The 118242-nt window shown below is 33.9% G+C and overlaps 11 protein-coding genes and 1 long non-coding RNA gene across 57 annotated transcripts; 6 read left to right on the top strand and 6 right to left on the bottom strand.

Moving 5' to 3' along the window:
* Positions 1 to 1234: 1234 nt before the first annotated feature.
* On the top strand, positions 1235 to 9310 carry LOC108102365 (43 kDa receptor-associated protein of the synapse). Of its 5 annotated transcripts, none has more exons than XM_017207277.2 (10): positions 1235 to 1869; positions 2740 to 2812; positions 2866 to 2948; positions 4510 to 4679; positions 4730 to 4929; positions 5150 to 5624; positions 5686 to 5784; positions 7042 to 7233; positions 8278 to 8477; positions 8619 to 9310. In XM_017207277.2, the coding sequence occupies exons 2-10, from the start codon at positions 2775 to 2777 to the stop codon at positions 8986 to 8988; spliced, it is 1827 nt and encodes a 608-aa protein (XP_017062766.1). In that variant the 5' UTR covers positions 1235 to 1869; positions 2740 to 2774; the 3' UTR covers positions 8989 to 9310. The 5 variants fall into 5 exon arrangements, with proteins under 5 accessions (XP_017062766.1, XP_017062767.1, XP_017062768.1 ...); XM_017207278.2 differs by having other exon boundaries at positions 1239 to 1869; positions 4745 to 4929; XM_017207279.2 differs by lacking the exons at positions 1235 to 1869; positions 2740 to 2812 and having other exon boundaries at positions 2866 to 2979; positions 4510 to 4622; positions 4701 to 4929.
* Positions 9311 to 11324: 2014 nt separating this feature from the next.
* On the bottom strand, positions 11325 to 19364 carry LOC108102364 (homeobox protein onecut). Of its 7 annotated transcripts, none has more exons than XM_017207274.1 (5): positions 19269 to 19364; positions 16715 to 18486; positions 15288 to 16222; positions 14060 to 14238; positions 11325 to 13927 (listed from the first exon to the last, which is right to left on the bottom strand). In XM_017207274.1, exons 2-5 carry the CDS (start codon positions 18442 to 18444, stop codon positions 13499 to 13501), a joined length of 3273 nt encoding a protein of 1090 aa, XP_017062763.1. In that variant the 5' UTR covers positions 18445 to 18486; positions 19269 to 19364; the 3' UTR covers positions 11325 to 13498. The 7 variants fall into 7 exon arrangements, with proteins under 7 accessions (XP_017062763.1, XP_017062761.1, XP_017062759.1 ...); XM_017207272.2 differs by having other exon boundaries at positions 19137 to 19276; XM_017207270.2 differs by having other exon boundaries at positions 18968 to 19276.
* Positions 19365 to 21124: 1760 nt separating this feature from the next.
* LOC108102372 (ephrin type-B receptor 1-B) lies at positions 21125 to 38085 on the top strand. 11 transcript variants are annotated; one of them, XM_041818532.1, is made up of 15 exons: positions 21125 to 21177; positions 21245 to 21605; positions 21670 to 22023; positions 22090 to 22169; positions 24015 to 24195; positions 24490 to 24975; positions 26105 to 26992; positions 27054 to 27230; positions 32988 to 33035; positions 34224 to 34352; positions 34411 to 34506; positions 34626 to 34996; positions 37282 to 37428; positions 37517 to 37846; positions 37908 to 38085. In XM_041818532.1, the coding sequence occupies exons 3-15, from the start codon at positions 21777 to 21779 to the stop codon at positions 38010 to 38012; spliced, it is 3285 nt and encodes a 1094-aa protein (XP_041674466.1). In that variant the 5' UTR covers positions 21125 to 21177; positions 21245 to 21605; positions 21670 to 21776; the 3' UTR covers positions 38013 to 38085. The 11 variants fall into 11 exon arrangements, with proteins under 11 accessions (XP_041674466.1, XP_041674467.1, XP_041674475.1 ...); XM_041818533.1 differs by having other exon boundaries at positions 21137 to 21199; positions 21278 to 21605; XM_041818536.1 differs by having other exon boundaries at positions 21162 to 21177; positions 21396 to 21605.
* Positions 38086 to 39598: 1513 nt separating this feature from the next.
* LOC108102381 (bone morphogenetic protein 7) lies at positions 39599 to 44231 on the bottom strand. Of its 4 annotated transcripts, none has more exons than XM_017207316.2 (3): positions 44138 to 44231; positions 41072 to 41225; positions 39599 to 40956 (listed from the first exon to the last, which is right to left on the bottom strand). In XM_017207316.2, the coding sequence occupies exons 2-3, from the start codon at positions 41216 to 41218 to the stop codon at positions 39664 to 39666; spliced, it is 1440 nt and encodes a 479-aa protein (XP_017062805.1). In that variant the 5' UTR covers positions 41219 to 41225; positions 44138 to 44231; the 3' UTR covers positions 39599 to 39663. The 4 variants fall into 4 exon arrangements, with proteins under 4 accessions (XP_017062805.1, XP_017062806.1, XP_017062804.1 ...); XM_017207317.2 differs by lacking the exon at positions 44138 to 44231 and adding an exon at positions 42072 to 42212; XM_017207315.2 differs by lacking the exon at positions 44138 to 44231 and adding an exon at positions 41997 to 42211 and having other exon boundaries at positions 39600 to 40956; positions 41072 to 41940.
* A 2969-nt stretch (positions 44232 to 47200) lies between these two features.
* LOC108102385 (sodium- and chloride-dependent GABA transporter 1) lies at positions 47201 to 55220 on the top strand. 2 transcript variants are annotated; one of them, XM_017207323.1, is made up of 11 exons: positions 47201 to 47336; positions 47396 to 47579; positions 50351 to 50618; positions 51692 to 51793; positions 51867 to 52047; positions 52129 to 52396; positions 53088 to 53191; positions 53253 to 53622; positions 53683 to 53886; positions 53946 to 54113; positions 54172 to 55220. In XM_017207323.1, the coding sequence occupies exons 2-11, from the start codon at positions 47436 to 47438 to the stop codon at positions 54268 to 54270; spliced, it is 1908 nt and encodes a 635-aa protein (XP_017062812.1). In that variant the 5' UTR covers positions 47201 to 47336; positions 47396 to 47435; the 3' UTR covers positions 54271 to 55220. The 2 variants fall into 2 exon arrangements, with proteins under 2 accessions (XP_017062812.1, XP_017062811.1); XM_017207322.1 differs by having other exon boundaries at positions 47201 to 47579.
* Positions 55221 to 56838: 1618 nt separating this feature from the next.
* On the bottom strand, positions 56839 to 62946 carry LOC108102387 (glutamate receptor ionotropic, kainate 2). Of its 3 annotated transcripts, none has more exons than XM_017207329.2 (11): positions 62298 to 62586; positions 61550 to 61716; positions 60841 to 61074; positions 60639 to 60791; positions 59607 to 59810; positions 59342 to 59545; positions 59179 to 59283; positions 58661 to 59116; positions 58409 to 58610; positions 57293 to 57481; positions 56839 to 57236 (listed from the first exon to the last, which is right to left on the bottom strand). In XM_017207329.2, the coding sequence occupies exons 2-11, from the start codon at positions 61664 to 61666 to the stop codon at positions 56935 to 56937; spliced, it is 2166 nt and encodes a 721-aa protein (XP_017062818.2). In that variant the 5' UTR covers positions 61667 to 61716; positions 62298 to 62586; the 3' UTR covers positions 56839 to 56934. The 3 variants fall into 3 exon arrangements, with proteins under 3 accessions (XP_017062818.2, XP_041674487.1, XP_041674486.1); XM_041818552.1 differs by lacking the exon at positions 56839 to 57236 and adding exons at positions 62590 to 62751; positions 62802 to 62946 and having other exon boundaries at positions 57403 to 58610; positions 62298 to 62531; XM_041818553.1 differs by lacking the exons at positions 61550 to 61716; positions 62298 to 62586 and having other exon boundaries at positions 60841 to 61246.
* Positions 62947 to 65169: 2223 nt separating this feature from the next.
* LOC108102344 (protein Gawky) lies at positions 65170 to 83515 on the bottom strand. Of its 7 annotated transcripts, none has more exons than XM_017207185.2 (10): positions 83432 to 83515; positions 72456 to 73061; positions 70607 to 72075; positions 70049 to 70423; positions 69203 to 69505; positions 68888 to 69066; positions 68283 to 68433; positions 68031 to 68224; positions 67684 to 67966; positions 65170 to 66807 (listed from the first exon to the last, which is right to left on the bottom strand). In XM_017207185.2, exons 2-10 carry the CDS (start codon positions 72886 to 72888, stop codon positions 66022 to 66024), a joined length of 4173 nt encoding a protein of 1390 aa, XP_017062674.1. In that variant the 5' UTR covers positions 72889 to 73061; positions 83432 to 83515; the 3' UTR covers positions 65170 to 66021. The 7 variants fall into 7 exon arrangements, with proteins under 7 accessions (XP_017062674.1, XP_017062675.1, XP_017062677.1 ...); XM_017207186.1 differs by lacking the exon at positions 83432 to 83515 and adding an exon at positions 75531 to 75618; XM_017207188.2 differs by lacking the exon at positions 83432 to 83515 and adding an exon at positions 75213 to 75354.
* Positions 74887 to 80596, top strand: LOC108102347. Its single transcript, XR_001772164.2, has 2 exons — positions 74887 to 74991; positions 80486 to 80596. It is a non-coding gene; the product is annotated as an uncharacterized LOC108102347 (long non-coding RNA).
* Positions 79708 to 83521, bottom strand: LOC121530152. Of its 2 annotated transcripts, XM_041818565.1 has the most exons (3): positions 83432 to 83515; positions 82068 to 82234; positions 79708 to 81072 (listed from the first exon to the last, which is right to left on the bottom strand). In XM_041818565.1, the coding sequence occupies exon 3, from the start codon at positions 81063 to 81065 to the stop codon at positions 80262 to 80264; it is 804 nt and encodes a 267-aa protein (XP_041674499.1). In that variant the 5' UTR covers positions 81066 to 81072; positions 82068 to 82234; positions 83432 to 83515; the 3' UTR covers positions 79708 to 80261. The 2 variants fall into 2 exon arrangements, with proteins under 2 accessions (XP_041674499.1, XP_041674498.1); XM_041818564.1 differs by lacking the exon at positions 82068 to 82234 and having other exon boundaries at positions 83432 to 83521.
* A 677-nt stretch (positions 83522 to 84198) lies between these two features.
* Positions 84199 to 90127, top strand: LOC108102345 (slo-interacting protein 1). Of its 6 annotated transcripts, none has more exons than XR_001772161.2 (7): positions 84199 to 84355; positions 84452 to 84982; positions 86851 to 87168; positions 87362 to 88304; positions 88680 to 88828; positions 88959 to 89171; positions 89278 to 89378. XR_001772161.2 is itself a non-coding variant. In XM_017207195.2 (6 exons), the coding sequence occupies exons 1-6, from the start codon at positions 84308 to 84310 to the stop codon at positions 89581 to 89583; spliced, it is 2280 nt and encodes a 759-aa protein (XP_017062684.1). In that variant the 5' UTR covers positions 84199 to 84307; the 3' UTR covers positions 89584 to 90127. The 6 variants fall into 6 exon arrangements, 3 of the variants coding, with proteins under 3 accessions (XP_017062684.1, XP_017062682.1, XP_017062683.1); XR_001772162.2 differs by having other exon boundaries at positions 88959 to 89190; positions 89278 to 89346; XR_005993829.1 differs by having other exon boundaries at positions 88680 to 88813; positions 88959 to 89190; positions 89278 to 89346.
* Positions 90128 to 91223: 1096 nt separating this feature from the next.
* Positions 91224 to 109493, top strand: LOC108102361 (RNA-binding protein MEX3B). Of its 8 annotated transcripts, none has more exons than XM_017207267.1 (4): positions 91234 to 91494; positions 91972 to 92709; positions 93343 to 93629; positions 108189 to 109493. In XM_017207267.1, exons 2-4 carry the CDS (start codon positions 92082 to 92084, stop codon positions 108246 to 108248), a joined length of 975 nt encoding a protein of 324 aa, XP_017062756.1. In that variant the 5' UTR covers positions 91234 to 91494; positions 91972 to 92081; the 3' UTR covers positions 108249 to 109493. The 8 variants fall into 8 exon arrangements, with proteins under 8 accessions (XP_017062753.1, XP_017062752.1, XP_017062756.1 ...); XM_017207268.1 differs by lacking the exon at positions 108189 to 109493 and adding an exon at positions 101027 to 101855; XM_017207264.2 differs by lacking the exon at positions 108189 to 109493 and having other exon boundaries at positions 91224 to 91252; positions 93343 to 96380.
* On the bottom strand, positions 104741 to 109835 carry LOC108102363 (growth/differentiation factor 8). The gene is made up of 4 exons (XM_017207269.2): positions 109537 to 109835; positions 106786 to 107880; positions 105555 to 105973; positions 104741 to 105486 (listed from the first exon to the last, which is right to left on the bottom strand). Exons 2-4 carry the CDS (start codon positions 107852 to 107854, stop codon positions 105118 to 105120), a joined length of 1857 nt encoding a protein of 618 aa, XP_017062758.1. The 5' UTR covers positions 107855 to 107880; positions 109537 to 109835; the 3' UTR covers positions 104741 to 105117.
* Between the last annotated feature and the right edge of the window lie 8407 nt (positions 109836 to 118242).

A 118242-nucleotide genomic window follows, 5' to 3' on the forward strand; every position in this document is an offset into this window, starting at 1 on the left:
CTTAAGAGTACGCAGCGCAAGTTTATTACAGCATCCTGCCACGCCCATTCTAACGCCCACAAATCGCAAAACACTAAAATTGATGAAATCTCATGTACTATTGGAGCTAGAAAATTGAAATAACCTTTAATAATCTTTAGATGCCAGCGCATCTTATAGTGGTACTACTATCCGGCCACACCCACCCATACGCCCACAAGGCTCAAGAGACGGTTTTCGGATTTTCTAGAAAAGCTGATATCTCGGTAACTATAAGAGATAGAAAGTTCGGATTAAGCATGTAGTTTGTATGATGCTCCCAATGCGAATTGTTTTATTCCGATCAAGCCACGCCCATTCTAACGCCTACAAAACCCAAAACCAAAAATGCAAAAATCTCGAAAACTATAAGAGCTAAAAAATTTTGCTCAGGAACACGTATTTAAGAGATTCCTCTGCAACTTGCCACGAAGTTGCATCTAGCCACGCCCACTCTAACGCCCACAAACCGCGGAAAACTGTGGTGTCTATAATATTATTATGAATGCCTTCGTTTGACCTTGTATAACTTATTGTTAATATCTATCGATTTACCAAGGATTTTTCAAATCGAAACTTTATTTCGCTATTCATAAAGAAATTAAGGTTATAAGGCCTCACATGGGCAGTGACGTCACTATAAGCATACTCAACATACTTCCTCTGACAATAGGTTTTAAAATTGTGTATAACAGTAACGGGTATCTTATAGTCGCTGCACTCGACTATAGCGTTTCTTCTTGTTATTTTTATGCGTCTTGTCACGCTCGCTAAACCGTCTACGAAACGGGAAATCCCACAAACTCTGAAACCTCGGGAACTATGTATAAGAGCTAGAAAGGTAGGATGAGGCATACGTATTCTAGAGATGCAACCGCAGCTCGAGGTTAGCCCTCAAACCGAAGAAAACTGTGGCGACCATAATTTTAAAATTTGTGTTGTCGCTTGACCGTGTATAACATTTTTTTTTACAATATCTATCTGTTTCCAAAATGTTTTCAAATTGGAACATTAAATTTCACAATTTGTTAAGAAATGAGGCCTCACATGGGCAGTGACTGACAAAAGGTGGCGCTGTTACTTGAGGATTAACACTTTTTTACAAGTTCTGTACAACTATTTCTTTAAAGACATCTTAAAAATCTTTAACTTTTTATTTTATGTGTGAATTTTGTTTACAAATAAATAAGAGGAATGCAAAAATATCGGTGCATTGAAAAGCATCGACAACCGTAAAGTTCCATTTTTTCCAAGAAACTCAAAACAGATTAAAAAAAGAGTCTGTAAACTGTTTCTTAACAGTATCAATCTAGTGTAAGCTTAAGTTTTGACTTTAATTCCCTCTCATTGCAACATTTTGTGTATGTATGTATGTTTTTGCAATCATTATTTAAGCACATTCTATATAATAGCTAAATTTTTTTAAAGTGCCCATTAAAAACACCTAATTTTTTTGCATTCAAAGTAAAAATATGTAGATTAATTTCGCTATGTAAGCAATTTATTGACATACTGAGCGTACACTATTAATTCCTATGCTCAAGTTTCCTTCTTATGCTAAAAAGTAGGCATTCTCTAACATTATAATCTTTTACATTAGCATAAATAATATTCTGTCGCAATGCTTGTGTACGAGGCATCAGTGTGCAACTGGTTCCTTTGAACAAAATACAAAAAAAAAAATTTCACAGAACAATGTCGCGCAGCCTCCTGGAATACGAAAAACCCACCACCACTCAGACTTTTTGACCATGAATTTGTCCAATTATGACTAGTACATCGTCGGTCACCCGAAGTAAACGCATTTATATCAAGTGCTTACTCTGTAAAGCTTAACCATTCTTCATAATTGTATGTAAAATATACTAAGTTTTTGAAAATATGTACACAGATTTGTATGGATGCATATGTACATATATAAAAACTCAAGTACATAAAAAAACTAGGATTTTGAGCCTTTACATAACATATGTACATATTTTCAAAGTAAAGAGTGACGTCAAAATGCAGGTTTGCTGGTCATAATTCCAAAGTGTTTACATAGGATGCTGAGGAGGAACTAGGTTTAGTTTTGTTTATTAGTATAATAGGAAAGAACGTGATGTAAATTTGTATTTATTTATGTGAAAACTTTATAAAGAATTAATTAGTTAATAAAGTATTTGTTAAAAGAGGATATGAGAGAAAAGCGCTGTTTTTAAATCCTTTTAAATTTCAAAATGCTATTATGAAAATCAAACTCTTACACACGAAATACTTAATCCAAAAAACCCTAATATATAGTGCCTTGTTTGATGTGAAATTGCATAGTTTTTCTTTTTCCATCAAAAACGCAGCAATGGAGCTCGCTTTTTAAATTTGTTGTTATGTTTTGAATGATAAAATAGTGTTTAATACAAAATAAAAACTTAAGTAAACCATTTTTTACTCTCATATTAAGAAAAACATGTATTTAGTTTATTTTTAATACCAAAGATGTTAGGAGCCTTCACCCGCAATGAACATAACGATGAACTATAAAGATTATAAATTAGAAATCCAAAAACAAAAAAGAATTTCCCTACATTACCGATAATATCTGAAGAAAGAATGCCGAAATGTATGCTTAATTCATTTTATGTTGGTATTAAAAAAAAATTAAAATTAAAAAGACTATAAATGCTAATTGAGACAAAAACATTTCTTCGTTAAAAAATTTATTTTGTAATTATTTATTTTCAGTGTAATCGAATAGATTAAGATAAAAGGAGCTTGTCATGTCATGGGAGAGCATTAATTCAAAGGATCCGTTTAGGTATTAAATTATATTTATTTTAGATACATATAAAATGTTATATTTACTTTTAGCATCCCTCCTAGCCAGAATCTGTCTGCAACACATTTACTTACATCGCCTGATGGATCTCGTTTCCCATTGGAAAAATCAAACGGTTTGAATATCAAACAAACATACATATATATGTACATACATATGTGTTTCATTTACTGAAAAGAAATTATCCTAAAGTCCGTTTTCTGGAGCGCTAGTTATAAAACAGACCGAAAGAGCCGTCGACCAGAAAAACGTTTCGTAAAAGCAAACGAGAAATATACCAAAAAAAATAAGTGTGTTAGGGAATGTTACCTATATATATTTTTTTAAAAGAATTATAATATGTAGTTTCAATTTAATGCTATTATCTATAAGCTGGAATCACAATTCTGGAGTTCGGTGACTGAAGTTGTTTGTGGTGCCTAAAAAAAACAGAAATCTATTTGTAAATCATTCTCGCTCATTCCTGTTAGTGTTTGGTTTTCCAATGCGTGTTGAAGAAGCTAGATATCTGTCTTTATTCTTAAGAAAATTAAGTATTGTATTTCATATTCATAGCGTATTAGTTCGCAAGATTTTTTTAAAATATCCGTTCCAAAAAAGAAGATGTGCTTTTTTGGTGCTGTTGTACTCCATTTTCATTCTAATTACTTATCTAATCTGTATAACCTTTTAGAGGAATGTGATATTGTATTAAGAATAAGATCTTAGGTAACATATGCGACAGTCAGGTTTCCGTCCATAAAAAGTCAATAATCAAGCCGAAATAGCTATGCCTACCTGTCTGTAGGTATTAATTTAAATATAAATATAAATATAAATATAAATATAAATATAAATATAAATATAAATATAAATATAAATATAAATATAAATATAAATATAAATATAAATATAAATATAAATATAAATATAAATATAAATATAAATATAAATATAAATATAAATATAAATATAAATATAAATATAAATATAAATATAAATATAAATATAAATATAAATATAAATATAAATATAAATATAAATATAAATATAAATATAAATATAAATATAAATATAAATATAAATATAAATATAAATATAAATATAAATATAAATATAAATATAAATATAAATATAAATATAAATATAAATATAAATATAAATATAAATATAAATATAAATATAAATATAAATATAAATATAAATATAAATATAAATATAAATATAAATATAAATATAAATATAAATATAAATATAAATATAAATATAAATATAAATATAAATATAAATATAAATATAAATATAAATATAAATATAAATATAAATATAAATATAAATATAAATATAAATATAAATATAAATATAAATATAAATATAAATATAAATATAAATATAAATATAAATATAAATATAAATATAAATATAAATATAAATATAAATATAAATATAAATATAAATATAAATATAAATATAAATATAAATTTAAATATAAATATAAATATAAATATAAATATAAATATAAATATAAATACGGTCAAATCAGTACCGTTCTATCAAGTTTCAAAAATTCATTGTAGATTATGTTCTCGAGTGTGTCTTCTTTTAAGAAGCAATATACAGTTGTTGCTCAAGCATTAGTTATTCACAAATTATTTGTCTATCCAGATATACTTTAAGAATTATTAACTATCTTGCAGAATTATGCCAATTAGATGAGAGTTTTTCCCGATTGGCGGGATATGGGTCCAGTCCCGACGTAGGATCCCGTTCCGTCTGGGCTAGTCAAGGACTTTTACCATCACGATCTGTTGTAAGTTGCTTTTTGTCCTGCCAACAAAGCTTAAAGCAATATATAGCTAAACGAAAGGTATATTTCTTTCATATATAGTATACATATAACGAGTATTAGTGATCTAGTCCATTTGTCTCCAGATTGAGAGAGGACGACGTCTATATGAGCAAAACAACCAAACAGAGGCTGTACGCACATGGCGTAGTGCATTGAAAGGAACCTGTCAACAAGAGGACTCCTTTCAGCTTTTGGGGTACTTATACCAGGCCCATATGGACTGGGGGAAGTTTCGTGAGGCTATAGAATTTAGTCACCAGCAGCTTGGGTGAGTTTACTTAAGCTTTTATTCTAACCTTTAAAGAACGTAGCGAATGTTTAGTATTTCCCTATAAAGCTTTTATATTTCCTCAAGATAACCAATCGAGAATGTCGTTTGGCTGATGTCCGTTTTTGACATAAATAATATAATATTTGATTATTTTTTAACCAAAATTTTTCATTTTATAGAACGATATTTATTGAATTATAAAATATAATTTCCTTAGAATTTCAGAGGAGCTAGATTCCCCAAATATGCGAGCTGAGACTTATTTAAATCTCAGTAGAGCACATGCATGCTTGGGAGGCTTAGAGCGGTCCCTGAGTTATGCAAGGCACTCACTTTACAATGAGTGCGGCACCAAAATCCGAAGTGGACTTGTACATTTGACGGTCGCTCGCGTGTACCTTGAAATGGGCGGATTTTCCAGAGCATTAGAGGGATTGCAAGGTGCTTACAAGATTGCTACAGCCATTGAAGATCCATCACTAGAGTTACAAGTTTATGTCGCACTGTCTGAGCTTTTTGGACGTCTTCAGGATAACGATAAAAGTGCAACATACGCTTCTAAAGCCTACGATTTATCTCGCTCTCTCCAATTAGGGGACCTTAACTCAAGCCACCATAGAGCTGCGCTATTGCGAATGGCAGTATCTCTTCGAAAGCAGGGCGAGCTTGGAGATGCACAGGATTATTGTAAGGTTGTGTTAAACTTATTCATGCAATCAACTTCAGAGGTGTAAACTATTTTTCTATTTCCAGGAAGCCACAAAACTTTCGCTTATATCTGGAGATCAAGCCACTTACACAAGAAGTATTCGCATAATGGGTGACATTTACCGAAAAAAAATGGAAATGGATGTAAGTAATGTTGCTATGAATTACAATTAAACTTATATATACACATATTTAAATAGCTTTAAAATTGTTTTAGGAAAATAAATTATATAAAATTTGTATCCATAATCTTGTCTATTATTATACCTGTTACTTGTAGAGCATAACGTATTTACATACGTACATACTTACATGTATTACAAATACCGTCTACTAACTGCTGAATACGGCGGTCTATCCCAAAAGAGTTAATTAGATCTGTGCACTTCGTAAAACACATATTTCAGTGTCTGACTCATAATACTAACAAAAAATTTTTACATTACCACCGTCGCAACGGGAAAACCATTTAGATAAAATGTTGTTCCCAAACTACTATAAGAAAACCACCATATTCTATTAATTTTTCATAAAATATATTTCCTAAGTCTTTAATTTTTTTATGTAGCGCAACCCAAAATACCTTACAAACTTTAAGAAAAAAAATTTTCAATTTTTTGACCCCCATTCTCGATTTCAAAATTTGACGATTTTCAATGGGCTGGTAAACAATAATACATATATATTTTTTTTTTCATTAAACGAAGGTATTATTTTCGGCGGCGCAGTGATTTCCGCTCACTGGAACGTCTGAAACAAAAATTCCAAAGGGATTAGGAAGAGTACATGTTTGGCTCTGGTATGAACTAGGATTATTAATCTCGCACAAAAATTACCAAAATGACAGACCTTTAAAATTAGTATTTTTTTAAAAAAGAAAAAATCTTCACCGATTTAATTTATCCGTGTTCATACCACAACTATATAAGTATAGAATAACGTATTAAAGTTTGGGGCAAGTCGTAAAAATACTGTTTCGAGAAAAACACATTTAAAGATTTGAGAAGCTTTCGCCGTCGCTTGACGCTTCCACCACAAATCGGCTTTATCTTCAAAAGTTTTAAAAAAATTCATTCGAATTAAATAAAAAAATCAATTTTTTTAAACCGAGAATGAAGGGGTCTTAAAGTCCATTTTTATTAACTAATTACAATTCCTACCTCATTTTATAACTTATTTATGTACTGTTTACATAAACGCGTTTTTTATAACAATTTTATGTTCTTATGAGATTCATATTATATAATTTCGTTTCGTTGATTTTTATATGATTTGCTAAATTTTTATAGTTTGTTGATTGTTCCTGATGTACTTAGTTGTAATTATGACGTCAACGAAGGAAAAAAAATTATATATTACTCTTACCAAAAATATATATATATAATAAAAATTTTATTTTAGCGTGCATTTAGGCAATACGAACAAGCAATGGGTACGTCAGCAAGCTTAGGTGATCGTATGTCTCAAATGGAAGCTATGGATGGAGCGGCTCGTTGCCTGGAAACACTGCGCGTTCAAAATAAGATTTGCAACTGCAGGCCACTAGAGTTCAACACACGACTTCTAGAAGTTGCTAGCTCCATTGGAGCCAAGGTAAAAAGTATAAAGAAAATTATTTAAACAGGAAGTAGAGAGATATTTATTACATATAAATCTATTACCAGTTAGTAGCAGATATTAATTTAGAACGAAAACCAGCAAGCTACGAAATATAAAAAATAGCTTTAAAATTTTTTTTTTCTATTTTAATAGCTCCACTTTTTGTGAGAAAAAACACGTTTACTACTGTACGTTAGGAAACTTCACTGCCCATGTGATGAGGCCTTATAACCTACATTTATTAGTAAATCGCGAAATAATGGTTCGATTAGAAAAATCGATAGATATTGACAAAAAAATGTTATACACGGTCAAACAAAAACTTACATTTTAATATTGTGGACGCTACAGTTTTCCTCGGTTGAAGAAATGTTGTGAACTAAATATTTAAGTTGTACACGCACTTATCAACCTTAAAACTCATAGTCGGAAGGAATTGCGGAGAAAAAATACATGGAATACTATCCAAGTTTATCATTGAGCCTAACACAACAAAGATTAGGAATAAAATCGATCGTAGTTTTTTTGACACGTACAACTACAACAACTTTAGTTTAAATATGAAGAAAAGCCAGTAAGGAAGTTTACATGTGAACCTCGACACACCATTGGGAGAATGCAAAAATCAAAAAGAATAAGAAAAATTCCGGATAATTAAAAAAGAGAAATTCAAATATTGTGCGTTTATTGAGTGTGATAAAATTTGTTTATAAAACTCCAAGGACATATTAATCAAACAACATTTTTTGTTCAAACTTATGATTGAATGTTTTAAGGTGTCAATATAAAGCCACTGTTGGCTAGTGTGAAAGCGACGTTAAGTCAAAGAGTCTTTTGTTTGAAATGTTAACCAACTTATTTTTCTGAACTCGTTAAATTATTGTCGTGTTTGAAAAAAGTTAGGTATGTCCGATGTACACTCTATATGATCTATATTTCAAATGGTGGTCGGTTCTGTTATGGTTTTCAAAGTCTGAGATTTATCAAACAATAACTTTAGACAATGAAAAAGTTTAAACCTACGTTGTTTTTTTATAGTTTCTGGTTCGCAAGATTCGCTGTCGACTAGCACTCATCTACCGTGCTTTAGGCGATGAGGAACAATACAACACCCATTTTCGTTTGGCCAATCAAACGGATGCTGCTTTAGGCCTGAACTGCGGTGCATGTGGGGAGTTGTTTGGACTAAGGCCGGAAAACTTGGAAGCTCTACCATGCGCACATATTCTGCATGCAAGGTAAATTTTCATTCATTGTATTTCGAAGAATTTTAGTTAAATAAAATCTAAGTGCTTTTTAAAACTTGGGATATATATATTTACTATTACATTTAAATATTTCGTATTATTTTTTATTATATCTTATGTGTTCATTTGCAGATGTGCCTACGAAATATTAAGACGTCGGGATAAAAATGCGTCGAGATCATGTCCCGCCTGCAGCAAGCTGGTAAGCTCTCGTACGCATCTTTGCGGCATCGTACCGGTTGAGGGTGAAAGTACCAACGGAGTCGCGATTGCCCTTAATGCTAATGCTCTGTCAGTCGATGGACTCTTGGGCATAAATTCAGACGTTCTATTACCTTCGACAACAATTTGCCATGTCAACAAACCGGCACTGGTTACCGAAAACAGCAGTTTATTGTCACCCAAAGTCATACACCACAGCAACTTATCTCTGGCTTCATTAAGTATGCGTGCATCTAGCCTGACGATTGACAGCGGTCAAAATATAACATCATCTGTTTAAAATGTATATGCGGATTGGTTGTGGTGTCGACATTAAGCAAACCAAATTCCAGTATCACGGTCAAGATTTTATTCCTAGTTATTATAAATAGATACTTAGTCTTATTTTAAAAGTAAACAAATGGTAACAGCACTTTTGTGGGGACCAACTTAAGCCCGTTTTATATAGTGGCTTAATGCTGGAACCTAATTTATTATTTAAGTCTTCACCTCTCCAAGCCTATTACTTGTTAACTTCTTGAGTATAGTTAAAGTTTTAGAATTACCAAATATGCACTAACATTATATGTATAAACCAAAATAAATCGTTACTATGTGTTAAATACATTATTAAGAAGAATCGCTTTAATCGGTATAAGTCATTATCAAATTTGTCGCCGCGTATAATTATATTCGCCTCACATATTGTTAATATCATTAAAGTACATACTATGTATGTATGTATAAACTGACGGTGACGCCACTGTCCTTATACCATAAACTAGGGAATATTTTTATAATTTGTTACTTATTATCAAATTAAGGTACCAATGTCACCGTAACAAACGACTAATGTTGTCAAGGTATAAGTTTCTTATAGACAAATGTTTTTCAAATTCTTTATCAGAGTAAAACCGGTGTCTGGTAATCGTATTCCTTTTTGTTAGTTCTCAATTTTTGACATTTTTAGTTTTTAAGACCTCGAAGTATGTTGAATATGTTTTTTTTTTATCTATTATCAATATTATTTAAACCCTATAGTCGAATGCCACGGCTATAAGGTACCCCTTACAGTTTTAAACAAATTTAAAGTTCGCGGCACGCGAGTATAGCTTTGTTTCTTGTTTTGCTAGTAAAAATGGACAAAGCGCCACCTTTTTACAGGAAAAGCATGTTGAGTAAGTGATGGTGATGTGAGGCCTTATAACATTAATTTCTTAATTAATAGCTAAATGGTGTTCCGATTTAAAAAAATATTTGGTAAATCGATTGATGTTACTTAGAATTATTATAGAAAGTCAAACGTAGACATACATTTTAATATTATGGACGGCACCATTTGTCGCGGTGTGTGGCCGTTAACATCGTTGGCATCTTAACACTTTTAATTATTCGTCTCTTGTGGGTGTTATAGCGGGCGAAGCCGAATGAAAATGCCATTTCGAGCTGAGCTGGCATCTAAGAATACGTAAGCTTGATTAGAGTTAGAGTTTGCGTGCCCACTATATGGATAATCTCAACTTTCTATCACTTATAATTACCGAGATCTCAGCGGTTCTACAAAAAGCGAAAACCGATTTTCACTGATAGGGGGAGTAGGTGTGGCGTGGATTATGGTACCACATTGAAATGCGCTGCAATCTCAAGGGTATTCATGCTTAATGCCAACTTTCTAGCTCTAAAGCATAGTTCCTGATATTTCAGCTACTTTCGTTGATTGTGCACTGCGTAGACATTTGAAGAATCTACAAACTAATGAATTATTTCTAATAGTTCCTGAGATCTCAGCGGATAGTCGGACAGTCGGATAGACGAACAGATGGACGAGCAGACGGACAAGGCTTAATCGATCTGCCTATTGATCTTTATTAAAATATATGTATGTACTTTATAGCAGGGATACTGACATTTGTCTTACGTCTGAGCATTTCCTAAAACAAATACCCTTTTTGATACACTTTTTTTGCTAACCAATTTATCATTTATTTTAACACTATAACGACGATGGTCCACTGAAATGTGAACTCTAAATTGTAAACAGAAGTTATAATGAATTAATTCCATTGCAAGTGTTCGAGAATGCTCCAGGAAAAAACAAGAAAAATGATATTGCAATTAGCGACGGAATAAGGTGGAATATGTGGAATAGCTAGGCGAGCACTCAAAACTTATGGGTGCGAGCTATCGCCTCAGAAATTACCCTCGGAGGTTCCCCATCGAAACCCCCACGGGAGTCAAACATCTAGCAACCAAATACTTTGTTGGCAACAAGTGGCCAATTACACAGAAACATCCGGGCGACTCGGTAGGCGCAGTCGGTAGGATGCCAGTTATCTTGAAAGGATCATTCGTCTTTCAATGCTTAAATGCTTACATGTAATTTATGCTGACCTTGCGAAATCGAATTTAAATTGGAGTGGATGCTATGTGGGGTTTAGATCTGAAGTGGCCCCGATGTTTGTGTTTGGTTGGCAACTTAATTACATATCATACAATTCGGTACGAGTAACCGATATAAAAAATATGATGAAGTGAAGTGATGCATCCTCTCTCTTTCTGCACCTTTGTGCTATCTATACCTATACCTACCTTATGATGCCTATATTTTTCTGGCACATCAAAATACTAAACAAATTATTTTGCCTTTAATTTTTTTATTGCATTGCTTGATTTTTACATAAATACTTAAATTTGTAATGTGCCTAAACATGACTACCCTTCCTTCGCAGTAGGTTGGAAAAGTTTAATTAAACTAAATTGACTAGCATACATTGAGAGGTGTATCTTAAGAACTAATTTTTAAATTATATTCTACATATATTAACATAATGCCTGCCATAATAACATTTGATTATTGTTTAAAAAATTTTATCGTGTTGGGTTATCCATTAAGAAAGCAGGCTGTTGTGCAATATCTGCATTCAAACTTAACTGGAAGGGTCTGTAGATTATTAAATGTATATACAATGCCCTATATTTATAGTCCGATTTATAATACTTATATTATTTGCTATTTTAAGCCTCTGACATATTCACAATTAAAGAAGAATACTTCACTCGTATTATTTTTTTCTAAACAAAAATTTAAAAATAAAGGTTATTTTTAATATTATTAAATAAGGATGAGTATGCTAGTGGAATAAAAAATTCCATAATATTTGAATGAACTTTGTAAATTAAATTTTTTTTATCTTAAAAAATTCTCTAGATACAAATAATTTGACATTAATATTAACGTTTATCCCTCTGAAATTGTGTTTCCCAATAGGCATTTTGTTACTCGATCTAAAATATCTAAATTCATACACATTTCTGTTTACAGCTTAACCAATTGCCTAGGGCAAATTGTTTTTTTCTGCCACTAAGGTAACGTTAAATATATTTTTTAAATTTATATTAATTACATATAAAAAGAACATCAGCATAAAGCTTAACTGATAGACTGAATATATTCAGCGAGCGTTAGCTACACTACATTTTGTAATAAAAAACTTTAAAGTAATTTTTTGAATTTGTTTATAAATTCCTACTATATTTCCGTAAGGGTTGATTTTAACATCGTAATCGGCAATTTATAAAATTGTTTTGTAGTTTCTTTAGACAAAAGCGTGGAAGTAAATTGAAGCAGTTCAGTCCTGACGTATCCACAAAGCTGCTTTGCTGAACTGCATAATTAATTAAGTCAAGTCACTCAGTTAAACTTTAAGAATTGTGAACAACGACACTAAATCATAATAGGTTATATAAAGTAAAAGCTGCCCAAAAAAAGTAAAAGTTAATCACGAATTTGTACAAAGTAGACGGAGTTAATAATTATTTATGGGCAATAATAATAGGTAACACAAAAATGTCAATCATCAATACATCAAGAACGATTATGGAGTATGAAAAAGTATTTTACTCTTTCAGCTATAACGAAGTAGATCATTTTGGCAAGACTGTTTCTGAGACAAATCTCGAGTATTGGATAGGAACTGCATTTCCTTGTACTTACAATTTAAACTATTTAATATCGGCAGCCGAATTTCCAAATTAAGGACATTACATTTTGAATGATGTTATGACAATTAGACCCGATTTTAAAGCTGAAGTTGAGAATATCAAAATGACACGATCTTTTAAATTGAAAGTGCAGTTTACCGTTTTCTAAAAGAGTTCACCTCTATAACAGATGTCTAATGATAGAAATGTTGTGAAATAAGTTAAAACCGTTAAACAATCTCAAAAATGTAATTGATTTATAATTGTGATTAGGTTACGATTCCAAATCTCTAACGTGAATTATAGATACAAATTTATTTACAAAAGTATTTGATAAAGTTACTTTTGAGACTCTGAAAATATAAATGTGTATTTTCTATTCCTATAAAATATAAGAACCTTCATTTTTTTAAATAAAAGCAGAAACATTTCTGTGCTCAGCAGACAATCATCACCTTCAGGTCATCAAAAGTATTAGAGATACCAATATCATTATTTAAGATATTGTCCTCCTGCTCAAGAACTTCTGGACGAAAGCTGTGATTTATTACAATCTTTTCATTAAATAACCGTCTAGCTTGAAGCAAATGGTCGGATGGTGCCTCAACACGATCATGGCCATAGCCACCGTCGGAATAGCTACCATATTCGTTTTTCTTTCTAATAATGCGTTGGATATTTATATCCATTGCTTTCCTCAATGGAATCATGTGCGTACGAAACTGAGTACAAGTGCGGTCGCAGTGGCGCATTCTTGAACATTTGTCCACTGACTCCATAACCATTACTTTTGTTTTGTTAAATTTTTGATGTCTATTTTGGTTATGCTGTCACAACATTTCGCCGTTTGCGTCATTGGTATCTTCTTGATCTTCTGGGTCCACCAAATCAAAATCGTGACCTTCCAGCTCTAAGTCCATATCTGCGCCTTCGTCAAAGGCTCCAAGGGGAGACATGGCTGTTGTATGGAGATTTGAGAAGTGTTCATGCGTTAAGCTATCACTGGTAGCCTGATTAGGATTGTGATTGTGGCTCTGACTATGAGTCTGACTCTGATTCTGGTCATCTTCTTCCTCATGCTCGTCTTGATGTTGTTGGCGGTTATGCGTCAAATGAATAGTGTTCTTGGTGTCATCATCCCGCCACTTATCCATCGATCGCCTACGGGCGTTCATAAAAAAATTACCCACGGTAGTAGGTTCCAGACCCAGCTGCCGCGCTATCGTAACCTGCATTTCCTTCGAAGGTCTCTTAGTCTCCTATGATGTAATAAAAGTATAAATTAATAGTAGTCTATATAATTCAAACCTCTCAAAATTTAAAAAAAACTGCTTGATACAAACAACGAAAATTTTTAAAAACTTTAGAAGAAATAGACAGTTTGTACGTACCTTAAAAATCGCTTGTAATGTTCGTCGCTGGAGATCGGTAAAGACTAATCTTGGCTTTTTTGGCTGAGGCATTTGTTCTATCTGAGGCTCTTCTTTTCGGCGACAATTCACGACGCTGGTAATAGAAACATTCGTGATACGTGTTGATGCAGATGAAGATACCGAATCATTGGGAAGAGCTGAGATTGTGACAGAGCGGCAGATGAACGACATTTAAGCAAAATAGAAAATGTTGTAAAAACCAACTATAAATTAATAATTTTAATTTGTTGGTTTTGGAAATAATTTACTGGGGTAATAAAATATCAGTTCGTACAAATAAACAAGAAGAAACGCTTAAGGACTATAAGATACCCGTTATTGTCTTATCCAATTTAAAAGTTTAAAAGTTCATTTTTCAGAAGAAATTGACTCAATGAATAGTTTTAAAAAGACAGAAAAATTATGCCTAATAACTGATGCTGACGTCACTGCCCATGTAAGGCCTTATAACCTAAATTTCTTCATAAATCGCAAAATCGCCAGACTCGTTGTTTTTAAGAAAAATGTGCACAATTGAGATAAGCAGATGTCTCCCTCTAAACGTGAAAAATATAAATGTATCAAACATAAACTTTTAGTTTAGTAACTTTTTTATAAATATACAAGAGTATATAAACTTCGGCATTACGAAATCACTTTTATGTGTTATTTTCATTCTTTCTTTAATTTTAAAACTTTCGTAAGCTCAATCAAAAGGAGCTGTTGATGCTGATCAAGAATTTACAGCTTCTATCGATAGTGATGTGTTTGTCAAGCTGGATATATAATATATAATATTTTCTGATGCAAAATGAAGATCATCATGTTAAGTTACACGATTGTGTACAATGTTGAATGTACACTGTAGGGATTTTGAAATAAGCTTTTTTATAGCTGTTCTCTTTAAAATGCGATTTAACTCCGCCTCAAATATTCATACCTGTGCCGTCCATAATATTACATTTTCAGTCTTGTTTTTCTCTAAATAATAATAAATCTGCTTATTTACATTATAAGGGTTCACAAGCGCCACCGTTAGTTATTGAATTGTACTTATATCGTCAATTTTTGTTATCAAAAATATTATGAAATTTATTTGGTTGGGTATCAGATAAAGGGTATAAGATGGTCGCTCCACTCGACTCCAGTTTTTTTTCTTGTTTTTAATATAATTGGTTAACTTGGTTTCAATTTACATTTCACTTACCCTTTGGGGTTGTCGTTGACCCACCGTGTGAGTCCAAGTCTGTTGACATAGCGGTTGCGGAACTATTAGATCCAGTTGCGGATCCCAGACCAATACCAGAACCCAAGGGTGCTCTCTGAGGAATTTGGGCAGCGGCCATCCGCAAAGCTGACATGCGCTGAAACTCGGGCTCCTGGAGCCACTTAAACATTCTGCGAAATGTCTCACGGCCAGACTTTAGCTTGGACCACGGCTTCGGATTGCGAAGCAAATCGGACAAGGTACCTTGCGAGCGACAGAGGACTCGTTGTGCGAAGATCGCCTGGGGAATACTGTATCGCTTGAGCTCAGCCGATATGCGCTGGGCAAGGTCTTTCGTGTTGATCTCCTCCATGTCACTACTGTTTCCGCTGCGGCTTGATCCCGCTCCTCCAGAGGCCGCTGGCGCCTTTGGAGAGGCAGAGACTACAGTCTTGACCTGCTGGCCGCCACCTTGAAATCCGTTCAGATGAATTGGTTGGGACTCCTGGTGGATCGCACAAACCGAGAGTGCGGAGCCCTGGATATTCGTGCTGCATTGATCTATTGTAACAGTGATGGTCTCTTGGCTCTTGTCAAGAAAATATTGTGATCTGTGCCCTGGAGACAATCGATCATTTAGCTTAAGACCGCCCACCGTATCGTCTGTTATGGGAGGCGGAGTCGGAGTAAGGGAGACAACCTCTGGCAGATCGGTGGAAAGACCAACAATGCTTCTGTTATCGGGCTTCCAATCATCCGCTTTCCAATCCGGAGGACAGTTTGGAGTAGTCGCAGCAACCTGTCGACTTAGGGGACCACGCTCAGAAGGCACATTAAGCCGAGTTCTACGCTCTGATGGAAGGTGAAACCGTTCATCCAGCTCAGGCGACATATGCAGCCGAACCTCGCGCTCCGGGGCCATTTGGATCCAATTCCTTTAAGTAAATGTAACATTGCCTCAAATTGAATAATTTAATAATTAACTCAACAATGTATACTTTCTCATATTGGAAAGCTTGTTTTTGTAACCTATAGTTATATCTGTTACTCGAAGAGTACAACGAATAATGTATTTGTTGAAAGTAATATTTGATTAACCTTCTATGGATAATTTTTTAAATCACACTACATAAGAACACAATTTATTACTGAGTAAATGTAAACATGGACAAAGGCCTCTAATCGATCGGTACATACAGATCAACAAATTCAGTAATTACCCCGGCAAGCCGAAGTAAATGCATTAGTCCAAAAAAAAATAAAATTATCTTAAGAATTTCGTAAATTACAACAATCTTAAACAAAACAAACCGTTCAAAAAAGTTACACCTTAATTTCAGACATATAAATCGGCTACACTTTAACCAAGACGGAGAACGATAACGAATAACGATATTTTTAATACTAGTTTCTGGTAGTACACATACGTTCTTGCGTTTGCTTCTGAACCGCTATCTCTTCCAGAGATATGCTCAGAATAAACGAATTTCTCTCTATTGACATCTGCATCTCTGCTATCTCCTCCAGATATGTGTTCAGAGTAAGTAAACTTCTCCCCGTTTACATCAGTATCGCCGCTATCCCCTCCAGAAATGTGCCCAGAGTATGAAAACTTTCCTGTATTACCATCGCAATGTCCCTGGGCGTGCCCGTGGGCTGATGCTGAGTCCTTTTTGTGCCCGTTATGAGATAGGTTAAGTTGTGATGAGTTACGCACACGTCCGGAAACCGACGCATGCAGATCGCACGACACCAGGTAGTTATTGGGCGGAGGTGAAATCATCGCAGACAGCTTTTCGTATGAGGAATAAGGTGATTGGACGCTGCCTAAAACGCCCATGCCCAAATGTCCACTTCCTATGGGCATGGTAAGGGTGGAGAACGAACTGCAGTCGTTATTACTGCACCCAGAGGAGCTCACATTGCCACTAGTGATTGAACTAGTTGTCACAGCCTCTGCCGATTGGTTACCGATGTCACTACTTTCAACTGCTCTTCCACCCCTCTCTCCACCATTAACATCCGTGTCGCGGCTGTCGCCTCCAGAGATGTGTCCTGAGTAGGCAAACTTCTCGGACATCGTTGATATAGGCGGCAGTGGTTGAATGGGGGTCAAGGTGGCATAAGAAGTCTGGCTGAAACCAGGCGGTGATAATCGATCATTCACCGAGGTTAGCGTTTGATATGAGCTAAGCAGCTGGTCTCGACTGCGAGAATCCCGTAGATCGTCGTCTTCATCCTCTACCTCCCCTTCCTCATCTCCATCCCCGTCCGCCACGACTTCGCCATCTAAATCCTTATCGCTGTCCTGGCCGTGGACAATAACCGATAGAATCTCCCCGTGAACTTCCTCAAGGCCCATTTCCAACTGAACTGATCTGTGCTGTAAGTCATGAAGCCCCTGCGCGTGAGCTTGGTGATGTTGATGGTGGCTAGTGAGACCGTATTGCTGCTGATGCCTTAGGAGCTGTTGGTGGTGCTGGTTCAGCGTAACCCCTTCGTCTTCACAGCCGATCTCATCAGATGAAATATTATCCAATTCGTCTACATCCGCTCTTATGTCTGAGTTTACGCTCGTCACATCTACGTGCATTTGAATACGCTTATGGTTTTTATTCAGTATCTTAGATTGGGCTAGAAGAAGCTTTTGCTCCTGCTTTATCATCATTTCTTGGGGAAGAACAGCTTGTGACATCGTGTCTACAGTCAGGCCATCCAAGCTTATATCGGACGAAACAAAATCTACTGGGCTGCTATGAACAATACGTTCCTCCTGTGTAGAGTGCCTATCTTGCTGGAGCAGCCCGAATGGCAAGGTCATTGTTCTAGACTGCAGCTGCTGAGGCACAATTTCATATGAAGTTTGCATATTGCTGTGGTCCATTGAGCCGAGTACCATGACAACAGAATCGGATCCAGATACAGAACCGGAACGGAGTTTCCTCTCTCCACTCGAAACTTCCATCCTAGGGCAGGAAATCATTGTTTGGATGGACATACCCATATCCTGACTGGGATCATTTGTTGCCTCTTGCTGTTGATGGTGCGACTGAGATTGCTGCTCTGGCCGGTGTCTCACAGTGATAAACTCTGTTGCATCCTCAACTAGATCCTGGCTAAATGTCTGGTGGTTAATTATTTCATTAATGGACTCCATTCCTTACAGATACAGCTTAAGTAAGCTAGCAACCATGTATATCTGCAAAGAAAGAATAAAAATTAATAACATGAATTTTAAGCCTGTCAAAGAATGTTTTTTATTATTATTCACGGACCTACAGATTACGAGTTGTAAGTATTAGGACATAATGAACATATAAAATAATACCAGTGATCACAAACGGTGTTATAGTAAGTGTATTAGAAATATAAACGTGTGTAAGGCTTGACTTCCGCATATTAGCAACTTTCAAAGTTCTTTTTTTTTTTGTTATTCGTTGCACTGAATATTATTTGTCGTTGCCATCGTCGCCGACCTTAAGGGTTGCTTTGGAAATGCACAAACATAGATACATGTATATAAGTATATTCTTGTGCTTACATATAAGCAGTAGACAAAGGGTAGGGGTTGCTGTTTTTTTTCAAATATTTAGCGCAGCTTATGGTTAAAGTGGCCTTAACGTTGAATCATATGATTAAATTAAGATTAACTTTTAACAACTTCTACCAAAATTAACGACCTTTTAGCTACATTATATTAAAACAGCTTTCGTCGATCCTTTTGCATTTAGAAAAATATTTATCTCAAACACTATTACAAAAATCTCACGGCTTTCTGACTTAAATGTCTTAATACCGGATATAGAAACCGCATAAATCTAGGCACAATATATAATTCGGAACTCTCACTTGTTAGTTTTTGGCTAAAACAAACTGAAGGAATACTGGATGCTTAAACACAATCCCTCTTATGTTTTCATAACTAAAACCCTTAGCTAGAAAATTATCTACGCAGGTACAATTATTCACACATCTACAAACATGTGGGTGGGTTTTCCAAGTGTATATTATGTGACCACCGCGTTCCCTAAATTCTCAGCCGCACGCGAATTATACCCAATTCGAACTGAACGGAGCCAAACCAAACAGAACGGAACTACAAATTTACGGTCATAACGCACCCCATCGGTAAGGGTTGCCACAGGCAGATACTGCACCACAAACCATAAACCCCACCCCTAAGTCCTGATCATGCGCAATGTGATAAAAGGAACTTGAAAGATAACTAAATTTCGTAAAAGCTTTCTTTTTTGGAATATTATTTTTGATAAACACTTACAAATCTAGACATTGAACAAGTATAACGAGTATTTATGTTTTTAATATGATTGCATATGTATATGTTATGTTGTATATTAAAAGGGTTAAGAATTATTATTCGATTCGTTCATTTGTTAACTGATTATAAAGCTTTAATACGGCAAAATTAGTTGGTTTCTAAATATATTGGATTGGAGTGGATTCAAAAAACACCCTAAGAGCTATTCCAACGTGTCAATTATAGCACAAGAATTTGAGTTTCAGGATAAATTCTCGGCTTTGAATTACCTTTTGGATTCGCCCAAAATACTAAATTAGAAATGGAATGGAATTGGGAAGTTCTTATTAGCTTAATTTCAATTCACCGCCCTCTTAATCCAATAAATTTTCAAGCGCCCAACACTCATCAGAAGCCAAGATCCAGTGATTCCTTCGCAACTACTATATTTGGTTCACCTCCAGCTCCAATATTTAAAACCCTGATGATTGTACAATTATATCAATGCCATCTGAATTACGTCTGCAAACTTTGTTAAGCTAGTTTCGAGTCCCGGCTTGCTTTTGATATTAAGAGAAGGACCGTCAACAAACAAAGACAGTTCCGAAAATTTTATTAATTCATTTAATGGTTAATCCATTTAATCATTTCTAAACACACGCTGTCGAGTGCAGATTTTTATCCTCCTCTCTACATTTATACATAAATTAAAAAGACAGATATTTTTTCTTTTGAGTAAACATCTAGCTGGCACAGCCAACTTTGCTATTACTCTGACCAAACCTTCGACTAATTTGAATCTCAAATATTTTGTTTATATCTATTTATAATTATAATTTACCAGCCGTATTCATAATTTTTTTAACCTAATGGAATAACTGATTTAAAAAATCTTTAAATTAATGTAGTAAAGTCTATCCCGATTAAGAGCCTCAATATCACCAGTTTTTAGAGTCAATCTTATCCCTTATCCCTACTCTAATTTTTTCCAAACTGACATATGTAACCATTAAGTTTTTGACCCTTATTATTAGAAACATGTCTATCAAAATATCAAAAAAACAAATTCGTATAGGTTATTGGCATGTCAACATATAGATTCCACTGACATAAGCTTTTCTAGCATAATGTAATTTAACCCGCATTGTAGAAGTGGCTGCATTTTAAACAGTGCACTCTTGGTTCTTTGTAAATATTTTCATTCACCTAAAAAAGGAAATTTCGTGAGAGTTAGAACGCTTTACATAGGCAGAGGTTGTACCTACTACCTACCAAGATACATAAACCTTAATGAAATTTTTTCCCCAACAGTGCAAGTAATTTTAATTCATGTTAGTTAAGGAAAGTGTTTATGCAAATTGCATAATGGCTAAAAATATATATACATCGTCAAAACAGCCACCACAACAAGGAAACCTTCATAAAAATATAATATTTTAATATTAGTAATTTTAAAAAGCCATAATGAATATTGTATAGTTCCATTTCAACGTTGCAATTGCTCTGTTAACCTTTTTGACGATACCTTGACTTATATAATTATAATATTTTTTATTCTTAGATATCCGCAGCCAATTTAAATTACTATCGATAAATAGTACCCTAACTACAAAACCGGATTAAAATAATAGCGTGAATATAAATAATACTAAAAGTTAATATGATGTTTGTTTAAAAATGTTTTCTTTGTTATTCCTAGTTTTTAGACAGAAATTATTCAAGTTTATTTCAGGAAGATTAAGAGTTGTGTACTACTATCCGCGGATGACTGAAAATGTGTTTAATAACAATGAAAAGCATAAAAAAAATATAATCTACCCTCAATGTTAATGCACTTGTGATTATTCCAGTGACTTAGCTATTGGAATAATAGTATGCTTAGAAGCATTACACAAAATCTCGAAATCTTGGTTAGCGTCCCTTTGGCTTAATAGAATACATACACACAATTAATGTGCCTATATATACAAACGTGTATGTATAAAGCAGCAGCAGAAAATGCAGGTATATCTGTATCAATGCAGGCCTGTATATAAATATACATATGCACATAATGCATTGTAAGTGGTAATTCTTAAAAATTGTGCATCAGCACACCTCTATTATTCTTGTCCTGTTTTTTAGGCTGTGTGATGTTATCAATGTTGGACAATTCGCATTATAGTGCGTCAAAGCAAAAAAAGTAATAAATACGAAATAAAACAACCGGAAACGACCTCAAAAAATTTAAAATGGGATATATCTGCTATCCTGTAATAAAAGGAAACGCAAAAGGCCACTTTATCGAACATGCCGCATCTTCCAAAAGTAGATTTACTTTCCTACAAAATAAAATCTTTAGCACACTTCACCCTGCTTTTAATAATCTTCAAGCACATATAAGAACGCGAAGCAGAATTGTTTACAGAATGTCATTATTTAGCATTATACTGGTTGTCTTAGTTTCGCTTATCTTAAGATTGGCGAAAGCTGACCAAGGTACGTATTGCCTAACAATATTTTGTGTATATAATCATAACATTTTAAACTTTCAATTTTCCGCAGTTGTACTGTTGGATACGACTAGGGAAGCTACATTGGAGTGGACCAGGTATCCGTATGGCCCCCAAGCCCAAACACCAGGGGTACGTAATACGTCAATTCTTATTCACGCTATGTGTAACCATCAAGTTATTTAGCATACGGATTTCCTCTGTATATTATCGAAGACATTTTAACGCTGCCAAAATCTTATTTAACATAGAGACTTGATTAATATTTTCTTATGATTACTTATGTTCATTCATTCTAAATAACTAACACGTCCACAATAATTGTGGTGTTATTCAAACAATACCTGCAGTGAACAACATTAATATTCTGTTTTTTATTTGATCAACTTGAAACGCTAAGAAAGTGGTTAAAACTAAATAAAAAAGAAATTTCAAAATGGTATTGTAAAGATTATTATACTCGTAGGGTAAAAGGCTAGACTAAATTCGTTGAAAAATATGTAACAGGTAGAAGGATTAAGCCACGCCCGTCTATCCATAGCAACGCTCAGGAACTATAAGAGACTAAGACTATAAGAAATTTTAAAATGGTATTGTAAAGCTTATTATACCCGTTACTCGTAGGGTAAAAGGCTAGACTAAATTCGTTGAAAAATATGTAACAGGTAGAAGGATTAAGCCATGCCCGTTTATCCGTAGCAACGCTCAGGAACTATAAGAGTTATAAAGTTGAGATTAAGCATCAAGATAATTGAGGTCCCTACGCAGCGCAAGTTTATTTCAGCATCCTGCCACGCCCACAAATCGCGAAAAACTAAAAAAATTAGAGCTAGAGCTAGCAGTGACGTCACTATCAGTTACTCAACATGCTTTCTCCGACAATAAGTGGCGCTTTGGGAATTCTCACTAGCAAAATTAATATGTTTAAATTTTGTAAAACAGTAACGAAATTTTGAGTTACATAAATTTCGATTTGTCCTTATGTAACTATGAAATAACTATTATACCTATAAAACAAAGTTATCCTAATATTTTGTATGATATCCACATTTTTTTGATATTGCTTGAACGAGATAAGATATTTATCTTGGTTTATAGTACCAGCGATGAACGCAAGATTTTTCACTCCTATTATGGATATGCACCCTTAAATCATCACATTTCCCCGACGTGTTGTGTCTCCGTATTTGGTTTTCGTCTTGCTAGATCTTCCGAAAAGATTTTGCTTTCGTTTAGGAAAAGTACTCCTCCCACCACCTGCTTTGGTCCTTTTTGGAGTACTTCTGGGCAAGTTCTGCCGTAACATTCTGCCGTTGTAGGAAAAACCAAAAAACCGGAAAACCAAAAATGGGTAAAATCTCGGGAACTTTAATAGCTGGAATGTTAGGCCTAGGAATACGTATTTTAGGGAGGCCACTGCAGCTTTCGCGAGTTTTCATCTTCCACGCCCACTCTAACATCCACAAACCGCGGAAAACTGTGGCTTGCATAATATTATGAATAACTTCATTTTATCTTGTATAATATATTTTTGTCAATATCTATCGATTTACCAAAGATTTTTCAAAGCGGAACATTATTTCGCTATTTATAAAGAAATGTAGGTGTCACATGGAAAGTGACGTAACAATCAGTTAGTAAACAGGATTTTTTTGACAATAGGTTGCGCTTTATCCATTTCCACTAGCAAAATAAATATTTTAAAATTGTGTAAAACAGTAACGGGCATATTATAGTAGCGGCACTCGACTATAGTGTTTCTTCTTGTATTTTATTGTGGTATTGTATTTATATTGTTGGTTATATTTAAAGCTCTTAAAAATTATAGATATAAATATACATATATATTTATATTTATATATCTATATATTTAATAATAAAGATATAATTGTGTATTAAAGAAATTTTCCTTTTTTTCAATTATATACTTCGTTTATATAGAATAAATATTTTAATATTTTTTTCTTTCACTTTCAGTGGGTAGAAGAGTCATTCACTGATTTCGTAAAGGGAATTAATTGGAGAAGTTATGTGGTTTGCGATGTAGCATATCACAATGTCAACAACTGGCTGTGGTCGCCATTTATCGATCGTGGACCAGCAAACCGACTTTACATTGAAATTCAATTTACAATACGCGACTGTTCTTTATTCCCAGGTAAAAAAAAATATGACAACGGTGACAAAAAACCAAAAAGAATATGCGTTTTTTATATTAAGGCTTATGTTTTGGTTTGACCTTATATAATAATTATTTTTCAATACCTATTGTTTTCATTTTAAAGTGCGTTATAAGTTTTTTTTTTTTTTTTCAATAAATAACACTAGAAAACTTTTTAAATTCAATTTTGTGATAGCAAAACTATTCCTTAAAAATTAAAAAAAAAGTAAATTATTTTAAATAATTGAAATCTTTTTTTTTATTTATTTCTTATTGTGGTTCCACATTTAGGAAACGCTTTATCGTGCAAAGAAACTTTTAGTTTACTTTTTTACGAGTTTGATGCTGCTACTCGAGAGCCTCCTCCGTGGCAAACAGACAGTTACAGACTGATTGCTCGCATTGCAGCTGGAGAGGGGCGCTTCAATCAGAACTCCGATGTAGATATAAACACTGAAGTAAAGAGCATAGCGGTAAACAAAAAGGGCGTTTATTTTGCATTTAGAGATCAGGGCGCTTGTATTAGCGTTCTAGCTGTAAAAGTGTATTATATCACTTGTCCTGCTGTTACCGAAAATTTTGCCCACTTCAACGAAACTCCCACAGGTAGAGAAATAACTATTATCGAGAAGCAAAACGGAACTTGTGTCGAAAACGCAGAACCCTATGAAGCACCGACGTACTTATGCAAAGGTGATGGAAAATGGACAATTCTTACTGGTGGATGCCGGTGCGTGGCCGGATATGAACCAAGCAATTTTAATAAAACATGCACAGGTTAGTAATCTTTTAGATATTTAAATAAACATATACAATTTTAATTTAAAAACGAAAAAAAGTAGTTTTAAATATAATTTTGTTTCCAAATTTTGAAATTTCAATGGCCGTATATCCTTATATCTACAAAAAGTAACGTATTGTCCCTTTATTTTTATACCCGTTGCTCGTAGAGTAAGAGGGTATACTAGATTCGTTGAAAAGTATGTAACAGAAAGAAGGAAGCGTTTCCGACCCTATAAAGTATATATATTCTTGATCACGATCAATAGCGAAGTCGATTGAGCCATGTCCGTCTGTCCGTCCGTATGAACGCTGAGATCTCAGGAACTATAGCAGATACAAAGTTGAGATTAAGCATGAAGATTCTTGAGGTCCCGGGACAGCGCAAGTTTATATCAACATCCTGCCACGCCCACTCTAACGAAACAAACCGCGAAAAACTGAGGCGTCTATAGTAATATTATGAGCGCCTTCGTTTGACCTTGTACAACTTATTTTCGTTAATATCTATCGATTTACCAAAGATTTTTAAAATCGGAACATTATTTCGCTACTTATGAAGAAATTTAGGTTATGAGGCATCACATGGGCAGTGTCGTCACTATCAGTTACTCAACATGCTTTCTCCGACAATAGGTGGCGCTAGCAAAAAATGAATATTTTAAAATTGTATAAAACAGTAACGGGTATCTTATAGTCGCGGCACTCGACCTCTTGTTTAACATAAAATTTGTTAATTTTTTTGTAAATTTAAACGTTTTTACACTTTAGACTTTAACAATGTTTCTTGATCTAATTTTTTAATTCTGTAAACTGAACAACATAACTTGGTCAAAATAGTTCAAAGCAAAACCAAAAAAAATACTACTCTAGTATATTAGAACCTCTATTTTACAGCAAACAGTTATTAATAATTACTCATTTTTTAGTGAACAAATAAATATTAAATATAATTATTTCTTCTTATCTATATGCCAGCTGATCCTTGAGTTGATTAACAGACATCTTTTTTTGCACGAGAGTTCTTCCTATTTTTAAATACAATTTAATTTTTAGATTCAAAAGGAAATATACTTTTTTTAGAACTAAACCTTCTTGAGTAAACCACTTATTTTTTACATTTCAGAATGTCCGCGTGGAACATTCAAATCAACAGAGGTAACTAAGTGTACGCCATGTCCTCCCAATTCAAATTCATCAAAAAGTGGATCGCCATTTTGCAAGTGTATGCCAGGATACTATAGACATCCGAATGATGGACGACATATGCCTTGCTATAGTCCACCACCTGCGCCGACAAATCTTACACTGCTGTTTGTCGATCAAACCAGTGCCATAATATCTTGGAGCATACCAACCAAGAATGAAACAAATTCGGCTGAAGCGCAGACTAGAAAATATCAAAGTGATATTGTTTACAAGATAAGATGCAATACATGCAGTCCAAATGTAATGTACAATCCCTCTACTGACACATTCAACGAAACGAAAATTACACTAACAAATCTTGAACCGGTAACCACTTACACTGTGCAGATACATGCAACTAATAGCATGTCGCACCTCATCGAATCAAACCGGAACTACAATGAATCGTCTCAGGTGGCAAGTAATGATATAAATTTTTCGAATACGTCATATTTGAATATACCGTTGGACTTAAACGAAGTAAAGACCGGTCACGCCGAAATCGTTTTTACAACCGAGTCTGTATTGCTCTCGACAGTTTTTAACTTACGTATATTGGCTATAACTAGTAAGGATGTTGATTTAGAGTGGGACAAGCCCGTTCACAGTGATTCTCCTCTTGAGTTTTATGAAGTGCGGTGGTTTCCCAAGGCTGAATTAGATGCCATAAATAAAAGTGCGTTAAATACAAAGGAGACTAAGGCACATATAGAAGGATTGTTAGAAAACACTGAATATGGATTTCAAGTTCGCTGTAAAACAATAAATGGATTTGGCTCTTATAGTAACATAATTTATGCCCAAACACCAAATCCCGTAGCCTCAGGTCAGTTGTATGGGATTATTAATTAACGATAAATATTTTACCAAGCTGTTCACTATAATAGGCTACGACGATTCTGTGCATATAAGGTTTATTGCTGCTGCCATTGTTACTGGTGTCCTGTTTCTAGTAATTTTTATAATAGCTACAGTCTATTTCATGAGATCCAAACATCAGGATGAACTTGATAAAAAATCTACAAATCATTTGCCCTTACCACTGGACTACACCAGTAACGAAGGTAAGTTATTTTATTATTGTATTATAAGTTAATCATTTTGATACAAGAGTACGCAATTTACATTTGTTTACGGTAGAGTAGAATTATATTTGAATTGTGTTAATGTTTTTAATATAAAAGTTATTATACAGTCAGCACATAATTTATTCGTACACTCATAAGTTTTAAGCGTATTCCTTAATATCTCGAGAAATATATAAATGAAATTAGAATGTAATATATCATATGAAAGATATACATACATGCATATATTTTAAGGATAAAATTAACAAGATTTAACTTAAATATTAGATAATTTTCTTTATAACACAAAAAAAAATCTTTTTATTACGCTCAACAATTATTCGTACACTTTCGTTTCTTGACTTCTATTTCTGAATGCATCGGAGCATTTCTGAATCGGAGCAAGTTTCGGTGTGATATTCTCAAAGTTTTTTCGTTAGTTTCACTGCGTTTATTGCTGCAATTGGATGAAATGGATCGGGGTCAAGATTTATCCCTAGATTTTCGAAAAACTATAATAAAATGATATTTAGAGCATCGCGTTATCCCGAAATTGGTAGAATTATTCTCAAGTCACCTTCCACAATGCAAAGTGTGATAAAAAAAATACGTAAGCACTGAAGAATTTGCTGCAGAACATGAAAAAGCTGGAAGGCCCAGAATATTGACACCACGGATAGAGCGTAAAGTTGCAAATACAGTATTGCAAAATCCCAGAACAACATCTAAAACAATTCTTAAAACCCTAGAAAAGCTTTCAGAAAAAAATTCCTCTCAAACCCATCCGGAACTCCATGCACAATCCTGGTATATATGGTAGAGTTGTTCGTAAAAAACTATTGATTTCTTATTATAAAAAAATACGTTTGGAGTTAAAAACAGCATGTGAGGAGGAAGAGTTGAAATCATTTTGGAGAAACGTTATATTTAGTTATTTAGAATCAAAAATTTATTTTTGACCCGACAGGCCTTTTAAAGTATGTAGAGAGGAAAATGAAGCCATGAAGGAAAACAACTTGATTCCAACCGTTAAAGAAGTTTCTCACCTTGAGGACCCCAAAAAGTGAACTTTTCTTAAAAAATTGTATTGAGAAAACGCTTAAAGATAAAGGGCTGCAAATTTTTTCTGAATATGACATATCTTATTAAGTGAAAACAATTTTTAGAATTGAATAAATCAAAAAGAGGGTAAATTTTCTAATATTTAAGCTAAAACTTGTTAATACGATATTTAAAACATCTGCCCGAAATGTATATCTCTCATGTGTTTCATTTTAATTTCCGTTGCATATTTCTCGAGATATTACTAATATTATTACTATAAGCTTGAAACTCACGGGTGTAGGAATACATTATGTGCTGACTGTATATATTTCTTTTTTATTCTAATTCTTTACTTAACACTTAGAGAAAATGTACATGCAAAAGTCTGCTTACAGTTTATCAACATGCATTTCTTGCGTAATATCCTTGATATTTGACAAGGGCCTTGGCTCTGGACTTTTTGGATCTTTTTTGGATAAAACCCCAACCTTTTGTAGTTTTTAGCGTGTAAACAAAAATTTCTTTGTCAGATTGACAATATTTACTTTTATAAACATAAGGTTACGGCTTTTTTCATTTGATATACTGGGAAAGTTAGTATAATTTAATTATATTTTTATAGCCGTTACTCGTAGAGTAAAATTTATATTATATTCGTTAGAAAGTATGTAACGTATTCACGTCATGAAAAACTAAAGCGCTGAAATCTCAGAAACTATCAGAGCTAGAAAGTTGAGATGCCAGCGTATCTGAAGGTGAACAACTATCCGTTCACGCTCATTCTTGCGCTTCGTTTGACTTTTTATAACATTTATAGATTATATCTATATTATTTACCACAGATTTTTCAAATCGAAACATTATTTCGTTTTTTTTTTTAAGAAATGTAGGTTATAAGGCATCACATGGGCAGTGACGTCATTATAAGTTACTCAACAAGCTTTTTCTAACAAAAGGTGACGCTTTGTGAATTTCGACTAGCAAAATGAATATTTTAAAATTATATAAAACAGTAACGGGTATCCTTTAGTCTCGGCACTCGCCTATAGCGTTTTTTGTTATTTATGTATTCTATATATCTTTTTAATGAAATAGATAAACATTCCTTTTTTAATTATTCTTTAAGATCTAAAATAATTTTTTAAGAAGTAAACTTGCTTTTTTAGGTAATTTAAGAATTAAATTAGTGAAAAAGCAAAAAGCTCTTCCCATTCATTTAAGGTATTTATAAAGTCGTAGGCCATGAACAATAGTCAAAGATAGGTTGACAAAAAAAACTGAAAACTCATTGCCTGCTTTCCCTATAAAAATAGTTACTTAAAATTTCTATTTTTATCTTGGAAGCTTTGTTTTTGTGTAGTTAATTGAGAGACCAATATTTGCCCATACATTTAATCTTGTTAGAAATTGACGTTTTAAATTTTTTATTGTTTATCTTAATTATTTATTAACTAATGGTTTCAGTGAAGTCTCTTTGCAATGTGTCAAATGGTTTCTGTAAAGCTAGGTCGATAATTTAAATATTCTTTTATTCGGTTAGATATGATACCGATTTTCTTTGCTTAAGGCCCATTTAATGACTTTTGGTTTGTTCCAACAATTGTAGATACCATTTCGTCTAGGAGTTTTAATATGCATGGTTTTAAGATCACAGTTCATTGCTGTTAACTTTATAAAGTCCGCAAGTTGTTTGATTTCGTTTCATATAGTTTCTGTTTTTGTGGCTGGTAAGATTCTAACTCTAATTTCCCTTTTGTAATTTGTCTATGAGGTTTTCGCCTATTCAGTTTTTTTATGTAGCAAGCTTTTTTGCGGCTGTAAGTAATTCATATTTGTATTTGCACACTTGCTTGTCGTATTAAAAAATTTTATTTTAATAGAGTAGTTGCTTCCCTGACGATTATTTCAAACTTTAAACTCTCGGTGGATCTTAAGCTCAGGTGAACAAAAGTCTAAATCGAAGAGTTTGCGTTGAGAAATATGGGGCTTGGCCAATATCTAAAATTTGTAATTTTGAACTTTTTTTATAGAATAGAGTAAAAGGGTATATTGTATTCGTTGAAAACTACGTAACAGGTAGACAGAATCCGACCTTATAAAGTTTATATGTTCTTAATCAGGACTAATAGAAAAATTGTTTACGCTGAGATCACAGGAACTATAAGAGATACAAAGCTGAGATTAAGCATATAAATAGACAAATCGCGAAAAATTAAAATCCCTGAAATTTAAGGAACTATTAGGGCTGGTGGTTGCTAACTTGGAATTAAGGACGTACAATCTTAAGATGCCAACGCATTTCAAGGTTGCACCATTATCCGGCCACGCCCACTCTAACTCCCACCAAGCTCGAAATATGTTTTTCGCTTTTTCTAAAACCCCTAATATCTCGATAGCTATAAGTTATAGAAAGTTGGTACAAAGCATTTAGTTTCCAATGATGCCCCCAATTCATATTATCTCTTGTCATTTCTTCGCTTATTATGAAGAAAAGTACCTTATAAGGCTTCGCATGGGCATGGTTTCTCTGACAAAAGGTGGCGTTTTGTCAATTTCCACCAGTGAAATGAATATTTTAAAATTTTATAAAACAGTAACGGGTATCTTAGGCGGAAATTGTATCAATAATATAGATGGCAAATGTTGAATTGTTTTTCTGTAAAGATTTATGTCTTGTTTAACTAATCTTTTTTTCCTTTTTGAGGTCGTGATCAGATATACTTAGTATTCGGATTGCTTCGTTTTTTTTTTATCAAGTGCGCAAAGGGTAACTAGCAACAAAGGAAAATAACAATTGTCAGTGTATGTTCGTTTTGGAAGCTCGGACATCTATAGGCTTAAGCTTTTTCTAATGATTTTTTATCCTGGGACCGTTAAGTAATAATTATTTTGTATAATTTCGATGAAGTTCGGGCTGTATCATTTTATAACAGCCGCTTCTTATTAAACATTTGTTTGCAGATCGATGCCAAAAATCGAAAATCGTTCGCAGACTTTAATGTATATTTGTTTTTCTTATTAAGTTTAAAATCAATAACAAAAAGTAAAACAAAAAGAAACTCTATAGTCCAGTGCCGCGACTATAAGATACCCGTTATTGTTTTATGCAATTTTAAAATATTCATTTTGCTAGTGGTAATTCTCAAAGACATGGCAAAAAAAAGCATGTTGAGTAACTGATAGTGACGTCACTGCCCATGAAGACCTTATAAGATAAATTTCTTCATAAATAACGAAGAATGTTCGAATGTTGCGATCTTTGGTAAATCGATTTATATTAATAGAAATAAGTTGTACAAGGTCAAACGAAGGCATTCATAATAATATTATGGACGCCACAGTTTTCCGCGGTTTGAGGGCGTTAGAGTGGGCGTGGTCGGATAAAAACTCGTGGCAAGTGGCAGTGGCATCTTTTAAATACCTATTCTTTAGCCTAATTTTCTAGTCCTTGTAGGTCCCAAGATTTTTGCATTATATCTGATAATATATTTACTTCCTTCTAGCTGTTACATACTTTTCAACGAATCTATTATACCCTTTTACTCTACGAGTATAAAAATATGATCCATTGAAGGTTATTAATTTAAGTTACGTTAAAATGTATATTAAACGTTAAAGACTAAGCAATGGGCTCTTATATGAAAGTAAATAGCTGATTCGGTGTAAAAAATATAATTTACAATAAAGATACATCATCAATCGCAAGTTCAAATGTAAGACATCTGAACATATCTGTTTCTAAATTTTTTTTAACTATAATTCTAACAAATATAGATTGCTAATGTTATCCAAATCTAAAAGAAATATAAAGCACTTGATTAAAAATTTTAAAATTTTGGCCCTATGACCTTTTTGGCGCCTTTTGGTCAAGTTTGGTTACTCGTAGAGTAAAAGGGTATATTAGATTCGTTGAAAAGTATGTAACAGGTAGAAGGAATCGTTTCCGACACTACAAAGTATATATATTTTTGATCACGATGAATAGCGAAGACGATTGAGCCATGTCCGTCTGCCCGTCTGTTTGTCCGTCTGTCTGTCTGTCCGTATGAACGCGGAGATCTCAGGAAATTGAAATTGAAATTCAGAATGTATAATCTTTAGATGCCAGCGCACCCACACGCTCACAAGGCTCAAAAGACGGTTTTTTCTCTTTTTTTAAAAAAGCTGATATCTCATTAACTATAAGAGATAGAAAGCGTGTAGGTTTTTATGATGCCCCAAATACAAACTAATAGAAGAGTTAAAAAATTAGGCCTAAAAACACTTATTAAAGAGATGCCATTGCAACTTGTCAAGAGTTTTCATCTCGCCACGCCCACAAACTGCGAGAAACTGTGGCGTCTATAATATTATTATGAATGCCTTTGTTTGACCTTGTATAACTTATTTCTGTTAATATATATTGATTTACCAAAGATTTTAAATCGGAACATTATTATTATTCGCTATTTATGAAGAAATTTATGTTATAAGGCCTCACATGTTTTAATTGAGAAGATGTGGAGTATATGCAAGTATAGATAGATATAACAGATAAACAGTCAGGTAAATAGATAGACAAATATATAGAGAGATGAATTTACATTAAATATTTAAAGTATTTAACTGGCAAGGACAGTCGGCCATCCGACTATAACCATCGTACTAGTTTGAATTTGTAAATTATATCCATCATATTTTCAACAATATTATTTTTATTTTTATTTTTAGTTAATACTATGGATACTACTCCAATTGTCAAAACCCTTCACTTAAACGGTATATCTTTTAGTAAATTTATATTTCTTTGCTATTTTATAAATCTGAGTAAGTTGTGTATTGTGTTATAGTAGATCAATATAAAGAAATAACTTTAATTGCTATCTGTTCAGCCAAATATTTTATATTTCTTATAACTATATAAAAACGATCAGTTGGGTCAATTTAAAACATTTTTTTTTTCTGAACTACGTTATGCAAACTGAACAACATCAGAACAGAATGTTAAAATCTGCAAATCAATACATATTTTTTTTACATAAACCGAAAACTACTTACGTTGGTATACAGTCACTGTTTTTACAGACTTTTTTTCTCTAATATGCCATTTTTAAGTTGTTTCTCGGCCCAATTTACGAACATGCGACGATTCTTTTTGTCAAGTGGCTTCACTTATTTCTTGAACTTAATCTTGTAAGACCAAGATCTTTTCGAAAAATTCGCTTGAGAACGACCGGTTAGAGACTGATGTTTGTCTTTCTTAATTGATGCTCCTTCTGCATAAATATTCTCTACATTACGGGCACTTCTTTCTCTCACTGTACCATTAAAGTTGAGGCCAATAACTTCGAATGACGGTAGTAAATTATATTAATTTCAACTCGTTTGATTGAAGAATAAAAACGGAAAAATTTAGGGCGACGTTTGCTGTCGTTATTATCGATCTACTTTTGTAAAATCCCTTTTGAAAAATACGTTATAAGATTTTAGTGTCGACTGTTAACGCAAGTTTTATCTGGTCCACCGGACCAACAAACGAATCAGAATATTTTTAGTAATATATTAAACAAATTTAGGTTGTAAGGGCTCACATGGGCAGTGCCGACACCGTCGGCTAAAACACGTGATTTATATGTTTCTGACCTGACAATCACTGGTGATGGTTAAATTGTACTCGGGGACAATTAGTGGCAAAATGATTGTTCCAACTGTAACTGTATGTAATCTTTGCTAATACATGCATAGTTAGCTTTAGAATATGGATGCCAATTCCAACTTTTCTGGATTGGTTAGTTAGACTTGGTTAGACTGGATTATGATAAAGGTAAAGAAGGCTTCCTCCCACCTAAACCATAAGTTTTAAGGAATACTGTGTACTCTTTTATTGGTATAATTATTAAATAACTATTATTTAAGATAATTACTGGTAATATTAATAAGCTTCTTATTTGCCGTTGTCGTTGTTAGTGACGACGCCTCTATTTGGAAATAGTAGAAGCTATGTAGATCCACATACATATGAAGACCCCAATCAAGCTATACGGGAATTTGCCCGAGAAATCGATGCAAACTACATTACTATAGAAGCTATTATCGGTAAGTTATTATAACAGCTGAGTTGAAAGTATCAATCATATTTATTAAAAATGATTAGGCGGTGGAGAATTCGGAGATGTATGTCGCGGCCGTTTAAAAATACCACCAAATTTTGTGCAGGACATTGATGTAGCGATAAAGACTTTGAAACCAGGTAAGCTTATATTATTCTCCACAATATAGTAATTATTTTTTAGGGTTGCCAAAAATTTTTTTGTTGGATAGCGTGGTTTTATAACCTTAATCAGAGTTTATAAAAATCTGTTTTAACAGGATCTTCAGAAAAAGCGCGATGTGACTTTTTGACAGAGGCTTCTATTATGGGCCAGTTTGATCATCCAAATGTTATTTATCTCCAGGGTGTAGTTACACGCTCAAATCCAGTTATGATTATTACTGAATACATGGAAAACGGAAGTTTAGACACATTTCTTCGTGTGAATGATGGAAAGTTTCAAACCCTGCAGCTGATAGTAATGCTTCGAGGTATCGCCAGCGGAATGGCATATCTAAGTGATATGAATTATGTACACAGAGACTTGGCGGCACGAAACGTTCTTGTTAATGCCCAATTAATTTGTAAAATTGCGGACTTTGGATTATCACGTGAAATTGAAAACGCCAGTGACGCCTACACAACTCGGGTACGTACAATAGAGCGGATAATTTGAGAAGTTCCCATTTATTTTACTATTAACAAACTTAGCATAGTAACTGTATATAAATTTAAGTTAACTTTTGAATTTTCAGTCGGTTATATAACATTTATATGTATATTTGCTGGGCTTCTTTTATAAGTTTAAGTTTAAGACTCATTCTAAAATTTTTTCATTGTAAGCATAATTAACATAATTAATTAATAATCAAACTTTCAAATTTAAATTATATACCAGATGCTTTCATTACAATTTCAACTTCACAAATTCTCAAATTCAACGGATTTCAAATAAAACCAAACATAATTTTTTGACCTGGGTAGTGATACCGATCAACAAATATACCTGTAAAAGTATACATATATCTATATATAATGCGTGTTTTTTAGAGGTATAGAACTTTAAATTTAAATAAAACAACGATGGATTATTCGATTGACATGAATTCATATTATTTTAAAGATGATCTTGTGGCAATATATATTTATACCCGTTACTCGTAGAGTAAAAGGGTATACTAGATTCGTTGAAAAGTATGTAACAGATAGAAGGAAGCGTTTGCGACCCTATAAAGTATATATATTCTTGATCAGGATCAATAGCGAAGTCGATTGAGCCATGTCCGTCTGTCCGTCCGTCCGTCCGTCCGTATGAACGCTGAGATCTCAGGAACTATAGCAGATTCAAAGTTGAGATTAAGCATGAAGATTCTTGAGGTCTAGCCACGCCCACCCTAACGTCCACAAAACCCAAAAAACCAAAAATGAAAAAATCTCGGGAAGAGCTAGAAAGTTAGGCTTAAGAATACGTATTTTAGGGATGCCACTGCAACTTCCCTCGAGATTTTATCCGGCCACACCAATGTCCAGCTTGTGAAGCGGAGCGCGTATCGCTGGTACATATATGTATTGACAAGATTTCAAATTTATATAAAAATTTTTTTATACCCGTTACTCGTAGAGTAAAAGTATGAAAAGTATGTAACAGATAGAAGAAAGCGTTTGCGACCCTATAAAGTATATATATTCTTGATCAGGATCAATAGCGAAGTCGATTGAGCCATGTCCGTCTGTCCGTCCGTCCGTCCGTCCGTATGAACGCTGAGATCTCAGGAACTATAGCAGATACAAAGTTGAGATTAAGCATGAAGATTCTTGAGGTCCCGGGACAGCGGAAGTTTATTTCCGCATCCTGCCACGGCCACTCTAACGCCCACAAATCGGAAAAAACTAAAATTGCTGAAATCTCAGGAACTATTGGAGATAGAAAGTTGAAATTCAGAATAATCTAATTCAGGTATAATCTTTAGATGCCAGCGCATCTTATAGTGCTTCTACTATCCAGCCATACCCACCCATACGCCCACAAGGCTCAAAAGACGGTTTTCGGATTGTCTAGAAAAGCTGATATCTCGGTAACTATAAGAGATAGAAAGTTCGGATTAGGCATGTAGGTTTTTATGATGTTTTTTTCCGATCAAGCCACACCCACTCTAACGCCCACAAAACCCGAAAAACTAAAAGTGCAAAAATTAGGCATGTAGGTTTTTATGATGCTCCCAATGCGAATTGTTTTTTTCCGATCAAGCCACGCCCACTCTAACGCCCACAAAACCCGAAAAACTAAAAGTGCAAAAATCTCAAAAACTATAAAAGCTACACGATTTTGCTTAGGAACACGTATTTAAGAGATGCCTCTGCAACTTGCCACGAAGTTGCATCCAGCCACGCCCACTCTAACGCCCACAAACCGCGGAAAACTGTGGCGTCTATAATATTATTATGAATTCCTTCGTTTGACCTTGTGTAACTTATTTCTGTTAATATCTATCGATTTACCAACGATTTTTCAAATCGGAACATTATTTCGCTATTTATAAAGAAATTAAGTTTATAAGACCTCACATGGGCAGTGACGTCACTATAAGCATACTCAACATACTTCATCTGACAATAGGTAGCGCATTGTGAATTTCCACTAGCAAAATAATATTTTAACATTTTGTAAAACAGTAACGGGTATCTTATAGTCGCGGCACTCGACTTTAGCGTTTCCTCTTGTTTTATTTTTAAGAAATAAATAACAATCATGTTTATAAATTTAAAATGGTTTCATTTAATAAAGTTTTTGGTTAAAAAAGAAAATATCCGGTTCGAGCTTTGAGGCTAAATCTTATTTAATGTTTTTAATAAGATAATAATTGCGCCTTATTTTTATTCAGTTTTTTAATTTAGGTCAACTGATAAAGCTCACATATGTATTTGATTTTACAGGGCGGAAAAATTCCTGTACGTTGGACTGCACCAGAAGCCATTGCATTTAGAAAGTTTACTTCTGCTTCGGATGTTTGGTCCTATGGAGTAGTTCTATGGGAAGTCATGTCCTACGGGGAACGTCCATATTGGAATTGGTCAAACCAGGTTTGAATCAGGCTAAACAAAACATGAACAACTTTTATATTTTGAACTTGTAATTTATTTATTTGACTTATTCAATTGTTTTTTTTAGGACGTAATAAAGAGTATTGAAAAGGGGTACCGTTTACCAGCTCCGATGGACTGTCCAGAAGCTCTCTATCAGCTTATGTTAGATTGCTGGCAAAAGCAGCGAACTCACCGCCCCACATTTGCCAGCATCGTTTTAACCCTCGACAATTTGGCAAGACAACCGCAGTCATTACTGACAACTCGAAATTCACCCGAATCAGACGTTAATCATATTTTGGACACACAGCGCGGTCCAAATATATTTATAAGCACTGACCTTTGGTTGGAACATATTAAAATGTCAAGATACTGTCAGCATTTCAAAGAGGCTAATTTAATTAATGCTCAACAGGTAACATAAAAAAAATAAAGCTCATTGTATGAGGTATTTAATTGATAATTTACGTATTTAGATCTCTAGATTAACAGCTCAACAATTGTCGGATATGGGAATTACCCTGGTGGGACATCAGAAAAAGATTTTACATCAAGCCCGACAACTGGACACTATAATATAACCGTTCTTTTTTTACTTCGTAGTTTAAGATGTACATATAAAAAACATTATTTATATATATATATATATATATATATTATATATCAGTATATATATATATATATATATATATATATATATAACAAAAATATAAATATATATGTTATTATATATTATATACATAAATGACACGTGTGAAATACAAAAACACAGGAATAGAACATATAAGGATTTTATAGGTTCTCTTCACAAGAACTTTAGAATATAGCATAAAAAAGTATTGTTTTTATAATAATAACCACTTCATTTAGGTGTACCAATTATTTATAATAACATGTCTCAAGCTAATTGTATAAGAATAGTATTGCTTTCTTTGCCTATATATTTTAGTTAAATTTTTAGTTGTGATAAAAGTAGCATTAACAGAATGGTTACTTTTTATTAGACTTCAATCCATATCTTTCTTTGCAAAAAATATTTTTAAAAATAGCTGAATAAAACACATTTGTGCGGACCGTAATTTTTTTCGACCTTTAATAATATTATTATAACTTCGTCTTAACTATAAATCGCATAACGAGCTAAAGTCTCTTGGGCATGTAGCAGGAGAAGCATCCCCACCCGACTCGGTTTAATAAACCGGTGTTCAACTTCTAAATGTTGGAACATCCAATGTATTAGCGAGGCGTACATATAATCAGTACAAAATGAGGTTTATTCTTTATCGTATATGAGAACTTGGCTTGTGTCCTGTGAAGCGGTAAGCAGTGTTGGTGTGATGCAATATGCTGAAACCTGTTTATCATAGCCAATACAAGGGTATTTTCACTAACCTGTCATACATACTCTGGGTTCTTCTTAGCCTTTCTAAACACTTGTTTTAGCCTTCAGTCCTTACAAACAAATCCAAAAGACCTTCGGGGGGCACTCCGAGCTTGCCTAATATATTATTTTTGCTTCTGTATCAGAGTCATGCCGTCGATTATCCATCATGGTAGTTCTAACTGCCCATTTCTTTTGTGTCAGCATCCATGACAGATAAGTACCCGTACCAAGAACCCTCACGTGGTCATTATATGCGCACATTCAATTTATCCCCCATGGACCAATGACCGGCGGGTTCTGGCAAGTATAAAGAGTTTGTCAAGTTATGAGTTGAAATTTATTTGAATGTGTTAAAAATTAACGCCAGGAAAAAAAAAATGTGGATTTCTAGTACCTTGTTGGTTTCTTAAATCGTGTTTTTAGAACTAAATTTTTTTAAGTAAAAATAATAAAAGTTCTATTAACCTATTAAATTACATTGAATCTTAGTAAAAAAAAGTTTATTTTTAAACTTACAGATTTTTTATTATTTAAAGTAGACTATGGTTTACAAAACTTAAATCTACTTCGTAACCATTGTATCTATGGCTTTCGGGTAAAAATTTCGTAAAATTTAAATTTTTAATAAGTATGTTTTTATATATTTGTATTATATATTTATATATATATATATATATATATATTATAATATATATTTTATATATTTGTATTATATATTTATATATATATATATATATATATATATATATGAAATATATTAAATATATATATATATATATATATATATATTTAATATATTTCATAGTAAGGGCAAGGTAAAGCAAGGTTTAGTAAACATAAACATAATTTTAAGAACAGGCGCATTCTACAACCTGCATATCACTCCATGTTGAAATTTTGAGCTTATCGGTGTGCTCTTCATCTACGTGCAATATTTCGAGCATATCAAGTTTCGAGGGTGCGCAACATGGACGGGGTGCTCGATTGTGATCATCTTGCCATATTAGACTTTGCAAAAGGGCATGGTGATGGGCAGGATTGTGACGTGGTGGACATCGTCCTTGACAATAACCTGCATCGAATACTTTTGGCTGTAATATGAACTCAAACCCCTTAATATCCTTGAAGGCAACATTCAACTGATTTCTACAGCATCGTTGGTGCAATTTGTAACAGTTGTTGCTCCATTTATTTCTCCATGTGGTCTCCTGATTGGAACGATGATGTACGTAGTCATCGCTTTTATTATTGGTCAGTATAATATGATGGACGTCTGAGTCACCGTCTTCGTGGGCGTTCGGAGCACCATGTCCAATTATATTTAAAACAGGCATTATGTCGAAGTGTTCGACGCTTGGAGCCGCAGATTTAACGTATGATGACTGCGACGAGCTAGAGTCGCTAAGAATACGAGCACCTATACTTTTACATTTATCGCATTGAATTTCTATTTCTAAATTTTCATGGCTTTTATTTATCCAACTACGAACAGCTTTCGTCACATCAAATTCTATCCACTGAGTTCGAGTTTCTTCGGACCCAATATTTTCCGTTTTAATTTTGCGAGACGCTAGCAGCTTTCGTCTGTTTGTTGAAAGAAGATGATATACTTTGAGGTTCAATTGCCGACTTTGAGTTCTTTTTGATTGGTTATAGCTGACATCTCCAGAATTACAATTCTTAATAGTGTTCAAAAAATAATCAGTTTGAGATGCGTGGCTGGTTTTTCTTTTGTTTTGTCCTTTCAACCGTCGGAAATCAGATGCGAGGGATGAGCTATAGAGAAGCATAAGCCTAACATTGGCTTCATCAATTTTATCATAATGAAATTTGGCGTCTTTTACGTTTTTTAGTGAAAAGTGCAGAAGAATGTTTGTTTTATCCCGTTGGTAATATTGTAATTTTTCTTCATTCATTGTCTGTGATATCTTTTTTAAATGTTTTAATGCCCTTTTATTACGCCAACGTTTGTGACTAATGTCGTTGAATTTGTTTGTAATGATGCTCAACAAATTTATGTCTCTAAAAGAATATGCTCCAATATGATTATTAAAATAACTTGCTCCCTTTTCGTGGTTATCTCTCAGGCGACTTAAGTATTCTTTATATTTCTTAGAATATTCAACTTGGCTTATATTAACCTGTAAATAATAATAATAATAATATCTATTAAAAAGCTTATTTTGTATACGTTTTTACCAGTATTACGCATTTGTTTTTATAAGAATTAGCAACATCTACCATTTAGTTTCTTACCTTGCTCATATCTGGTATTTTTTTCATTCCAAGGCCCTTTAAAACGAGGCGTTTAAGACTGGCTTCGTCAATATTTTTAGGTTTTATATTTTGACTCTTTGCATCTAGGCGAATATCTCTGGTTTCTCTAAATTTCCTATTTTGCATTGGTACTCTATTTTTCATTTTAAAGGATATTTTTTTATTTAATAAGTAAGACGTGTTTTTAGACTGGCTTATATTAATCAGACTAAATGTATTTATACTGACATTATAAAATGAGGGTTTATTTTTGTGTAAGTAAAGGCCCTCTTCAGAAATTAATTTTTTGGCTTGGTTTTTTGGTTGTATGCGGTGATAGGCTGGGAGGCTCTCAACTACATCATACGGATTTTTAAGTGGGGAAGTGAGCATTTTAATACTTGAAGGCAGTAAATTTAAATTTGACGTTTGGCGGAACGTTCCATAACCACCGACTTGATGCTGTGTAGGCAACAATAAAAAAACCATAAACCATATTCGTGAGTACCTGGACGACCTATTAATGACTTGGACAGCCTCAGAAAGAAAATGTTCAATATAAGGCGTTTGTTTTACAGTAGATTTCAGATGTTTAATGCTTATTATATTTGTAGTGCGATAAATATAAATATGAAAAATAATTTTTAAAATCCAGGTGGTCTTGTTTTCAATGGCTAACAGTTTTTTCGATTTAGTTTCAAATGTGTATTGAAAGTTATTGCACCACTTTGTTTTGTTTTTTAACGTTAAGTTTGTTTTAATGTCTATTATCATTTTTTCTGTACATGACCATAAATTTTAGTTTAATAATAATTCACTCCATTTAGTGATCCTTGCTATCCAAATTTATAGGATCCAGATATGTTTGCCTTTAAAGTCGGAAATTGGTTTATAAGTAATCAAATAAGGAAACAACACAAAATACAAAAATGATCACGGTTCCACGAAAATTTGTACATCTTTTCGTCTCGTTCCCAGTCTTCTTAACATTCCTACACACATTTATGCCGAACCTGTTCGGGCGTTGCTTCAAATTCGACTAAAATACTCACGGCAAATACCTACTAAAGAGAGAAGCAAAATAAACAACTACATTTGTATGCACATATGTATGTATGAATATACTTGCCTAACAAACACAAGCCAAAGAAGAAAAAATGCTATAGTCAAGTGCCTCGACTATAAGATACCCGCTACTGTTTTATAAAATTTTAAAATATCCATTTTGCTAGTGGAAATTCACAAAGCGCCAACTTTTAGTCAGAAAAATCATGTTGAGTAACTGATGGTGACGTCACTGTCCATGTGAGGCATTTTTAATAAAAAGCGAAATGTTCCGATTTGAAAAATCTTTGGTAAATCGATAGATATTGATAAAAAATGTTATACAAGGTCAAACGAGGTCATAAATTAATATTATGGAGGCCAGTTTTCCGCGGCTTGTGGGTGTTGCCTTAGGGGCATTATTGTTGGGCGTGGCCGGAAAATGGTGCCACCTTGAAATTCACAGATATCTCAAGATTATAAATGTTTAATCCCATCTTTCTAGCTCTAATAGTTCCTGAGAATTCAGCTTTGTTCTCTTATAGCATCTGAGTTCTCCGCGTTCTTACGGAAAGACGGACATCGCCTAAACGACGCTGCTATTGATCCTGATTAAGATAATATATATATTAAAGGGTCGGAAACGCCTTCTTTTATCTGTACCCAACTTTTCAACGAATACAATATACCCTTTTACTGTACGAGTAACAGGCATAATAAATCCATCCAGTTGGTCGCCTCCGGAGGCAGAACATTTTTTACCTACCCTTCTCTTTCTCCTTTCGTATTACTATACAATTGCCCGCTATGGAGAACTTTTCGCAATGTTTCTACATTATAAATTCATCTTTGCAAACAGAGTTATGTATGTATTTTGAAAATTTTTTTTTTTTTAATATATTTACATGTTAGTTAATAAAACTTTTGGTGTGTTACTAATAGTAATAGTAACTAATACTGTGTATCTTTTCATCAAACTTTTATATTGTTTTTGGTCCAAAAGACACATGGGTGTATATGTACATAGATACATATGTATGTATGAATATATCAAATTTTGTTTAACAATTTTATAATGGGTGGTACGCCAAAATATTTTATATTTGTCAATTACTTGAAATAGAAAAACCCTCGAATGTGACTAGAAATTATTTACTTTAATAACTGAAAAGACTGTTTCGTCGACTTGAATGTTAGGCTTTCATTTAATAGGAACAAATCCATTAAAACTATTGTGGTACTCAGTATTTTCAGTGATGAAGGTATTTAAGTTGAACGTTTTAAGCATTCTTTGGTCATCGCATAAGTTATCAATCCAAAACACAACCAAAAAACATAGTTTTCAGTATTTTTTATGCCGCAGCCTATTTTGTTTAGTTAATTTATGCTAATATAAAACTCTAAATTAGTTATTTTTATGTTTTGTGTGTTCATTTTTAGGGCACAAAAAATACACATCTGCATACATATATATATGTATGTATCTGGTCCTTCAACTCGTTATATTCATATCATGGGGGGCCGAAATATATCAAATAATGTTATGTTACGACTCTTTATTGGGTTCCTTAGGTGTGAGTAGAACCATGATGGTTGGATCTTTCGACATACAGTGTTTATTTTTGTAGACCTGATGGTAATTCTGAGACATGAAACGAAACAATGACTGCGGTCCTGTTTTTGGGTGCCGTTGAATATACCCCACTATTCTTGAGTTGCTGGAACATTTTTTTGGGCAACTCCCCGGGCACTGGATACAGATACATGATACATATTTATATAAATAATAACAAGAATAAATAAATAAATAATACTAGCAAAAATTATACGAGATAGATTATTTTACATGGGAGTATATATATATAGTGGAGCGTAAGTAATAGGGTTCTTAATAAATTTTTAAACTTGGCGATACTGCGCCTTCCTGTTAATTTTCTTTTTCCTCCCAGAGTTCTAGGAGTTGCGATCGAGTTTTGGAATCACAAAACCACTTTAACTATGTTTCTTCTTTTTTATACATACATCACCACTCTCACTCTGGAAAATTTCTTTGCCGGATCACATCTAACTCCTCTCAACTCTTAGATCGCTGTGACTTGCTTTTAATTGCCCTTCTAGTAGGGGACTCAATTAGCTTTTCGGGAGAGAGATTCGAATTTCGTATCTGTCTTGACCCCGATAGGAACCAGGGCTACTCCGGAACCAGTTCCCCCATCCCATCCCTTTGGCCTGTTTTAGTTTTTGTACATGTGTATCTTATTTCTGGCAGACCATAACAATATATATATGTATGTATGTATGAATTGAATAGCTAAAAAGCTTTTGCGAACTTCGAGCATTTCTCAATAAAGAGCATAAAAGCTTCTGGAAAGAACAAGAAGGTACCTTCTTTCAAAATAAATATTTCACCGGGAGATAACGCTATCTGTAATTTAAATAAAAGTATGTGTTTGCAAAAAAATAACTTTTTTGTTCAATCTATAGCTATTAACTTAATGAATATATGTGTTTTCCATATACAACCAGAAAAATATATATATAGTATGTTGTAGTATGTTGGCCAATTTCAAAAAATAAAACTAGCAGACATTTATGCTGTTACAAGCGCCACCTATTGCCATATTAAGAATGTTTAAAAACTAACATGAGACCTTAAAACCTACTTTTCTTAACAAATTTAAAAATTATGTTACAATTTAAGCAATATTAGTAAGTCGATAAATATTAAGAAAATATAAAAATAGAAATAAAACAAGAGGAAACGCTATAGTCGGGTGCCGCCACTATAAGATACCCGTTACTGTTTTACAAAATTTTAAAATATTATTTTGCTAGTGGAAATTCACAAGGCGCCACCTATTGTCAGAGGAAGTATGTTGAGTATGCTTATGGTGACGTCACTGCCCATGTGAGGCCTTATAACTTAATTTCTTTATAAACAGCGAAATAATGTTCCGATTTGAAAAATCTTTGGTAAATCGATAGATATTAACAGAAATAAGTTACACAAGGTCAAACGAAGGCATTCATAATAATATTATAGACGCCACAGTTTTCCGCGGTTTGTGGGCGTTAGAGTGGGCGTGACTGGGTGCAACTTCGTGGCAAGTTGCAGAGGCATCTTCTTAATAGGTGCTCCTAAGCAAAATTTTTTAGCTCTTATAGTTTTTGAGATTTTTGCATTTTTGGTTTTTCGGGTTTTATGGGCGTGGGTTGTTCGAAAAAAAAATTCGCTTTGGGAGCATCATAAAAACCTACATGCTTAATCCGAACTTTCTATCTCTTATAGTTACCGAGATATCAGCTTTTCTAGAAAATCCGAAAACCGTCTTTTGAGCCTTGTGGGCGTATGGGTGGGTGTGGCCGGATAGTAGTACCACTATAAGATGCGTTGCCATCAAAAGATTATACTTTCTGAAATTCAACTTTCTAGCTGCAATTCCTGAGATTTCAGCAATTTTAGTTTTTTGCGATTTATGGGCGTTTGAGTGGGCGTGGCAGGATGCTGTAATAAACTTGCGCTGTCCCGGGACCTCAAGAATCTTCATGCTTAATCTCAACGTTGTATCTGCTATAGTTCCTGAGATCTCAGCGTTCATACGGACGGACGGACGGACGGACGGACGGACGGACAGACGGACATGGCTCAATCGACTTCGCTATTGATCCTGATCAAGAATATATATACTTTATATGGTCGCAAAAGCTTCAATCTATCTGTTACATACTTTTCAACGAATCTAGTATACCCTTTTACTCTACGAGTAACGGGTATAAAAAATTAAATCTTAAAAAATGAAGGCCACAGTTTTTAGCTGTTCGTGAACGTTAGAATGAGCCTTGTTGGATGAAAAGGAAACTTGCGCAATCTTTGAAATCAACATGCTTAAATGACATACGGTCAGACGGACATTGCAAAATAGACTCGGATGGTGAACCTGATCAAGAATATTTATTCTTTTCTTTATAGACATTTAACAGTGGTTGTTGAAGTTTTTATAGTTGCCGAGATCTAACCGTTCATATAGATAAATAGATGAATGAACGACAGCCCGTTCAGATGATTATGGCTACAGTTACTTCTCTCGTAATATTAATCAAGAGTATATGTATGTATGTATATTCCTTTTAGGGTAGGATACGTATAAACTGTAGCACTCAATTATGTCGATCATTGTTGTATTTTATTATTTTATTATAATAAAAATGTAATATCACACATATATAAAACCATCAAAACATTTTTTGTTGTTGTTGGACATCAAAATATGAATGTGAACACACGTATACGCCTTGAAGGAAGAGAACGCAGCCTACATTTTGAAAGAGTCCAAACATTGTGTTTTCTAGTGCTGCAGTGCATTATTATAATAAACACATAAATTGTTATAAATGAAACGTCCGCCCATTGTGTTGGCATATTGTGTATTTTCAAATTAAATCAATTATATATGCACTTAAATCATTTTTGTAACTGTGGAACGGTTTCGAAGTAGATAACGAATGTTAAAAAGGTAAATATTTAATATATGAGCTGTAATTCCAATATATTTTAAACCAATTAAAATATTTTTTGATATTTCTGCATTGTCTTATCAAATAGGGTTGTAAGAATTGGATTGCCAAAAGTAGTAAACATAAGATAAAATTGAACTTCATTTAAAGTACTTAATCCGATTTATAGATTTCCAAAAGTCCTTTTTATTGTATGGTTTTATCACAAAAAATATATACATACCAGTAAAAGATTATTTTTTTTATGCACTGACCAGCCTTCTGCTTTCAGCTATAAAAAATATTTCAAATGGGTCAGTAAATTGCTAAGCATTTTTTCGACATGGGGGACATGTCCATCCTGTGCAGTAAAACATAGTTAATGATTACCGAGGATCTTATTGGAACCCACCACTCGACTGTAAATTATTATAAAGTATCCACTGTGCCCGTATATCTATACTTAAATTGGACCATGACAGCACCCTCTTCTTAAATCATTATTAAATTAAATTGTATGTAAAAGAGTCAAACAATCGGTCCCCTTATATTTAAGCGTCGCTTAAATTGTCATGCCACCATAATGGAAAATCTCAGTTTGAGAAACAGAGCATCATTTTGGGTAGTTTAGATACTCAGTTTGATGCAAACAAGTGGCCTGGTAGGGTGCTGTTTTTGTGATTACGCTGGGCTTTGACGAAAACGAAACTTGATCAGACCGGACTAGGTTGTACTAGTAACGCCGTAGTGTTCTGTTGTCCTTCATTATTTAGCTATCGTCCTCAGTAAAAAAACTGAATTTCTTCGGAAAGGCAATACTAACGAAATGTACCTAAATTGCGGAAACGATGGTGACGGAGGAGGAGATGGGTGCAAGGCTGAATCTATTGAATTGGCAAAAGATTTGATTCGCCCAAAAAACTTGCAGTCAAACGTACCAATCAGTATGGACACGCCCAATAAACAACAGGTTAGTAAAGGCTGTTTATAAATTTCTTGAGGTTCTTGTGTTGTTTTTGAGTTAAATCAGAATATTTGAATGAATTTATTAAAAAACTTATTGAAACTAATTTTTTACAAATAATATCATATATATCGACTGATAGCAACTGTCGTGTTGTTTCTTTCTATGAAGTTTGGAAGGCCTTCTTTTACTTGTTCGTTAATACTTTTATACCTTTTTTATGTATTATTTTTACAAGTTATGAGTTTAAATATTTTGGAATTAAGTAAAATAGAGTAGATCATCTAAATCAAAATAAAATATTGCATCCTTCAACAGTTACTCACCAAAGTTTCGGCCATTTTGAACGCGCAGTTTTTAGTTGATCGGAGAAAATTGTGTACTGAGCTCTTATTACTTACTTCGTTGAAAAGTATGTAACAGGTAGAAGGAAGCGTTTCCGACCCTATAAAGTATATATAGATTCTTGATCAGGATGAATAGCGAAGACGAATGAGCTATGTCCGTCTATCTGTCCGTCCGTCCGTATGAACGCTAAGATCTCAGGAACTATAAGAGATACAAAATTGAGATTAACCATGAAGATTCTTGAGGACCCTACGCAGCGCAAGTTTATTACAGCATCCTGCCACGCCCACTCTATTGCTGAAATCTCAGGAACTATTGGATCTAGAAAGTTGAAATTCAAAAAGTATAATCTTTAGATGCCAGCGCATCTTACAGTGGTACTACTATCCGGCCACACCCACCCATACGCCCACAAGACTCAAAAGACGGTTTTCGGATTTTCTAGAAAAGCTGATATCTCGGTAACTATATGAGATAGAAAGTTCGGATTAAGCATGTAGGTTTTTATGAAGCTCCCAAAGCGAATTGTTTTTTTCGAACAAGCCACGCCCACAAAACCCGAAAAACCAAAAATGCAAAAATCTCAAAAACTATAAGAGCTAAAAAATTTTGCTTAGGAACACGTATTTAAGAGATGCTTCTGCAACTTGCCACGAAGTTGCATCCGGCCACGCCTACTCTAACGCCCACAAACCGCGGAAAACTGTGGTGTATATTATTATATTATATTGAATGCCTTCGTTTGACCTTGTATTACTTATTTCTGTTTATATCTATCGATTTACCAAAGATTTTTCAAATCGGAACATTATTTCGCTGTTTATAAAGAAATTAAGTTATAAGGCCTCACATGGGCAGTGACGTCACTATATGCATACTCAACATACTTCCTCTGACAATAGGTGGCGCCTTGTGAATTTCCACTAACAAAATTAATATTTTAAAATTGTGTAAAACAGTAACGGGTATCTTATTAAAGGCAATACTCTTTCGCAATTAAAGATGAGTTGGACTCTGTGTTTGGAGGCTCTGCAACTTCTTTTACAACAGTGAAATTTTAGCAGCTTAATTAAATCGCGGCCGTAAGAGTTTGGGAGACGATAAACGTTCGGGACGTGCAAGGAGTTAAACTACTGACGATAATATTTCCAAAGTTCACTAAATGGTGTTAGATGAAGTTTTGCAGAAGTTTTGAAAATATCCAAAGAACGTGTTTATCTCATATTAAATCGAAATTTGGACATAAGAAAGCTATCCGCTCGTTGAATGCGGCGTTTGCTCACGTTAGACCAAAAACGTGCTCAAATGAACATTTCCAACGCTCTCTTGGCGCAGTTTAGGCGCATTAAAACACCAAATGCAGAAAACGGCCCAATTTGCAGAAAAAGAAAATCATGTTTCACCAAGATAACGCGGCGGTCACACCACAGCGGTAGCAATTGTAAAATTCTACCAGTTACAGATCCGAACCGAGCGACTTCATTTTGTTCCCTCGTCTTAAAACTGCGGTCGGAGGACAAAGAGAAGGCCTTTGTGAACAATTATTTTCAAGACAATAATGCAGATTACTATTTGGGCGGTTTACAGAAATGGGAGCATACCTGGGAGAAGTGTGTAGAGTAGCAAGGAGACTATGTAGAAAATCAAATAAAAACAAGAAGAAACGCTATAGAAGAGTGCCGTGGCTATTAGATTTCCTTTATTGTTTTGCTAATTTTAAAATATTCATTTTGCTAGTGAAAATTCCCAATGCGGCACCTATTGTCGGAGAAAGCATTTTGAGTAACTGATAGTGAAGTCACTGCCCATGTGAGGCCTGTGGGCGTTATAGGATGATGAAATAAACTTGTGCTGCGTATGCCTCAAAAATCTGGCTGCTTAATCTCAACTCTATATCTCTTATAGTTCCTGAGATTTCAGCGTTCATATGGACAGACGGACGGACGGACACGGCTTAATCGACTTCGCTATTGATCAAGAATATATGTACATACTTTATAGGGTCGGAAACGTTTCCTTCTACCTGTTACATACTTTTCAACGAATCTAGTATTGCCTTTTACTCAACGAGTAATGAGTATAAAAATGAAAAAAATATCTGCTTCATTGTTAGGTCGGAAAATTTTCAGACCACTCTCGTATAATAAAAATATCATTTCGTCAACCAAAGTCAGAAGGGACGCTAACATTGTTAGGTCGGAAAATTTTCAGACCACTCTCGTATAATAAAAATATCATTTCGTCAACCAAAGTCAGAAGGGACGCTAACTCTGTTTGAGGCACCCGACTAAAATAGAATTCTTTTATTTATGAAACGTAAAGTTCTTTGTTTTTTAACTTGTTAAGATACTTGTAAAGTTCGCATTTACATTACATTAAATTGTCGAAGTTCACTTCTTATCAACGTTTTTATATAAATGTGTTTTCAGTTGGTTAAAATTGAACAAATCCCCGATCGCGGATCATGGTCGTCCAAAATGGATTTCATATTATCAGTAGTAGGCCTAGCTATTGGTTTGGGAAACGTTTGGCGATTCCCTTATTTATGCTACAAAAACGGAGGAGGTGCATTTATATTACCATACATAATAACTTTGTTTTTAGCTGGGATTCCAATGTTTTTCATGGAGTTAGCTCTTGGTCAAATGTTGACTATTGGTGGACTCGGAGTATTTAAAATCGCCCCAATATTTAAAGGTAAGGCCCGATTTCTTTGTATTAAACTACTTTTATTATCATTAAAAGCAGAATTGATATCAGCAAATAAATCTCTCACCTTAAATTTACACTTTCAATTAGCAAAAAGTATACTGGTCAATATCTATAGCCGAGTCGATTTAACCATGTTTGTCTGTCTGTTCATATGAAGGCTTGAATGTGTAACTACGAGGTGTGTTCAAAAAGTAAGGTGACTCTTCAAATTTCGCGAATTTCAAATTTTTCGATTATCGAAACCTTTTAGAAGTTATACGAGGTGTGTTCAAAAAGTAAGGTGACTTTTCAAATTTCAAATTTTTCAAATTTTTCGATTATCTTCAGTTTTGGGAACAAGAAAAAGTCACATGGGGCCAAATCCGGTGAATATGGTGGCTGAGGCATTATTGTGGTGTTGTTTTTGGCCAAAAAATCCAAATCCTTTGATCCATATTTTTCGATAGCAAAAAATCGCCGAGCTCGCAAAACAACTTGTAACTTTACGCCTCTCACAACCAAACAAAAGAGGATGTTCCATTGAAACTTGGTACAGATGTTAGGGAAGAGTGTACCAATATAACAAAACAAAAAAATCGATAATCGAAAAATTTGAAATTCGCGAAATTTGAAGAGTCACCTTACTTTTTGAACACACCTCGTATATGGGATGATTGTTAAAAAAAAAAAACAACTTTCTACCTCTGCGATTTTAGTTATTCGTGTTTGGTGAGCGTTAAAGTGGGTGGTAAAGCGTAGCCAGATTCCACTTGCGCCAGAAGCATCTCACGAATCTGCGTGCTTTATCACAGCTCTGCATTTCTTATATTTCCTAAGTTCTCACCGCATATACGGATAGACGAACGGACATGGCTAAGTCAACTCGTCTATTTCAATGAATACAATATACCCTTTTGCTCTACGAGTAACGCCTATAACAAGGAGTAAAAATTATCTATTTGTATTAAATTTACTAATTTTTCTATTCACATGTGTACATAATTAAATACAAGAGCTTAGCCTAGCTTAGCTGTTTACATATTCATAATGTTTTAATATACGTATCGTTTCTACGAAAGGAATTGGATATGCTGCCGCCGTTATGTCTTGTTGGATGAATGTTTACTATATTGTCATATTGGCCTGGGCGGTATTTTACTTCTTTATGTCCATGAGAGCAGGTGTGGATATGTTATTTTATATAAAATAATTAAATGAATATGTTTTATGCATAGTTAACAAATATTTTTTCAGATGTACCTTGGAGAACGTGTAATAATTGGTGGAACACACTCAGTTGTGTCAGTCAATATGAAAGGAAAAATTTACATTGCTGGGATAAGATAATTAATGGCACTTCACAAAAAGTATGTTCTGTATCAGCGGTAAACATTACGTCTTCAGAACTTACAGATCCAGTTAAAGAGTTTTGGGAGTACGTAACTTATTTTTTAATTTTTTATTCGAGCACATATGTATGTATACCGATTTCATTAAATAAACGGTTTCGTTTAAGGCGTCGTGCACTTCAAATATCAAATGGCATCGAGGATATAGGAATTATTCGGTGGGAGTTGGCTGGAACTCTGTTACTTGTATGGATCCTCTGCTACTTTTGCATTTGGAAAGGAGTGAAATGGACAGGGAAAGTGGTATATTTTACTGCCCTATTTCCATATGTACTTCTGACCGTTTTGCTCGTTCGGGGAATAACTTTACCTGGCGCTTTGGAAGGAATTAAATTTTATATTATTCCCAACTTTTCCAAGTTGTCAAATTCTGAGGTTGGTTTGATTTTTAATTATTTTAAAATTCTGAGGTTTGTTTGATTTTTAATTATTAAGTAAACTGTAAGCTAAGCACATATTGAGCAGTGAGCAGAAAAGGAATATTTTAATCCATATATACTGTGCCTCTCAATGTCTCTTCATCTGTCCGTATGAACGCTGAGATTTCACGATTTCGCAACTGCATTCATATAGTCCTGCATTCATAGTCTAGTCTAACAAAACAGGCACAACTTAAAAAGTTAAAATTCCAGGAACTATAGAAGGTGGAATGCTTATATAAAACATTATCTGGGTCTACAAGTAATAGAAAGTTGGGATTACCGACCGCAGCGTATTATTTTTCCACGTGTACTCAAACTCAAAAAATAACTGGAATATGGGATTAAGCAGACATATTCCAAGTGGTTTCATCACCCGGGACCGCCCACACTAATTACAATTTACGTTTTATGTTGATTAAGCTATCGGCTTGCTTTTAATACGTAGGTTATACGGCCCCATATGGGCCGTATCAATGTTTTTTTTTTTGAGAATTGGGGCGCTGGTAAAACTGTGGACTGCGCCAATATCTGCAAGCAAAATTATAAAAAAAACTATATTTCAGTTTTACATTTATTTGTATTTTTTTTGTAATTTGTATTTGTTCATTTTGTTAATAAACTAAATTTACAAAAATGTCTTTCAGGTCTGGATAGATGCGGTTACGCAGATATTTTTCTCATATGGTCTTGGACTAGGTACTCTAGTTGCATTGGGAAGTTACAACAAGTTTACCAACAATGTTTATAAGTGCGTTGTTATTGCATATTAAAAGATTTTAAAGAATATAAAATAACATAATTATTTTCAGGGATGCACTAATTGTCTGCACAGTTAATTCTAGCACTAGCATGTTTGCTGGATTCGTTATATTTTCTGTTATAGGATTTATGGCTCATGAACAACAGCGACCAGTAGCTGAGGTAGCTGCATCGGGACCTGGTCTAGCATTTCTTGTTTATCCATCGGCAGTTCTGCAGTTGCCGGGATCTCCAATGTGGTCTTGCCTCTTTTTCTTCATGCTTCTCCTTATTGGATTGGACTCACAATTTTGTACGATGGAGGGTTTTATTACTGCGATAATTGATGAATGGCCACAATTGTTGAGGAAACGTAAAGAAATCTTTATTGCTATTGTATGCGCACTAAGCTACTTAGTGGGCTTAACCTGCATTACACAAGTAAGTGTTAAGGCTTGAATTTTTGTAAGGCGAATTTCAAAGGGTCTCCTCATTTTTTAGGGAGGAATGTATATATTTCAAATATTGGATTCGTATGCAGTTAGCGGCTTTTGCTTACTTTGGCTTATATTCTTTGAGTGCGTTTCAATATCTTGGTGCTATGGAGTTGATCGATTTTATGATGGTATTAAAGATATGATTGGGTATTATCCAACGGTTTGGTGGAAATTTTGCTGGTGCGTTACTACCCCAGCTATATGCTTGGTTAGTATTTTTTGGAATAATGGTTTCAAATATAATATATATTATTTTGTTTTTTATAGGGTGTTTTCTTTTTTAACATAGTTCAGTGGACTCCCATTAAATACTTGGACTACAGCTATCCATGGTGGGCGCACGCTTTTGGTTGGTTTACTGCATTGTCATCCATGCTTTATATACCAATATATATGTTCTGGTTATGGAAAAGAACTCCCGGTGACCTCGGCGAGGTAAATTTATTAAAAATTTGTTGGCCCTAATCATTTTACACATAAATCTCTTTTTTAGAAAATCCGAGCTATAGTTAGGATAGACGAAGATGTAACTGGGTTACGCGAAAAAATGCAGAGAGAAGCTTGTGCCAAGGAGATTGAATTTAACTCTTAATATATATAAGTTTTAGGTTGCTTTTTCGTATAGCTAAATTTGATTTAAATTGATTTCCTTTATTTTAGAAAATGATCCAATAAGAGACAACGGATATAGGTACTTTTCTTCGATCTTTGAATCATCTTTCCTATCTTGGCTCTAACCTTTGTAATAGTTCTCTCTTTTTTTAACTCTAAATAATCAAGCGGAATAAACCTGGGTTTTAAATGAGTATTGCAGTTTCACATGTGGTACTTACTCAAAAATTGTGAGTTCAAAATATCTTGAGTGATTGGAATCTTCAGTTTCTGAATATTCTGCTTGTAAGCTATTGTATCTCCAAAAGTACAGTGTAGAAGCTTAAATCCAATTTTAATTTGGTTGGCTTTTAGCCTGCCAGAGTCAAGTTCTCATCCATTAGCTTAGGTTACTGATATAAAAGATAAAAAAAATACATATTTAATATTGCAGATGTAAAAAATAAAGCACTCAGCCATTGAATTGCACATTTTGAAAATTGATTAATAACAAAAATCGTATGCGCTAGCAGTATTAAAAGTTTTTCGATTATAATTAATTAAAATAATTCGTGAAGTGCCCTTGCTATGTGTGGCGCTATCCTAAAACTTCATGTAAAAACTTAATGGGATGTCCGCAAGAAGAATACAATTTTTTAAAGCTTCCTTTCATACTTTCATGACTGCCACAACTGCTGGGCTTGCACTTATTTATCTAAAAGAGTAAAACAATGTTTCAGTTTGATTAAAATACGTTTTTTTAAACTATTGACAATAAAAGGTAATTTGCAATATAGTTATGTTTCGGAATAAGAAAAGTAATATAAGATTGTCGTTATTTATATAATTATTTTAAAGCCCCTAATGGTGTTTCATGCCCTTTTTTGTAATTTATCTAAAAAATGTTTATATGTTGCTTACCTGTCAAATAAATTAAATATTTATTTATTACATATTGATGCAGCTTACTTTGATCTGATTTGATTTTTAAATGACTACTTTAATTGGCGGTATAGACAGTAAGCATTTGGTTATCAAATGTTACAAAAGTTTTCGCTGGGGCTTTCCAAATCAGTAATTCGTTTTAAAACTATAAAATCTTCTGTTTACTGTTTTTAAAACATGTTTTTATCTTTTTTATAAACTATGTTTTTATGACTCGCTTATAAAGGTTGTTTTTTTAGAAGCTTAAGTTGGCATTACTGTTCAAGATTTAAAAGCTGTCAAGTGATTTACGCCTGAGCAACGCTTGCAATTTTATTTCGAAAATAATGCTTCTGTACAAAATACGTATCGCGCACCACGTTCATTTTATCGTCGACAAAATCGATGAAGCGCACTTCTGGTTGAATGGCTACGTCAACAAGCAAAATTGAATTCAAATAATTCGAATTCATGTCAATCGAATAATACATCGTTGTTTTATTTAAATTTTATGTTATATGGCTAAATAGACTTTAGTGTAATAGTATTCAAAATTACCTTTTGTGTCTTTAAATTTTAAATGAACATATATGATTTTTTTTTTGATTATTATATATCCTTAAATAATATATACATATAAAATATGGATTACAATTCCACAAAGCAGGAAACCAAAAATAAAATGTGTTAGCTGTATTCGCTGAAAAGTATGTACGTCTTCTGAGCAAAAAGTATACATTTATACCAAGAAGAAGCGCCAAATAAACGATGTGTGGTACCTAATTTTAAAATAATAATTTATCTAGCAAAAATTGACTCCGTGTGACTTCCGTGACTTTTCATATTTTCACATGTCTTGGCATGTTTATGTTAATGACGTCACTGCCATAGGCATTATAACCTTTAATATATTGTTAAATAAGGATCGAACTTGAGAAAATTGTCATAAATCAAGAGGTACTAACAAATCCCAAACCATAAAAAAATGTACGCCACAGTTTGTGGTTTAATATCAAGTTCTTAACTCTTATAGTTCCTGATATTTCATCATTTTTAGTTATTTGATTTTCGTAGGCATTACGATTGATAGAATGCCGAAATAAACTTGAGCTACGAAACCATCTCAGGATTCTGGGATCCCAGCGTTCACACTGACAGAAGGAACACACATGTAGATGACAAAAAAATATTATAAAAGGGCAAACGAAGAAAATCCTTTTAATAACAATATAGACGCCACAGTTTTCCGGCTTGTGGGCGTTATAATGGACGTAGCAGGGTGCTGAAATAAACTTGCGCTGCGATGAACCTCAAGAATCTGTCTGTATCTCTTATAGTTCCTGAGATCTCAGCGTTCATACGGACAGTCGGACGGACGGACAGACGGACATGGCTTAATCGACTTCCCTATTGGTACTGATCAAGAATATAAATATTTTATAGGGTCGGAAACGCTTCTACCTGATATTTTTCAACTAATATACGGTACTGCAACATATTTTATTTTGGAAATCAAGAGTCAATCAAGACTATTACAACAGGCAATGAGTCTTAAAATTTAATTTTAAAATTTGTTTATAACTTGCATATGTACGAGATGCGACTTCAAATGCATTGTTCCGCCCATTCATAACATCAGAAATTGTACACGGAGAATAATAGTTTAATAGGAATATATAGATCTTTTACAATACAAAGTAAACGTAATCGACATTTCAAAATCTAAAATTTTACTTTAAGGTTATATATAGGTTGGTATTTGTGAGAAATTACATTTATTACAAACTGTATTTAGCTCTGGTCTTTTTTGTTTGTTCATACACCAAGAAGCAAAGCGCAATTCCTCAAAAATTTCAAACCAAAAGCAACGGTTTGGTGGTGTATAAGTCCATTCGCTATTGAAAACCACTCCTTGGGTTAAGTCATGTTTGGCATTGACACCTGATAAACCTCTATGATGCTTTCGAAAATTATACCAGAATTCGATGAGCGCCACAACAGCAGCTACAAAAATTCCAGCTATAAGCACCACAAACACACCACCTGGAAAATTTAAAATGTATTTAACTGCATTGAACAATTAACGTGTTAGAACTTACCTATGCTTTCCAGACCGAGAGCATTTGCTTTTGATTGTTTGCTTGCGCTTTTTCGGGTACAAGTTTCATCCGTGTTTTTCCACCATTTATCATACAACATTTGAATATCCCCCTTTTCCTGAAGTTCAAGTATAGCCAAAGAAATTTTATCCCGCCAAGGGGAACCTTTTGGTGTTGCTATGCCATATCCTTTAAAATTTTAATTTTAGATATGGTTGATTGATTAAATTTGATTTATTATGCATTTATATAATGTATAAAACTGTAGACGCAAAGTAAAACAAAAATAAACTCTAAAGACGTGAGTGCTAAGCAACTTTCAAATATATTAATTCTGCTACGGGAATTTGACGCCGTGCAAATTTATTCTAGCCCATATAAACATTTTTCGTTCACGTCAATGTCCTTTATAATAGTGAAATAATATTCCGATTTGAAAAATCTTTGGTAAATCGATAGATACTACCCAGAAGTATTGTACAAGTTCAAAAAAAAACATAACGATTAATATTATGAGCTCCACAGTTTTCGGTTTACGGTTTGTTGGCCTTAAATTAGCCCTGGCCGGATCAAAAATCACGTCGAGCTGCAATGGCATCTCTAGAATACGTATGCCTAAGCATAACTAGCTCTTATAGTGGGAGGGACCGGATGAAAATACCACGTCGAGCTGCGGTGGCATCTTAAAAATATGTATGCCTGATCCTAAGATTGTGGCCAGATGGGGAAAAAATAATACGCATTGGGGTCATAAAAAAACATGCTTGATTCCAATTATATCATCTATAGTTACCGATGTATCAACGAGCTCATTTTTCTGTGGCAATCTGAAATCTGGGTATTACAAGCTTTTGTTTTGATAGATGATATTGCGCGAAAAGAGAGGTATCGATCGTAGATATCAAGAGTAATTAACATATTTTTGATCTCTCGTTACAAACCTTCCTATTATGTGTTTATGTTATTTGTACATTATTAGTCATGAATATTATATATATATATAGCCATATTATATATATATTATAGCCATTAAGTTGAATGATTGACTTTTAATAAATTAAATTAAATTGTGTTATCCAAATACATATACATCTTCTAAAAATGTATCATTTATACCTTTCGTATCCAGCAATCCTCCGATTTGTGTCAAATTACAATCTCTCTGCACGATATAATCAAGCATTGTGGATTCCATCAAAAATGCATAATTACCCTGATTAACTCGCCTTATACCATCCTCATATGTTGTCGTAAATGCAGTTGATCTTTTATTGTCCATGCTCCTCCACATTTTTTTGTATGTTTCAATCATCGAATCCTGGTAAATTCCCAGCAATAAAAGAATTTAAGTAATATAATTTTGCTTACCCGAAAAAAAGTCATCGTAGAACCGCTATCCAAAGTGCCATAAGATATTTCTGTCTGTGAAGCCAAATCTTCTGCGTTTTCAATAGGGTTAATCATACGTTCAGTGGTTAGAAAAGCAGCTAAATTAGCAGTGTAAGACGCCACAATAATTAACGAAAAAAAACCCCAAATACTGCTTATTATTCGTGTTGACATTGCTCTGGGATAAATATCGGTAGACTGTTGCATTAGAGTTCCAATAGTAAACCAAAAACTATCAGATAGAGAAAACTGGTTGCCAATTGAAATAATATCTAAATTGCAGGGGTGGATATACTTCCACTCGTTGGGCGATAGTTTACCAACAACATATATAGAAATAGATACAAGGAAATATGCAATAAGCACATATATCCAAATTTCTATTGCCAACGGATTCATAAAGGAAAATAATCTTGTCGGCTCTGAAGCTGGGACCTAAAATAAAAATAAATTATGCTGCGGTCAAATCTTGAAGTATAATAAATGGTATTTCAAACCTTAAATAAAATACTTATTCCCAAATTCATAAATGGTTTAGTGAAATCGATTACACTCTCTCTTGCATATGTGATAGTCATAGAACCAACGGCTAAATCCGCCTTCTAAATATTTGTTAATGTTAATGTTATGTTATAAACAAAAAAGTTATACATAACGAACATTTTTCATCAGCTGAGCGACCATTCCATTCCATTCACCAGTTTCAGGATCTTTGGCCCCATATTTTCTATCGGGAACCAAATCCAATATATAATCAAACCCAACCTCATGAGAAATGGTTTCAAGTATATCAACGCAAAACCCATAAAATCGTTCGTTGCCCGTAAAATTTTTACCGTAATGCATCATTACGTAAGGAGTTTCCTTAAAATAAAATGATATAATCCTTTACATATTGTATACTCGATTGTTTTTCCTTACATACCAGTATTGTTATGACTACCAGTGTCACATTCATAAAACCAGTATCAAAGAACATCGATGGTTCTGTAATGTTTAAATGTCCATGAGGTGTCCATTCACCAACTTTTATAATGGAATGTTGTTTCAGTTTTATTAAGTCCAACTTAAATTGTACTCGCTGGCCCTCTTTAAATTGAATGGGACCTGTCAGACCTTTCCATTCAACCTAAAAGAAAATGTTTTTTCATAGATAAGAGCCAAATTTAACATTTTTATACATTTTAGTTAAACTGTGAATTAGTTTTCGCAATGATCGACTTATTATATTGAAATCCATAATACTTAATAAAATGGTAAGAACGGGTTTTCTGAAGCAAGATTGTACGCTTTATAGAGAGCGTGCCCGGATGAAATTTAGGGGCACGTTGTACTGGTATCTCTTAAATACTTATTCTTAAGCACAACTGTCTAGCTCTTATAGTTCCCGATATTCGCATTTTTGGTTTTTCGGGCTTTTTGGGCGTTAGAGTCGGCATCTAAAGATTATACATACTGAATTTCAATCTTTCTAGCTCTAATAGTTCCTGAGATTTCAGCGATTTTAGTTGTTCGTGCGCTTGCGTATAGACCAATAATAATCTCAATAATCTTCATGCTTAATCTCAACTTTGTAACTCTTAAAGTTGCTGAGATCTTAGGATTCTTACGGACAGACGGACCGACATGGCTCAATCGACTTCGCTATTGATCCTGATCTATATACATATATACTTTATAGGGTTGAAAACGCTTCCTTCCACCTTTTACTCTACGAGTAACGGGTATAATAACATAATTCTTAATCAAAAGGACTATGTGACTTTATCCATTAGTTTAGGTTTTGGACTGTTTAAGTGTGTAGAGGGTTTCACCCAACAATATCAATATTACTAAGAGGAGAAAACTATGATAATGAATTACTATGATGAATTTTTTTCTTAAATTGATTTTTAACTAAAAAGAGGATTGAGTTCAGATTATGTTAGTAAGTTACAAATTAAGATATCATACGCACCGCATTTAAATAATTAATTAGGCTCAGACCCCCATTCCATGGATTTTCCTCGTCGCATGATATTTTAGACAGGTTTAAAGTATGTGATTGTTTCAATGTTTGTAATCCAATAGCAAAAACGTACACAGAATCGAACATTAAGGCAGGCTCTGACTGAAAATTGTTAGCATAGTAGTTATAAAATAACTTACATTAAGCTTACCTCAATGGAAATAGATTTTCTGACATGTAGATTTTGTGGCTTTTGAAACATATGGTGCTGAAAAGATCGGAGACCCTTTAAAATCTGCTTTACGCCAACATCTTCTATGTCGACCAATCGAAATGATGTAATGTTTACAAAATTATATTTAAAATCTTCCAGATCATACATTTCCAAGTCAAAACTGGTAAACAAATAATGGTATTTGTATTCATTCATTTGCTGCTGTAATATCTAAAGTTTTATATAGGAAAAAAGATTAATACTCAGGCTGGGTTTACACTTACATATGTTGTCTTATACGATTTCTGCATTACAGCACTTTTTAACATACATACTTTATCATACAATCACAATATAGCTTTAACTATATTTTATTTACCTGTTGATATGTATATAATCACGAAAAACTAGTGTTAAAATAAATTATAAATTTAATACAAATTAAAATACGATATTTTTACAAATAGGTTGATTTTAAGCAGCCTTTTTTCTTTTTTAACAAAAAAGTTGGGTGCCGCGAGTATGAGCTATGTAGGCATCTTAAGATTCGGACTTGATTAATTCCAGCTATATTTCTTACTTTATGGGATCAGATTCCTTCTACCTGTTAAATACTTTTCAACGAATACATTACATACCTTTACTTTACGAGTAACGGATATAATAAGGGAAATTTTGTTGAACTTGTAAAATATACCAATCTTACATTTTTTAATAAAACCGAAATTCCGTCCGAATTAGTATCAATTATAATATTGTGAATTTCCTTTCCCTTAAAAGCGTTCAGAACAGACAGATACGACCCTCGAGAAACTTGTCTCATGTGCACTTCACATTGAATAGAGCGGGATAGCTGTTTCAAATTTATAATTCCTGTAAGTACGTAAATATTTAAACGTAAGTACCTGGTACTCTGTTTACCAATTTAACAAAAAGAAAAACTATAATCGAATCAAGTGCTACGTCTATCAGATAACTATTTATTTGACAGCATACTCCGGTAAAAAATAATAAAATAAAATACAGTAGCTCAATATACCCTTTTACTCTGCGAGTAACAGGTATGCAAATACACTGAGCCTTTGTTACGTAAAATGTTCATGGGTGGATTTACTATAAATATTTTATGTTTTTTCGCCAAACGTTGATGCTATTCACCAAAAATGGTTCACACGGCTAAACCGACCAAAGCCTGAACAACAATAAGCATTTTTCTTAATATCGGAAACGATTTATACTACCTGTTACAAATACGAGAAACTCTTTAACGGAAAATAATGGAATAGCAACATAAGTTAAAAATTTTTAATTTTATACAAATCGGTTGCCCTGTTTTAGTGTTACAAATACGAGAAACTCTTTAACGGAAAATAATGGAATAGCAACATAAGTTATAAATTTTTAATTTTATACAAATCGGTTGCCCTGTTTTAGTGTTGGTTTAAAGGACTCACCGTGTTTTTTTTCATGCAAAATTCCGAAGCGGGTCCAATTCAGATAATGAATTACATCGTTAAATGCCTGATTTACGTATTGCTGCGATGGAAACACGTTCAGTGAGAAGTCATGGACAGACCGGCCTATACTTGGTATGTCCAAGGCATCGCAAACTGAATTAATATGAGTAGCCAAAATCGTATCAGTTGGACTAAAAACAGCTTGAACACCAACATTTATAAGTTTGCACACTAGTATATATGAACGATACAATAAAATAATATTTAAATTTTGTGCTGTTAGCCTTACCCTTTTGAACTGTCTCAAAAGAGTCAAATCGGTTTACATGTTCGATGTAGTAATCCATGGTAGTCTCTGGCAAGAGACTTTGGTCCATATTTAACCTATGTATAGCGTATTTAAATGCCATTTCCGAAGTATACTTTTCGGCGTGGTTTGAAAATATGGCACCTTAGAAAAAATATCAAAAGCTTGGATCGAAAATTGCAGCTGTAGTTTACCAATTCTAACTAAGGGAGGAACTCCCGAAGCGTATGAAATAACTTGAAGTAGTTGTAAGCCATTTGCTATCAAATTCATTACGACCGCAGCCCCGTGGCATGGAAAAAAGAACTGGTGTAAGTTAGTTTGCTCGAATACTGAACTAAAATACTCACGAAGCCGTTCAAATGTATGTATGTAAAAAAAAGAAGAGGAGCTAAAGTCGAGTGCCGCGACTATAAGACACCCGTTACTGTTTTACACAATTTTAAAATATTCATTTTGCTAGTGGAAATGGACAAAGCGCCAGAATAAGCATGATGAGTAACTGATAGTGACGTCACTGTTCATTTGAGCCCTTAAAACCTATATTTCTTTATCAAAAGTGGATTAATGTTCCGATTTGAAAAATCTTTGGTAAATCGAAAAATATTGACAAAAAAATGTTATACGCCACAGTTTTCCGCGGTTCCATTGCTCGCGTCGAGCTGCAATGGCCTCTCAAAATTCCTAAGCTTTTATAGTTCCCGATTAGCATTTTTGGTTTGATGCGCTGGCATCTCAAGATTATACATACTTAATCCCAATCTTCAAGCTCTAACAGTTCCTGAGATTTCAGCGATTTTAGTTTCCATGATTCACGTTTTCATTAACAGCTACAGTGGTCGCAACCATATGATTACCGGTACTCTATTTGTCAAGATACAGATAAATAGGTTGAACGATCCGTTAATTTCAAAATAAATATGCTAGCAGAAGAAAACGAGATCTGTAATCTGTTTGTAGAATCCCTTTTTTATGTTTTCACCTTTTATAACTTTTTTCAATACCTTTCAATTTATAGAAGGCAGGGTATGAGGGCCCCACATGGGCAATCGACAGTTACGAGGTGTGTTCAAAAAGTAAGGTGACTCTTCAAATTTCGCGAATTTCAAATTTTTCGATTATCGATTTTTTTGTTTTGTTATATTGGTACACTCTTCCCTAACATCTGTACCAAGTTTCAATGGAACATCCTCTTTTGTTTGGTTGTGAGAGGCGTAAAGTTACAAGTTGTTTTGCGAGCTCGGCGATTTTTTGCTATCGAAAAATATGGATCAAAGGATTTGGATTTTTTGGCCAAAAACAACACCACAATAATGCCTCAGCCACCATATTCACCGGATTTGGCCCCATGTGACTTTTTCTTGTTCACAAAACTGAAGATAATCGAAAAATTTGAAAAATTTGAAATTTGAAAAGTCACCTTACTTTTTGAACACACCTCGTATAACTTCTAAAAGGTTTCGATAATCGAAAAATTTGAAATTCGCGAAATTTGAAGAGTCACCTTACTTTTTGAACACACCTCGTATAACAACCTTTTTTACTGACAAAAGGTAGCTCTAGGAAAATTTGCTTCAATTTCTGGTAGTAGAATTTCTTATTTCCAATATCTCTGGTATATTATTTGTTAGTTGATTGATAATTTTAAAAAAAAATTCGGCAAAACTATCTTGGTTTCGCATTTTAATTTAATTTTTAAAGATGCAGAACGAGTAAATGATGGTTGATGAGAGTCAGCTCTGTCGGTGTATAGCACCTGCTAGCGCATATTATTTGCCGCCAGACATATATGGACTACCGTGATAATTACTCAAGCTAAGATGTATGAATTATGATCCTATTGCTTTTCCAGAATGGGTTTCAAATATTACTGGATATATACAACGAGCTCTAATATTTCTATAAAAATAATTTTTAATTTTTCCAAAGGAAATATATGTAAAGATATAACGAAGATTACACCTGTGATCAAGGCGTCAAAATCTCATTTCAGATTTTCTTTTACTAAACAGATCAAGAGGAAACGCTATAGTCGAGTGCGGCGACTATAAGATACCCGTTACTGTTTTACACAATTTTAAAATATTCATTTTGCTAGAAAAAATTTGAAAATTCCCCTATTGTCGGAGAAAGTATGTCGAGTAACTGATAGTGACGTCACTGCCCATGTGAGGCCTTATAACCTAAATTTCTTCATAAATAGCGAAATAATGTTCCGATTTGAAGAATCTTTGGTAAATCGATAGATATTAACAGAAATAAGTTATACAAGGTCAAACGAAGGCATTCATAATATTATTATAGACGCCACAGTGTTCAGCGGTTTGTGGGCGTGGGCGGATGGAAACTAGTGGGAAGTAAACTCAACTTTGTATCTGCTATAGTTCCTGAGATCTCAGCGTTCATACGGACGGACAGACGGACATGGCTCAATCGACTTCGCTTTTGATCCTGATCAAGAATATATATACTTTATAGTACTACGAGTAACAGGTATAAAAACTATGACTGAAAAGAATTTATTCCCACAGAGATAATGGCTTAACAGTAAAAGGCAATAAATAACTTCATTGATATTTTTATTGTGATTTTATAATGTATAACCGAATTTTTTCGGTGGGAATGCTTTAATGAAAGCAAAACCGTATTAAGATTATAACTTCCTATAATGAATATAACACAGGTATTTTCCTTACTGGAAACACAAATACACTCATGAATAGTAGGCGTTTTATCGATATGCACAAGCAGCAAATAAGGACTTAGCCCTAATAATTATCTTTTTACATAAAACGTATACATATAATTTTATCTAGTATATGTTATCTCTATGTCAAACGGGAACATTAAACGCTTCAAATAAGATAATTATATTAGACTTTATCCCTTAATGCTACCGACACTCGTTCAGTCGTTACTGAAAATTTGAATTTTTCATAAATTTATGTATTCTGTTGCAATACATAACATTTATTGATGTATATTTTACCATATGTGTTTGCATGCACTTGAAAATACTTCCCTTTCCCAAGACCAGTGATGGGAGTCATAGTCATAACACATTGACTTAAATAGGACGGTATGCTTTTATGATATAGCAAACCAACAAATATATCAATTTTTTGACATAATTTATATGTATATCTATGTTGGATGTTTTTTGTTTTATATTGATTAAATTTAAACTTACATATACAAGTTTAGATCTATGAACGATGAAGAAAAATAAATCTACGGGCATACAAAATTCTAAGTCCATTCGTCTATCAGTCAATCCACTGTAATATTCTTCACAACATGGTCTTGCTCTTCATACGTACTTAGTATCGAATTATTTGAAGCTTTTGGGTGTGCTTTGAGTCACAGAATGCGGTAGTCAATGGCCAATGACCAATGAAAATGATCATTGACTCTTTAATCATCAACAATGGAATAAACTAGAGATATATAATCAAAGTCAGCTTCTCTGCCTGATGACCTGCTTTGACCCTGAAGAGCTTGGGTTTGGCTAGTTTGACGCCATGTTGAGTTGGTGCTATTAGTTAGGTTAGAAGCGCTAGACTGCCCACCAGTTATGTTTAGATTGTTTGAACTACTCTTTGAGACAGTAGTATTTGCAGATCCTGGGCCACCGTTTATAGAATTGCTACTCGATGTTCCGGCTCCTACAGAACCTGTACCAGAGCTAACTGCTCCGCCAGAAGAGTTTGAAGCAGTGCCCCCACTAGAACCAAGAAGGTTCGAATTTGTCAAACTTGTGGTGTTCTGGTTACAAATGCCCCCGCCACTACTGGTGCCAGTGTTATTGCCATTATTGCCGCTGCCACCGCCACTAGCACTAGTATTTCCGTTACTGTTGCCGTTACTAGTGTTTCCAGATAAACTAGCTCCAGAGCTACTGGCGCCATTATTAGATGGAGTTCCGACGGCTCCGCCGTTGCCAGCACTAGTTCCGCTTGAACTTGCAGAGGAAGCTATTTGTGGTAGGTGCTGCATTATGTTCTGTACATCATTTTCGCTAGGAGATTCAGCAAATATAGTAGTGTTAGCGAGAACACAATTATTTAACGCCATTTGTGCTTTGTTCGCCTCCTCTCTAGTTGTATATTTACATAAGGCAATTCCTTGGTTCAAATATAGGTGAAAACTTACGAGAGGACCATGCTGCATACACAATGTACGTAATGTAGGTCCGTCAATCTAAAATAAAAAAAAACAAACTATTAACTATCGGTTCAATGAATAGTTGATTAGAAATAAAATAAAACAAGATCGAATTCTGTAGTCTTACTCTTTTAACTAATTAAAAAATGATAATTGCTAGATTCGAGTGCCGCGAGTATGTAATGCCCGTTATTTTGTTATCCAATTTAAAAATAATCAGGAATTGCCGCCATGAATAATATTACCAGCACCACCTTTTGTCAGAAAAACATGATTAATAGCTGAAGATGAAGGCACTGCCCATTTGTCGTCTAGATACCAACATTTCTTAAAAAATTGTGAAATAATGTTCCGGGTAAATCAATAGGTATTGTCAAAAAAAAAGGGTAATATTGTGGACCTCCCGTAAAGGAGATGGGCTGGCATACCTACTTTAATCCTTTCTAGCTCTTATAGTTCCAGATATCTCAGCTACCTACTTTCGTGTTTTATGGGCGTTAGACTTGGCATGACTGAACGCTGAGACAAACTTGAATATGCACGCCTAATACCAAATTCGTATCTCGGGATTTATACGGACAGGCGGATATTATTATATCGACTCGGAATACAGTACAGAATATACAATTTTACTCTGCGAGTAACGGGTATAACAAGAAGAAACGCTTTAGTCGAATTTTGCGATTACTAGTTACCTGCTACCGTGTTAATTAATTAAACATTTATAAATGTTACGCCACTTAAATTGATTTAATTGTAAATTAAACTCTTATGCAAGAATAATACTTTTAGCAATGTGAATATGCAACCTGAAATTCTAACCTAATAAATTTTAAGAAATACATTTTCAAAAATATTGGCAAAAAACATAAAAAGTGAAAAACAGTTCTGAAATACTTAAGATATTAATACCTGTGCTGTTAGGTTTTTAAGCAGCAACCAACTTGACCCCCACGAGGAATTCCCACTAGTCCAGGTTGTATTTGTCGTTTGAACACTACCACTTCGAGTTTGAAGCCATCCATTAGCACCGCCGGTTACATTAGATGGCGTTGGCGTACTAGCATTCCCTCCGTTGCCAGATTTATTTGAATTAGCAGTCAATCCTGGCGGAGGACCTCGTGACGATGATTTATTTAAAGGGCTTGTCCAAAGCTCTGAAGTAGTAGCACATTGTTGACTATTGTCAGACCAACTATACCATTTAAAAGAATAGTAGTTTTAAGTTTTTATCATACGTATTCGATAATATTTATTACCTCGGGAAATTTTGGTTAGGATTAAAGCTCCATGTAGACGACGATAAACTAAGTGGCAAATCAGTCGGTGAATTCTTGCCAGTACTGGCAAAGATGTCAGCATCTTTCGGCGTCGAATTAATGGATAGTGGAGATCTAGCAACGCTTCCAGGTGTAATGCTTGGATCGTCTTCTATGCTCTTGATCTGAGAACCCTTAAAAACAAACTTCTGCTTGGATATGTTTCGGCTTTATGCAATTGAACAGTTTTACCTTCCATGGCTTGCCTGGCTCAAACTCTTGGACCATGTCCGTATAAGCAGTCGCTGCTGAAGTTGGCTGAGCAACTGACCAGTCTTTATTCTCGTTATCAGGTTGAGGATCTGGCCATCCGTCACCAATATTGCGTCCAGTTGACCAAGTACTATAATATCCAAATACATATTTACATTATATTCTCTAGAAAAAAACGTTTTGTAAAATAATACGGAATTGTGAAAGTAACTGTTAAATAAATCAGGCCATTCTTAAGATATTAAGTTTATTAGGCCTTACGTGCATATTAACGTCTCCGTCAGTTAATAAAGATTCCTAAATGTTAAGATTATTGATGGCGTAATATTTCTTTCGAAATCGATTTACAGAATGACAGGTATCTGGTACCTTCGTAAGAAATTATAAAATGGAAAATTATTAGATTTGCTAGAATTCCAAAACTATAATCTTATGAATATCGATATATCGACGTTGATATAGATTACTTATATTGTATATTCGGAAATCGTTTTTTCTATCTAATAAATATTTCCCGTGTAGCGTAGCGGGGATTTTAGGCTTTGGCTTGCTGAAGGTAGAATGTCCTTTTCATTGTTACTTACCCATCATTTTGTAATCCCAAAGAGCTTATGTTGCTTGAGTTGTTTGTTAAACTTTGTTTAGTTGTACCTGGAGCACGGGAAAATTCCGTATTATCAGAGTTCATGTCCTTGTCTAATACTGGAAGCTTCCACTGATTTAACCGGGATTGTTGATTGGACGCCCCTTGATATCCACTTGGCTGAAAACATATCGTTGAGAAACAATTTGTATTTAAATATAATACTATGAAGAAAAATTCCCGTCAAAAATCAACTTTGGAAAGGAACCACAAGGTTTAAGCTTTAATATTGGAAAGCTAAATTTGTTGTTCTTACCTTATTAATATTGAGCTCAGAAAAATTGCTTTGCAAATTATTTATTGCATCGTGACCTCTTAAATAGTCGTTCCCTGAGTTATTTAGGTGTGACGAGGGATGTTGCTGCTGTTGTGGCTGTTGTTGTGGCTGTTGCTGCGAAGTTTGCTGCATACTTGGTTGTTTCACATATACAGCCTGTTGTGCATTTATTTGGTTCTGTAAATTTTGAATTTGCTGCTTGTATTTAGATATAGCCACGTTCACTGCCATTGGGTTCGCATTTCCACCGCGGGCAAGGGATTGTTGGGCTGCTTGAAGATGCTATATTAAAAAATGGCATCCAAAAAATTTTAATTTAAAAAGAATATATCTAATAATTCAATATTAAAAAGGAAATCTACCCGCCGCAACTATCAGATACCCTTCACTGAGTTAACCAATTTTAAAATAATAATTGTGTTGGCAGAATTTTACGCAGTTTACAACTTCTGTAGTGCCAATATCGGCTTAAACAATATAAAGCATGTTTAATAACTAACAAACAAAGTGCCGTCAGTGCCCATGTGAGAGGAAATAACCTTCTTGACTTGAACAGGTGTTTCTAGAATCTGCATCCTTAATCTCAACTTTCTATTTTTATGGTTCCCGAGATCTCTTATCTCATACAGATAAGCGGATGGCTATATCGACGAAAATTTATATTTCATAGGGTCGGAGTAACCCATTCATCTAGACTTTTACAAACTTTTTAAAGAATACTTAACGGATATAATAATGAGTACTGAATCCATTATTTTAAGAAACAACTATTTTTTAATGTTTTAATCGATTCGTAATATGGAAAGTATAGGATGTGAAAATTACCTTAATATTGCTAAGAAGTTGGTTTAATAGATTCAGTGTAGTTTGCGTTAGTGGTTGAGTCAATATCTGACTAGATATGAAACCACTATGAATAGCCAACTGAATCTGCTGTCCAAGCATGCGAATTTGTTGGCCCGATGGTTGATTAGTATTAGCTGCTAAATTTACGGAGGCAGTGGATGCAACTGCTGCGTTAGATGTATTCTGACCAAATCCAACGGAAACGGCGGAAGAATTACCAACGGTTTGTGGTCCTACAGCAACGCTATGTTGGCCTTGATTCAAATACTTTTGCACTTGCAAAGTGGACATGCTTGTGTTGTTGTTACCACCTCCAGTTACAGCCGTACCACCTATGTTATTCAGAAGATTGTTCTAAAAATGAAACAGGTGGATGATTAATTTAGTATCTGCCGTTTTAAACGCATGAAATAAATAATTTAATGCAATAAATAAATAACATAAGATATGGTATTTAGTTAAAGGTAAATGTTCTATATCTTTTAAAATATACATATTTGAATTCTGTATACAGCATATGATCACGCATTTACTTACATGAGTAAAAGCCATCGAAGGTTGTCCACTGCTAACTGGGTAACGACCAACAAATCCGCTGCTGCTAGTTGAACTTGTATGGTCGGAGTAAGAGCCAATGGATTCCTCATGTCGACGCCAACCCTCCATTGCCAAAGATGAACTTGCGCGTAGCATATCGGCTGCTTCTTCGATGTTCATATTGGCAGTCACTAATGCCCGCTCCACGTCTTCCTTTTTAAATCCGTTTTCGACAAGGATACGGTATTGCTTGCTCTGCTTAATCATCTCAGCATTAATGACATTCACCATTCCCACACTGAGTCCGGGTAGTTTTTGCTGTTGCTGAGATTTTCCAATTATCCCTCCGTGTGCATTCCAATCAGAACCCAGGTCAACGCCATCTGCCACACCCACACCTGCTGCAGTGCTCCAACCAGATGAGGTACCAGTGGATGGTAATTTACTTTGCTTATTTCCCCAACTAACTCCCGCTGCGTCACTCCAAGAGTTTGGAGCCAAAGTCGCGTTGGATTTGTCATCCACCCAATTACTTGTAGATACATTTGCACTGCTCGGGGCGCTGACATTGACATTGTGAGTGTCATCCCCCCAAGTGTTTACAGCAGCTACATTATTTCTGCCGCTTACATTATTTGAGTGAACCCACATGGTGCCTCCGTCTTGCTTGTGTTGCACTCCTCCTACAGATGGTATACGAGCTTGGGGCCCAACTACACTGTTCATAGGATTGTTGGGATTAGCTCCCACTGGAACATTGCTATTGCCAACACCGGCTATACCTATGCCACCCGACTGATTTTGACCGCGCATCGGATGTCCGCCACGACCAATGGAATCTGTCATGTCCTTCCAGTGACCGGTTGCACCGGGAACTCGGGTTTGCTGACCCCATAACGAAGTACCATCATCGTAATTCGGAATGCTACGGCGCTGAGGCGGTGGCGATGGTTCCTCCCATCCACTTATCTGCTTTGATATGTCTTTTGGGCCACTAACACCAGCGGCTACTGCTTGAGCCGGCCCCCACTGTGTTGGGATATTCCCAGATACAGAACCAGAACCAGGAACTCCAGGACCGATGCCCGTGCCTGAAGTTCCTCCAACATTCGTACTTACAGTTGCTACAGTTTGACCAACCATTTTGTTGATGTTTTGCATCTGGTTGTGGGACATTTGCGGATGATGGCCCCACATTTCTGATGTCCCATTAAGACGGCCTGAGATCCCACGAGGATCTCCTCGTATAGGATCACGCGGATCGATCATCCTGATATCGCGGGGATCACTAGAGTTTGCCACAGAATTGTTAACGCCGCGATGATCAACATTCCGAATATCCATAGAATTTCCTCCTGCCAACGGGCGAATTTCACGGGGATCTCCCCATCCGTTGCCAGTAGAGCTGGAGTTTCCGCTGGCTCCCGAGACTACTCCAGCTGTTCCAGTTAAATTGCTTGAACCATTACCTGGAAGTACTTAATAAATTAATATCTTATAATTCAGTAATAAATTTTCAGTACATTTTTTTGTAATAAATACTATGAAAATAATAACGTAAGTTATTATAAATACTGATTCCTAAAAACTAAAACCCCCTTTAACAGATTCATAAGTAATCTATACGATCACCGTAAATTCATCTGTACAACATATAGCCAAAGCAAAATTTAATTTTTAACTGCTATAAAACTTCTGAATATTTTTTAAATCAATCGATATGGTGGGATACATAAATATTTTGTATCAGGGATGACACAGAAAAAACTTTCAATTACATTTGGTTGAAGTTCAACCATTAATACAAATTGGAAACTTTATTATTCAAAGGGAGTTCTGTGATGCTTACCAGTTGATCCCAGTCCGACGCCAACGACACCTTGTCCCCACTGAGGTCCAGAAGTTGAAACACCACCTGGACCAACATTGACTCCGCCTTGGTTCACTACCACTGCTGCTCCAGAGCCCGCGTTACTGACTGATCCTCCTGTCCAAACACTACTACTGTCGGTCCCATCATCATCCTCTCCCCACGTTCCACCAAGGTTGGAAGAAGGGGTATGACCCCACGATGGCTTTTGAACTTGCTGAGCGGTAGGTTGACCACCGTTTCTTAAATTAGACTCCCACAGATCAGTGCCATTGTTAATGCTTGGCTTCCACATTGGTGGTCCAGCTGCATCTTTATTAGTGGGTTCTGGTGAACTGGGGACTTCCCAATTGGTGTCCTGGTTGACATGCTGACAGCCCCAGCCGTCTTGGGAAAAAAGTGCTTCGCGCATAATGCTGAAGTGTTCTAACTGATCGTCAGCGCTAAAAGATGCACTCCCAACTATTCGACTATGAACTTCAATTTTAACGTCATTATCGTAAGCACTTGTCGCAATTTTTATAATCTGATTAATTTGTTTAATACGGAATCAATTATTCTTAATCCTTGTGCTCTCCGTGATTTCTATAAATAAAAATCATAAAAAACAATTAAATATGCTTCACATTTAATAAACACTGCATTAATGCTAGTTTTTATGACTTGTCATATTGGTATTTGAACGACCATTTTTAAACGATTTATTTGGAATTATATAAGTCATCCTTAATTCTGACAATAACGATGGTGACGGAGTCTTAATTCGTTCCGACGAAATTAATAAATTTAAAAATATTTGTATTCTAAATAAATTGGTATTGCCATATATTTACAGTCAAACCAAAACATAAATGTCAATAAGATTGACGTGGTTTGTAATCTCGGGATCATCTCCAGAATATAATATTTCTATCTCAAAGAGTTCCCGAGATCAAATTGTTAATGCCGGGTTTTTTTTTTAAATTAATAAGCAAGCCGATTTAATAATGCATTTTTGAAGACAAAATTATTATGTATACTTAAAATCTTGACCTAATCGAAATATTAAATGTTTATAAAACTTAAGTGAACCTATAATAAATTAAAATATTTAAGTATAAATTTGTAGTTTACACACTTAAATAATGTTCATATAATTTCTTTTATTTTGTTTGTTATAAATAAAACTTGTAAATAAAAAAAAACATTGAAAAACGTACAATTTCATTTGAAAGAGAAAAAGGTTTAAAGGAGGATATATGCATATGTCTTGTGCAGTAATATATGCATATGTGAATTATTACTATATATGAAAGCGCTACATAAGTCAAAATGTAGTAATATTAACGTAAAGCATTTACATATGTAAATATGTATCTACATACATAGAGATCTCTGCACCACCAGGGTTGCAGAACAGCAAGCATTTTTTCCCAGTTTTGCATTTATAATAATGAATAAATTAAGATGGATAGAAAAAAAAATATAACTCAATATTTAATTTCAAAGTATATAGTATAAGTATATTAAACCCTATACACATTTATGTATGAATGTACATAATATAATAATATAACATACAATATATACATACATACATACATACATACATACATTTATAAAACTTATTTGACAACTCTGGTCCGTAGCCATCATTGACGCAATCGCCCTATTTTAAGTCATCCTTTGCAAATCTTGCACTCGCCAACAAGCCCATTAAATCTTGCTTTTTAAATGTATTCTTCCTAATATAACATTCATATCCTAGATATACAAACTTTCAACTTTCTTACACATGTACTTGTCCATGGATATGAAAATGCAATCGAGATATACACACTTGTGTACATACATTTATATGTATGTATAAATTTTCTGTACACTTTTATGGACAGGAAACTTTTCTATCAAATAACAAATTTAGGTTCGTTCATGTGTAGACAACACAGAAGAAAACGAGAAAAATTTTAAAATGTACTTTCAACAAGAACCTACCAACTATAGGGGAATTTTATCTTTTAATTTGCAGTGTTTACGATATAATTAAGTTTAATAACTTGCGTTCACGCTTATATATCTAGGAGAAATATTGACTACTATTTTTGATTCTGCCGAACGACAACTTGGTTTTCTCTATATAAGTACATATGTATGCATGTATATTTTCGTATGTATGCATGCCAAGCCACTTTGACGATTTCACAAAGTGTGTATGTGTTGTAAAACATACACACACACATTCAGCAATCACATTAAAATTTTCACATTTCACAAAATAAGATATTTTTAATTATATTGAAAATTAAAATTTTTTAATTACGATACATCTAAATATTTTGATTTAATTGAATTTGTATTTCGGTGCACGTTTAACGACGGGGACGGTACAAGTTTCTAGTGTATTAAATAAACGCATACGGCTATGGCTGCTGTAAATATTGCCACCTAGTTGAAAACCAAACATTGTTTAGTAACTTGGATGAATCCTACAAACGTAATATGTACAAAGAGCTCAGGTGTTTGGCTAAGCTGAATCGTATGTATTTTATTACTTGGCATGTTTAGCGTAAAAAGTGCACAAAATTACGGAGGCATATTCATATCATATCGTACGTCATTATGTAAAATATTTAAAGCGTGGCAACTCTTGATTTGAAACATTGTATATACTTTTAACAATCACTTTCCAATGCATAATAGACTAACGAACAGAACGTAATGTACATGTTACACGCATACATATGAAGAAATACGTACATGCACGTATAAGTCAATCTCGCTTGGATCTATATGACAATTTAGGTTATGCATATTTAGGTTATGACCGCAAGTTTAGCATTCGGTCAGAAACGGGCAGTATTTTAGCATACATATGCACATACACGTACATGAATGTATGAATGTACACACACATGTTTTTTTGCGCTGCAAGAAAATACCAACACAATAACACTAGTCTTTATTTTATCGGTACTGAAATTTTTCAAAGCTTTTTATTTCAATGATATATGCACACCAAAACAATCACTTATCGTCCTAATTCATTTTTACACACGCGCTTGATTTCAAAATTACCTATACTATAGGACGCTCTCGCAGCTCTTCGCCAGAAAATACGATGAGGGCTTATTCGTGGACATGCGATATTTTGCAATACAATCGATATTAATCGAGTTGACTAATGGCAAGTGTAGAAACAACTCTGATTTCATTAAGAACAGAAAATAAACTTATTTTTAATTTTTGCTCTTGAATTATAGGATCGCACATTATCATATAATCATTTTCTTTGAAACGATACTCCCCAATATGATTTTAAAGTAATTAGGAGAGTATACAGATCAGTCCAGCCACTATAATGACGTCACTGGCCTTTTAATTTTAATCTCGTAATAATTCTAAAATAATGGTCTGATTTAAATGTTGGTGTCGATACTTATTCTCAAAAAAATGTAATATTAAAAATAAAATACTTTTACTGTAATATCGCCAAAGAGTTGAAACGTTTGTGAGCGTTGCCGACTTTTAGAATGAACTTTTGATGTATGTATAGGATCTGCATGTTTATTTCCAACAGGCATACATAATATGTACGTACGTACATATGTATGTATAACTAGCTCTAATATTTCTAGAAATCCCTGCACTCACATGGTACGTGCAGTATGTCATGAAACAGTTAACACAATGAAATTAAGCATTATTTGTACAAGGTAGAAGGTTAGGATTAAACAGACCTATTCCCCGCAGCTCGAAGTGGCATTTTCGCTAGGATACGCCCATTAAAACTGAGATCTCAGGAGTTATGAGTGCTAGGGTATATCAAGGCAAATATACCATTATTTGGCCACGCCTACCAAGCTAAAAAAAATTCGAAAATTTCCTAGGCCTGACTTACCCGTTACAGTGGGCGCGGCGAGATAGAGGGAAAATGATATGCAATGAGGGCATTATTAGGAACTAACATGCGCAATTTTAATTTTCTAGCTCTTATAGTTCCTAAGATCTCAGCGTTCATACGGGGATTCGGACGGACATGGCTTAACCGCCTTGGCTATTGATCCAGATTCCTTATATCATCTACACTGAATACAATATACCATTTTACTCTACAAGTAAGATGCTTTTTTAAGTATGTATTAAATATCTAAACAACAACATTTCCTTCACTTTTCGGACAATACGTCTCTCCTCGTGGTCATTAAAAATTGTGTTTGGAGCATCACGGCCCTTATCTGCCACCCGATTTTCGAAAAAAAGCGTTTGGGTTATGTATGGGTTTGTACTAGGGCTTGAGGCAACCATTTCATGGGTTTTCCCATCCTTAAAATGTTTAAGGACTAATTCGCTCAATAACAATTGGATTTAAAAGTCCTAGTTTAGAGTTAATAACCGTTAAAGTGCTTGCACGAAATAAGCTTGTGCGTCGGAGTTGCCCTATTTTTTAGTTTTTGTATGAAAAATTCTTTTGTTTTTTAAATTAGTAAAAACTTTTGTTAGAGAAATTAGTAATAATAAATTAAAGGAGAAAGGGGAAAATAACATTTGTCAAAACTAAAACTAAATAACTAAAAATGACCTTTTCCAAAAAAAATAATAAAAATACCGAAGCTTATTTTGTGCAGTTCATTTAGGCTAAAATAAAAATCCTAATTAGTATTTATACCCGTTACTCGTAGAGTAAAAGGGTATACTAGATTCGTTGAAAAGTATGTAACAGATAGATGGAAGCTTTTGCGACCCTATAAAGTATATATATTCTTGATCAGGATCAATAGCGAAGTCGATTGAGCCATGTCCGTCTGTCCGTCCGTCCGTATGAACGCTGAGATCTCAGGAACTATAGCAGATACAACGTTGAGATTAAGCATGAAGATTCTTGAGGTCCCGGGACAGCGCAAGTTTATATCAGCATCCTGCCACGCCCACTCTAACGCCCACAAATCGCAAAAAACTAAAATTGCTGAAATCTCAGGAACTATAGGAGCTAGAAAGTTGAAATTCAGAAAGTATAATCTTTAGATGGCAACGCATCTTATAGTGGTACTACTATCCGGCCACACCCACCCATACGCCCACAAGACTCAAAAGACGGTTTTCGGATTTTCTAGAAAAGCTGATATCTCGGTAACTATAAGAGATAAAAAGTTCGGATTAAGCATGTAGGTTTCTATGATGCTTCCAATGCGAATTGTTCTTTTCCGATCAAGCCACGCTCACTCTAACGCCCACAAAACCCGAAAAACCAAAAATGCAAAAATCTCAAAAACTATAAGATCTACACAATTTTGCTTAGGAGCACCTATTAAGAAGATGCCTCTGCAACTTGCCACGAAGTTGCACCCAGTCACGCCCACTCTAACGCCCACAAACCGCGGAAAACTGTGGCGTCTATAATATTATTATGAATGCCTTCGTTTGACCTTGTGTAACTTATTTCTGTTAATATCTATCGATTTACCAAAGATTTTTCAAATCGGAACATTATTTCGCTGTTTATGAAGAAATTAAGTTATAAGGCCTCACATGGGCAGTGACGTCACTATAAGCATACTCAACATACTTCCTCTGACAATAGGGGGCGCATTGTGAATTTCCACTAGCAAAATAATATTTTAAAATTTTGTAAAACAGTAAGTAACAGTCTTATAGTCGCGGCACCCGACTATAGCGTTTCCTCTTGTTTTATATTTTATTTGCCCTTTTTATTTTTGTCAGCTCGTTCTTAGTGGAAATTGTCCTATTACTGCTTAAACGAAAAAGAATCACGCATGCTTAAATTATGTGATTTTGGTGGTACAAGTACGGTTTTGCATTCACTATTCAATCAAGTAATACGTGGTTACCAAGCCCAAAAGTTGGCATATAGGCCCAAACATGACATGACCCTGGCCTTTCTTGACCATGGCTTCTAAGTGCTTGCTGTCTCCAAGAAGCATTTTTTTATCCGATATCCTCCTGACACGCTTTTATTTTTACGGACGAGTCAAAGTTCAACATTTTTTAATCGAACACCGAGCTGGAGAACGAATACTTTGAACGTTGAGATGTATAAACTTATATATGTACATAAACATGTATGCATGTATGCATGTACATACGTATGATAAAGGGCGTACGATACATAAGATACCCGTTACTGCTTTATATAATTTTAAAGTATTCATTTTGCTATTGGAAATTCACAAAGATCAAATTTTTGTCAGAAAAAGCATGTTGAGTAATTGATGGTGACGTCACTCTCCATGTGAAGCCCTATAACATAAATTTCTTTATCAATGGCGAAATAATGATCTGATTTGAAAAATCTTTTGCAATTCGATAGATATTGACAAAAAAGTATTATACAAGGTCAAACAAATTCATTCATTGTAATATTATGGACGCCACAGTTTTCCTCTGTTTGTGGGCGTGGCCGGATGAAATCCTATGTCCTAACTACATATCTAGCTCTTATAGCTCCCGAGATTTTCTCATTTTTGGTTTCCCGGGTTTTGTGGGCGTTATAGTGGGCATGGTTAGATGGGAAAAAACAATTCGCATTAGGGGCATAAAAACTACATGCCTTATGCCAAAATTCTATTAATTTTTTTACAAAAAGCGAAAACCGTCTTCGCACATGGTGGGCGTAAGAGTGGGTGTGGAATGATAATGGTACCACCATAAGATACGATGGCGTCTCAAGATTATAGATTTCTAGCTCTAATAGTTCCTGAAATTTTAGTTTTTCGTGATTTGTGGGAGTTCGTGTGGGCGTGGTAAGAGGCTGAAATAAACTTGGGCTGCGTAGGGACCTCAAGAATCTTAATGGTTAATCTTAACTTGGTATCTCTTATAGTTCGTAAGATCTCAGTGTTCATACGGATAGACGGACGGACATGAACTTAATCGACTTCACTATTGATACTGATCAAGAATATACTTTATATATTTTATAGGGTCGGATAAGCTTCCTTCTACCTGTTACATACTTTTCAACGAATCTAGCATACCCTTTTACTCTACGAGTACCGGGTATAAGATGTGGAAGAAAGTAGTGCGCTTCCAAATTCCAATTTACTTCCAATTAGTATTTTTTGCATCCAAATATATAGCAGGGTATGACTTCGAAATAAGTTCTATCTTTCCTTTACTATAGCTCTGAAAAAGTTGGGACTGTTGTAATTGCTTGGGTTCTTTAAGATAAAATCGTGGTCGTAAGCTGTAGTCAACAATTTATAAGAGCTTTAAAAAATAAAACATATTTTGCGTGTGCAATTTTTTTTTTAAATTTATTTTCCTGGCTTACTCTTTTTAATTCATTTGTGATACCTTTAATAGTGGACTACGAAAAACTAAACAAAATGGTTATATTATTTACTTAAACATATGTACTAAATATTAAAGTATTTTTTTTTTAATTATGAATAATTTTGGTTTATTAGGCTTATAAAAAAAATGGTTTCTTTTCTAATTTAAATTATGGGCCATCTATATTAAGATCTGCTTTAACTTACTATGTTTATTTTTAAATATATATAATATCAATAAAAAAAGCAATCAATCAACATTGTTATTATGGACGCCACAGCTTTTCGAGTTTTGTATGTTGGCCAGATGCTGAAACAAACATACGCTGTGCAAGTGTCTCTAGAATCTCTGCACAGAGATATGACAAATCTAATCGCTTCCTTCTATCTGATACATTCTTTTTAATGAATGTATTATAATCTACGAATACCAGTTGTAATAATTTTTATAAGAGCTAAAGAAATTTATAGCACTAAATGAATTATATATTTCATGATAATTGATATAAAATTAATATTACCAATTACTAAGAAAATCGAAACCTTTTGGGATTTGCAGTTCAGGAGTTAAAAGTTTTGTCTTTTCGTCTTGACGTTGATTCTTAAGTTCATTCTCATCATCAGACAAATCATTTGACACACTGCTCTTCGATCCAAATCTAAAAACTAATTCCAATTTTTCATCATAATCGGTGTATTCGTTATCATTATGAATTAATTTATTTCTTTGTTCATTTTCAGGTTTACTTATGACTTTATTAACGTCTATCTTATTACTAGCATGAATCTGAACACTTTGGTTGCTAGAAATATTCGATTTTAATTTTAAATAAAGATACTGTGTTAAATGGATGGACGATTTGAGAACGGGAATTGCATCATATTCTCTTAAAGACATGTTTATTTGTGATTTGGTTCGATAACTAAAAGGAGATGAATGTTCATCTCGACAACCGGAGGTATTATCGTCATGAAAAATTTTTAAACCTACATTTTGGTGATTATATGTGTGTAAGTCTTTTCCGTTGTATAAATATACAATGTTTCTATAACTAAACTGTGGGTAATCATTATTCAAAAATTCTGATCTACATTCAGATTTTTGTCCTGTTAAGTTCACTTCAGTTCTATTAATGTACTTAGTATATATATCCTTATTTATAAAATAACTGTTTAAAACTTCTTCCTGTTCCTTTAAAGTCAATGCCAGCCAAGCTTCTCGGCTGTATGAAGATTTAACGCTATGTACATCTAGTGTGATCTTTTCAGAGAGGGAATTAAGATGTGAAAAGTATGATTGAATTCTATCATGTTTGGCCATCGTTATTCTGAAAGTAAATGGATTTTCCACTTAGTATCAACAGTATAGTATAATATCAAAACTTAAGTTAGTTCTCTAAAAACCTTTAGGCAATTAAATTATGCACTTTTAATTAGTGTGAAGTGTACAGCTTGGATATCTAATGCATCTAATGAAATCTTAAATAAATAATTTAACTCGTTAGTTATAGTATAACATATTTGTTTTTCGTTAACATTTTATGGTATGGAAGTTCATATATAGTTCGTAGACAGCCTACATTTCACAATACTTTTGCAGATTGAAGCCACAAAATGTTGTGGATGTAATTTTCTGGTAATCGATTTTGTAACTATTCTATCGGATAGGTACATTCCTAAGGAAAATATTAATTTAAAAACGGAGGCCAAATACGAAGATGCAGTCAATATATTCGTTATTTGTAGATTAAAAGGTCATAATAAAATTATTGTTTTTAATATACGAATGCTGAGATCTCAGGAACTATAAGAGATTCATATTTCGGATTCTGAGATGCCTACGACGCCCATAAAACTGTGGTGTCCTTAATTTACCACTTAATCTTCAAATTGGTTAATCTAATCCAATTTCACAATTTAACATTATTTTTAAGTTCAAAAAGAAATGTATGTTTTAAGACCCCATATGGGAAATAACGTCACCATCAGTTACACTCACTTACAAAGTGATTATTTAAAAATTTGATAAGTCCCGACACTCGACTATATCGTTTCTTGTTTAAAATAAATTGCATTATCGCTAAGTTTTTTTTTGGTCTAGAAGAAATATATAAAAGGGAGTACCCTGCAATGTTTAATAAACGAGAATTATTAAAAAAATGTATAACAAAAATCTAGACGGCTCATAAATGACAGAAATCCACTAAATAATATATCGGTTATAATGTAATATATTTTTGTATTCTTTTTATTGGGAATTACAGCACAATCCCTACCTGATGTAAAACTTACAAAGTCCTGGGAGTGTTTGAAAGGTACTTACTTCCTACATAACTTGAAAAAACTATGTTTTCAATCATGTTTAGTTTCAATCAGCTACACTCGATTTTAATGCGCCTAAATTTGTCATTGTCATCATTCCAATAGCAATCTTTTCAGTTCGTTTTTAGTGGAAATCTTCCTCTTAAGAATAGCCTGGTCCAACATGCTCTATAAAAAGTAAGTCTGGTTATTATGCAGGTGAAATCACCATATTAGGTAAATTCCAGAAAGCCTAAAATTTCACAACGCCTACTAAATGCATCGGGTCGTTGTCCTGGTGGAACAAAAAACCATTGACACTTTCAAGAAAATTTTTTTATGGTGTTCCAAGTACAGTTCCGCATCCTAGATTACGTCACGAAACACGAGAATACCTGACATGACTTCAAAATTCTAACCCGTGGCTTTTAAGTGTTCGTTATCTAGCTTGGTATGTCGTTGTTCCTAAACATATTGTCACCCATGCGATTCAAAAAGGTTGAACTCCGACTCGCCCGTAAAGCTGACGGAGTCTCCGGAGGAGAACGGATGAAGAAGATGCTCCTTGGAGCTGGAGAAAATACATTGAATGAAACATTTCGAAGCCACAATCATGCCTGGCGGGAGTCACCTAAAAAAAATATAAATTAAAGTTTTCCTTTCTACCAGGACAACGATACGAGGCATTCAGCGGGCAGAGTCAAGTTTTAGACTTTCTGGAAGTGTCCAAATGTTTTGATAACACCAGCACAATCACCAGGACCAGGATTTTCGTAAGGTTAAGATTTTAACCGAAAAAGAGCTGAAATGTTTCTATTGGAAAAATGGCAAAAATCCTTATTTAAATCACTAGAAATATGGTTTCTTCATGGGAAACCCATCTTCGTACTCTTAAGAAGCATAAAAAATGACACTAAAAAAATGTAATAATTATGATTTTTATGTTACCCTAAATGAACTGCATGAAATAAGCTGCGGCATAAAAGTAACAAAAAATTTGTTTTTCTTAAGTAATTTTGATGTTTTTATGTTTAAGTTGATTTTTAGATAAACATTTTAATTCCAATACTAAACTTTTGAATTATCTTTCTTAGTTTAGCCTCAATAACGATTTAAAATTTTACGCCTATGTCTATGATATCTTGCTGCTTTTAAGGATAGGTTGCTCGGAGTAACTAAATGAAGGGTGTATATCCTAAAGATGCGTATGCAGCTCAGGGTTATTTTATTGGGCCTTACTACTTTAACGGTTAGCAACGATGCTGTTATAAAATCCTAACCATACCTATGTATACTTTGCGCAAGCACATCAATAGTATAGACATAAATAGGTATATGGATACAATATTTTCCAAATCCTTCAAGCTTTCAGCTACTTGTACTTACATAGATGCGAATAACAGGCTTGGTAAGATTGTTGTACGTTTGTTTTTTTTTTTTTTTTTTTAGAAGGTAATAAGTATAAATTAGAGCTGCGCAAGTATCGATATTCCATGAACTACTATCTATTTTATATTGCGTTCACACCAACGTTGCATAGGTATTCGAAAAACGACTGTGTGGTTACTTTAAAAAAGGAATGTACATAAAAAATGAAAAATTATAAATTATACTTTTATTTACTATTTTTCAATATGTTTAAATTCATTGCAGTAAGCGTCGGCGGCTTGTCGTTATTTTTTAAAGACTGTTAAGAATGGAAACAAAATTTATTAAATACCATCCTCTCGCTCTCGAAGGTCTTTATTTTTTTCATTCTTAATATATAATAATAATCAAGTATGAATTTTACATTTCATACAAGGAAAATGTATATATGTTGATAGGAAATATATAGTAGATATTTGTCTTTTCCATATGTTCCGTCCGTCGTTCGACAAGGTTAAGGAGAAATTTTTAATATTTTTACAATGATAGGAATTCACGAAGAAATTTTACGAAGTTGGTAATATTGATTAACTAAAATTAATTAGTAGAAAACAAGTTAACTGACCATTTTTGGAGTCGTAAGACCACATAAAAAACGTATTATATATACAAATCTTACCCTTTTCGTACCAATTTTCTGAGTGAGAATCAGGTGTTCGTTATCGACATAAATCTTTGTATTTATTTAAATACAAGGAATATTCCTTGAATGTGAACTGCTATTATGTTGGATATATTGCATTTTTTTAATGCGGTCACACTGACAGCCGACGAAAAAGTATCTATACAATTAAGTGGAAATACAATATGAGCTTTTGTTAATAAGTTACCAAAATGAATGAATGCATAGTCGAAGTGGAGTACCAATATGTTGTGTTAAAAGTAAGTTTACAAACAGATATTTCCTGTAGCCAGGAGGACATCTTTCCCAAAGAATAGTGCTGGTTAGCCACTACGGGTTTTTAAAAATTAAAAAAGAATATGTTTCAGGTAAATGGTTTCGATATAAGCAATATGCCAAGATATGAAGCGGTTCAAAAGTTCCTTCAAGCTAAAGAAACCTTAGTAGTTGAATTATGCAGGCAGAAGCACAATGCATTAGGATTACAGGAAGACGCCTACACCGAACAATCAGATGCCAATAAAACGGTTCCAAACGTTTTGCAATTAAAGAATTCGGAACTGGAAAACGCAACATCGGAATCGGTTACAAAAATTTCTAGTGCCTCTCAACCAGTTAAGGTCATCCCAGCCCAGCCAACAACTAATTCGGCTTCGGAAGTGACAGGAACAAAAAGTCCCATCGTCTTGACTCTAAGGGCTTTAGGCCATGAAGAAGGCTTGGAAAGCTGTACAGTTTTGGCCGCATCGAAGGAAACCCAAACTTTAAATTCCGTAGACTCCGAAGTGTTGAGGGATAGTGACATGGTCCAAACGATAGCAGACCATTTTATCGAGCAGGAACACCACTTGTTTGAACAATGCCTGGAACCGGACATCGATTTTGAGGTAGATTACCTACGTATTTATAAGCTTAGATATTTTTCACTTCATGACGACATAGTTCCATTTTTTCTCAAATATTTTGGGACTCGGAAAATACTGCCTTCGGTATTGCTTATAATATGTTGTAAGATACGCTAGTATTACCTTCTTGTCGCTGGACAATGATATTAGGGCGAGGCCTTTTTATACCCGTTACTCGTAGAGTAAAAGGGTATACTAGATTCGTTGAAAAGTATGTAACAGATAGAAGGATGCGTTTCCGACCCTATAAAGTATATATATTCTTAATCAGGATCAATAGCGAAGTCGATTGAGCCATGTCCGTCTGTCCGTCCCTCCGTCCGTGTGAATGCTAAGATCTCAGGAACTATACAAGACACAAAGTTGAGATTAAGCATGGAAATTCTTGAGGTCCCGGGCAACGCAAGTTTATTTTTAGCATCCTGCCACGCCCACTATAACGCCCACAAATCACGAAAAACGAAAATCGCTGAAATCTCGGGAACTATTAGAGCTATTCAGTATGTTTCAACTTTGGATGTCAGCGCATCTTCTAGTGGTACCATTATCCGGCCACACCCACCCATACGCCCACCAAGCTTAAAAGACGGTTTTCGCATTTTCAAGAAATCCTGATATCTCGATAACTATAATAGAAAGGTTAGGTAGGTTTTTATGATGTCCCAATGGCGAATTTCTTTTTTCCGATCAAGCCACGCCCACACTAACACCCACAAAACCGGAAAAACCAACAATGCAAAAACCTCGGGAACTAAAAAAGCTAGAAAATAGGCTAAGGAATATGTGCATATTTACAACTTCCCACGAGTTTTTATCTGACCACGCCCACTCTAACGCCCACAAACCGCGGAAAACTGTGGCGTCTAAAATAATATTATGGATGCCTTCGTTTGACCATGTATAACTTATTTCTGTTAATATCTATCGATTTACCAAAGAATTTTTAATTCGGAACATTATTTCGCTATTTATCAAAAAGTATAGGTTACAAGGCCTCACATGGGCAGTCACTATCATTATCAATTACTCGACATGCTTTCTCCGACAATAGGTGGCACTTGGGTAATTTCCACTAGCAAAATGTAACGGGTATCTTATAGTCGCTGCACTCGACTATAGCGTTTCCTCTGGTTATATGTATATATTGGATTAACTCTGACTTAAATCTTCGTTAGCAAGCGTGGGGTATTTTAAATCGCAGCATATTAATAACAATAGTGCTATTGGGTTAATTGATGCTACGTTAAAAAATATCTTAAAATCAGTAGTGCGCTCTACCAAATTTTTTCACACAATTTAAAAATTACAATTTCAACTTCGGAGAAGTTTACAATGCGAAGAGATTTTGTACTAGTAGAGTAAAAACAAGAAGAAACGATATAGTCGAGTGCCGCGACTATAAGATACCCGTTACTGTTTTACACAATTGTAAACTATTCATTTTGCTCGTGGAAATGGACGAAGCACCACCTTTTGTCAAGAAAACATTCTTTTGTATATCATTAGGTATTGACAAAACAATGTTATGCAAAATCAAACGAAGACAGACATTATAATATAATGGACGCCACAGATTTCCGCAGATTTTTGGCGTTACAGTGGGAGTGCATAGCAGGTTCAAAGTTCGGCCACTCCCATTCTAAAACCCACAAACCATGAAAATCATACCTCCATATTCTTCGAAGTTGTTTTTATTGGGATTCATGAAAAAGTCAATAGTTTTTTTTTTTTGGCTTCAAGATTTCGTTCAATATCTCTTAATCTGGATTGCAGTCAGTTCCTCTACAAATAGCCACCAACTGCCCAAATTTAACAGTATTCAAAACTAATTTATTCCTTCGTCTTAACAGGAAGTAACGCTCATCAAAGCGGTGGAAAATTCAACTAGCGATCAAATTGGGCTGATTGTTTGTTCTTCTGGATTTCAGTCGTCAAATATCGATGCGAATAAAGGCGATATACTGTGCACTGATTTAGAGCAAGGCGAGGATGTGTTTATTAGTGGTATTCAACTGCATAGTATAGCCCATAGAGATGGTCGCCTACGGCAAGGTGATCAGATTCTTCGCATTAATGGTATGGACGTGAAAAACCAGGAGGAGGTAGAAACACAAATAGCGGAAAGTACCACCTCAGTCACGCTTTTAGTTAGTCGAATACTATACCCTGTAAGCTTGATTTTGTTAAACAGTGCATAATTAATACCTTTTTTAAGAAAAAAAAGTGCAAAATTCTCTGCCCAAATTGGGCTTTAGGTTTAATATTCTTATAATTGGTTTTTTAAGGATACATACAAATGTTTTTAATTATGCACTGAACAATAATTTCTTTTGTTTTAAATAATTAAAGTGATTATTATAGGAAGACGAGGATGACGAAGATATTAATTTTGATTATGCCAATTCGTTCCTCCCAGATGACTACACAAATGTAGTGGATAAATTGGATAGGGTCTTATTAAACCATGTTCAGTCCATGGAAGATCTTTCAAAGGAAGACGATGAGCGTTCAGACAAATATCATTTACCATCGGAACAGCATCCATTAGAATCGAACGTTAGAACATCCTCTTTACCGAAAAAAATAATTGACCAAACTAGTGAAATAAAACTTCATTCGGATGCATGTAGGGATCATCGAAAATCTTTAAACCGATCTTTAACGCAAAATCAAATTAATTTGCGGTATGAATATGACGAAAGCGAGCACATTTACGAAACCATTCCAGAAGATTTTGAGTCTGAACCGCTGTACTGTTCACCGTATCAAAGTTCAAATGGCAAAACGTCAATGGGTTCCTGTTCAACCGAAATTGCATCGACCGAAACGACAATGCAGCAACAAACTCACCGAGTCGCTCAATGGTTAGGCTTAAAACCGCAATATCCCAAAACTCTTGTTGGTCGCCCCCCCTTAAAATTGACCCAGCAACCAACTTGTAGTCGTGTTTTTACATTACGCAGCACATTAACCAACACAAGCGGATCCAGCAGTAGTGGAGTGGCATACAGCGCTGATGGACCAAATAATATAGTTAGCGGAAACATGGCTCCTGGCGAAGAGCTTGATAACTCATCAAGTGCCTACAACACTGGTGGCTCAAACAATAGCGCTTCTCCTCATCAAAATACCAAAAATGTTAACGACATTATTACCGTTAGCCATAAGCTGGAAAACACAGAAATTGACGGCCCTAAAGGGGCTTTAGACTCAACTGCAATAAACAGTATGCTGCTGATACCATTCGGCAAGTCTGGCCGTATTGGTCTCTGTTCTTCCAATCTGCCAACAGCGTACGTCAGCGGTAAGCTCATAATTTCCGTTATTTTCTTGCAGATTTTTTACCATTGTTTTTTTAGTCTTGGTTAATTAATAGTAATAAACTGTTTCAAAGTAAACTTTAAAAATTATTTGTATTGGCCAAAAATATTTTCTGGTTTGTGGTCGTTATAGTGGGGGTAGCCGAAAAGAATCTATAAAAAAATGTATGGTTTCGTGATCTCATTACGAACTTTTCAAGAAATACGATATAGATTCTACCGGTAACGGGTGTTTAGTTAATCGAGAAAAATTTGAATAATTAACGATTTCTTTATAATTTAAGTTAATTGTGTCACTATCTTAATTTACCAAAGTGATTAACAAACCAATCAATATGATGATGCATTATTTATTTCAGAGAGACAACGTAAGGTTGCGTATGAAAATGAAAACCATCAGCCTAAAAACCATCTTAAATTATTGACAGTCAAGCCAACTGAGGCTGGGAATTGTCCAGAATTTAACGCTCCAAATTTAAGTAGCTACCAATTCGTAAGTAGCCAAGAGGTAAATGAAACTTTTTTCTTTTCAAGTGTTATTTTCATCACGCACGCGTGTGCCTAGACGTGTTGTAATAATTATGGTAGAAGCATAAAAGTAATTTTTTGTGTTCTTGTGGACGTACTCTAAACTTTAGAGTCTTGACTAAATGTATTCCTGATCCGGATCGATAACCTTAGTGGATTTAGCCATGTATAAACGCGGATATATCAGAACTAAATTACAATGCAAAGGTGCGATTAAGCATGCAGATTCTTGAGATGCCTACGCAGTGCAAGTTTATTATCAGCGTCCTGCCACGCACACTAACGCTCACAAAACGCGAAAAATAAAATTGCTGAAATCTCAGGTACAATAAGAGCTAGAAAGTAAGAATTAAAACTGATTTCGCATAAATCATTTTTTACCGAATTATTTTTGAATATATTTATATATATGAATTGTATTTCTTATAGGTGACAAACAGATGCCAGAGTTTTACAAGTCAAAAACAAAACACCGAAAATAGTGACGAAATACCAATGGTTTGGAAAGTTAAGAGACGACCGGATGGAACCCGATACATTGTAAAACGGCCAGTACGTAATCGTACCGAAGTTGGATTTCGCAGAAGCATGCGCTTTAACGAGCTTACAACAACAGAGGAAGATACAGTGTCTGAAGTCAAAATTGGTCGCTATTGGACAAAGGAAGAACGCAAGCGTCACATTGAACGAGCTCGGGAAAGGCGTCATCTTCAGACACAGCAACAGCAGCAATAGCCAAATTACCATTATTATTTTTTATTATTATGCAGTATATAGCTTTAAAAATACATTTTCTTTTATTTAATTCTAAGTGACTATCACAACAGATTTAACGCTTTCTTAGGTTGTCACGACAATCGAAACTTAGGATTTACATTCATAAGGTAGTTTTCACGTTAGTGTGTAATCAAGGCTTGTATTTACTCCTAAAAATGATGGCTTAATCGAAATGTAGTTTTGGTTATTTCAAATGAACTCATAATTGGTCTTAGGCTTGACGAACTTTAAAATTTCATATACGTATAACTTATTATTGTGAACCGTTGTAAAGGAACGTTTCACACATATTTAGGTTTCGTTATTAATCGTTCCTATAATAGTTATTTGTTATTGTAATCATATCCAGTCATACAGTTATCGTTGATGCTGATGTATGGTGTACAGTATATACACATATTACTTAATTTTAAAAAGGTCTTATTAGTTAAAACATAACGAGTATTTTTTAAGATAAGATAAGTAATATTGTTTCCTTATAATAAAGAAAAATAAAAGTGTATAAGTTATTCTAAATTTGACAGGTGGTAGAGTTTCCAGGGTCAGATCTTGTTAAAACTTTACTTAAAGTAATAACGTAATTTTAGTCAGTCGTAGCGCAAGAGATGAGATCAACTATCGCACTAATTATGTACAGTGACTCTATCTTATAATCGGACAAAAACTTTTATAAGATAATAGTGCCTTAGAACGAAACGAGACTAGCTAAAGCCAAAATTTTGATGTTTTTTTTATTTTTTGGACGGTTTATCGATATATATATCTTTATAGTTTATCAATATATTTATATATATCTATATCTACATTTATATATGTATATATATCTATATCTATATATTTATTTAAGTCTATATACAAAATTTTAATTTTCGATAAGAAGTCAATAGTTACCAAGAAATGCGAATTTATGAGGTGTTTTGGCGCTCAACGAATAATCGGGAAAACGGATTTTAGTCGAATTTGTTCAAAAACTAGCATTTTACTGTCAAAAAGGGAAAAATTGAAACAAACGGAAAATAATCATCTGTGGAATTTCGGTAGTGGATTATTAAACTTAATTTCTAAGGGCAAACTTCTACGACATAATTAAATTCTGGGATGAAAGTTAATTTGATTTGCCAATTACAATCGGGATGGCCAAATCAAAATATTATATGAGCAAAAAAAGCAATCGGTTTAAATACAAAAAAATAATTAAACAAAATCCTCTTAAAATAGACAAGAAAGTACAAATTTTTTTAAAAATCAAAAGTGGCAAAGCATGGCATCAATACTAGAATATTAACCGCTACTTTGATCAGGTTATGATTCTTTTAAATGACAAATACTTTAATTTTAATAGCGGATGAAAAGTTGAACAGTTATTTTCCCATCTATAAGTTTCTTACAAAGGTGGAAAATTTAGTAGTTTAGTTTTATTTCCTTTTATTGCAGTACTTTCCTTCAGGAAAGTGTGTCATAGATATTTTACAACTTGTTTTCTCTAACCAGAAATTGTATCGTTCTTAACCTCCCGGTGTATGACCATTGGTTTGAAATCGTTATCGGTTTCCCCTTTTTACTGCATTTCGATATTGTACTATTATTTTCCGTATCACCGTCTGGTAACACTGTGATAGCCGGCAATGTAACGTAATTTGATTGAGTTCTTAGTATGGTGCGCTAAATCAACAATTAATGTTTCGGTTGAAAATATTTATCAGGAAACGTTCTTTCATGTTATTCATTATATTCTGTTTTTCTTCCTGCTCATTACATTTACAAAAGGCGTGTCGAAATACTGCCGGGATGTGTACCTGACAATCTATGTTTTCTAGTGTACACACGTATATGTTGGGTCACTACTTCGTTTTATTAACAGATTTACTTGTAAGATAAAACATTAGTTGTTAGCTTGGTTTAATTGCTAGGAAACAATAAAAATACAATTTTAAGATCGGCGAATACATACCGTTGCTATATATGTACTTATGTGTTTATATGTACTGTGTTCTTGGACTCAGAGAGGGTAAAAGGAGAAAATAAGTTACAAGGGGTGAGTGACACAGAAGTTGTAAGTTAGGGGTTGGTTATGAGCGCGGCTTTCGGTGTGTCCTGTCCCACGACATCGCGGGGAATCGGATTCAATAAGAAGGGGAATTAATTTTTTTAGATTATCTTATCGAAAACTATTGTGTTATAAAGATGTTTGAAGTTTGAGTTACTGACTTTATACCGTAGTGTCTTTAAACCAGGTTTATATTCTGATGTAGGTGAATAGGCGTACCAATTTACATATATATCTATCACTCCCATTAACATGCGTATGTATACCCCAATGCACTTTTTGGTGTCTTTATATTGCAGAAAAGCCACTAAGGGATAAATACCAAATATTACGGTGCTCATACATATAAATTGAATTTGACTCGGAAAATGTGGCCGTATGACAAAAGCTTAGAGTTTAATACATTGACATGTCTATAGCACACCTAAAAACTGAATTTACTGGGTTCAATAGAGTAAGTTCGAATTCTGCATCCAGTGCCATCTCATCTTTCAACATCCCCGCGGCTACTGTGTCATCGAGCTCTTCTTCATCGCGCGAAAGTGCTGTTGCGCCAGTAATCATTTCGCCCAAAAAAAGGGATAAAGGTGCTGTTGTGATGTCGGCTCAGGTCACATCGAAGATCCTGGGTAACATAAACACAAAAGAGTCGATTCAAAAGACAAACCCCGTACACCATCACGAAATGGCCGAACAAACTAAAGTCAGTGCGACATCTCTACCGCTGTCCGACGATCCGCGAACATTACAACTGGCGTTGGAACTATCACTTGTCGGATATAATGACAATCGTTATACACAACCTGTTCAATCCCTACCATTGCCCCTTAATGCACAAAGTGACTTTGAATTAGGTACAATGCCAGCGTTCTCCAAAACAGACAGCACCCTGCCACTTGCATCGGCTCCGAGTTGCCTCTTATTACCTGCTGCCGGCACCGTTAGCTTAGAAGACCGATCTAAGAAGTCGCAAAATATGACCGAATGTGTTCCAGTCCCCAGTTCTGAACATGTTGCTGAGATAGTGGGCAGACAAGGTGAGTGTTTTTGATGAACTTAAAACAAACTTTTTGCATATCTAAACACAAAGGAAATCTAGTAAATTTAAAGATTTTTGTTGAGCTTATAACTGATAACATAATTATTTTTATAAATTTTCAAATTGAAAACGAATAAAAATGGAAATAAAATTAACAGAACAAATTTTTATTTTATGATGTAATTGATTTAACAAAAAACAAAATAACGTGATTTATTACATTCCCGATTTTTACTGCTGTGTAGAAACAATAAAACCTAATTTATCATATTTTGATTTTTAATTTATTTGCCATACTAAATTTGTATATTGTGTTTATTGAAAAGTATACAAGTAATGGGAACCTACCCTTTAAGCCCAGGATACATAATGATTATATTATTTAGTTTGAACAAATTATTATGCGTAAGTCGTTGTCTTCTTCTTCCTCTTCTTGATAAAAATGACTAAAATAATTTATTTGGATAAAATAAAACAATAATTAATTATACATAATATTTAGCAAGCAACACTCTTGTAGTCGTGACACCATCGTATACCGATATATTCCGTAATATACTTTTTTTTTTCTATTAATATACATCCTTATCTATATTTTGCCAACAAACTAATTTTTTCTTGCGTTTTTAAGGTTGCAAAATAAAAGCTTTGAGGGCCAAAACTAACACTTACATTAAGACACCGGTTCGAGGAGAAGAACCAGTATTCGTGGTGACTGGTCGTAAGGAAGATGTTAACAAGGCTAAACGAGAAATACTTTCCGCAGCTGACCACTTCAGTTTGATACGCGCTTCACGCAAGCCCATGAGCGACGGCCACAATGGCGGAGGTTCAGGAAGTACGAGTGGTTCCGGAGGTGGAGCAGTTCCCCGCTTACAGTCAGGTCCACCATGTATGCCTGGACAAGTTACCATACAGGTACGTGTTCCCTACCGTGTAGTTGGACTTGTTGTTGGGCCCAAAGGCGCTACGATAAAACACATCCAACAAGAAACTCAAACTTACATTGTGACACCATCGCGAGAGAAGGAACCTATTTTTGAAGTGACTGGCTTGCCAGACAACGTAGATACAGCACGAAAGCAGATAGAAGCACACATTGCTCTTCGAACTGGAACCGGATCTGGACACTGTGATGCTATTACTGTGAAAGGTAGTGAATCAGTTGAGGCAAAAGAGTTTTCGCCCCTGCCGACAATAAATTCTTTAACCCAAATACTAAATGACGACTTAAATTCAGAAATTTTGTCTTCTATATACAATAATGCTATTCCATCTACACAAGGTTATGCAAATAATTCAGTTAAAATTATTGGAAACGATTCAATGAAGCCTATACCAAATCATCAATCTGGCATTTGCTTTACAAAAAATGAGTTTCCTGATATGGAATTGGCAGCACATATAACGGGAGCAGGAGTATCAGATAAACATCTTCCGGGAAATGAAGTTGCAATGCCCTTTGCCAAAACTAATGTAGTATTTCGTAACACATCTAATAAATCATTGTCCTTCTGCACTCCCACATCTACATCAGCGAGTGCAAATATATTAACAAGATCTTGTTCGTCTGCTTCCTCAACAACTTCAACAAAGAGTACCAATAATAGCGTTAACACGCCTCCGGAAATATTGAGTATATGGAAAAATATAAGTGATTCAATTGACGTCGACGAGGGTATAGGGGATTCGCCAAGTATCTGGAATCAACCGCCAAATATAGCCACAGCTCACTGCTCACCCACTATCTCAGTTAGTCCAACGGACTCACTCTTAGGCCTGGGTGAACATTCTGCAAATCCAAAGATTCTGCACCACAGTAAGGGGTCGACTATATGCATCAACCAGCAAAAGACACAATCCATTCAGTTGCAATCTAACACCGACAAATTTTTAATAAACCGCGAATGTTTTGTTTGTAATGAAAATGATGTTACTACTGCTTTGGTTCCATGTGGGCATAATATGTTTTGCATGGAGTGCGCAAATCAAATCTGCATTTCCATGGAAGCAGTTTGTCCGGTTTGCAATTCTATTGTTTACCATGCAATGCGCATTTTAGGATAAATCGAATTTGATTAGGTTCTATGCTACAGATTGTTTAAATAATTATTTAGATTTATAATTTGTTAATGATACTTTCTTGGTCTTGACTTCAAGAAGTGCATGAAAATTAGTACTAAAGTTTACAATTTAAACATTTGACTTTAAATAGTTTAGTTATTTTAGGTGATTCGGGCTTTGCGAATTGTAATATTTATCATGGTGCTAAAGCGCATCCGAAATTTTTGATCGAAAATACATTTTTGAAACAGTTGGAAACTGTAAGCTAAAAGTGGCTTGAAATTAACCTTTTTTACCAATTTAAAACATTAAATGATTTTTAAGAAAATTTAACTGTCCTCCAAAAACATTTTGTTGTAACCTTTTGCATTAAATTTAACTTTAGATAAAGAAGTTACATTTCTGCTACCACTGGTTGGGTCAGGCCTTAAAAAATGTCTATCCTAGTTTAATTGATGAGTGTTAAGCAAGTAATATTTGTTTTGTATCGAATTAGCCTATATTACTCCTATTGTAAGGACACATTTCTTCCTTTCGAGTTAACGGAAAATAAAAAGAAGAAAATAGTGTCTATTAAATGTGATCATTGTATGTAATGTATGAGCATATTGCAGTGGTTGTTGGCGACATTTTCAATGTTTAATATTTTTTTTAATTTAACAACGCCACCCCCTTTTTTATTTCATATTGCATCAGATAAAACTTTTTTTGGAGTTTAAAAACTTTAAAATATTCCTAACATATTCTTAAATTTTAAGCCGAAACGTGTTATGTTATATACTAAATATGTCAATCAAATAGACTTTTATAACAGTTTAAAAAGCTATGACGACCAATTTTAATATATTATAAACGCACTCCATATTTTTTACATAAGTAACATGTTTTCGCTTTTTAGAATTTTTATTTTTCAGACAAAAAGATAATTTTACATATCATTCCGATAAATAGGCTCTTATAGTTTCATATTTTAAAGCGGTCGTAAAATAATAAAATTGCTAATAGAATAATTTGTTGTGGTAAATGTTAAATACTCGATAAGAGGCTATTATCCCAATGCTAAATACATTACTTTAAAGTTGGTTATTTTTATAACAGAACACTAGTCATGCATGCATTAAACATTTTAACTGGAAAATGAAAAGAAAACTACAAATTGGCAGAAATACAGACATTTTTTGATCAATGTTAGTGCAAACTAACTTACAGCAAAACTGATATAAAGTGTCTGTGTGTACATAAAACCAAAACTAAAAATTGACTTCACGATAAATAAATAGTATAAAGATGGAGGAATTTTTAAAAAAATAATTTTTTTCTATTTTATAAAAAACGAAAAAGTCACCGATAGCCGCTACGCACTTAAAATTTGAATTTTTAAATTTAATATCCAATATTTTTTATTCTATTTTAAAAAAATAGATATCCATATTTTTGATCAAGCTCACAAACCGAGTCGTCTACTTATTGGCCATACATGGAAATACAAGCTTCTAGAAAATACATATAAATGATAGTAAAGATAAAATTCCAACATTGAATAAAAACAAGAGGAAACGCTATAGTCGACTGCCGCGACTATAAGATACCCGTTACTGTTTTACACAATTTTAAAATATTCATTTTGTTAGTGGAAATTCCCCATGCGCCACCTATTGTCGGAGAAAGCATGTCGGGTAACTGATAGTGACGTCACTGCCCATGTGAGGCCCTATAACCTAAGTTTCTTTATAAGTAGCGAAATAGTGTTCCTATTTAAAAAATCTTTGGTAAATCGATAGATATAAACAGAAATAAGTTATACAACGTCAAACGAAGGCATTTATAATATTATTATAGACGCCACAGTGTTCCGCGGTTTGTGGGTGTTAGAGTAGGCATGGCTGAATGAAAACTCGCGGAAAGTTGCAGTGGCATATCTAAAATACATATTCCTAAGCCTAACATTCTAGCTCTTTTAGTTCTTTAGATTTTTCCATTTTTGGTTTTTCGGGTTTTGTGGGCGTTAGGGTGGGCGTGGCCAGATGGAAAAAACAATTCGCATTTGGGGAATCATAAAAACCTACATGTTTAATGCAAACTTTCTATCTCTTATAGTTACCGAGATATCAGGTTTTCTTGAAAATGCGAAAACCGCCTTATGAGCTTGCTGGGCGTACCAACTAAAGGCTGCGCTGGCATCCAAAGTTTATACATACTGAATTTCAACTTTCTAGCTCTAATAGTTTCCGAGATTTCAGCGATTTTAGTTTTTCTTTATTTTTGGGCGTTAGAGTGGGCGTGGCAGGATGCGGAAATAAACTTGCGCTGTCCCGGGACCTCAAGAATCTTCATGCTTAATCTCAACTTTGTATCTGCTATAGTTCCTGAGATCTCAGCGTTCATACGGACGGACAGACTGACATGGCTCAGTCGACTTCGCTATTGATCCTGATCAAGAATATATATACTTTATAGGGTCGGAAACGCTTCCTTCTATCTGTTATATACTTTTCAACGAATCTAGTATACCCTTTTACTCTACGAGTAACGGGTATAACAAGATCAAACGCGACTATAAGATACCCGTTACTGTTTAACACAATTTTAGAGATTTTTGCAACTCTTAGAGATGTTTGCATTTTTGGTTTTCCGGGCTTTTTGGGCGCTAGGGTGGGCGGTGCTAGATGGCCGGTCGCATTTTGGGCATCATAAAAACCTACACGCTTAATCCACTTATAGTTACCGAGATATCAGCTTTTCTACATCAATATCTTCATGGTTAATCTCAACTTTGTATCTCTTATAGTTCCTGAGATCTCAGCGTTCATACAGACAGGCGGACGCGCAGACGGACAGACAGACATGGCTTTATCGACTTCGCTATTGATCCTAATCAAGAATATATATACCTTATACGGTCGAAAACGTTTCCTTCTACCTGTTACGTACTTTTTAACGAATCTAGTATACCCTTTTACTCTACGAGTGACGGGTATAAAAAGTAGGAAAATCTTTGACAACTAATAGGTCATGCCGAAATTTCTAAAACAACGAATTTTTCAAAGAATTTTCAACCAAGATGTCGTAATTACTTGAAAGATTTGATATTTTTACAAAAAGGTCTTCAATTTGTTGTATACAAAATCAATAAATCGATATTGCCTGGATCAGTTTACAGATGGCAAACAAAAATATGGAGCAGAAAAAAATTAGATTTCATTCTAACTTATATTTATTTTTTGTTATTTTATTTATGGAATTTGTATTGCTTGTAATGGCATTGTTATTATGCATCTACATAATTAAATTAACCAATTCGGTTTACCAAGACTTAAAAGTTTCAGGGTTCAAGTACCGCACCTATAAGATACTGCTACTCTGTTGACCGTTTTTTAAACTTTCTAAGCAATTGCCTGGTTCGAAAACTTACTATGGGGCACAAATACAGATGGACGCCACTGGCCTTCGCTAGATCGACTCGGTTAGTGATCCTGATCATGAGTTAAGAATATAGAGTCGGGAATGCTGTCTTCTATAAATAAAAATCCCGAAGAAGCATGTTGAACACTTGAAAAAATTGGGAAAAGTATTTATGTTATTTTCTTATATTGCACTTAATTGTGGATTTAAAACCACAAAATAGTCTTATGCTAACAAGTTAGTTACCTATGTATTTTTTGTATTTATGTATTTAAATGTGCAGGTTTTTCATTTATTTGCTGTCAAAAACAATTTCTAAAAAAATATAAATTTTTATGTACACTCATGGACAAAATAATAGGTGTGAATTTTTTTTTTTGAGGATATCGATTTTAATTGATATAAACATAACATATTATGGGAAAACTATACTTTTTTATTATGGTTACACTGTTACGATCAATTTTTGGTGAATTCCCGGAAGTCAGAAGCTTTCTGAAGAAAATTGTGGATATTTTATTGCTCAGACTGCAAATTCGCCTGGACAATAAAATAGGTGTGTCGAGCAAAACTTTAATCTAAAGCTAATTAGGATAATTGTTTGGTTGCAGAAAGTAAGGTATTACGATAATTTAACTAAATCGGGAATTAACAATCACTAAAATTGTATTAAATGGGCCGTGGGAGACATTGCAGTGCGGAAGAGGGGAAGCTCATTCGACGACTCCGAGATGAAGGAAAAACATATAAATCGATTGCTGTTTTAATGAAACGATCTCAGAATTTTGTAACCAATGCGTTAAAACCGAAAAAAGTAGGTGAAACTCGGGGAGCACCCAGAAAAACATCATCTAGGGCCGATAATCGCATGGTTCAGTTGGTTAAAGGAGACCCGTTCAAGTCTTCCAGGAGGATTTCCAACGAAATTGGAAATTTTGTGTCATCACGGACCGTTCGGCGACGTTTGGCAATGGCAAACCTACCAGGTAGGATTGCCCGCAAAGTTCCTTTGCTTCGGCCGAAAAATAAAAAGATGGGGAAACAATTTGCTCTAGATCGTAAAGCCTGGTCAGGACCGGAGGGTGAGAAAAAATGGCATAATATTCTCTGGAGTGACGAAACCAAAATAAATTTATTTGGAAATGATGCTAAAAGGAATGTTCACCGTCCGAAAGGCAAAGAATTTGATCCCAAGTACACCTGTAAGACTGCAAAACATGGAGGTGGTAGCCTAATGGTATGGGGATGCTTTTCATGGAATGGTGTTGGTCCGATTCATCGCATTGATGGAATAATGGACAGATTCGTATACAGAGACTTATTGGGGACAGTGATGCTGCCATATACTGAGGATAATATGCCAATTTTATGGAAGTTCCAGCAGGATAACGACCCAAAACACTCCTCTCTACTAGTCAGGGAGTGGTTTCGTGAGCAAAATGTGGACGTTCTGGAATGGCCGAGTCAATCCCCTGACCTTAATCCCATCGAAAATCTCTGGGGTGAACTCAAAAGAGAGGTAGGAAGGTCCTCGTGTCAAAATAAAAACCACATTTGGGATATTGTTCATAAAGCATGGTACTCCATCCCAATTGGCACTTGTCGCAAGCTGATATCATCCATGCCAAGACGAATGGCGAAAGTTCTCAAAAATAATGGAGAGTATACCGGCTACTAACTGCTACATACTCAACTTAATGTACAAAAAGATCAAAAATAGTGAAATATCCATTTAGTTTAAACGTTTAGTTCCTTACACCTATTATTGTGTCCAGCCAAAAATGTCCAATTTAGGAAAAAATCTACTTCTGTTGTTAATGATAAGGTTTATAGTATTGTTTCTTTTTTTCTTTTAAAGACAATTAATATACGTTTTAAAAAAACTTTGTTTTAAGCTGATTGGAGAAAGCATGACTTAGAAATAAAAAGTTAAAAATGAAAAATAAAACACACCTATTATTTTGTCCATAAGTGTATGTTAAGATAAAAATACAGACACTAGCCGATTTTAGTTGGCTTTAGGAAAAGCGTTCAATACATTTTTTGCAAACAAAAATTACGTTTACAACTCACGTAATTAATGGTATTACTGGATCTGAAAATTAAATGTTATAACACACTATTTCTCTGAAAATTAAAAATTGACTGATAAAGTAACATTAATATTAAGAGCATCACATACTAATTATATTTATATCAATAAAGAAAGTCAGAAACAAATATTTATATATATTTAAATTACGATGGCCCACATGTGACAACTACCTTAATAAAGCTAACGATTAAAGTGAATAAAAAGACTTATACATTTATAGTCAATCATATTTAAAATTTATAATACAATGTAAATTACGCAGAATGTTAAGTAAACCAAAATACCGTATTTCTGTTTAAAATTTGATATTCTTTGTATTAGATTGTTTTACACCTGTGTTATGTTTAGTAGTTCCCTTGATTATATTAATCAATCTAGTCCAAATACTTGTAAAAGAGGCTGGATAATATATACTTATATGTATATCATTTTAAAGAAAATATGTAAGGTTAAAAATTTAAACGAGTGAGACTAAATTATATTTTTCAATCGCGCAAATTGAACATTTAACAATTTTTAATAACTGCAACTAGATCAATTCAGTTAAAGAAATATAATTTACAGACATACTTTAATATTTAGATATATAAGATATATATAATATATACATATATTTTATATTATTAAATTCGTAAGCTAGAGAAATATTTTAAGCAATTCAATACGTTCATATATATATGAATAATCAGTATTTCAAACAAAATATCTTAGGTGTATTAGAGTATGCTATAAAATAATTTAGTTTTTGTTTCAGAGAGATAAAAAAGGTACCCTAGACCTGGTTTGGGCTTATAATAATCTTGAGCCGTAAATAATGTTGGATGACAAAGTATATATATAACCCATTTTCAAAAGATAATCAAGACCGTTGAAGAAAACTACTCGAATATACTTAATACTGAATACTTTATACTAAAATTCCAAGTAAGGTACTCGAATGTGAATTTATCTTTTAAAAATATAATTTAGAATGATTACGATCTCTGGTTGTAATTGCTTTAAGTGTAAAAGTGTTATTCATCCCAAAAATTTCAATCCATAAAAATAGTTTTACAAGGATTTAACGACGTGAAATATTGAACGGACACTTTTTTGGAGTAACTAAAGCAGTTAAATCATTAACTCTACCTACATTCAGTTTGTGTTTAATGTTATGTTTCTTATACAAGTACAAGTGGTAATAAAGGTTAAGTAAATTGATTTTTATTTCAATACCTTAAATTAGTTATATTCCAATTCTTTATTTTTGGAGTCCTATAATTACAAATAATGTAATTAAATCTAATGTATATTAAATGCTCAAATAATTCAGTTCTCTTTTTTTTAGTTCCTTAAGAAATACGTAAAAAATTATGTAGTCCAAGAATACTTTAATAACTCCGATAAACAATTTTTAAGAATTATGTACATATGTACAAGAAAAAATATTTTTTTACGCAGCTTTTAAAGTTGTATATTTAACTTATTATTGGCAGCTAATGTATTTACAACGAATATTTTACGAACGAAAGAGTACTTTTATCAAGAAACCAAAAACAAGTAATTATAAGATAACATTTAAAACAAATTCGGTGAATAAATAATATTACATTTATTTATCCAATTCAATAAAAAATATATAATACAAGAAATATAAATATAAATAAGAAAAATATTAAAATATCCGTATTGTGTTCGAAAGAAAATATAATATCTTAAAAATACATTTCATATATAGACTTTAAACGGCATACTCTTTCATTGATTAGTATTCACATTGAAAAGACGACTTAAAAGCCGAAGTCTCTAACTTTATATGGAAAATATTTATGCAATTATAAGTATATATATATATATATATACTATATAAACATATATAGTAATGTATCACTAAATGGTTATATAATACATTTTTTCGGAGGTAAATAAATATTGTTTCTTGTGAGTAGGAAGACGTGTTATTTTTTATTGATATGTAGTATATCAATGTTCTATTGGGTTTCAACAAGAAAGTTATATTCTATCCATTTTTATTAAAAGCGCTATAGTCGAGTGTCCAGTTTATCAGAGACCCCTTACCTGGTTAACCAATTTGAAAATAATTGTGCTAGCAGGAATGGTTGGTGACATAACTGCCCATTTATGATCTTATAAACTTAATTTCTGAATTAATGTCGACAAATAAGAATATTATTTACGAACCGCAACTTCAACCTTAGACTGGATGGATCAACATTTGAAATAAAAGGAAAGTGGCATGATTATAGGTCTTATTATTCACCTTCTCCTACATATTACATACTTTTAAACTTGTATACGCCTCAAGTAAGGACTAAAAAAATAAAACACACGCAGTTCTTTGTTAAGTAAGCAGATTTAAGAACAGCATGAATTACCTAGATTCACAAATAAATTTTAATCAATATAGTATGGCATAACGAATAAAAATATAAATTTTCAGCCAATCCAATAATTGCCAGCAAGGAATATATTATTATTTTAATTTAATTTTAAAGTAGTTTTAAACTAATCTTGTCAAAATATATTGGGAACGAAATCATAACTTAATGTTAAATTACTGACAATTCTTACGCTTTGAGATTTAGTAATCATTTTTGTAAACCTTTTCTTTATAGAAGGTCAAAAGACTGTTACAAGAGTAACTGTAAAGCTAAAGAGAGCTAGAGAGACATTTGCTTATAGAGTAAAAGTAAAATGTTGGGACTCAGCTACAAAACACAAAGAGCATTGCATTTATGGATTATATATTCTTTTGCAAATTCTGAGTTGTTATAGGAACTACTTGTACACGTTCAAAAATAAATTTTACTGAATATTGTATATAAACAAATTGTTATACTTTACTATATATTTCGTTGGTTGTTTACAATACTTGGTTTGTCATAACATTTAAAATCCGATAACATCCACCTTTATCTCGATAAGAAGTGTTTGTTTGACAAGCCAAGAAAGAAAAGCCTTTCCGTTTTTATTATATAAGTTAAAAGTAAGGTACCAAAAGGTAAGCGTCTTTTGTGACAAATTATTATTGCATTTTTCCCCAGCAGGAAAGTCTTTAAAAATATAACTAAAAACAGAAACAAACTGTTGAAACAGACGGACAGACGGACATAGCTATATCGACTCCCTATTGATCCTGATCAAGAATATATATACAATATAGGGTCGGAAACGTCTCCTTCACTGCGTTACAAACTTCTGACCAAAATTATAATACCCTCTGCAAGGGAATAACAAGATTTCCTATATGTAACCAATTTAATTATTAAACGGCAGCTTTAGTATATAGTTGTCTGATTGGCAAGAACTATTACCCTGAGCAAGGTATACATAAACAAATTAGATTTGCATAGTTTCATGTCAGTAGCAAAAATGACATAAAAAAGGGATATTTTCACAGCTTTTAACTATTGTTCCTATGGAAACTGTGAGATATAGGTGTCCGATCGGCAAGCGCTTTTGCCGATTCATGTTAATAGCTTTTACACTGTGCGAAATATCTTAAATTTTGCATGTTATATTCGATTGTTCCTATGGGAGCTATAGGATATAGACGTCCGATCGGGTCGATTTTCAAACTTGATCTGCGTACACGTTTTAGGATGACTGTAAAAGTTTTAAGTCGCTAGCTTTTAAACTGAGCTCGCAAACGGTATTGAAACAAACAGACATACGGACATACGGACAAACGGACATGGCTATATCGACTCCCCTATTGATCCTGATGGGGTCGGAAACGTCTCCTTCACTGCGTTACAAACTTCTGACCAAAATTATAATTCCCTCTGCAAGGGTATAACAAGAAAACATTTTTAAAATACATAAGTTAATAGTGTTGACGCCAGCAAAACTAAATGGCACTATTAATAATAATCAAAAATTAATTTAAATAACTAACAGTTATTTACTAACTAACTAAAAGCACATCGATTTCGGAGTCTAAAAATATTTATATTTAAAAATCTTTTGGTAAATCTTTATTTACAAAAAAATATTTTAGATAAAATGAAAATATAAAAGGGTAGTGCGCAGTGCGCACGTATCTAGTCCTAGCTCTTCCCGACAGCTAAGCTGCCGTATCTCTTATACATAATTCCCAAAAAGAGGCTAAAGTAATAAGCTCGGGGCCTCTCTAGAATTTGCATTGTTAATTCATACCTTTTTAATTCTTATTGACGGAAATGAATATATCAACTCTGCTATTGATCTTGATAAATAATATATATACTCTATTGCTTCAAATGGCTTCCTTCTAACAGTTAAATACTTTTAAAAGAATAGATTATATCCTTTTACTTTACGGAAAACAGGTATGAACATATCCTAATGAAAAAATATCATTATACTTTATAGTGCTGGAAAAACTTTTTTCTACATACTTTTTTTACATACTTTCCTTTTAATTTACTAAAAACAGTTATAAGAAGTTTTTTATTAAACATAATAGCTTATCGAAAACTCTTCATCATCTCATCATACAAGCTTTTATTTAAAGTATATATTTTTTAGTTTAAGGAGTATATTTCACCATATAGGCAAAGTTTAATACATAATCAAACATTTTTGTTTGTTTTCATATCTCATGAGCTAAAGTAAGGATGTACTCCAAAATACCATAGTTAACAGAACAACTTGTGTCTTTTTAACTGACACTTTTATATTAATATAGTAAATATGCCATAAAAGCATGTAATGCGATTTCGTCGGTTAAACATATTTTTTAGGTAAGATCTGGGGATTTTCTCCATTCGTATAATTATCGCCGGTGTGTATTTATTTACATAAAATTATTTATTAGTTGTATGTTATCAACAGAAAACTTTTGAGTTGTCTTAAATTAGTTCACTAGGAACAACTGCAACCCTCAACAGACATATTTGGTATAACACTTAACACCAGATTATGGTTGTCGTCAAAATATAACAAACTTAAGGAACTCATTTTTGTTGGTGAGCAACATGGTGTTGCCGAAGTCGTTAAAGCTGCTAAGTGCGTATGGGGATATTGCTCAAGATAACCAACTTTGCAATCGCCACTGCAAAAGTATGCATCGAAAGACGTTGGTGCTACCACAAAATGCCATCCGAAGCTGGTGAAATTTACTTTAAGTGGATAACGACAACATCGCATGTCATGATCATTCTCTGTGCAGTCCATATAAACGCTGCGCTTTCTCCGATGCTTTTTTTGAGAACCGATTTCAATATGAACTGTCTATAAAAAAATAAAGTTTAAAAGTATTTTAATTTTTTAAGTTCATTTTAAAATTCAAGATTTCATACCAATGGGCTTTTTGATGTGTTGTCAGTTGTCACTACTAATGACTTCATCCAGGCTTCTGCGCCCTTTATAAGAATTTCCTGCGTATTATTTGAACCAAGATCACCAAATAGAGATTTCAAATCAATGTTAACCCATTGGCCAAGTCCCATAGGAATATTTTGTCGAAACTCGAATATTTTGACTTTATTGTTAAAACTTGAAGTATTTGTGCGCTCTACAGCACGGTGAATAGTTACAACGATATCTTTACTAGGCTGGTTTTTAATCTCTTCAATGAGTTCCGGCTGGTGACTGTTTATCCATTCCCAACCACGTAAATATAAATGAAGTGTAGCGTAAGATAATTCCGAATAACTACTATCAATTTTAAAACGAAAAATATCGGCCTTGCGGTTGTGACGGACATGAGGTGGATTTTCTAGACAAAAACAAACAAACAAAATTATTTTACTAAAGATAAAAATAGAAGTTAAAGTTTTATTGCGTTGTAATATTTGTAAAGAAATCCCGGAGTCTTGTCTCCATTAATTACGTTTAATTGTTTTAGTTTACTTTCAAACTAGGTTTTTATCATGTTTAACTTTGTAAAATGTTCCCTATTATGTTAATCGATTCCACATTGAATTAAAACCTAAATGTATTTTGCACACGTTATTCTTGGATCCGGGATTTTATTTAATGGCTAACATGTCTTGAATAGTTTTTATGTGGGTTTTTCGCTTAAAAGGGTATTAAAAATTTAACCATTACAATTTCGTTTAATGGACGGTATTATAAATTTAGTTTCTCTTTATTATAATAAACATGTGAGTAGGCATTTAGACATTCTGTTTATCTAAAGCTACTGTCTTTAAAGAAAAGTATTTTATTGGCGGATCGGACAACTAAATAATTTCGCAAGCTTATAAAAATATCTGAAAGTGATAAGAATTATAATGATTTGCAAAATGTCGACAGGAAATATGTTTGTTTTTATTAAAAAATTAAATTGATACATTTATAGTAAAATAATTTTATAAGTAGACAAGATTGGGGCATTTTGAAAAGCAATAGAATAAAATAATAACTTAATTTACATTAGTTAAAAACTTTTAAAACAATAAAATATAGACCATACATTATGCTGCGAGCAGAGATTTTTAAAAGGCTTGACTATAGTCGAAATTTATTTTAATTTTTGCAATATTGTTGACCGGAAAGTATGCTTATAATGAATGTTTCTTTACTTACGTTCAGGAAATATGTATATGCTGCTTATGTGTGATAGAATACTTTCGTATTCCTCTCCGTTGTTATTATTGGGAATATGAACTTTTTTATCTTTATTTTTATTGAAATCTATTCCATGCGTTAATTGAAATTCATTAACTGTGTTAGCGTCATCTCCTTGCATTTGAGAGGACAAACTTTCATCAAAGAATTTAGACGCGCTTTCGTTGTCATGTGTATCATTTTGTTTAATATTTTCTGATGCTGTTGATTTTGGCAATAAATAAGTTTCGTCTGTATTCGCCGTGCGGCTCCAAACATTATTTTTCGAGGATGTATTAAAATCTTTATAAAAGTTATCTATTATATTTTGTGGTACTGATACTGGTTTCGTAATATTGGGAAGAGTTTTTAAATTCAATCGCATAAGTATGTGCATTTTAATTGACTCTAAACTGTCCACTTTGGCTTTCTCACGCAATTGACGTTGTAATATACTTTCTAGATTGAGTAAGGTATTGCGATACATAGATACGCCTTGAACTCTTGTAAAATTTCCTGAAACTGATACCTTTGGTAAAGAGGAACTTTTTTTTCCCAGCTTACTTTGTACTTTTATTTGGAATAATGCCGTATTTTCATTTTTCTTTTCCTCCGCAGATATCGAAGAAGAGTCATTCTTTTGATAAAGTACGTTTGTATTAATATTTTTTTCGTTACTCAACAAAGAAATGTCCTCACTAATATTCACGTTGGAAGAATTAGGAAGCCTTTTGATTTCCGTCTCAGCATAAGAACTCCGTGCAGCCGCTAAGACTAAAATCACTGCAATCGCAACACATAAGTTGATATGGAATTTACATTTTGAACCTTTAATGATAATCATTCGTTCGGTTCTTTTTGTTCTGTAGTCACAAAAAAATATGCAAGGAAATTCGATTTCGTTGGGGTGTATTATTATATGAATATCACCTGAATTTGAGTGGTTTTGAGCAGTTTTTTCTTTTAAGGTGTTATCTGTTTTTAAGATTCTATGGTCTTGATCTTGAGTTTTGTATTTTTTCCAACCACTGCATGATTTGCTCAGCATGATTTTTGATCAAACCGTTGTTGGTGCTGAAAAGGGATTTTTTTTGCAAATATATTACTATAGCACTTTTATACTTAGAGAAAACGATATGATAATAAATATCTTTTAAAAACCTTACATTTTTTAATAACTTCCTAAGATGTTTATCTGATTTTTAATAAATAGGTTGGTTAACAAATATAGACAAAAAATATATTCCATATATTATAAAAGTTCTAACATTCTTGACTTAAAAACATTGGGGCTCTTATAGTTCCCGAGATCCTGCGTTTATAACGAAGGACCGCCCGGATAGCCGTCACTTATACGTCTTTAGTAATATTTATATTTTCAGATTAAAACACATCTCAAAGCAAAGCAGGAAGATACACTACAGAAACCTGTTACTGTATAAAATATGAATATTTAGAAATCAGATAAGCACTTGATTTGCAATTTTGATGGACCTAATTTATAATTTATATTTTGCGGAACTTCAATCGCATTAGAATGTGCATTAAAATTTTTTTTTTGTTATAGACCCTATAAATAATATACATTCTATATGATATTTAATGGCCTAGTAATCCGGCTTTTCGTATCAATGCTCAGATCTCAGCAAGTATTATAGTTAAAAATGAATTAGATTGAACATGCAGATCTTAGGGGTGCAATTAAAAGTTATTTCAAAATCCGACCACAAATCGTGAAAATCTATGGCGGCATTATTGTAAATGTATTTTGTACTTTTTATTGTCGATCCTATCGATTTAATAAATATTCGCCAGGAATCAACATAAATTATTATTCGCGGCACTATATAGTTGTGCATACAATTTTCGATGGCATTGTAGACGTCATAAATACATTATTTAAAGATTTTAACACACGTAACCGAGTAGATCCTAATTTCTGCTTCAAAACCTATTACATAGCCGCAATAGGTTTGCTGAAACTGAAAGTTCATTCTTTTCTTTTGATTACTTATCAAAAATGTTTTAAAATGTTATCTTATGTTAATTATCCTTGATTGATATATGTAAATACTTTCCTAAATAAAGAAAAGCCAAGTAATGAAAATTAAAAGTTATTAAATAGTTTAAACCACTTAAAAATTTAAAAAATTCGAAGCTGTAACATAATTTACATATTGTACACATGTATTCTTTTTTTGGGGTCATCTTAGGAACGACCACCCTAATCTGCACAGTGGCATACAAATGTATGTATGTATGTTCATACACATACGTAAAGACCGTTCATAAACGTTTCAAACGAATCCTCTTGATGACTACTCTATTGTATTCAATTAAAACCATTTATAAACATAATAAATTGTTGTGCTCTTGAACTTCATTTCATCATGGAAAGTGCAATTTTACAAACTGAGAAACGTAAATCTGATATCATATGCACATACATATATGTACATATATACCATCATTAATATACATATATACATAAATATGTGCATATAAATACGTCTGTATGCATGTTTGTGTGGGAGTGTTTGTATGCGTGTGTATGTACATACACACATTCATAATTTTTTCGCGATAACAAACTTTTGTAGAAACATGTACCAAGTAAATATATACATACATATATACATACATATATAAATTTCTACGTTTATTTATGTTAATTCACTTTTAAAATATAATTATATATATTTTTAAGACTAGGAAATTTTTTGTATTTACATGTACTTATTAAATGCTTTATATTGAAATAACAGTTGGACTATGGATTTGGATATATTTCACTTTCTTCACATTGTTATTAATTTGAGTATTTATTGATAAGCAACACATAGTTAATAATAGTATGCGACGGTATCCAAATATGTACGTATTATTTAGTTTTTCCAATAGGCAAGTTAAATATTGAAAACCGGAGATTCCGTTGGCTGTGCGGTTGGATGACGAGGTGGATCTGAGCAGCTGATCGGAGACGATCGGAACATATGTACATATACACACATACATACGAATGTATGCCTTTATGTATGTATGCATACATGCAAGCAGCTCAACAGTCATTTATTTGGCATGACAATGAAATCTAAAAATCTTCAGAGCGTGGGCTAGGAGGGCTATTATTATTATTTTATTATTTTATTGACTATGCACATACATAGGTACATATATAAAAACAAATAAAATATGTGATCATTACACCTTATAGCATGTGGATTTGTTTGATGCGGTGCGTTGCACCACAAATAGTTTTGTCACAAATTGTTTGGAATAGCCCGAATGAATGAACATGTATGTATGTACATATATGTATGTACATACAAAACAATTGGCAGATATTCGTATGAACGTATGTACTTATGCCTATATGTAAAACGCATCTAAGCTTTTTTATTTAATTTATCTATGGAATTACGATAGTACATAGTAATTATAGGTTTATCCGAATTAATGCCGGTAAAGTATGAATTTTGCCATTTGCCATTTAATAGTAAAAAACTAGCGTTAAATTTACCGCGTGGTAAAAGTGATGCGGGTCGTTCACACTTTCGACATTAAAGCATAAATTGTAAAGTAGACGGTTGGAAATCAGTGTCAGCTTCCTTTTGTATAGTTAATCATTGGTGGTATATAATATTTTTCCCGGAAACCGCAATAAATATCAGGAAGGAGGAAGCTACAAAACAAAAATTGCTGTGTTTTGAATAAAAGTGTTATCTGACATGTTAAAATAATTTTAAACTTTAGCTCTGAGCAATAATGTAACGGATATAATGTTATCGACATGTTAAACATTTAGAAAATATTAAAAATCAATAATTTAGTTATATCGAGCATTAAAACGCAGATTGCTTTGAAACACAAAGAACGGTGAAACTAAATACCGTATATAACTGGATATTTTTGATTGACCTTCATCTTGAACACTCTTTACATTATTTTATTAAGTGTAAGTCGTAAGATGATCGGTAGGCATTATACAGTGAAATTTTCAAGTTTTTTTTTTCAGTTTTTGCTGATTTTTGTAGTTATTTCAAAATGGATTTAGTCACTTGGCAATGGACTTGGTTTCCTGATAAAGGAAAAATCTTACGGATCATTGAGATGCCTGGGCACCTCTTTATGATCGCTGATAATCCAGCAAAAAACGTTAAAACTAATGCAAATGAATTAGTTTTTGCCCGCATTAAAGCGCAGACAAACCTAGCAACAAAAAGCCCAGGAAGTGGGAATGTACCTTGAAGAACAACGGACCTTAAAGGAAATCTGCTCTCTAAGGTAAACCGAGGTTAAGCCTACGGGCAGGAATGAGGGTGCCCCAGCTCGAACGTTTACGCCAACGCACAGCACCTATCTTTTATACACCTATCCTTTGCGAGTTCTACAATAGAACTATATCTTTTCCCACATATAGTGACCACAAAAAGAACATATGACCTGGCAGTGAGCTAGCATCCCAGATGGAATAATGGAATGTTTGGAATTTTAATTTTAGTACAGCCTTTAGATTAGTAAGTTGTCGTAAGTCTAATAACAATATACTATATTATTGAATGTGCGCTTAAATATCCGCGACTTCAAGATACCCGTAACTGTTTTATTAAATTTTAAATTATTAATTTTGCCAGCGGCAATTGACAACTTGCCACCCTTTGAATCGTCATGGTTACGTAACTGCCCAGACCTTATAACCTGCCTAAGCCTAATTTTCTAGCTTCTAAAGTTGCCGAGATCTTAATGATTTTTGGTTTTTCCATTTTTTGCACGTTGGAGTGGGCTAGGATAGATGGGAAAAATAATATCATCATTGGAAACTACTTGCTTAATCCTATACTTTCTATCACTTATAGTTATCGAGATATCAGCATTTCTACAAATCCGTAAGATGCGCTTTTATTTCAAGATTATACACGCTTAATCCGAACTTTCTATCTTTACTAGTTCCTGAGATTTCAGAGATTTTAGTTTTTTTGTGATTTGAGGGTGGAAGTGAGTGGCAGGATGCTGAAATAAAGTTGTGCTGCATAGGCATCTCAAGAATTTACATGCTTATTTGCAACTTTTTATATTTTATAGTTCGTGAGATCTCATCTTTCGCTCATACGGACAGACGGACATGGCTTAATCAACTTGGCTATTGATCCTGACCAAGAATATGTATACTCCGTAGGGTCAGAAACGCTTCCTTCTACTGTTGCCTACTTTCAACGAATACAATATACCTTTTAATCTACGAGTAACGGGTATAAAAATGATATCAATGTGAATTAACAACATGAAACAAGCCATTCTATTGTCAAATGAAGGTTTATTTATTATTTGATGGTGACGTCAATTAAATAAAAATGTCAACTTAAGGCTTCATAGCATGTATATAGTTTGCAAAATAATGCAAAAATTTAATGGTTTCCATAAATCGATAAGAATTGGGAAAAACGGATATTTAAGAAGTCCGATTTCTGTTCTAACTCGTATATTTCCTGAGATATCGACTATAGATCCTGTCCAAGAAAATATTTGTTTGTGCCGTATATATACGTAACCATGTTTGACCAATAATGACATAGAAATACAGGGTTCAGGATTAGCCTTAAGTCGTGTATATAATCAAAGGTCGAAAAGCACAGTGTGCAGTCTTACAATAAAAGCAGTACTCATTCTACCGAAATCCTGGAGCTCAGAACTATACTAAGGAGCGTAAAATCCTTCAAACTTCTGGTCTTTGTTATTTCTTTTTTTGGGCAGATCGAACATTTTGATCTTTCTAATTGTTCTTCACAGCGGGCCTGCATGGTCTTGGGGAAACTTTCAAACTATTCGATCACGATCTTAGCAGTGCAACCCTTGGGACATAAGTAGGGAAGCGGGTTTGCCGACATGCTATCGATTCTCGTGTGAAAACATGCAATTATGGTTTTATTTGTGTTATTCTGAGTTTGAATTTACACGTTTATTGTTTTTTTTTTCGAAATACTAAGAGCATATACACATTCATACGTATTTGTCGGATCTGATGTTTTCACGACCATGTGAAATTACGCTTGTAATAAACAAACGGTAATAGGGTTAAATTGTGTCTGTATAAAAAACATAAGTAAGTCCTTATAGTGTGCGACATTTGAATGAGAGTAAATATTTTTAATCTTTTGGAAAAACTCTTATGTAAAATTCCAGACTGTGAAAGCATGTTTGTTATTAATAATGTAATAAAAAATAACCCTGCGAAAACAGAATACTGAAATTCTTTATTTATTGGTTTTTTTATTCGAGGCCATAAGTAAAGAACACTTAATAATTATATTATAGTAATTGATATATTAAAGATATTTAAAAAAAATATAATACGGTCAACACTAAAATCGTTTTTTGAATCGTTATCGTTTTTGAGAAGTTTTTTTTTTGTTTCATAAGGTTCCTAAAAACATGTATGTCATATTTTGACAAAATTACGAATTTCCTGAAATTCTTTTAGGTGTATTAAATTTATACCCCTTAAGGATGGGACGATGAAAAAGGGCGCTGTTCACTAGCAATCACTTGCCACCACTTTTATTTTGTTAAATTTGATTTTAATCCATAGATAATATTTTAAGACTTTCTCTTTCGCTCTGTTGAGTCTAATGCGATTGAATCATACTATTTACAAAGGGTGTATGTGAATTTTCATGCTCAGGAGGACCTAACGTAAAAATAAATTACATACTGAAAAATAAAAGTTTGAAATTTGAAATGTGTTTCCATAGCATATTTTTAAAAATATATGTATAAGTAACATATATGTATGCTTAGTTTATAAAAAATATGTCCGATATAAACAATAAAGCGTGGACAAAACAAAATGTATATTAATTATTTTATGGGTATCTTTTGAATTTTGCTAAAAGGCAATAAAAAGGCCCGCTCCAATCCTTTAAGCCCAGCATGGTTTCTTTTAATTATGTATGAGCTCAACCTACTCTGCGATTAGTAGAGTGTTGTCACACGAAGTGCTCCTGTTAAGTGATAGTCGTCAAACAGCAGGCAACGGGAATGTTGAGTAAAGGTTGGGTGCGGGAGGCACGGCCACCGTATTCTCATAATAATTGAAGTATATTCACAGTGGTTGCCTCTTTCTGAAAGGGCGTATGTGAGCCACCCGTGGACACACATCACCCACACCCAATGCTGTCTTTTTAGGGATTCCCCTTTAGCCCTTACCAAAAGGATTTTCTTTGTTTATTTTTGGTTGGCTGGCCAAATGCTTGGCTGGTCAATCGTTAGCCCGAGAACGGTTCTCCGCATTGGTTTTGGTGAGATGGGTCTGGTGCTGCTTTAATTGTTTAATGGCTTGTTACTTGAATTCCCCGTGGGAGACTCATGGTGCGTCTGTGCTAACTGGAATTTTGAAGTGCGATAATTGTAGCGTTTTATTATGGATTAAGCAAATTTTCTGTAAATTATATGCAAGGGATAATGTCATATTATAAATAATGTCCCTGTTGATAACGTTAACATGGTTAAGTATACATTTTTAGAAATTTTGTGGATAGAGTCATTTTTTAAGACATTCAACAATATTTTTTTTACAAAATTGCCCAGCTTACATTGTCGTCGATGTCATGTCAAAGAAAACAACGAAGACGCTATATACTTTGGATAAGGACCTTGGGAATATGTCCGTATAAATGGATATCATGAATTCAAGAGCTACAAGCAACAGATGGCTTGTACATTTTAGGACAGCCTGTGCAGTTCTAACTCGAACTAACAAGCCGCCAGAACTTGCCGCGTGTTAAAAATGTATAAAATATTTTAGGTTCTATGACATTCCAGTTGCCGTGCCTTCAAATCCAGTTGATACATAGAACCACAGAACTGTAAGGTCACTGCGCAAATAGGACTTGATTTGTTTATAAATTGTAAAGAATTTTATTCACAAAAAAAATGTTAAAGTCAAACTAAAAGTTTAACCCGGATATTATGAACGCTGTTTGTTCGCGTAAGAGTGGCCTTGGGCGGATGATGAATTAAAGCCCACTGCTCAGGTATATCAGAATTGATTGGCAGATGACTAAATTAAATCGAAACTTAAAATTTAAATAAATAGCGAAATAATTTTTAAATTTTAAAAATCTTTGGTAAATCGATAGATATTGACAAAAAAATGTTATACAAGGTCAAACGAAGAGAGGCACTATAATATTATGCACACCACAGTTTTCCGCGGTTTGTGGGCGTAAGCGTGGGCGTGACCGGATAAACAATCGAATCGAGCTGCAGTGGCATCTCTAAAATACATATTCCAAGCACCCTGTTTTTATGCATTTTTTATTTTCCGTGTTTTGCGGCGTTAGAGTAGGCGTCACTAGATGTGAAAAATAACTCGAATTGGGGGCATCATAAAAGATACATGCCTAATCCTATATTTCCATTACTTATAGTTACCGAGATATCAGCCTTTCTATAAAAAGCTAAAACCGCAGTTCGTGCTTGGTGGGCCTAAGAGTGGGTGTGGCCGAATAATGGGATGCGCTGGCATCTCAAGATTATACATACTTAATCCAAACCTTCTAGCTCTAACAATTCCTGAGATTTTAGTTTTTCATGATTTGTGGGCATTAGAGTACTTTGTATCTCTCATAGTTCCTGAGATCTCAGCGTTCATACGGCCAGATGGACAGGCGGACATGTCTTACTCGACTTCGCTGTTGATACTGATCAAAAATATATATACGCTTCTTTCTACCTGTTACATACTTTTTAACGAATCTAATAAGGTATATTCTCTATGAGGGTATAAATATACCTCCTACATCTCGCCCTAACATCCACTGTTAATGGTTAAAGATCTATGTATAGAGGGTATAACGTTGACCAAATAACATTGTTTGACGATAAACGTTTTATTAAACTTTTACAAGAATACCAGTAAGATATTATATAAGGGCGCTAACAAATCAAGGTGGTTGTTCCATGCTAGTTAGGGATAAACGACGATAAAATCTTTATGAAAGTTGATCTTCTGACGAATGTTCTTATTGGTTGTGCTCCTTTCTGAATTCGCTGTTTCTTTAAAACAGCTCGACGCCCTTTTTCTCGTTCCCCATGCCCAAATACAATTGCGTGACTGTGTGAAGTCTTGCGGACAGGCGATAAGGAGAACGACTCGTTTTTATTTCAGCACAAAAGCAACTGTTGCCGAACACACGCTAGCTACATGTAATAGCCATCATCTTAGATCATATATAGGTCGTGTTGGTGGTGGTAAATTTCTTACTTGTTAAGTAGCAGGTCTCGATAATGGTTTAAGCTTAAAGATGAAAGCTTTTAAGATGTTTAAATAGTGTGTCCTTTAATCAAGACTAGCGCCATCGCTTTATGTATCACATAATTAAATGGCTGCTTGTTCGTTATTAATGGATAAAAGTTAGTTTAAAAGTATGTAATAGGTAGAAACATGCGTATATATATAGGCTTTTTTTAAATGTATTATTGATCAGGGTCAATAGCCAAGTCCATGAAGACATTTCCGTGTGAGATTTTAGGTAGTAAAAAACCAAAACAGTTCGGATGACGCTGACAGAGTATAGAGATGCCTGCGTAGCACACGTTTGTTTTGGCATTCGGTGACGGCCACTCTAAACACCTACAAGCCTGGAAAACTAAAAACTTTGAGATCACAGTAAATTAAATGGTTGGAAACTCTATTTTTGAGTACAGCGACTATCAGATAACCGTGGAAATATATTACATATTATTATGAATGCCTTCATTTGACCTTGTATAACATTTTTTGTCAATATCTATCGATTAACCAAAGATTTTTCGAATCGGAACATTATTTCGCTATTTATGAAGAAATGTATGTTATAAGGCTCCACATGAATATCGACGTCACCATCAGTTACTCAACATGCTTTTTCTGACAAAAGGTGGCGCTTTCTGAATTTTCTCTAGCAAAACTAATATTTTGAAATTGTATAAAACAGTAACTGTAAAAATACATTAATTAATTATAAAATTGCAAACGTTGTTATGGTTTTTAATTTGTAAACTTGCCACAAATTGTTAATTGCAAATAAACAATATCAATTGCTTCAAGATCAGTACCTATCAAATTGCTATTTTATACTACTGCATCCGATCTTCTTATAAGTATACCCTAATGTTGATATGAGCCTTATTCTTATTAATAATGTTCTTGTAGCTAAAGCGGTCTAAGCCGAAGCGGAAAACTTTTCTCTGCACGAGCCGTGTCGTTGGCACGCGCCACGTGGCGATTGGGAGCTGCTTTCCAGCTTCAGCACCAGTGTGAAGATAATATAATATGATGATTGCCTGGCTGCTTCAGTTTCCTGTGGGGGATTGTCTTTCATGTGCTACCGTAGCCTAATGAAAACTTTTGTTTCCTCCACCTTCAGGCATTTCATGATATAAATCTCTGCATATTAAATCTTGAAAATAATAATAACATATGGTAATATTAGAATGGACCTGGAACCTGCAATACTAAAAATATACTACTGCTACAATAAGCTACAAATTACTTACTTACTTAATTTTTGATTGTAAACGACATTGATCTGAGGTCGTCATTATTAATATGATTATTAATACTTTGGTCAAAAATGGGATAGCGCTTCTAACTTTATTTAAAGAACCTTTTAAACCTAATTAAGCAACAATTCAAAAAAAGTGATGATCAAATTCAAAAATCTTTCTGTAAGTGTCAAGATTATTCAATTATTATTAGACCGTGAATTTTTTCTGAGTTCTCTTTTTCACAATCTTGTAAATAAATTAGTTAAATGTAAAAGATAAGGCTCAAGAAATAAATTGAAATTTGTGTTAAGACTAAAAATATTAGCAGACATATAGTTGTAAATTATTTTTAAGTCCCTGTCAGTTTTGAGTTCCAATATGCTTTAGTTTTTATATTATTCCTTTTTGAAATTTTAAAACAGGCAAGCTTCCGACTCAGCTAGCATACTTGCCATCCTTTTCGAGCTAGTGAGAAAATGTACTCCTTGCGCGGCATAAGCAGGACAGGAATATCCCTCGGAACTCCAACATCTACATGTGGGGCCAGCTGGTAATATGGTGGGTGTGACCGTGTTTAGGCTTTTCGACATTTTGCTAAACAAAAACCTACGCCCATTCCGACGCCTCCTGTTTTTATGTACATACACACATATACATACATACGATTTTAACGGAAACGTGCGGGTAGTTACCGGAAATGTAAAGCGCTTATTGTATCGGAATGAAACAATTCTATTGGGCAACTGTGCTGCTTGGCAGCTAAATATGTCGAAAAATTTAATTTAAAATTAAACACAGCAACTGTGCAAGTAATGGCAATGGCAAGAAAAAGGTACTCAAAACTAACTAAACGATATAGCAGTAGCCGATGCAGCGTTTACAATCAGATATGTACACATTAGGCGTCTG

This window comes from Drosophila eugracilis, unplaced genomic scaffold (genome assembly GCF_018153835.1).
Source record: "Drosophila eugracilis isolate 14026-0451.02 unplaced genomic scaffold, ASM1815383v1 contig_340, whole genome shotgun sequence".
In the NCBI taxonomy this organism is placed as follows: Eukaryota; Metazoa; Arthropoda; class Insecta; order Diptera; family Drosophilidae; genus Drosophila; species Drosophila eugracilis.

Bases quoted from the DNA above. Each gene is read 5' to 3' on its own strand.
- LOC108102365 (XM_017207277.2), top strand. From the start codon at position 2,775: ATGTCATGGGAGAGCATTAATTCAAAGGATCCGTTTAG. The intron at 2,949-4,509 runs GTTTGAATATCA...ACTATCTTGCAG, and splicing joins CCCATTGGAAAAATCAAACG to AATTATGCCAATTAGATGAG. The intron at 7,234-8,277 runs GTAAAAAGTATA...GTTTTTTTATAG, and splicing joins CTAGCTCCATTGGAGCCAAG to TTTCTGGTTCGCAAGATTCG.
- LOC108102364 (XM_017207274.1), bottom strand. From the start codon at position 18,444: ATGGAGTCCATTAATGAAATAATTAACCACCAGACATTTAGCCAGGAT. The intron at 16,223-16,714 runs GTATGTGTACTA...ATTTACTTAAAG, and splicing joins TCAGAAGCAAACGCAAGAAC to GAATTGGATCCAAATGGCCC. The intron at 13,928-14,059 runs GTACGTACAAAC...ATTACATCATAG, and splicing joins CATTACAAGCGATTTTTAAG to GAGACTAAGAGACCTTCGAA.
- LOC108102372 (XM_041818532.1), top strand. From the start codon at position 21,777: ATGGGATATATCTGCTATCCTGTAATAAAAGGAAACGCAAAAGGCCAC. The intron at 27,231-32,987 runs GTAAGTTATTTT...TTTTATTTTTAG, and splicing joins GGACTACACCAGTAACGAAG to TTAATACTATGGATACTACT. The intron at 37,847-37,907 runs GTAACATAAAAA...TTACGTATTTAG, and splicing joins ATTTAATTAATGCTCAACAG to ATCTCTAGATTAACAGCTCA.
- LOC108102381 (XM_017207315.2), bottom strand. From the start codon at position 41,845: ATGATAATAGACATTAAAACAAACTTAACGTTAAAAAACAAAACAAAG. The intron at 40,957-41,071 runs GTAAGAAACTAA...TATTATTTACAG, and splicing joins AAATACCAGATATGAGCAAG to GTTAATATAAGCCAAGTTGA.
- LOC108102385 (XM_017207322.1), top strand. From the start codon at position 47,436: ATGTACCTAAATTGCGGAAACGATGGTGACGGAGGAGGAGATGGGTGC. The intron at 51,794-51,866 runs GTGTGGATATGT...ATATTTTTTCAG, and splicing joins CTTTATGTCCATGAGAGCAG to ATGTACCTTGGAGAACGTGT. The intron at 52,397-53,087 runs GTTGGTTTGATT...AATGTCTTTCAG, and splicing joins CCAAGTTGTCAAATTCTGAG to GTCTGGATAGATGCGGTTAC.
- LOC108102387 (XM_041818552.1), bottom strand. From the start codon at position 62,880: ATGAATTTGATAGCAAATGGCTTACAACTACTTCAAGTTATTTCATAC. The intron at 62,752-62,801 runs GTAAACTACAGC...ATTTTTTCTAAG, and splicing joins TCCTCCCTTAGTTAGAATTG to GTGCCATATTTTCAAACCAC. The intron at 59,117-59,178 runs GTTTGAAATACC...TTTTTATTTTAG, and splicing joins GAATAAGTATTTTATTTAAG to GTCCCAGCTTCAGAGCCGAC.
- LOC108102344 (XM_017207185.2), bottom strand. From the start codon at position 72,888: ATGCGCGAAGCACTTTTTTCCCAAGACGGCTGGGGCTGTCAGCATGTC. The intron at 70,424-70,606 runs GTAAGTAAATGC...TTTCATTTTTAG, and splicing joins CTTCGATGGCTTTTACTCAT to AACAATCTTCTGAATAACAT. The intron at 68,434-68,887 runs GTAAGTAACAAT...TGGATATTATAG, and splicing joins TTGGGATTACAAAATGATGG to TACTTGGTCAACTGGACGCA.
- LOC121530152 (XM_041818564.1), bottom strand. From the start codon at position 81,065: ATGGCCAAACATGATAGAATTCAATCATACTTTTCACATCTTAATTCC.
- LOC108102345 (XM_017207193.2), top strand. From the start codon at position 84,308: ATGAATGAATGCATAGTCGAAGTGGAGTACCAATATGTTGTGTTAAAA. The intron at 84,983-86,850 runs GTAGATTACCTA...TCGTCTTAACAG, and splicing joins AACCGGACATCGATTTTGAG to GAAGTAACGCTCATCAAAGC. The intron at 88,829-89,277 runs GTAAATGAAACT...TATTTCTTATAG, and splicing joins AATTCGTAAGTAGCCAAGAG to GTGACAAACAGATGCCAGAG.
- LOC108102361 (XM_017207264.2), top strand. From the start codon at position 92,082: ATGTCTATAGCACACCTAAAAACTGAATTTACTGGGTTCAATAGAGTA. The intron at 92,710-93,342 runs GTGAGTGTTTTT...TGCGTTTTTAAG, and splicing joins TGAGATAGTGGGCAGACAAG to GTTGCAAAATAAAAGCTTTG.
- LOC108102363 (XM_017207269.2), bottom strand. From the start codon at position 107,854: ATGCTGAGCAAATCATGCAGTGGTTGGAAAAAATACAAAACTCAAGAT. The intron at 105,974-106,785 runs GTAAGTAAAGAA...GTTTTTGTCTAG, and splicing joins CATATACATATTTCCTGAAC to AAAATCCACCTCATGTCCGT. The intron at 105,487-105,554 runs GTATGAAATCTT...ATTTTTTTATAG, and splicing joins ACACATCAAAAAGCCCATTG to ACAGTTCATATTGAAATCGG.